Source organism: Macaca fascicularis, chromosome 10 (assembly GCF_037993035.2).
Source record: "Macaca fascicularis isolate 582-1 chromosome 10, T2T-MFA8v1.1".
NCBI lineage: Eukaryota > Metazoa > Chordata > Mammalia > Primates > Cercopithecidae > Macaca > Macaca fascicularis.
In genome coordinates this window covers 9,459,853-9,599,210 of record NC_088384.1, presented here as the reverse complement: position 1 = coordinate 9,599,210, position 139,358 = coordinate 9,459,853, and the positions used below count along the sequence as shown (strand labels likewise).

At 46.4% G+C, this 139,358-nt stretch overlaps 6 protein-coding genes, 2 long non-coding RNA genes and 1 other non-coding gene across 39 annotated transcripts in view; 4 read left to right on the top strand and 5 right to left on the bottom strand.

Annotated features, from left to right (window-relative positions):
• The window catches only part of WBP2NL (WBP2 N-terminal like), a 41,707-nt gene extending 4,522 nt beyond the window's left edge, over positions 1–37,185 (top strand). Inside the window, exons 2-9 of one of the 2 annotated variants that reach the window (XM_045364252.3) lie at positions 17,238–17,346; positions 17,591–17,732; positions 18,259–18,351; positions 30,029–30,483; positions 33,871–33,958; positions 34,652–34,758; positions 36,644–36,738; positions 36,882–37,185. In XM_045364252.3, coding sequence (XP_045220187.2) covers positions 17,238–17,346; positions 17,591–17,732; positions 18,259–18,351; positions 30,029–30,390 — 706 coding nt within the window. In that variant the 3' untranslated portion in view covers positions 30,391–30,483; positions 33,871–33,958; positions 34,652–34,758; positions 36,644–36,738; positions 36,882–37,185. Of the gene's footprint in view, positions 1–17,237; positions 17,347–17,590; positions 17,733–18,179; positions 18,352–25,778; positions 25,887–30,028; positions 30,484–33,870; positions 33,959–34,651; positions 34,759–36,643; positions 36,739–36,881 lie in introns of those variants that run through there. The other variant, XM_074003655.1, reaches the window with a different exon arrangement.
• Positions 37,186–53,163: 15,978 nt separating this feature from the next.
• On the bottom strand, positions 53,164–74,154 carry NAGA (alpha-N-acetylgalactosaminidase). Of its 4 annotated transcripts, none has more exons than XR_006690140.3 (10): positions 74,122–74,154; positions 73,642–73,733; positions 71,790–71,925; positions 71,121–71,292; positions 70,472–70,649; positions 70,069–70,163; positions 69,101–69,262; positions 66,674–66,871; positions 54,213–54,354; positions 53,164–53,197 (listed from the first exon to the last, which is right to left on the bottom strand). XR_006690140.3 is itself a non-coding variant. In XM_005567119.5 (10 exons), the coding sequence occupies exons 2-10, from the start codon at positions 73,655–73,657 to the stop codon at positions 63,521–63,523; spliced, it is 1,236 nt and encodes a 411-aa protein (XP_005567176.2). In that variant the 5' UTR covers positions 73,658–73,733; positions 74,122–74,154; the 3' UTR covers positions 61,574–63,520. The 4 variants fall into 4 exon arrangements, 3 of the variants coding, with proteins under 3 accessions (XP_045220176.2, XP_045220177.2, XP_005567176.2); XM_005567119.5 differs by lacking the exons at positions 53,164–53,197; positions 54,213–54,354 and adding exons at positions 61,574–63,655; positions 64,166–64,309; XM_045364241.3 differs by having other exon boundaries at positions 53,164–54,354.
• A 149-nt stretch (positions 74,155–74,303) lies between these two features.
• PHETA2 (PH domain containing endocytic trafficking adaptor 2) lies at positions 74,304–83,128 on the top strand. Of its 22 annotated transcripts, none has more exons than XM_065522065.2 (5): positions 74,996–75,133; positions 78,948–79,029; positions 79,711–79,796; positions 80,796–80,851; positions 80,967–83,128. In XM_065522065.2, the coding sequence occupies exons 3-5, from the start codon at positions 79,717–79,719 to the stop codon at positions 81,758–81,760; spliced, it is 930 nt and encodes a 309-aa protein (XP_065378137.1). In that variant the 5' UTR covers positions 74,996–75,133; positions 78,948–79,029; positions 79,711–79,716; the 3' UTR covers positions 81,761–83,128. The 22 variants fall into 22 exon arrangements, with proteins under 22 accessions (XP_073859734.1, XP_045220185.2, XP_065378137.1 ...); XM_065522061.2 differs by having other exon boundaries at positions 79,686–79,796; XM_065522062.2 differs by lacking the exon at positions 74,996–75,133 and adding an exon at positions 75,533–75,668 and having other exon boundaries at positions 79,686–79,796.
• Positions 79,425–79,528, bottom strand: LOC123567380 (small nucleolar RNA U13). The gene has a single exon (XR_006690294.2). It is a non-coding gene; the product is annotated as a small nucleolar RNA U13 (small nucleolar RNA).
• Positions 83,129–83,398: 270 nt separating the features above from the next.
• Positions 83,399–87,376, top strand: SMDT1 (single-pass membrane protein with aspartate rich tail 1). The gene is made up of 3 exons (XM_005567117.4): positions 83,399–83,653; positions 85,944–86,084; positions 87,142–87,376. Exons 1-2 carry the CDS (start codon positions 83,468–83,470, stop codon positions 86,079–86,081), a joined length of 324 nt encoding a protein of 107 aa, XP_005567174.1. The 5' UTR covers positions 83,399–83,467; the 3' UTR covers positions 86,082–86,084; positions 87,142–87,376.
• A 2,469-nt stretch (positions 87,377–89,845) lies between these two features.
• Positions 89,846–98,493, bottom strand: NDUFA6 (NADH:ubiquinone oxidoreductase subunit A6). Its single transcript, XM_005567110.4, has 3 exons — positions 98,327–98,493; positions 90,792–90,907; positions 89,846–90,046 (listed from the first exon to the last, which is right to left on the bottom strand). Exons 1-3 carry the CDS (start codon positions 98,463–98,465, stop codon positions 89,915–89,917), a joined length of 387 nt encoding a protein of 128 aa, XP_005567167.3. The 5' UTR covers positions 98,466–98,493; the 3' UTR covers positions 89,846–89,914.
• Positions 91,831–95,781, bottom strand: LOC135965415 (uncharacterized). Its single transcript, XR_010578325.2, has 2 exons — positions 95,661–95,781; positions 91,831–94,095 (listed from the first exon to the last, which is right to left on the bottom strand). It is a non-coding gene; the product is annotated as an uncharacterized lncRNA (long non-coding RNA).
• A 158-nt stretch (positions 98,494–98,651) lies between the features above and the next one.
• Positions 98,652–138,112, top strand: LOC102142698 (uncharacterized). 6 transcript variants are annotated; one of them, XR_012418678.1, is made up of 7 exons: positions 98,652–98,899; positions 99,015–99,298; positions 104,954–105,085; positions 128,333–128,491; positions 129,153–129,686; positions 132,897–133,133; positions 136,788–138,112. It is a non-coding gene; the product is annotated as an uncharacterized lncRNA (long non-coding RNA). The 6 variants fall into 6 exon arrangements; XR_012418679.1 differs by lacking the exon at positions 136,788–138,112 and adding an exon at positions 128,807–128,983 and having other exon boundaries at positions 132,897–135,199; XR_012418676.1 differs by lacking the exon at positions 104,954–105,085.
• CYP2D6 (cytochrome P450 family 2 subfamily D member 6) lies at positions 130,754–135,140 on the bottom strand. The gene is made up of 9 exons (XM_045364240.3): positions 134,873–135,140; positions 133,994–134,165; positions 133,286–133,438; positions 133,037–133,197; positions 132,433–132,609; positions 132,101–132,242; positions 131,713–131,900; positions 131,111–131,252; positions 130,754–131,007 (listed from the first exon to the last, which is right to left on the bottom strand). Exons 1-9 carry the CDS (start codon positions 135,050–135,052, stop codon positions 130,829–130,831), a joined length of 1,494 nt encoding a protein of 497 aa, XP_045220175.2. The 5' UTR covers positions 135,053–135,140; the 3' UTR covers positions 130,754–130,828.
• Positions 138,113–139,358: the final 1,246 nt, after the last annotated feature.

The following is a 139,358-nucleotide window of genomic DNA, read 5'->3' as shown; positions in this document are numbered from 1 at the left end:
ACATGCCTGTAATCCCAGCTACTTGGGAGGCTGAGGAAGGGGAATCGCTTGAACCCAAGGAGGCAGAGGTTGCAGTGAGATGAGATCACACCATTGCACTCCAGCCTGGGCAACAAGAGCGAAACTCCATCCAAAAAAAAAAAAAAAAAAAAGTACCAGCTTATGAGGTAATTAGATTGGTTCTCTCCAGAGGTAACCTGCCAAGAAGAGATGCTATAGATGTTACTCTTATACTGTAAAACCTTGTGAAATCAGATTACTTTAAAATGATGTATTACAAAGTTATGGAAAAAAGCAGTTGTGACTGTGGAAGCCCAAGGCTTATATCCCAGCTCTGTCTTACACTAAATGTGGGTACAGTGTTTCCACTCTTTGTAAAATGGGAGCTAATATCCTCCAACCTGTGTGCCTGACATGGTGGTTAAAAGGATTAAGCAAAACAATAGTTTGTAATTTATTCTGTCAGAGCAAACTGCTGGTAAATAAAAGGGAGTAAGTTGATTAAAAATACATTTTTTAAAAAAACAAGAAAAATCCTAATAAAACAAGTTTGTACTTTATAATTGTATACAAATAAAAGATGTTATTAAAAAAAGAAACCTAAAAAAAACGAGTGGGAGAAGATTGATTCTATGAGGAGTCTTCAAAACGATCATGGAAAATATGAGTTACGAAGAAACTAGGCATGGATTCCAGATTATTTTTCCACCAAAATTAACTCATACTAACTTGTTATAATATAACTGAACAGGATTTAGTTTGAGGCACTAAGAAAAATAAGACATCAATTTGAAAAAGGGCTATCAGAGCAACATGAATACTGCTAAAATTGAAGGAAGAACAAACATCAAATTTATGGTAAAACTTGGGTGGAAGAATGGTGAAACCATTGATGCTTTAGGAAAAGTTTATGGGGAAATGGCCCAAATAAATCAGCAGTTTACAAATGGATAATGTAGTAAGAAGGGACAAGAGGCCAGGTGCAATGGCTCGCGCCTATAATCCCAGCACTTTGGGAGGCTGAGGCAGGTGGATCACTTAAGGTCAGGAGTTTGAGACCAGCTGACCAACATGGTGAAACCCTGTCTCGACTAAGAATACGTAAAATTAGCCAGGCGTGGTGGCACATGCCTGTAATCCCAGCTACTTGGGAGACTGAGGCAGGAGAATTGTGGGAACCCGGGAGGTGGAGGTTGCAGTGAGCTGAGATCACATGACTGCACTCCAGCCTGGGCAACACAGCAAGACTCCATATCAAAATAAGTAAATAAATAAAATTAAAAAAGAAGGGACAAGGGGTGGGTGCAATGCCTGATGCCTGTAATTCCAGAACTTTGGGAGGCTGAGGTGGGTGGATCACTTGAACCCAGGAGTATTTAAGACCAGCTTGGGCAACATGGTAAAACCCTATCTCTACTAAAAACACAAAAAAATAGTTCAGTGTGGTGGCATGTGCCTATAGTCCTAGCTACTTGGGAGGCTGAGGTGGGAGAATCACTTGAACCTGGGAGGTGGAGGTTGCAGTGAGCTGAGATTGTGCGACTGCACTCCAGTCTTGGTTGACAGAGTGAGACCCTGTCTCAAAAAAGAGAAGGGACAAGATTATGTTAAATACAAAGCCTGGGTGGGGCACAGTGGCTCACAGTTGTAATCCCAGCACTTTGGGAAGCCAAAGTGGGTGTATTGCCTGAGGTCAGGAGTTCCAGACCAGCTTGGCCAACATGGGGTAACCCCATCTCTACTGAAAATATAAAAAATTAGCTGGGTGTGGTGGTGGCACCTGTAATCCCAGCTACTCGGGAGGCCGAAGCAGGAGAATCGCTTGAACCTGAGAGGCAGAGGTTGCAGTGAGCCGAGATCACGCATTCCAGCCTGGGCAACAAGAGCAAAACTCCATCTCAAAAAATAAATAAGCTGGGTGTGGTGGCTTATGCCTGTAATCTCAGCATTTTGGGAAGCCAAGGTGGGCAGATCACAAAGTCAGGAGTTCGAGACCAGCCTGACCAACATGATGAAACCTCGTCTCTATGAAAAATAAAAAAATTAGCCAGGCGTGGTGGTATGTGCCTATAATCCCAGCTACTCAGGAGGCTGAGGCAGGATAATCGCTTGAACCCAGGAGGCGGAGGTTGCGGTGAGCCAAGATCGCACCACTGCATTTCAGCCTGGGCAACAGAGTAAGACTCTATCTCAGATAAATAAATAGGCCGGGCATGGTGGCTCACACCTGTAATCCCAGCACTTTGGGAGGTCTAGGCAGGTGGATCACCTGAGGTCAGGAGTTCGAGACCAGACTGGCCAACATGATGAAACCCCGTCTCTACTAAAAATACAAAAATTAGTTGGGCATGGTGGTGGGTGCCTGTAATCCCAGCTACTCAGGAGGCTGAGGCAGGAGAATTGCTTGAACTCAGGAGGCAGAGGTTGCAGTGAGTGGAGATCTCGCCACTGCATTCCAGCCTGGGTGACACTCCTGAGTGAGACTCCGTCTCAAAAAAATAAAATAAATAAATAAATAGATGAAGCCTGTAGTGGCAGACCATCCACATTAATTTGTGAGAAAAAAATTCATCTTGTTCGTGCCCTAAATGAAGAGAATCATTATTAACAGCAGAAACAATAGCCAATACTGTACAGATATCATTTGGTTCAGTTTACAGAATTAAAGTTGAGCAAACTTTCCATTCAATGGGGGCCAAAACTATAGTGCCCAGATCAGCTGCAGGCAAGAGCAGAACTTTCAGTGGAAATTTTAAATATGTGGGATCAAGATCCTGAAGCATTTCTTCAAATAATTGTAACTGGAAATGAAACATGGCTTTACCAGTATGATCCTGAAGATAAAGCACTGTCAAAACAATGGCTACAAAGATGTGGAAGTGGTCCACTCAAAGCAAAAGTGGACAGACAGGTCAAGAGCAAAAGTCACGGCAACAGTTTTTTGAGATGCTCAAGGCATTTTCCTTATTGACATTCTGGAGGGCCAAAGAACGGTAACATCTACTTTGTTTTAAGAAAATTAGCCAAAGCTTTAGCAAAAAAACACCCAGGAAAGCTTTACTAGAGAGTCCTTCTCCACCATAACAATGCTCCTATTCACTGTTCTCATGAAACAAGGGCAATTTTGCAAGGGTTTTGATGGGAAATCATTAGGCATTCACGGATCATTAGGTTCCTTCTGACTTACTTTGTTTCCTAATCTTTTTTTTTTTTGAGACAGAGTCTTGCATTGTTGCTTGGGCTAGAGTGCCGTGGCATAATCTCAGCTCACTGCAACCTCTGCTTTCCAGGTTCAAGCGATTATCCTGCCTCAGTCTCCCTAGTAGCTGGGATTACAGGTATCTGGCACCGCACCCAGCTAATTCTTTGCATTTTTAGTAGAAACGGGGTTTCACCGTGTTGGCCAGGCTGGTCTCGAACTCCTGATCTTGTGATTCGCCTGCCTCGGCCTCCCAAAGTACTGGGATTACAGGCGTGAGCCACTGCGCCTGGCCGGCTTTGTTTCCTAATCTTAAAAATCTTTATTGGGCACCCATTTTTCTTCTGTTAAAAATGTAAAAAAGCCGGGCGCGGTGGCTCACGCCTGTAATCCTAGCACTTTGGGAGGCCGAGGCGGGCGGATCACAAGGTCAGGAGATCGAGACCACGGTGAAACCCCGTCTCTACTAAAAATACAAAAAATTAGCTGGGCGCGGTTGTGGGCGCCTGTAGTCCCAGCTACTCGGGAGGCTGAGGCAGGAGAATGGCGTGAACCCGGGAGGCGGAGCTTGCAGTGAGCCGAGATCACGCCACTGCACTCCAGCCTGGGCGACAGAGCGAGACTCCGTCTCAAAAAAAAAAAAAAAAAAAGTAAAAAAGACTGCCTTGGCATGATTACATTCCCAGGACACTCAGTTCTTTAGGGGTGGACTAAATGGCTTGTGTCATAGCTTACTAAAGTGTCTTGAACTTGTTGGAACTTATGTTGAGAAATAAGGTTTATGTTTTTTGTTTTTATCTTTTAATTCCATGAACTGTTCGAAGTTCTCATTATATTTTGACTCCTCTTGCCTATTCACAATACACAGTTAAGAAATTCATCCCAGCTCGCTGTGTTTTGTAGAGATTTTTTTCTGACCCCACCTGAGAAGTCATGAACATATGGGCCAGACTCTACTGTAAAATGGAAATCATTGAGTTGTTTTATTTTATGCATTGTTAAAAACGTGTGCTGATAACCTGTCATTATAGAAAAATCAGAAAAACATCTGTTATCCCAAATTTTTACCAGTAATGTTTACATTTTGGTATATGTCCTTCTGTACTTTTCCACATGGAAATAAAGTTTTTTTCTCCAACTGCTTTATAACTTATTTTCCTTATTTACCAGTGTATTGGGAATGTTTTCTAGTGTATCTACATCATTATTTTCAATGGCTGGTATTCCAATGTGCATAAATCTTTACTCAACCCCTAATCTGGAATAGTCTGGGTTTTTGTTTTGTTTTTTGTTTGTTTGTGGTTTTTTGGTCATTACTATAAACATTCCTGCCTTGAACATTTTTGAAAACATAATTTTGCCTACCTGTCAAAATGTTTCTTTGGAATTTATTCCTGAAAGGGGAATTGTGAGATCAGAGGATATAGACTTTTAAAAAGAGATTAAATATATATATTGAAAATATAAAAATCATTGTCCAAAATATTAAAATATACATGATGATACATTAAAATATACTTATTGCAGAGTGGCCTTACAGAATTATATCAATTTACATTCCTCTCAGTGCTCTTGAGTGCCCACTTCACCATACTTTTCCCAACAATTCTGTTCCCATTAAACAATTCCCTCTATCCTGTCCCCATGACCCCTAGTAACAACCATTCTACTTTGTGTTTCTATGCATTGGACTACTTCAGATACCTCATGTAAGTGTCATCACAGTATTTGTCTTTTTGTGGCTGGTTTATTTAACTTAGCATAACATCCTTAAGGTTCATCCATGTTATAGCATGTGACAGGATTTCCTTATTTTAAGGTTGAATAATGTTCCATTGTATGTATGTGCCATATTTTGTTTATCCATTCATGCACTGATGGACATTTAGGTAGCTTCCACCTCCTGGTTATTGTGCATAGTGCTGCTATCAACATAAGTATTCGAATATCTATTTAAGACACTGCTGTCAATTCTTTTGGATGTATACCCAGAAGCAGGATTGCTACCTTGTATGGTAGTTCTATTTTTAATTTTTTTGAGGAGCCTCCGGAGTGTTTTCCATAGCAGCTACTCATTTTACAGTTCTAGCAACAGTGCACAAGAGTTCCAGTTTCTCCACGTCCTTACCAACACTCGTTTCTCTTCTCTTCCTTTTTCTTCTCTTCTCTTCCTCCGTCCCTCCCTCTCTCCCTCCCTCCCTCCCTCTCTTCTTCCCCCTGCCCCTCCCCCTCCCCCTCTCATCCCCTCTCTTCTCTTTTTTGACAGTCTTACTCTGTCACTCAGGCTGGAGTGTATCAGCAGGATCCTGGCTCACTGCAGCCTCAGCTTCCGGGGTTCAAGTGATTCACATGCCCTCAGCCTCCTGAGTAGCCAGGATTACAGGCATATGCCACCACACCCAGCTTTTTGTATTTTTAGTAAAGATGGAGTTTTGCTGTGTTGGCCAGGCTGTTCTCAAACTCTTAGTGTCAAATGATCCACTCACCTTGGCCTCCCAAAGTTCTGGGATTACAGGCATGAGCCACCATGCCTGGACCTGTTGGTTTTTTAAATATTAACCATCCTAATGGGTACAAAGTGATGTCTTATTGTGGTTTTGATTTGTATTTCTCTGATGATTAGTGATGACAATCTTTTTATATGCTCATTGGCCATTTGTGTATTATTGCTGTTGTTGCCTGGGCTGGAGTGCAATGGTGCGATCTCGGCTCACTGCAACCTCTGCCTCCCAGGTTCAAGTGTTTCTCCTGCCTCAGCCTCCTGAGTAGCTGGGATTACAGGTGCCCACCACCACACCTGGCTAATTTTTTTTTTTTTTTGAGACGGAGTCTCGCTCCGTCGCCCAGGCTGGAGTGCAGTGGCATGATCTTGGCTCACTGCAAGCTCCACCTCCTGGGTTCACATCATTCTCCTGCCTCAGCCTCCCGAGTAGCTGGGACTACAGGTGCCTGGCACCATGCCCAGCTAATTTTTTTCTATTTTTTAGTAGAGAAGGGGTTTCACCGTGTTGGTCTCTATCTCCTGATCTTACGATCTGCCCGCCTCGGCCTCCCAAAGTGCTGAGATTACAGGCGTGAGCCATTGCACCTGGCCAATTTTTTGTATTTTTAGTAGAGACAGGGTTTCACCATGTTGGCCTGGCTGGTCTCGAACTACTGACCTCAGGTGATCCACCTACCTTGGCCTCCCAAAGTGCTGGGATTACAGGGAGCTCTTTACATACTCTAGATATTAAGGCCTTATCATAAATACAATTTCAAATATTTTCTCCCATTCCATAGGTTGCTTTTTCATTCTGGTGATTGTGTCCTTTGATACACAATTTTAAAGTTTGATATAGTCCCATTTGTTTATTTGTTCTTTTGTTGCCTATGCTTTTGTTTTCTTATCCAAGAAGTCATTGCCAAGTCCAATGTCATGAAGATTTTCACTATGTTTTTTTCTAGGAATTTTGTAATTTTGGGCCTTATGTTTAAGTCTTTAATCCATTTTGGGTTAATTTTTGCATATGACGTAAGTTAAAGGTATGACTTCATTCTTTTGCATGTGGATATCCAGTTTTCTTTTTTTTTTTTTTTTTTTGAGATGGAGTCTCGCTCTGTCGCCCAGGCTGGAGTGCAGTGGCCGGATCTCAGCTTACTGCAAGCTCCGCCTCCCAGGTTCACGCCATTCTCCTGCCTCAGCCTCCTGAGTAGCTGGGACTACAGACGCCCGCCACCTTGCCCGGCTAGTTTTTTGTATTTTTTAGTAGAGATGGGGTTTCACCGTGTTAGCCAGGATGGTCTCGATCTCCTGACCTCATGATCCACCCGTCTCGGCCTCCCAAAGTGCTGGGATTACAGGCTTGAGCCACCGCGCCCGGCCTGATATCCAGTTTTCTAAAAGCACATAATTTGTTAAATAGATTGTCCTTTTCCTGTTGAGTCATCTTAGTACCTTTGTTGAAGATTATTTGATCAATCCTCACATATATGTGAGGATTTATTTCTCTCTATTCTAGTCCATTGGTCTATTTATCTTTAATGCCAGTGCCATGCTGTTTTGATTACTGCAGCTTTGTAATATACTTTGAAATCAGGAAGTGTGAGTCCTCTTTGTTCTTCTTTTTAAAAATTGTTTGGCTTTTTGGGTCCCTTGCAATTCTATATGAATTTTATGATGTCACTTTCTGTTTGTGCAAAAATTGTTGTTGAGATTTGGTAGGGATTGTGTTGAATCTCTGAATCACATGGGTAGCCTGGACATCTTAACCATATTAAGTTTTCAAATCCATGAACATGGGATACCTTCCCATTTATTTATGTCTTCAATTTTTTCACCAATATTTTATAGTTTTCAGTGTACAAACCTTTCACCTCCTTGACGAGGTTTATTCCTAAGTATTTTATTCTTTTTCATGCTATTGTAAATGAAATTGTTTCCTTAATCTCCTTTTTGGATTGTTCATTGTTAGTGTATAGAAATGCGACTATATTTGTGTGTTGATTTTGTATGCTGCTACTTTACTGAATTCACTTATTTTGACAGCTTTTGGGTGGACTCTTTAGGTTTATTTACATATAAGATCATGCCATCTGTGAAAGGAGTTAATTTTACTTCTTCCTTTCCAATTTGAATACCATTTATTGATTTATTTTATTTTTTGCCTAATTGCTCTGGCTAGGACTTCCAATACTATGTTGAATAGAAGTGGTGAAAGCAGGCATCCTTGCCTTGTTTCTAACCTTAGAGGGGAAGCTTTCAGTCTTTTGCCATTCAGTATGCTGTTAGCTGCAGGCTTTTCATATATGAGTTTTATTATGTTGAGGTAACTTCCTCTACTTTTACTTTGTTGAGTGTTTTTATCATGAAAATATATTGAATCTTTTCATATGCTTTTTCTGCATCGATTGCGATGATCATATGGTTTTTTCCTATTTTGAACCATTCTTGCGTTCTAGGAATAAACCCCATTTGATCATAGTGTATAGTCCTTTTAATATGCTGCTGAATTTGTTTTGCCAGTATTTTGTTGAAGATTTTTTACATCAGTATTCATCAGAGATACTGACCTGTAATTTTATTTTATTGTAGTATCTTTGTCTGGCTTTGGTATCAGAGTAATGTTGGCCTCATAAAGTGAGCCTAGAAGTGTTTCTTCCTCTTTAATTTTGGGGAAGAGTTTCAGAAAGATTAATGTTAATTCTTTAAATGTTTTATATAATAGAATTTGTCGAGAGTTGTTTTTTTTTTTTTCTCTTTTTGAGACAGGTTCTCACTCTGTCACCCCAGCTGGAGTGCAGTGATGTGACATGATCACAGCTCACTGCAGCCTCAACCTCCAAGGCTCAAGTGATCCTCCCACCTCAGCCTCCAGAGTAGCTGGGACTACAGGTGTGTGTCACCACACCCAGCTATTTTTTTTATATATATTTTGTAGAGATGAGGTCTTCCTATGTTGCCCAGGCTGGTCTGAAACTCCTGGCTTCAAGCAATCCTCCTGTCTCAGTCTCCCAGAGTGCTGGGATTAAAGGCATAAGCCACCACACCTGGCTGAGAGGTTTTTGATTACTGATTCAATTTCCTTAATAGTTAATTGGTCTGTTTATATTTTCTGTTTGTTCATGGTTCAGTGTGGTAGGTTGTGTTTTTTCTAGGGATTTATCCATTTCTTCTAGGTTATCCAACTTGACATACAGTTGTCCTTGGTTTTCTCTTATAATCCTTTGTAACTCCTTGGCATCAGTTTTGTTGTTGTTTTGTTTTGTTTTTGTTTTTGTTTTTTGGAGACAGAGTCTTACTCTGTCACCCAGGCTGGAGTGCAGTGGTGAAATCTTGGCTTGCTGCAACCTCTGCCTCCTGGGTTAAAGTGATTCTCCTGCCTCAGCCTCCCTAGTAGCTGGAATTACAGGCACCCACCACCACGCCTGGCTGATTTTTTTTGTATGTTTATAGTAGAGATCGGGTTTCATCATGTTGGCCAGGGTGGTCTCAAACTCCCGGCCTCAAGTAATCCACCTGCCTTGGCCTCCCAAAGTGCTAGGATTACAGGCATGAGCCACCACGCCTGGCTGGCATCAGTTTTAATTTCCTCTTTTTCATTTCTGATTTTAGTTGAGACTTTTCTCTTTTTCTTAATCTAGCTAAGAGTATTTTTTTTTTCTATTCTCACTTTCATTTATTTCTGTTCTAATCTTTATTATTTCTTCCTTCTGCTAGCTTTGGGCTTCATTTGTTTTTTTTTTAGTTCCTTGTATAAAGTTAGGTTGTCAATTTGAGATCTTTCTTCTTTATTAAAGTACACATTTACAGCTATAAACATCTTAGCACTGCATTTATGGCATCCCATAAGCTTTGATATGTTGTGTTTTCATTTTCATTGTTCTCTAGGTACTTTCTAATTTCCCCAATTTCTTCTTTGACTCATTGTTTACTTAAGAGCGTATTGTTTAATTTCCACATATTTATGGCAGTTTTCCTTGTGCTGTTGATTTCTAGTTTCTTTCCATTGTAATCAGAAAACATATTATAAAATATAGCATTTCTTATACTTCAAATCTACTAGTGATGAGCTCTCATTTTTTGTTTATTTGGTAATGTCTTAATTTCTCTTTAATTTTTGAAGGATAGTTTTGCCACTTACAGAATTCTTGGTTAAGAGTTTTTTGTTTTTAGGGCTGGGCACAGTGGCTCACACCTGTAATCACAGTACTTTGGGAGGCTGAGGTGGGTGGATCATGAGGTCAGAAGATCAAGACCATCCTGGCTAACATGGTGAAACCCCATCTCTACTAAAAATTCAAAAAATTAGCTGGGCATGGTGGCACACACCTGTAGTCCCAGCTACTCAGGAGGCTGAGGCAGGAGAATCACTTGAACTCAGGAGGTGGAGGTTGCAGTGAGCCAAGAGAGCGCCACTGCACTCCAGTTTGGGTGACAGAGCGTGACTCTGTCTCAAAAAAAAAAAAAGGAATTTTTTGAATATGTCATCCCATTTCCTTTTGGCCTCCATGATTTCAATAAGAAATCAGCTGCTGGCCAGGTGCGGTGGCTCACACCTGTAATCCCAGCACTTTGGGAGCCCGAGGTGAGCAGATCACCTGAGGCCGGGAGTTCGAGACCAGCCTGACCAACATAGAGAAACCCCATCTCTACTAAAAATACAAAATTAGCTGGGCATGGTGGCACATGCCTGTAATCTCAGCTACTCGGGAAGCTGAGGCAGGAGAATCACTTGAACCTGGGAGGCGGAGGTTGTGGTGAGCTGAGATTGTGCCATTGCACTCTAGCCTGGGCAACAAGAGTAAAACTCCATCTCAAAAAAAAAAAAAAAAAACAAGAAATCAGCTGCTAGTCTGAGGATTCCTTGTGCATGATGAGTCACTTATCTTGCTAATTTCGATTCCTTGAATTTGGCTTTCAATAATTTGATTATAATGCATGTCAGTGTGGATCTGAGTTTATTCTACTTGATTCTGCTTGGAGTTTGTTGAGCTTGGATGTGTAGATTCATGTATTTCATTAAATTTGGGAAGATTTTGGCCATTATTTATTTATTTTGAGATAGGGTCTCTGTCACCTAGGCTGGAGTGCAGTGGCCCGATCACAGCTCACTACAGCCTCGACATCCCAGGCTCAAGTGATTCTCTTGCCTTGGCCTCCTGAGTAGCTGGGGCTACAGATGCATGCCACCACACCTGACTACATTTTAAATTTTTACTTTTTTATTTTTGGAGACAGAGTCTCACTCTGTTTCCCAGGCTGGAGTGCATTGGTGCGATCTCGGTTCACTGCAACCTCTGCCTCCTAGGTTCATGCGATTCTCCTGCCTCAGCCTCCCGAGTAGCTGGGATTATAGGCACGTGCCGCCCATGCCTGGCTATTTTTTGTATTTTTAGTAGAGATGGGCTTTCACCATGTTGTTCAGGCTGGTCTCGAATTCCTGGCTTCAGGAGATCCACCTGCCTCTGCCTTTCAAAGTACTGGGATTACAGGCATGAGCCACCGCAGCCCACCAGCAAATTTTAAAATTTTTAGTAGAGCTGAGGTTTCACTATGTTGCCCAAGCTGGTTTCAAACTCCTGAGCTCAAGCAATCCTCCCGCCTCAGCCTCCCAAACTGCTGGGATTATAGGCATGAGTCACTGTTTCCGGCCCAGATATTCTTTTTTCTTATTTTGAGACAGGGTCTCACTCTGTCGCCCAGACTGGAGTGCAATCCCAGACTGGAGTGGTGCAATCATGGCTCACTACAGCCTTGACCTTCCAGGCTGAAGCAATCCTCCCACCTTGGTGTCTTGGGTAGCTGGGACTATAGGTGCACTCCACCATGCTTGGCTAATTTTTTGTATTCTTTGTGGAGACAGGGTTTCACTATGTTGCCCTTGCTGGTGTTGAACACCTGTGCTCACGCATTCTGCCCACTGTGACCTCCCAAAGTGCTAGGATTACAGGCATGAGCCACCGTGCTTGGCCCCAGATATTCTTTATTCCCCTTTCTCTCTCTCCTCTCCTTCTTGAATTCCCATTGTAGGTATATTGGTGTGTTTGATGGTGTCCCACAGGTCTCTTAAACTCCGTTCATTTTTCTTCCTTTTTTCCCATTTGTGTTACTCAGGTAGTAACCGTTATTCCCATTGATCTACTTCAAGTTAAATAATTCTCTCTTCTGCCTGCCAAAATCGGCTATTGAGCCCCAGTGATTAAATTGTTCATTTCAGTTGTAGTCTTCAACTCTAGAATTTCTATTTGGTTCCTTTTAATAATTTCTGCCTCTTTATTGATGTTCTCTACTTCCTGAGACTTTGTTCGTATTCTTTCTTTTAGTTATTTGGACATGGTTTCCTTTAACTCTTTCAGTATATTTACAATAGTTTATTTAAAGTGTTGTCTGATAAATCCAATGTATGGGCTTCCTCAGGGACAGTTTTATTAATTTCTTTTGTTCCTGTGTATTGCTATACTTTCTTGTTCCTTTGCATGCCTAGTGATTTTGGTTGTTGAAAACTGGACATTTTGAATATTTTATTTTTTTATTTTATTTTATTTTATTTTATTTTTATTTTATTTTATTTTTTTTTTTTTTTTTGAGACGGAGTCTCGCGCTGTCACCCAGGCTGGAGTGCAGTGGCCGGATCTCAGCTCACTGCAAGCTCCGCCTCCCGGGTTCACGCCATTCTCCTGCCTCAGCCTCCCGAGTAGCTGGGACTACAGGCGCCCGCCACCTCGCCCGGCTAGTTTTTTGTATTTTTTAGTAGAGACGGGGTTTCACCGTGTTAACCAGGATGGTCTCGATCTCCCGACCTCGTGATCCGCCCGTCTCGGCCTCCCAAAGTGCTGGGATTACAGGCTTGAGCCACCGCGCCCGGCCCATTTTGAATATTTTAATGTAGTAACTCTGGAAAGTAGAATCCCCCTCTTCTTCAGGGTTTATTTTTGTTGCTTGTTGTAGTTGATATTTATTTGTACAGTGACTTTTCTGTATTATTTGTTATTTGTGGCCACTGGAGTCTCAGTTCTGTTACCTCAGTGGCCAGCTAGTGATTTGACAGAAATTTTCTTCTATGTCTGGAACAACAACAAAATCTCCCAGCCCTTACAGATGGACTGTGTGTGTGTTAGAGCATGAACGTGCCTTTCTCACTAAACCAGGCAGTTTACAACTCTGCCTTCACCTTCACTTTTTTTGCATCATTTCCTTTTTTTTTTTTTTTTTTTGAGACAGAGTCTTGCTCTGTTGCCCAGGCTGCAGTGTAGTAGCATGATCTTGGCTCACTGCAACCTCTGCCTCCTGGGTTCAAGCAGTTCTCTTGCCTCAGCCTCCTGAGTAGCTGGGATTATAGGTGCCCACCACTACGCCCAGCTAATTTTTATATGTTTAATAGAGATGAGATTTCGCCATGTTGGCCAGGCTGGTCTTGAACTCCTGACCTCAGGTGATCTGCCTGCCTCAGCCTCCCAAAGTGCTGGATTACAGGCGTGAGCCACCGCACCGAGGCCTTTTTGCATCACTTCTTTTTTTTTTTTTTTTTTTTTTTTTTTGAGACGGAGTCTCGCTCTGTCGCCCAGGCTGGAGTGCAGTGGCCGGATCTCAGCTCACTGCAAGCTCCGCCTCCCGGGTTCGGGCCATTCTCCTGTCTCAGCCTCCTGAGTAGCTGGGACTACAGGCGCCCGCCACCTCGCCCGGCTAGTTTTTTGTATTTTTTTTAGTAGAGACGGGGTTTCACCGTGTTAGCCAGGATGGTCTCGATCTCCTGACCTAGTGATCCGCCCGTCTCGGCCTCCCAAAGTGCTGGGATTACAGGCTTGAGCCACCGCGCCCGGCCTGCATCACTTCTAATTGTTAATCAGAGGTGAAAGCTTAGTGCCTCTTCTGTGTGTGTGTGTGTGTGTGTGTGTGTGTGTGTGTTTCATTTTTTGTTTTTAGTATGAATCTAGCCCTGGACATGTATGTGTATGGCTTTCTTGTTTCTCAGGAATATGTGTGAGCTTTTACCTTTATTCCTCAAAGCATTTCATTGCTCATCCTTTCCTCTAGCTTTTCAATTTGTCTATTTTTTTTTTTTTTTTTTGCCCCAGCTGTCATCCCTTTTGCTAGGTAGCAGCAACTAATACATTGACTTGGAATTTTTTTCTTTTTTTTTTCTTGAGATGGAGTTTTGCTCTTGTTGCCCAGGCTGGAGTGAAATGGCGAGATCTTGGCTCACCACAACCTCTGCCTCCCAGGTTCAAGCAATTCTCCTGCCTCAGTCTCCCAAGTAGCTGGGATTACAGACACATGCCACCAGGCCCAGTTAATTTTGCTTTTTTTTTTTTTTTTTTTTTTGAGACGGAGTCTCGCTCTGTCGCCCAGGCTGGAGTGCAGTGGCCGGATCTCAGCTCACTGCAAGCTCCGCCTCCCGGATTTATGCCATTCTCCTGCCTCAGCCTCCCGAGTAGCTGGGACTACAGGCGCCCACCACCTCGCCCAGCTAGTTTTTTGTATTTTTAGTAGAGACGGGGTTTCACCATATTAGCCAGGATGGTCTCGATCTCCTGACCTCGTGATCCGCCCGTCTCGGCCTCCCAAAGTGCTGGGATTGCAGGCTTGAGCCACCGCGCCCGGCCTAATTTTGCATTTTTAATAGAGATGTGGTTTCTCCATGTTGGTCAGGCTGGTCTCGAACTCCCAACCTCTGGTGATCCACCCGCCTCAGCCTCCCAAAGTGCTGGGATTACAGGCGTGACCCAGCCAGAAATGTTTTTGACAAATGCCCCCTGGCAGCCTCATCCATCCTGGGAAAATTACAAATTAACTACATGCCCTTTGAGCCAGTCCTTCAAGGAGCCACCAGACAAGTCAAACTACAATTTTTTAAAATAAGTGTGTTCTGCTCCCTCCAGTACTCGGTATCTATCATGGCAATACAGATTGTTGTCTTCAAAGCTGCTGCCAAGCTAGTAGTGGGGGATGATACCAGGGTAGGTTAAAATGTCATAAAGCTTACTTACTGAGATTCAGCTTTTTTTCTTAAATTGTTTAAGCATTCGCCTAGTTGCTATAAGCTTTTGATTAGATTCTAGAATTCTGAAAAAGTTGATTCTGACAGGTTTTCTTTTGCTTTATTTATTGCTTTTATGGCTACACTGACATTTAAAGGTTCCCATTCCGCTGTTTTTTGCTAATGTCCTATATTTTCATAGTCTTTTAAAAATCCTCCCCTTTTAATCTGCACATTACCACCCTAGTTCCAGTTTTTACCTTGCATCAGAACTATTTTAGGAATTCTTAAACTGATCCCTCTGATACAGTACCTTCTTGATTATGTGACTTTCCTGTTGAGAAATCTGAAGCTCACAGTTTCTCCTTGCCTATCAAACGATGTCTTTAAGCTGTAGTTCCGGCATAACTTTCCAACTTTATTTCACTGTTTCTCCTAACCTCACTTCCACACTATGTTTTGATGAAGCCATACCACTAGGCTTCTCCCAAGTATGCAGTTTGCTTTCCATATCTGCTCCTACACCTCCATGAATGTTGTTTGCTTCCCATCTGGATTGTTCTCTACCGTCACCTTTGCCTACTGAACACTATCCGTATCTCTCTCTCTCCCTTTTTTTGAAACAGGATCATATTTTGTTGCCCAGGGTGGAGTGCAGTGGATCACTGCAATCTCTGCCCTATGGCTCAAGCAATCTTCCCACTTCAGCCTCCCGAGTAGCTGAGATTACAGGCATGTACCACCATGACTGGATAATTTTTGTATTTTAGTAGAGATGGGGTTTCACTAAACCCCATCAAGCTGGTCTCAAACTCCCCAAATGATCCGCCAGCCTCGGTCTCCCAAAGCGTTGGGATTATAGGTGTGAGCCACTGTGCCCAGCCAGAATGCTACCCATCTCTTAATCAGCTCAAATTGCAGTCTTTCTATTAGGTCATTCCTAATTACTTCAACTAAAACTAATCTCTTCTTCCACTAAATTGCTATGACATTTTGTTACCAATAAATGTATGACATACATTTATATTATGTCATATATTGTTTGCATTATGATCTATATTCATGTTTTCATTCATTCTTTCAATAACTATTTAGAGCACCCACTGTTTGCTAGGGCTAGAGTAGCAAAGAAGGCAGACATTGTACTTAATGATCATTAAGGTATACATTGGAGAGAGAGAGATATATATATCTTCATATATATATATAGAGAGAAACCCTGTCTCTACCAAAAAATACAAAAATTAGCCTGGCGTGGTGGCAGGTGACTTAATCCCAGCTACTTGGGAGGCAGAGGCAGGAGAATCATTTCAACCTGGGAGGTGAAGGTTGCAGTGAGCTGAGATTGAGCCATTGCACTCAAACCTGGGGGACAAGAGCGAGACTTCTCTCAAAAAAAAAAAAAAAAAATTAGCCAGGCGTGGTGGTGCTTGCCTATGGTCCCAGCTACTCAGGAGGCTGAGTGGGAGGATCACCTGAGCCCAGGAGGCGGAGGGTGGTGAGTGGAGATTATGCCACTGCACTCCAGCCTGGGCAATGGAGTGAGACCCGGTCTCAAAAAAAAAAAAGACAGACAGAAAGAAGAAAGAGAGCTGGGTGCAGTGGCTCACACCTGTAATCCCAGCAATCCCAGCACTTTAGGAGGCCGAGGCAAAAAGAAAAGGAAAAGAAAGAAAGAAAAGAAAGAAGTGAGGGAGGGAGGGAGAAAGAGAGAAGAAATAAAAAGAGAGAAAGAAAGAAAGGAAAGAAAAAAAGGAAAGAAAGAAAGATAAGAAAGGAAAAAATAGAACCCAGCAGGATTTGATGAGTGACAATAAGATGAGTCCAAGTTTTCCAGGTTAACAGTAAGGAGAGAGCACGACAGGCTGAGGGGACATGTCAGAGGGGTCTGGGGCAGTCTGCTGCCTTACCTTTACCAGCGTCAAAGAACCATTTCTATTAGCACAGTGCTTTACGCTTACCACACAAGAAGTATAAAAATTAATGAGGCCGGGCGCGGTGGCTCAAGCCTGTAATCCCAGCACTTTGGGAGGCCGAGGCTGGTGGATCACGAGGTCAGGAGATCGAGACTATCCTGGCTAACACGGTGAAACCCCGTCTCTACTAAAAATACAAAAAAATTAGCCGGGCGTGGTAGCGGGCGCCTGTAGTCCCAGCTACTTGGGAGGCTGAGTCGGGAGAATGGCGTGAACCCAGGGGGCGGAGCTTGCAGTGAGCCGAGATCGCGCCACTGCACTCCAGCCTGGGAGACACAGCGAGACTCCGTCTCAAAAAAAAAAAAAAAAAAAAAAAAAAAAAAAAAAAAAAATTAATGAACACACATTGAGAATAGGAGTAGATTTGACAAGAAAAAGAATCCAGTGATGAAGAGGGAGAAGAATAAGAGTAAACTGTCGAGAATAAGATCATTTGAATTCCTTTTTATTTCAATAAAATAGTAGTAGTAGTAATAATAGCAGCAGCAGCAGCTAATGTTTATTGAGTGCTTACTCTGGGGAAAAAAACTGCGTTAAGAACTTTATGTGTGTCATTTTATATACATTCTTTATTGTATGCTGTCTGTTCCTCATTTTCTACAGTCTCTTGACGCAGTCTCCGAATGTGGAGCTCTCCTTCCCACGGCAATCAGAAGGCTCCAATGTCTTTAGTGGTACAAAGACAGGAACATTGTTTCTCACTTCATACCGGGTAATTTCTACTTCTGCTTTAATTTGCTGATTAACTCTACATTTGTTTTCCTTAAAATGAAGAAAAGTTAAACATTGACTTTTGAAGTGTTTTTAAACATGTGCACTTTGGGATTTTCCACATTGAAGGGTGATGGAAGAAAATATGATGTTTCTCAGTCAGACCAGAATGCACCTTGCTCTTGTAAGTCTCAATCCATGGACGAATTTTGCATTCCTTTTCCAAAGTTTCTGTCCTTGCATAGGTGATTTTCATAACTTCGCACTCCATCAATGATCCCATGCTGTCTTTTATGATGCCATTTGATCTGATAACGAACCTCACCGTTGAACAACCAGTATTTGCTGCAAACTTCATTAAGGGAACTATTCAGGCAGCTCCATATGGTAAGTGTTCCCTCAGAAGTGTGTATTTGTTTTCCCTTAAAATCTTCTAGAAAGTTTAAGATTCAAACTTGCCATGTTGAAATTCAAGGCCGGGCGCGGTGGCTCAAGCCTGTAATCGCAGCACTTTGGGAGGCCGAGGCGGGTGGATCACGAGGTCAGGAGATCGAGACTATTCTGGCTAACATGGTGAAACCCCGTCTCTACTAAAAATACAAAAAAAAAAAAAAAAACTAGCAGGCATGGTGGCGGGCGCCTGTAGTCCCAGCTACTTGGGAGGCTGAGGCGGGAGAATGGCGTGAACCCGGGAGGCGGAGCTTGCAGTGAGCCGAGATCCAGCCACTGCACTCCAGTCTGGGAGACACAGCGAGACTCCGTCTCAAAAAAAAAAAAAAAAAAAAAAGAAATTCAAACAAAAGACAAAAGCTGCTCTGCTTTGTCAGGTAGTGTTTCCCTTGGTGTTTGTGGCAGTCTTTCTGTTGTCAGCTATGCCAGTTTCTTAGTGAGTGTGTGCCATTTCTTCCCCCAGGTGGCTGGGAAGGACAAGCTACTTTTAAATTAGTCTTCAGAAATGGAGGTGCCATTGAATTTGCCCAGTTGATGGTGAAAGCTGCCTCTTCTGGTAAGTGATGCGGATAAAGATATTAAGCACTTTGGGTTTTTTGTTTGTTTGGGTTTTTTGTTTTTGTTGCTGTTTTGTTGTTTTTGAGACAGGGATTTTTGTATTTTTTGTAAGTCGGGGTTTCACCATGTTGCCCAGGCTGGTCTCAAACTCCTGAACTCAAATGATCCTTCTGCCTCAGCCTCCCAAGGTGCTGGGGTTACAGGTATGAGCCACCACGCCCAGCCCACTTTGGGGGTTTTAAGGCTTGTGGAATTAAAGCAGGACTTCTACTAAGCCAAGATTTGCTGGCCTCTGTGGCCAGGCAGTTGGTATTTGCATACATATTCAGCAGGCATTTCCTGGGCCTACCTACAATTGTCAAGTACCATGTTACAGGGTAGGAACACAAAGATTATTCGGTCCCTTCCTGTCCTGAAGGACCTTGCAATCTAGTGGGAGCTTACAGCCACACACCCAAGTGACTAATTATACCTGATAGTCTTTTGTCCATTTAAACACTGACCTCAGATATCCACTGAGCGTCTCTTCCTTGGGTCAGGGAGCCCTTAGTTATTCTTCCTTTGGTGTGGCTTTTAATTTTTTTCTTCTCTCCGGACTTGCCTTTGCTTTTCTCAGGTTTAGTCCCCATCTTACATGAGAGGGGGTAGAGGTACTGTCAAGACTTACAGCACTGATCTAATGGATGTACCACAGAACTCTTTCAAACTTTGACTAAATATAATTTTTAAAAATCACATATCTCTCTCTCTCTCTCTCTCTCTCTCTCTCTCTCTCTCTCTCTCTTTTTTTTTTGAAGACAGAATCTTGCTTTGTCACCCAGGCTGGAGTGCAATGGCGCGATCTTGGCTCACTGCAACCTCTGCCTCCTGGGTTCAAGCGATTCTCCTGCCTCAGCCTCCTGAGTAGCTGGGATTACAGGTGTCTGACACCACGCCCAGCTAATTTTTATATTTTTAGTAGAGGTGGGGTTTCACCATGTTGGCCAGGCTGGTCTTGAACTCCTGACCTCAGGTGATCCACCTGCCTTGGCCTCCCAAAAGTGTTGGGATTACAAGTGTGAGCCACCGTGCCCTGCTATTATATATTTTTATTTAGTCTAGTCTCACTTCATGCCCCTCACTCTCTTACCTTTTATATTCCAATCAAACTGGACTTCTTTGTGCTTTATTTTCTCTCATCTCTGAACTTTCATGCTATTTTTTGTGTCTGGAATGCTCTTCCTTTTCTCCCTGCCACCCACCCTCAACTTCAATCTAGTTGAGACAAACATGCTCTAGTAGAGACAGACATATGCAGATCCACTATTGTGTCTCATAGAATATGCTGTAATAAAGGCATGGACAAAGTGTTGGGGACACACAGAAGGATGGAGTAAACTTTCTAGCTTAGAAGACTTAGTGGATTGGGATGCTATAAACCGTGTTCAAGAATATAAGAGACAGGCTGGGTATGGTGGCTCATGCTTGTAATCCCAGCACTTTGGGAGGCCGAGGCTGGCGGATTACCTGAGTTCAGGAGTTTGAGCTCAGCCCAGGCAACATGGTGAAACCCCGTCTCTACTGAAAATACAAAAGTTAACCCGGCGTGGTCGTGCACACCTGTAGTCCCAGCTACTTGGAAGGCTGAGGCAGGAGGAGTGCTTGAACCCAGAGGGGTGGAGGTTGCAGTGAGCTGAGTTCGTGCCACTGCACTCCAGCCTGGGCAACAGAGTAAGACTCTGTCTCAAAAAAAAAAAAAGAATATAAGAGACAGTCTAAGTTGAAGAAGAAATGAGTTCAATTTTAGACATAACACTGAAACACTGACTAACATATATTGAAATGTTGGCCGGGCGCGGTGGCTCAAGCCTGTAATCCCAGCACTTTGGGAGGCCGAGATGGGCGGATCACGAGGTCAGGAGATCGAGACCATGCTGGCTAACACGGTGAAACCCCGTCCCTACTAAAAAATACAAAAAATTAGCCGGCGAGGTGGCGGGCGCCTGTGGTCCCAGCTACTCGGGAGGCTGAGGTGGGAGAATGGCGTGAACTCAGGAGGCGGAGCTTGCAGTGAGCTGAGATCCGGCCACTGCACTCCAGCCTGGGCGACAGAGCGAGACTCTGTCTCAAAAAAAAAAAAAAAAAAAAAAAAAAGAAATGTTTACTGTATACTGGGCAGTGTTCAAAGCCCTTTACGTTTGTCAATTTTTTTAATCCTTGCAAAAACCTTATGCCTTATGATGTAGGTACTATTATTATCCCCAGTTTATAGCTGGGGAAACTGAGTCAGTGGTGGTATATTATTTCCCAAGGCTATATAGTTAGCAAGTGATGTAGCTGGGATTTGAACTCTAAACCTACTTTCTCTTTTTAAGTCTTTTATTGGTAAAAAAAAATCAGATCTATGGAAAAGTTGCAAGAATATTACGATCAACTTCCCTCATCTAGATTTGCCCGTTATCAGCATTTTCCCTTTATTATTCTTTATTGCTCTTTATTATTCTTTTTTTGCTTTTGTTCTTGCTGAACTATTTGGGAGTAAGTCACAAAGATTATTTCCTTCATTCCTAAATATTTAAGTGTGTATCTCCTAAGAATGAGGGCATCATTTTATCTAACCTCAGTGTACTTATCAAATTCAGAAAATTTAACATTGACAGAATACTGTTATTTAATATGTAGTTTATATTCAGCCGGGTGCAGTGGCTCATGCCTGCAATCCCAGCACTTTGGGAGGCCAAGGTGGGTGGACCACTTGAGGTCAGGAGTTTGAGACCAGCCTGGCTAACATGGTGAAACCCGGTCTGTACAAAAATACAAAAATTAGCCAGGCATGGTGGTGTGTGCTTCTAGTTCCAGCTACTTGGGAGACTGTGGCACGAGAATCACTTGAACCCGGGAGGCGGAGGTTGCAGTGAGCCAAGATCATGCCACTGCACTCCAGCCTGGGTGACAAGAGCAAAACTCAGTCTCAAAATATATATATATATCTATATATATCTATATATATATAGTTTATATTCAAATTCAGATGATTGTCCTGTTACTGTTCCTCATTCTAATAGCACTTTTTTCCCCCAGTCCAGGATCTAATTCTGAATCACACATTGAATTTAGTTGTCCTATTTCTTTTATGTGCTTTAATCTGGAACTCAGCCTTTCTTTGTCTTTCATGACATTGACTTTTTCTTTTCTTTTTTTTTGAGACAGAGTCTCGCTCTATTGCCCAGGCTGGAGTACAGTGGCACGATCTCGGCTCACTGCAACCTCCCTCTCCCGGGTTTGAGGGATTCTTCTGTCTCAGCTTCCTGAGTAACTGGGACTACAGGCGCACGCCAGCACGCCTGGCTGATTTTTGTATTTTTAGTAGAGACGGGGTTTCATCATGTTGGCCAGGATGGTCTTGATCTTCTGACCTCGTAATCTGCCCGCCTTGGCCTCCCAAAGTGCTGGGATTACAGGCGTGAGCCACTGTGCCCGACCAACATTGACATTTTTAAAAGAATATAGACTTATTGTTTTGTGGAATATCCCTTAATTTGAGTTTGTCTGTTTCTTCATGATTATATTCAGGTCATACATTTTGGCAGAAATACTACATAGTGATGTTGTGTCCTTTTGAGCCTATACTCTTGACCCCTACACCATATTAAGTGTGAGTTACATTAGGAGGCCACTTGACATGCAGCTTGGAGCTCCAAAGATGAGCTGTGTCTAGAGACTGATTTGGAAATCTTCAGCACACAGGTTGTCTCTGGCGCCATGTGAGTGATGGGCTTCCTCAGTGATTTGAGGATAGAGTTCCAATGGTTCTTAACATTTAAGGGAAGGGAAGGGAATTAGCGATCTGCAAAGATTGAGAAGGGGCTGACTGTGATAAATGAGGAGAATCAAGTGAGTTTAATATACCAAAAGTCAATGGAGGAGAAAGTTATGAGACACGGGATGGTCATCCATATCAGCTGCTCTAGAGATGTTTGGTAAAATGAGAACTGAAAAGTGTGCATTGCATGTGGTAATTAGAGTTTGTTGATGGTAGCAAGAGAGATTTCAGTGAAATGCTGGAGAAGAGAGGTAGTGGAAGAGCCATATTCTGGGAAGTTAAGAAGTAAGAAAAATTTTTAGTTACCTTTGATGATACAGTGCAAAGATAAGGAGGCCAAGAAGTTCACAAGCTGTACCTAACCCACAGCTGTTTGGTAGTCCAGAGTGCAGACAGCATCTGGAAGCCTGAAACTGGATTGCAGGTTATCCTGGCAGACAGACGAGTACAGCTGTGGGAAATCCAGAGACAGTGGGAAATCCAGAGACAGGGGACACTTGGAAGTCTAGTACTTCTTTGCTACAGACATCTGGGCAACTCAGGACAATTGCATACTGAGTGTTGAATTCACTCTTACTTTTGGCCTCATAGTACTGAAGAGGGCTTCTTTTTTAGGATTATGGGCTAAGGGGGTCAGGCAACTTTTGAGGTTCTCTGTACTCTCATTAAGATCTACTTCTTGGCTCGCAAAGCTAGCCAAGAAGGTTCAGCATCTCAGCAGTTGCATAGCCACTTGAAAAGGGTTTAGGCAACTTACGTGAACTTGCCCAATGTCTGGAACTGCTCTGGGTCTTTTTTTTTTTTTTTTTTTTTTTTGAGATAAGAGTCTCGCTCTGTCACCCAGGCTGGAGTGCAGTGGGCGATCTTGGCTCACTGCAACCTCTGCCTCCTGGGTTGAAGCCATTCTCCTGCCTCAGCCTCCTGAGTAGCTGGGACTACAGGCGCACACCACCACGCCCAGCTAATTTTTGTAGTTTTAGTAGAGACGGGGTTTCGCTATATTGGTCAGGCTGGTCTTGAACTCCTGACTTCGTGATCCACCCACCTCGGCCTCCCAAAGTGCTGGGATTACAGGCATGAGCCAGCATGCCCGGCCTGAGTCTTCTGATTATATCATGGCTTAGATGTGGGGAACTTCCTCCCCACCCCCACCTGCCCCCACAAGAGCCAGGGCTTGTAAGATAAATGTCCTTGAGGCCCTTAGAGTTAACTATTAATCATCTTTATGATCTGATTCTTTGACTAGGAAAGATTCCCTTTCCCTCGCAGAGTTGATATGTCAGGGCTCTTGATTTATGTTTTTTTTTTTTTTTTTTTTTTTTTTGAGACGGAGTCTCGCTCTGTCGCCCAGGCTGGAGTGCAGTGGCGCGATCTCGGCTCACTGCAAGCTCCGCCTCCTGGGTTCACGCCATTCTCCTGCCTCAGCCTCCCGAGTAGCTGGGACTACAGGTGCCCACAACCGCGCCCGGCTAATTTTTTGTATTTTTAGTAGAGACGGGGTTTCACCGTGGTCTCGATCTCCTGACCTTGTGATCCGCCCGCCTCGGCCTCCCAAAGTGCTGGGATTACAGGCGTGAGCCACCGCGCCCGGCCTATGTTTTTAACACATGTATGTTGAGTACCTATTGTGAACCAAATTCCCAATTGTGAGACAGCTGGGAACACAGCAGTGAATAAGACACACGTAGTCTTTATAAACTTATAGTCTAGTTAGAGTCATATAAAAAGCAAACTTGTAAGTGAATAAAATACTTACTGTTGGAATTACTATAAAGGACACAGAGGGTCCTCAAGGAGGGTGATAAGGGAAGAAGGGCAACTTTAGATTTATAGTGAATTAGAATAATTCTAGCCGCTGAAACAGATAAACTCCAAATTATCAATGCTTAAGACAGTAGATATTACTGCTTATATAAAGACCAATCAGCAGGGGCAAAAGGAGGCTCTGTTCCACATAGTTATTCAGGGATGATCCAGGGTAATAGGGTCCTTGCTATCTTTTTTTTTTTTTTCTTTTGAGACAGAGTTTCACTCTTATTGCCTAGGCTGAAGTGCAATGGTGTGATCTCGGCTCACTGCAACCTCCACAGGTTCAAGCGATTCTACTGCCTCAGCCTCCCAAGTAGCTGGGATTACAGGCATCTGCCACCACACCCAGCTATTTTTTGTATTTTTAGCAGAGACAGGGTTTCACCATGTTGGTCAGGCTGGTCTCGAACTCCTGACCTCAGGCGATACACCCACCTCAGCCTCCTAGAGGCCTCCTGAATCACAGGCGTGAGCCAGCACGCCTGGCCGGTCCTTGCGATTTTTTTTTTTTTTTTTTTTTTTTGAGATGGAGTCTCGCTCTGTCGCCCAGGCTGGAGTGCAGTGGCCGGATCTCAGCTCGCTGCAAGTTCCAGCTCCCGAGTTTATGCCATTCTGCCTCAGCCTCCCGAGTAGCTGGGACTACAGGTGCCCGCCACCTCGCCCGGCTAGTTTTTTGTATTTTTTTTTTTTTTTTTTTTAGTAGAGACGGGGTTTCACTGTGTTAGCCAGGATGGTCTCGATCTCCTGACCTCGTGATCCGCCCTTCTTGGCCTCCCAAAGTGCTGGGATTACAGGCTTGAGCCACCGCGCCCGGCCGGTCCTTGCGATCTTTAACCCATGGCTCCCATGGCCTCTTTGTACGGCCAACAAAGAAGGGAATAAAGATCTCCCCTGGGAAATTTTTATGGGCCAGGTCTGGAAACTGTACGTTACGTCTGGTTACATGCCATAGGCAGAACTCAGTGTGGTAGGCTGCTAATGGATCCACAGATATATCCCCATCCCAATCCTCAGAACCTGTGAATGTTACCTTGTTTGTAAAAAGGGTGTTTGTAGATGTAATTAATTTAAGGATCTTGAGATGACAAGATTTCTGTAGATTATTTAGGTGGCCCCTAAATGCCATCACAAGTGTTCTTATGAGAGAGATGCAGAGGGGAGACAAAAGTGTTCTGTACCACACTGCCTTACATTGGTCTTGAATGGATATATCTTACCAACTTGGTAGAATCCTTAGAAGTTTTTTCTGAGTATCTATTATGATTAGGTGCTATGCTAGGCCTGGAATAAGCACAGGCAAATGAGACACAATCTCTGCTCTTAAGAAGCATGCCATTCAGGACAAGGGTCATAGTTCTTTTTTTTTTTTTTTTTGAGACAAGGTCTTACTCTGTCGCCCAGGCTGGAGGCTCCAGTGCAGTGGCACAAATAAGGCTCACTGCAGCCTCAAACTTCCAGGCTCAAGCAATCCTCCTGCCTCAGCTTCGTGAGTAGCTGGGATGACAGGTATGTACCACCATGCCTGGCTAATTTTTAAATAAATTTTTGTAGAGATAGGGTCTTGCCATGTTTCCCAGGCTGGTCTTGAACTCCTGGGGTCAAGCAATCCGCCCATCTTGGCCTCCTGAAGTGTTGGGATTACAGGTGTGAGTCCCTGCACTCAGCCCATGTTTCTTTTTTATCTTGTATCTCAAGAACATTGTTGGAAACACATGTAAGGTGGTGATTAAATACTCTGTTATTGTTCAGTTGATATCTGCTATACTTCTGACTTAATTAAAAGAGTTCCTATTTTGCCAAATTTGTCTTTCCAGCTGCCCGAGGATTTCCACTTAGAACCTTAAATGACTGGTTCAGCTCTATGAGAATTTATGTAATTACTGGGGAAGGGAATATATGCACTCCACAGATGCCTTGTTCAGGTAAGGTATGGCAGAGAGGTTCTTCCTGGAAGGTGGAAAATTATGCCGGAGGCTCAAAGATCTGTCTATTGCAGGCTTGCCTCCAGCTCTCCTGCAGGAGCAGCAGCAGAGGTTTAGGGGCTTGGAAAATGGTTACGTCTGTGACTTTGTTTTCAGATTGAAACCCAGTGGCAAAGTCAGCAAGTGACTGGGCTTTGGTTTCAGGCTTACTTTTAATGATATGTACAAACCTGGAGCATACTTGGGCAACGCCTGTTAGTGGGAAGGGTCACTTCCTGTTTATAGCCTGAGCAGAAAATATATGCTCTTGCCCACTTCCTTGTTTCCATTTCACATAGCACAGTCATCATACCTGTGCCACACCCTTCAACCTCACTGAGGACTCAAGCCCTGGGCCCTTTAACAATTGTGCTGTTAAAGTCCACTGCGACTGAATGGGGTTTCTGGGAAGTAACTCTCAAACATGGTCCACTGCCTACTGGTGGGCCACCAAGGGTCTCCTAATGCTGCCAACCCCCCAAAAATATGGGACTTTTCTTGAGTTCTCCTTGGAACTTGATATGCATGTCCATGGGCCTTTAGTTTTGTATGTAACTTAAAGGCTACTTATTTATAACCTTAATAGTTACCTTGATTTTTAAAGGTTATTACAATCTAATATTCAGAATCTAAAGTAAGTGTTGCTAGGGTTTAACATTTTTTCAATTGAGGTGAAATTCACATAACATATAATTAACATGTTAATGTGTACAATTCAGTGGTATTTAGTGTAAAATTTAGCAGTATTTGATGTATTCACAATATTATACATCCATCAGCTCTCTCTAGTTTCAAAAGGTGGTGTTTTTTTGTTTTTTTGGTTTTTTTTTTGAGAGGGTCTCACTTTGTCACCCAGGCTGTAGTGCAGTGGTACTATCATGTCCCCTTGCAGCCTCGACCTCCTGGGCTCAAGCGATCCTCTTACCTCAGTGCCCCCCAGCCAGAGTAGGCTAGGACCACAGGCACAATCCACCATGCTCAGCTAATTTTTTATGTGTTTTTGTAGAGATGGGAATCTCCCTATGTTGCCTAGGCTGGTCTGGAACTCCTGGGCTCAAGCCATCCACTCACTTTGGCCTCCTGAGGTGCTGGGATTACAGGCATGAGCCATCCCTGCCAGCCTTTTAAAAAAATTTTGTTTGTAGAGACAAGGTCTCACTGTGTTGCTCAGGCTGGTCTCACACTCCTGGGCTCAAGCAAGTCTACTGCCTTGGCTTCCCAAAGTGCTGGGATCACAGGTGTAGGCCACAGCACCTGGTCCAGTTTCAGAACGTTTTATCATCCCGTACCCACTAAGAAGTTACTCCCCCATTGTCTCCTCCCTGATCTCCTGGTATCCTCTAATCTGCTTTCTGTCTTTATTGATTCACCTATTCTGAATATATCACATAAAAGAAATCATACAATATATGATCTTTTGTGTTTGACTTATCTCACTCTGGATAACGTTTTTGAGGTTCCTCCAAGTTGTAGCATGTAGCAATACTTCATTTCTTTTCGTGGCTGAATAATACTCCATTGTACATATATGCCACAATTTGTGTATTCATTCGTCCATTAATGGACATTTGTCTTGTTTCTACCTTTTGGTTATTATGAATAATAGCTGCTATAAGCATTTGTATATAAGTTTCTACGTAAACATATGTTTTCATTTCTCCTGGATATACATCTTGGAGTGGAATTTCTGGGTCATATGTTAATTCTCTAACTTTTTGAGGAACCACCAACTATTTTCCAGTGCTGCACTATTTTACATTCCTATGTAAATGTAAGTGTTCCTATTTCTACACATCCTCAGCAACACTTACCTTCCTTTTTCAAAAAAAAAAAAAAAAATATATATATATATATATATATATATATATATAAAAGCCGTCCTAGTGGGTATGAAGTGGTATCTCATTGTGGTTTTAATTTGCACTTCCTTAATGACTAATTATGTTGAACATCTTTTTATGTGCTTTTTGGCTTTTTGTATACCTTCATTGGAGAACTGTCTGTTCAAGTCTTTTGCATGTATATATTTTTTAATTTAAATCAGATTGCTTGTCTTTTTGTTGTTGAGTTGTAAGCATTCTTTATATAGTCTGGATATGAAATCCTTGTCAGATATATTATTTGCAAATATTTTTAGGTTTTCTTTCACATTCTTGATAATGCCTTTTTTTTTTTTTTTTTTTTTTTTTGAGACAGAGTCTTCCTCTGTCACCCAGGTTGGAGTGCAGTGGCACCATCTTGGCTCACTGCAACCTCTGCCTCCCTGGTTTAAGTGATTCCTGTGCCTCAGCCTCCTGAATAGCTGGGACTGCAGGTGTGCGCCACCATGCACAGCTAATCTTTGTATTTTTAGTAGAGATGGAGTTTCACCATGTTGTTCAGGCTCATCTAGAACTCCTGAGCTCAAATGACCTGCCTGCCTCGGCCAGTGGGTTACAGGTGTGAACCACTGTGCCCAGGCAAAAATGGCTTTTAATGCACAAAGGTTTTTAATTTTTATCAAATTTCTCTTTTTTTCTCTTGTTGCTCATGCTTTTGATGTAAAATTTAAGAATTCATTGCCAAATCCAATGTCATGAAGATTTAATCCCTGTTTTCTTCTAAGGATTTTATAGTTTTAGCTCTTATATCAAGTTTGTCCAACCCATGGCCCAGGATGGCTTTGAATGCAGCCCAACACAAATTCATAAACTTTCTTAAAACGTTACGAGATTTTTTAAAATAGCTCATCAGCTATCGTTAGTACTAGTATATTTTATATGTGGCCCAAGACAATTCTTCCATCAATGTGGCCCAGAGAAGCCAAAAGATTGGCCACCTCTGTCTTATATTAAGGCCATTAATTCATTACAAGTTAGTTTTTGTCTGTAGAGTGAAGTTAGGGAGGAACCTCATTCTTTTACATGCAGATATCCAGTTGTCCCAGAATCATTTTTTGAAGAGACTTATTTTTTTCTCATTGAATGGTCTTGGCATTCTGCCAAAAATCAGCTGTTCATAGATGCTTGGGTTTATTTCTGGACTCTTAATTTATTCCATCGGTCTCTAAGTCTGTCCTCGTGCCAGTAACACACTGTCTTGATTACAATAGTTTTGTAATAAATTTTGGATTAAAGCAAAATAACTTTACAGCTGTCCATTCACTTTATCCAGTTAAATCACTTTGGGGAATGTAACCCAAGGTAGTAAGTAAAACTCGTGTTTATTGTAAGGTTAATTGGAAAGTCAGAAACAACAAAAAGTATCATCTATCCATATGATGAAATATTATCCAGCTTTGAATTTATGAAGTAAATTAACAGTATAAAGACATTTCTTATAATATTAAGTAAAAGAGCCAGATTTTAAAAATCATGTGACTGGCCTGTAATCCCAGCACTTTGGGAGGCCGAGGTGGGCGGATCACGAGATCAGGAGATCAAGACCATCCTGGCTAACATGGTGAAACCCCATCTCTACTAAAAATACAAAAAAAATCAGCTGGGCATGGTGGCGGGCGTCTGTAGTTCTAGCTACTTGGGAGGCTGAGACAGGAGAAATGGCGTGAACCTGGGAGGCGAAGCTTGCAGTGAGCCAAGATCGCGCCACTGCACTCCAGCCTGGGTGACAGAGCGAGACTCTGTCTCAAAAAAAAAAAAAATAAAATAAAAATAATATGGCTGATATGATCATGATTATATAAAGAATATTCACAGAGATTCTACAAAGAAATACACCAAAATATTAAGTGTTTGGTGGTAGAATTATAGATGACTTTTTTCCACTCCTCTTTTCTCTATTTTCCAAACGGATAGTCCTCATTAAGCATGTATTACTTTTTTTCATCATCAAACTTTATTAAGTAAAACACATGTCTGTGCACAAGTATAAGTAATGCACCAATCTATTCATAGGGTTGTTTTCATGTTGATTTGAATCCCTGCACAACAGGAAGTGATATGCCTTCAATTGGTGATAGCTGGATGAAATCGCTTTAGCATTATTCTGCCTGACTTCTCTTCTTGCGTCAGTTTGCTTCAGCATTATTTTTTAAGTTCTTCCTTCTCACATATTCCTTGACTTCAAGGTAACTGAATTTTTTTCCTTCTCATTATAATTCCCAGTTATTGCCTATGGAGCCCCACCTGCAGGATATGGAGCCCCACCTGCAGGATATGGAGCCCCACCTCCCGGATATGGAGCCCCACCTGCAGGGTATGGAGCCCCACCTCCCGGATACGGGGCCCCACCTGCAGGATATGGAGCCCAACCTGCAGGAAATGAAGGCCCGCCTGTGGGATACAGAGCCTCACCTGCGGGATATGGAGCTCCACCTCTTGGCTATGAAGCCCCACCTGCAGGAAATGAAGGCCTGCCTGCGGGATACAGAGCCTCACCTGCTGGATCTGGAGCCAGGCCTCATGAATCTGCAGCAGCCCAGGCTCCTGAAAACGAGGCTTCTCTTCCCTCTGCCTCCTCTTCTTAGGTCCATTCTTAACCTTCTAAGATGTAAACCTTGAAGACTCATCAAGCAAAGAGGTACCCTAAAATTGAAGTCAGGATAAGGAGGAGGACTCAGGTATGTGATCACAGGCTTCTCGCAGGTAGTTGTTCCACTCTTTGGAAGGGCAATCTTATGGGGGAAGATGAAGCTTTACTTCTGCGCCTAGATTTTAGAAGCAGAATCAACTCTTGAGTAGCTGGCTAAAGGAAGAGTACTGTTGTAGGGCTAATTCCCCAGTAATTTGGTTGACATTGGGTTGCATTTTCTTTTTTTTTTGTGACGGAGTCTCGCTCTGTCACCCAGGCTGGAGTGCAGTGGCCGGATCTCAGCTCACTGCAAGCTCTGCCTCCTGGGTTTACACCATTCTCCTGCCTCAGCCTCCTGAGTAGCTGGGACTACAGACGCCCGCCACCTCGCCCGGCTAGTTTTTTGTATTTTTTAGTAGAGACCGGTTTTCAACGGGTTAGCCAGGATGGTCTCGCTCTCCTGACCTCGTGATCCACCTGTCTCGGCCTCCCAAAGTGCTGGGATTACAGGCTTGAGCCACCATGCCTGGCCTGGGTTGCATTTTTAAGCATAACTTTTTCCACACTCGCATTCAAGGTTCCTGTCTTCCCATTCTCATTCAAGAAACATTTATTATGTTCTGTTTGCTAGGCACTAAGATGCGTGCTAAAAACAACGCGGTGAAACCCCGTGCAGTGAGCTGAGATCCGGCCACTGCACTCCAGCCTGGGCGACAGAGCCAGACTCTGTCTCAAAAAAAAAAAAAAAAAAAAACCAAACAAAAACATCATGTTGAACACTTAGTTGTTTGAAAAAGCTAAATTTTCAATAGTATTATAAATTGTGGTACATCCATAAAATGGAGTATTATACATCTGTTGAAAACTATGTCTAGAGGTAGAGAAAGCCTTTTGAGGAGGCCAAAAACAAATAAAATCATAAATTTGACTATATCAAAATTTAAAACTTCTCTATGATAAAAGTTAAAAGATAGGCAACAGAATAGGAGAAAGTGATTTCCAACATATATATTAACTTATAGTCAGAATATGTGAATAACTATAAATCAGTTCTCCCCAAAATGACAGAAATATGAATTGCCAAACAAACAAGACAATAGCATGGCCAAAAAATGTTTGAAAAGATGTTCAGCTTGACTAGTGTTAGGGAAATGCAACTTGAGAAAACATTTTTATCTCCAAAGATTTACAGATATTAAAACTCTTGATCTGGCACTTTCACATCTTAAAATCTACCTCTGAGAAATACTTGCACGTGTGCACAAAAGTGCATGTGGGAAGATTTCATTATATTCATTGTTTCTAATAGCACAAAATTAGAAATAACCTGTATGTCCATTAATAGGAAATATATGAATAGATTATGGTATGCCCATACTACGTATGCAGAAATTTCTAAGACTTGGGCCGGGCGCGGTGGCTCAAGCCTGTAATCCCAGCACTTTGGGAGGCCGAGACGGGCGGATCACGAGGTCAGGAGATCGAGACCATCCTGGCTAACACCGTGAAACCCCGTCTCTACTAAAAATACAAAAAACTAGCCGGGCGAGGTGGCGGGCGCCTGTAGTCCCAGCTACTCGGGAGGCTGAGGCAGGAGAATGGCGTAAACCCGGGAGGCGGAGCTTGCAGTGAGCTGAGATCCGGCCACTGCACTCCAGCCCGGGCTACAGAGCAAGACTCTGTCTCAAAAAAAAAAAAATAAAAAAAAAGAAATTTCTAAGACTTGATAAGGAGAAAAGCAAGTTGTAGGGAGCATATACTATAGTGATTTTCAGCCTCATCAGACTGAATGCCCCATTTTATAACAAATATTTACATTTTATAATAAACGTTTATATTTGTATGATTATAACAAATATTTTGTAATGTCTCCACTTCAATGAAGTTTGTAGATAATTGCATATGATTCCACACCATTTCAACCAAAATTAATATGCCATAAATGTGATAGAGGAAATAAAAGGAGTTTGTACTAAAATTTTAAGTGTTTTAATACATAAATGCTCAGATTCTACCACACTAGAAGACATACTGAAGTAATCAAGGGTTCACTCCCATATACATAGTCGCCATAGGTATAAAGTCTAGAAATGCTAACTGATATGAAAATGTTGCTTTGGTGACTTGAATACCATTGCTATTGGCAATATTGTTCTCCAAAATGGTGAACAACCTTTGAAAAATTTCCAAATAAAACAAAGTTTAGTCTTCCCTTGATTTACACAGTGGTGGAATTCCTGAAAATTTCTGTATATATTAAAGTAATATAAAACAGAGTTAGGCTCTAGGCTCAAATGATTATAAACGTGCTTCACCTACATCACTGGCTGGAGAGCCATTTGAAAGTCAGGAGACATAGGACAATTAAGGTACTGCCCTGTACCTTTCAGGATGTCTCTGATCTTCGACTCCTCACCCATTAAATGCCAATAATGGCCTCTGACTGTGATAACCAAAAATGCTCCCACTTATTTCCTAATTGCTCCCTGAGGGGCAGTACCATCCCTGCTGAGGACCACTATTCTAGACTGTTTCAAGGTTTTTAGCCCCTTCAGAACTCACCATTCTCCCACACTGGCAAGGTAGGCAAAGTTCCTAATTTCATTGGCCTTTCCTTATCTTATTGTAGGCTCATCAAGCCACTTAAAAGGGAGGCCTTAAAAATATATTAGCAGCCAGGTGTGGTGGCACATGCCTGTAATCCCAGCACTTTGGGAGGGTAAGATGGGAGAATCACTTGAGGCCAGTTCAAGACCAGCTTGGGCAGTATGGCAAGACCCTGTCTCTAGCAGGGAGGGGAAAAAAAAAAAAAAAAAAAAAAAGCCAGGTGTTGTGCGCAGTTGACCCAGAAGACGTTTAAATCAATATATTTTCTATGCTTTTTTTTTTTTTTTTTTTTGAGACAGTCTTGCTCTGTCACCCAGGCTGGAGTGCAGTGGCACAATCTTGGCTCGCTGCAACTTCCACCTCCCAGGTTCAGGCAATTCTCGTGCCTCAGCCTCCTGAGTAGCTGGGATTACAGGCAGGTAACACCATGCCCCGCTAATTTTTTTTATTTTTAGTAGAGATGGGGTCTGGCCATGTTGGCCAGGCTTGTGTTGAACTCCTGGCCTCAAATGATCTGCCCATCTCAGTCTCCTGAAGTGCTGGGATTACAGGCATGAGCCACTGCGCCTGTATGCATATTTCTTATATGTAGTTGAAATCATGCTATATAGTGTTTCACCAGATATTTTACATTTTCATAGGTTTTTAAGAAATGCTTGTAAATATTGTTAGTGACCACATAATATTCTGTGACACAATCACACCATAATGTATTTTCTCAATCCCTCTTTTAAGGTATTTGTTTCCAGGTTTTTGTTATTACAACTTCGTGATTAACTTCTTTGTATATGGAGCTTTGTAAAAGTTTTAAATGCTTTCCTTAACACAGCTTAGAGTCATTGATTGATCTGCGTTGTGAAAATTAGGAAACCAGATGCACCCATGTTTTCAAGGACAGCCTTTCTTAAGGAAGTCAGGTAGATATTAATGGGTTTTATGTGAAATGGAGTAACTGGGTTAAATATAATTGAAAAAGACAAGAAAACTGGTATCTTTACAATTTCTTAGAGCCTTGACTATACTAATGGACATAATCTCCAAGAAGGGGAGATTTTCAAAATTTACAGTTTTTTCAAAATTATTTGATTTTAGAATATTCAGTAAACATTTTGTTCAGTGGAACAAACTTTGAGAAACATTTTCTGGAATTATGGGATATTATAATTAGAACGGACTTCAGGTATCAGAAGTATGCTAGACCTTAAAGCTCTTTCCAAAAATGAAGACAAGTCAAAAGATGATTCTTCCTTCCATTCTAAAAAAAAAAAGAGCTTTATGTCCAATTTACAGAAAGCAGGGTGGGACATCTTGAAGATATAATATATAGAAAGTAGCTGCTGCTTCTCTCAGAAATTACTGGGATAGAGTTACGGGTCTAGGAAGCTGGAATGTCAAAACACAAGGACAGCCACTTTGCCCAGGCAACTGGCATGAAGGGAAGAAGTGAAAGTGTGATTGTAAACCTCTCTAAAGTTTCCAAACAGGGAATCCAGGCAATATTGGATCTCAGACATGGGTCATAGGATCTGGTGCTTTTATCCCTAAAATTTTTAGAGGAAAATAACGAGATATTTTTAAGAGTTTCTTCTTTTCTTACTTCCAAACTACAGTATGTGGGCAACAGTGACAAGGAGAGGAAGAGAGGAGAAACTCAACCAACTCGAGCAGGGATAAGGTTTCCCTTGTTCAGCTTTTCAGTGTCTGCTGGAATGTGACGGTAAGTTGGGAACAGGGTAAATGGGTGAGGCCTTTTTTATATCAGAGAGTTTTCTGAGTAACTGATATCTGGCAAATATTTGGGGATTAGAATTCTAAAAGAATACAAACTAGACTTCTCTTCTGCTCTTAATTTTAGTTATACTTGTACTAGGTAGATTTGAGGTGAGGTCCAGTTACCTGAAAAGCGTAGCAGGTGCGAGTTTCTTAAAGGTGTTCTCCTGTGCAAAGGGTACCTGTTTACCTGGTCCACCAAACTGCCCCAATACAACCAAAGGCTGTGACTGTAAGGATAGAAGCAAATGGAGCCACAGGTTGGAGCCACAGGTTGGAGCCACGTGGTGCTGTGTGGCACACCCACTGTTAGTTAGCTCCCACTGTCTGATGCAGTTGTTTCCCCAAAGACTCAGTCAAATTTGTTCTTTAAGAAGAGCTTTGTGTCCCGTATATTCAAAGGACCCTGGTTTTTGCTTTGCTTAGGACAAATCTAGTCAGAATTCAGCTGAGCCTTTTGCATGCTCAAAGCACTCATGTGGTGAGTTCCTCAGCTCCTCACTGACATTTTGAATACTTTCTTTCTGACTCACTCACTGTGCTGGTGGATTCCGCTCTTCCTGTCTCTTCCCCAGCTGCAATACAGAAACTAGACTCTGTTGTCTACTCTTTCATTTCCTATTAGAAATATAAAGGGATAAAAATAAGAAGACCTTTTAGTCCTGGACTATCTGGTATTGGCCCCTAAAATGAACCTCCAAATACTCCTTTTCATGGGTAAGTGGATGCTCCCCAGCCTGCTGGAGCAGAACCTTCCTGGCTCAGCTACCCTGAGATATCAGGAGGAAATCTAGCTGGTGTGATTTTTCTCTTTTTGGTTTTTTTTTTTTTTTTTTTTTGAGATAGTCTGGCTCTGTCCCCCAGGCTGGAGTGCAGTGGCATGATCTTGGCTCACTGCAACCTTTGGCCCGCAGGTTCAAGTGATTCTCCTACTTCAGCCTCCTGAATAGCTGGGATGACAGGTGCCTGCCACCATGCTAGGCTAATTTTTGTGTTTTTAGTGAAGACAGGGTTTCACTATGTTGGCCGGGCTGGTCTCGAACTCCTGACCTCAAGTGATCCACCCGCCTCGGCCTCCCAAAGTGCTGGGATTGCAGGCATCGGCCTGTGCCTGGCCGATTTTTCTTTTTCTTTTCTTTTTTTTTTTTTTTTTGAGACGGAGTCTCACTCTGTCACCCAGGCTGGAGTGCAGTGGTGCCATCTCGGCTCACTGCAAGCTCCGCCTCCCAGGTTCCCGCCATTCTTCTGGCTCAGCCTCCCGAGTAGCTGGGACTACAGGCGCCCGCAACCGTGCCCGGCTAATTTTTTGTATTTTTTTTAGTAGAGACGGGGTTTCACCGTGGTCTCGATCTCCTGACCTTGTGATCCGCCCGCCTCGGCCTCCCAAAGTGCTGGGATTATAGGCGTGAGCCACCGCGCCCAGCTGCCTGGCCAATTTTTCAATCCATAGATTAATATGTTCAAGAAATATTGCATGTCTTTGTTTTCTGTAAATTTATTTCTGTTACCAAGATCCCCACCACCATCTGCCTTGTTGGTGGGCTTCTCACAAATCCTAAGATTATGCAAAGGTATCCAGATTTCATTTGGCACCAAGATGCTGAGAAGGTTCTTTTGGTCATCAGGCTGCTTCTGAAACAGCCACTATCCAGTCCTGGCAGTTCCATCAAGTCTAAAAGCTTGTTTCCTTGGGACCCCAGAATGGTGGGGCTTAGAACCAGGGTGTCAGAGATCCAACTCTGTGTACCATATTGCTCCTTAGAGCTGGGGAGTAGGACCCCAAAGCCCTCCTTATCCTTGCGAATCTCACAATTCCTTCCTTAAACTTCCAGATTCTGCCCTCTCAGCTGTGCTGTTGGTCTGCATCACCTCCATCTCTTAAGCATCTACCCTAATCCAAATCTCAGGATTTGGGTTTACACAAAAGGTAATAGAAAGCCTTTGCCTTCATGTTAACTTGGCTTTCCTTGCCCAGCACTTGGTTGCTTGCTTGAAAATCATGTATGTATATGTATAAAATGTAGAAGCCCAATTCAAATTAATAATGTAAAAAATTTTTCTGTTATACAGATTACCTCACTGTCAGGTAGGAAATGAAACATATGGTATTCTTCCTGGCCTTTGCCTTGAGAGTCTTCTGGAGCCTGAAGAGGGTGGGGCAGACAACCATGGACTGCTAGAGAATAAACTTTTTTTGAAGCTTCCAAAATGGATTAGAAAGAAGGGGTTCTGTCAAAGGGAAAGGGTCTATACAGATGTGATCAGCAGTTTGATTAGTTTAGATGTGTGATTTAGTAGCCAACATAAGAAACTTGTGTACTTTTTAGTAATTGGAATTTATTATAAATAATAAAACAGGGTATTAATTGAGTTATTAATGTTATGGTATCTTTGGGGTGTCACTTTTCTGGCCAGAAACCTCTGTGGCCAAGTGGCACCTCTGCCCAAGTTTTGCTTGGGCCCACTGGGTTCATTCCACCCACCTGGCCTGGAAGGCTGCACTTGGCTTATGCAACTGGCCTGGATCCCATGCCTGCCAAGGGAGATTGCGTGGAGTGACAAGGGGCGTGTGGGGAAGTGTGGGGTCTGGCTGTTGTTCAGTCAGACGTGCCAGCTGCTGCAGGGGGTGGTCAGCTTCAGTTACCAGCATGGGTGCCAGTTCTCTGCCAGGCTGCAGCTGGACCAGTCACACTCCAAGCAGCTTCCACAGCTGGCACCAGCGAAAAGGTGGCGCCCAGAAACTTGGAGATGCCAGGAACCGTAGGGCCCCAAAGAGGGAGTCACAGCCCTGGCTCAGAGAGCTCCCAGATCTGGGCTTCCCAACGGGTCGCAGCTCTTCTTTTCTTCTCTTTGTCCACAACATGGTGAGCAAGGGGCATGTCTCAGCCCTGTTTGTGTTGCAGATCTTTTAGCCTCATTTGGTGGGTCCAGAGTTATTGAATGAGGTACACAGACAAGTAGAGAGTGAGCAATGAGAATGAGGTACACAGACAAGTGTGGTGAGCAAGACAAAGAGCAGCTATTGAGCGACAGTAGCTCAGAGGAGGCCTTGGAGTGGGTAGCTCCTATCTGCAGGCAGGTCTTCCTGTCATCTCTGCAGCTCTCAGCAGAGAGGAGGCCCTGGAGTGGGTAGGTCTTCACTGCAGCTAGTTGTCCTGATGTCTGCTGCTCTCAGCAGAGAGGAGGTCCTGGAGTGGGTAGCTCCTCCCTGCAGCTGGTTGTCCCAACATCTGCTTAGCTCTGGCTGAGCCCAGGGCTTTTATGGGCCTCAGAGGGGAAGAAATGCATATCGATTGGTCCATACGTGGCCATGGGCAGGCCCAGAAAAGGCACCACAAGTTCTCACTCCAGTCCGTGGGACTGGCATCCTGACCCTCAGCTTTCAAGCCCTCCCTGGCCTGCAGGTGGGACCTCACCAGGGACCCATCCCCTTCTACTCAGGAATCTGTCTGCCTCCTGCCATTCATGGTACCCAGGCTATAGGTGCCAAGCCAAGCTGCTCTCAGCTCCCCTTGGTTTCCTTCTATGCTCATTGGTGCCCAAAATCTGGAGGGGGCTGAGGAGGTAGGGGGCTGGTGAGTCAGCACTGCCCAACTTTGCTCTGTGATCAGAGAAGGCAGGGAGAAGCTAGGCAGTAGGAACAGGCATTTCCATGCCTGCAAAGGCAAGGGAGGCCTTCCTGGGCCCCCAACAATGCAGGGATGCCAGGGTCTGCAGCCATGGCTTGGGCGGCTGCAGCAGCATCCAGGGAGCTCCTGCCTCAACTTGGAAGGGGCGGGTCTCCCGCTTATCCCTGGCTTTTGCCTTCTCCATGGAACATGCAGCCCTGGCCATGCCTAGTTGTTGCAGCCAGCGTGATGGCAGCAGCTGCTCCAGATGGCCTGCTGCTGCCATCATTAATATGTAGCTATTAAGCACAGTTGGTGAATCACTTTTTTGTCTTTTAAATTGTTTTGTGATAATTTAATTTTTATGACATATAAAAATTATATATATTTAAGGTTTACAACTGAATTTTTGTGAAACATTGTGAAATGACCATCACATTCCAACTAATTAACATATCTATTACCTGTATATAGTTACCATTTTTATAGCCTTTGACCAATATCCTCCATTTCCCCCTCTTCCCAGCCCCTGGCATCCACAATCCTACTTTCTGTTTTTATAGTTTGACTATTTTAGATTTGACATAAAAGGGAGATCATGCAGTATTTCTCTTTCTGTGTCTTGCCTATTTTGTTTAACATAACTTCCTCCAGCTTCATCCATTTTGTTACAAATGGCAGGATTTTCTTTTTTAAAGGCTGAATAATATTCCATTTTGTATGTGTGTATACTCATATTTTCGTTATCTGTTCATCTATTGAAGGACATTTAGGTTGTTTCCATGTCTTGACTATTGTGCAAAATGCTACAGTGAACATGGGAATACAGATATCCCTTTACTATCCTGTAGGATTGTTTGATCATATGTTCTATTTTTTTTTTTTTTTTTTTTTGAGACCAAGTCTCGCGTTGTTGACCAGGCTGGAGTGTGGTGGCGTGATCTCAGTTCACTGCAAACTCCGCCTCCTGGGTTCACGCCATTCTCCTGCCTCAGCCTCCAGAGTAGCTGGGACCACAGGTGCCCACCACCACACCCAGGTAATTTTTTTTTTAGTAGAGATGGGGTTTCACCATGTTAGCCAGGATGGTCTAGATCTCTTGACCTCGTCATCCGCCCGCCTCGGCCTCCCAAAGTGCTGGGATTACAGGCATGAGCCACCATGTCCGGCCATATATTCTATTTTTAATTTTTGGGGAACTGTCCTACTTTTTCCATGATGGCTGTTTGAATTTATATTCCTAACAGCAGTGTACAAGGGTTCTCTTTTCTCCACATCCTTGACAACATTTGTTATATTTTATCTTTCTGATAATAGCCTGAAAGGTGTGAAGTGATATCTCATTATGGTTTTGATCTGCATTTACCTGATGACTACAAATGTTGAACACATTTTAATATGCCATCTGAATTTCCTTTTTTGAGAAATATCTGGCCGGGCGCGGTGGCTCAAGCCTGTAATCCCAGCACTTTGGGAGGCCGAGATGGGCGGATCACGAGGTCAGGAGATCGAGACCATCCTGGCTAACACGGTGAAACCCCGTCTCTACTAAGAAATACAAAAAATAGCCGGGCGAGGTGGCAGCGCCTGTAGTCCCAGCTACTCAGGAGGCTGAGGCAGGAGAATGGCGTGAACCCGGGAGGCGGAGCTTGCAGTGAGCTGAGATCTGGCCACTGCACTCCAGCCTGGGCTACAGAGCAAGACTCCGTCTCAAAAAAAAAAAAAAAAAAAGAGAAATATCTATTTTGGTTCTTTGCCCATTTTTAAATCCAGTTATTTGTATTTTTAGCATTGAGTTGTATGAGTTCCTTATATATTTTGGATATTAATCCCTTATCAGATATATAGTTTCCAAACATTATTTTCCCATTCTGTAGGTTACCTTTTCATTTTTTGGATTATTTCTTCTGCTCTGCAGAAGCTTTTTAGTTTGATGTAATCCCACTTGTCTATTTTTTCTTTCATTGTCTGTGCTTTTGGTGTCATGTTGAGAAAATTATTGTAAGACCAATGTCAAGAAGGTTTTCCCAATGTTTTCTTTCAGGAATTTTGCAGTTTCAAGTTTTACATTTAAGACTTTCATCTATTTTGAGTTGATTGTTGTGTGGTGTGAGATAGGGGTCAGATTTCTTTTGTGTGTGTGTGCGTGTAGATATCCAGGTTTTCCAGTACTGTTTATTGAACAGATTATCCTTTCCCGATTGTGTGTTCTTAGCACCTTTGTCAAAGTAAGTTGTTCATTAATATGTGAGTTTCTTTCTGGGTTCTCTGTTCTGTTCCATTTTGTCTGTGTCTGTTTTTATGCCAGCACCATACTATTTTGGTGATAGCTTTGTAAGATAGATAATTCGAAGTCAGGAAGTGTGATGTCTCCAGCTTTTTGTTCTTGTTCAAAATTTCTTTGGCTATTCAGGGTTTTTTGTAGTTCCATATGAATTTAGGACTTTTGTAAAAAGTGCAATTGGGGCCGGGCGCGGTGGCTCAAGCCTGTAATCCCAGCACTTTGGGAGGCCGAGACGGGCGGATCACGAGGTCAGGAGATCGAGACCATCCTGGCTAACACAGTGAAACCCCGTCTCTACTAAAAATACAAAAACTTAGCCGGGCGAGGTGGCAGGCGCCTGTAGTCCCAGCTACTCGGGAGGCTGAGGCCGGAGAATGGCGTGAACCCGGGAGGCGGAGCTTGCAGTGAGCTGAGATCCCGCCACTGCACTCCAGCCTGGGTGACAGAGCGAGACTCCGTCTCAAAAAAAAAAAAAAAAAAAAGGTGCAATTGGGATTTTGATAGCGATTGCATTGAATCTGTAGATTGCTTTAGGTAGTATGGACACTTTGACAATATTAATTCTTCCAGTCTGTGAACATCAGATATCTTTCCACTTACTTGTGTTTTTATTCTATTTATTTGTGTCATTTATTTTGCTGAGTCCCATAAATTCCTAAGTATTTTAAAATTTTTGTTGCTAAAGTAAATGAGATTGCATTCTTAATTTCCCTTTCAGATAGTTCATTTTTGGTGTATAGAGATGCTATGGAGTTTTATGTTGATTCTGTGTCCTGAAACTTTACTGAATTCATTTATTAGTTCTACCAGTTTTGGGGGGAGGTGGGTGAGGGGGGGAGAGAGACAGTGTGTGTGTGTGTGAGAGTGCGTGTGTAGTCTTTTGAGTTTTCTATGTATGTGATCATGGCAGGCAAAAATAATCTTACTTTTTTCTTTCTGACTTGGAAGCCTCTCTCTTTCTTGCCTGATTGCCCTGGCTATGACTTCCAGTACTATGTTGATTAACAGTGATTAGAGTGAGCATCCTTTCCTTGTTCTGGGTCTTAGAAGAAAAGCTTTCAGTCTTTGACCATTGAGCATGATGTTAGTTGTGGGCCTGTCATAATTTACCTTTATTGCATTGAGGTAAGTTTCTTCCATACTTGTTTTGTTGAGTCTTTATCATGAAAGGATGTTGACTTTTGTCAAATGCTTTTTCTAGGTCTGTTGATGTGATCATCTGTTTTTTGTGTTTCATTCCTCTTATTGTGATTTATCACATTGGCTGATTTTCATATGTTAACTGACCTTGTATCCTGTGGATAAATCCCACTGTATCATGTTGTATAATCATTTTAATGTGCTGTTGAATTTGGTTTGCTAGTGTTTTATTAAGGATTTTTGCATTTATGTTCATCAGGGATATTGCCTGGTAATTTTCTTATGTTATCTTTAGCTTTGGAATCAGGGTGATGCTGACTTTACAAAATGAGTTTGGGAGTGCATTCTCTTTTTTAATTTTTGGAAGAGTTTAAGAAGGGCTAGTGTTCTTTGAATGTTTGGTAGCATTATCCTATGAAGCCATCCAGTCCTGGGCATTTCTTTGTTGAATTTTTTTTTTTTTTCAAGATAGGGTCTCACTCTGTTGCCTAGGCTGCAGTGCAGTGGTGTGATCATTGCTCACTGCAGCCTCAATCTCCTGGGCTCAGGTGATCCTCCTGTCTCAGCCTCCCACGTAGCTGAGACTACAGGTGCATACCACCATTCCTGGCTAATTTTTTTTTTTTTTTTTTGAGACAGTGTCTCACCCTGTTGCCCAGGCTGGAGTGCAGTGGCACCGTGTCGGCTCACTGCAACCTCCATCTCCTGGGTTCAAGCAATTCTCCTGCCTCAACCTCCCAAGTAGCTGGGATTACAGGTGTCCACCACCATGCTTGAATAATTTTTGCATTTTTTTTAATAGAGACAGGGTTTCACCATGTTGGACAGGCTGGTCTCGAACTCCTCACCTCAGGTGATCCACCTGCCTTGGCCTCCCAAAGTGCTGGGATTACAGGCTTTTTTTTCTTTTTCCCCTCCCAGTATTGATGAGGTCTTCCTGTGTTGCCTACACTGGTCTCAAACTCCAGAGCCCAAGCAATCCTCCTGGCTCAGCCTTCCAAAGTACTGTGATTATAGGTGTGAACCACCACACTCAGCCTGGAATGTTTTTGATTACTGATTCAACTCCCTGTTTGTTATTGGTCTGCTCAGTCTTTCTGTTTCTTCTTGATTCAGTCTTGGTAGTTTGTGTGTTGCTAAGGATTTATCCATTTTTTCTAGGTTATTCCGTTTATTGGCATATAGGTTGTCATAATAGTCCTTTATGATCCTTTTTATTTCTGTGTCATTCATTGTAATGTCTCTTTTATTTATGATTTTATTTATTTGAATCTTCTTTTTTAATATAGCTAAAGGCTTGTTGATTTTGTTGATCTTTTTGAAAAGCCAACTCTTACGTTTTTTCTGTTCTCTATTTTGTTTATTTCCGCTCTAATTTTTCTTATTTCTGTCCTTCTGCTACGTTTGGGTTGAGTTTGTTCCTCTTTTCTAGTTTCTTGATTTGTACGGTTAGGTGTGTTTTTTGTTTTGTTTTCTTTTGTTTCTTTCTTTTTTTTTTTTTTTTTGAGACGAAGTCTTGTTTTGTTACCCATAGCTGGAGTGCAGTGGCTCAGCCTCAGCTCACTGCAACCTCCGCCTCCTGGGTTCAAGCGATTCTCCTGCCTCAGCCTCCAGAGTAGCTGGGACTACAGGCAGGCGCCACCATGCCTGGCTAATTTTTTGTGGTTTTAATAGAAATGGGGTTTTACTATGTTGAACAGGCTGGTTTCGAACTCTTGACTTCAAGTGATCCACCCACCTTGGCCTCCCACCATGCCTGGCCAAAGTTAGGTTCTTTAATTGAGATCTATCTTCTCTCTCTCTTTTTTTTTTTTTTTTTTTTGAGACGGAGCCTTGCTCTGTTGCCCAGGCTGGAGTGCAATGGTGGGATCTCAGCACCTCCGCCTCCTGGGTTCAAGCAATTCTTCTGCCTCAGCCTCCCAAGTAGCTGGGATTATAGGTGCCTGCCACCATGCCCGGCTAATTTTTTGTATTTTAGTAGAGACGAGGTTTTACCATGTTTGCCAGGCTAGTCTTGAACTCCTGACCTCAAGTGATCTGCCTGCCTAGGCCTCCCAAAGTGCTGGGATTACAGGCGTGTGAGCCACCTCGCCTGATCGATATCTTCCTTCTTTTTAAATATAGGTGTTTAATGCTATACATTTCCCTTATGGAACTGCTTTTGCTGATACCTGTACATTTTTAAAAGTTGGAATTTGATTTTTGTCTCAAGATATTTTAAAATTCTTTTGATTTCCTCTTGGCCGGGCGCGGTGGCTCAAGCCTGTAATCCCAGCACTTTGGGAGGCCGAGATGGGCGGATCACGAGGTCAGGAGATCGAGACCATCCTGGCTAACACGTTGAAACCCCGTCTCTACTCAAAAAAATACAAAAAACTAGCCGGGCGATGTGGCGGGCGCCTGTAGTACCAGCTACTCGGGAGGCTGAGGCAGGAGAATGGCGTAAACCCGGGAGACGGAGCTTGCAGTGAGCTGAGATCCGGCCACTGCACTCCAGCCTGGGCGACAGAGCCAGACTCGGTCTCAAAAAAAAATAAATAAATAAAAATAAAAAAATAAAATTCTTTTGATTTCCTCTTTTATCCAGTTGTTCAAGAGTGTATTGTTTTTATGAATTTGTGAATTTTTCTATTTTCTTTTTGTTACTGATTTCTAGTTCATTCCACTGTGGCCTAAGAAGATACCAGGTATTATTTCAGTCTTCTTAAATTTGTTAAGACTTGTTTTGTGACTTAACATGTGACCTATCCTGGAATATGTTCCATGTATACTTGAGATGAAATTGTATTCTGCTGCTGTTGGCTAGAAAGTTCTGTATGTTAGGTCCATTTGGTGTATAGTGTTATTCAAGTCAGTTGTTTTTTATTGGTTGTCTACCTGAATGTGCTATCCAATATTAAAAGTGGAGTATTGAATTCTCCTACTATTGTATTGTTGTTGTTGTTTTTTTGTTTTTTTTTTTTGTTTTGTTTTGTTTTTGAGACGGAGTCTCGCTCTGTCGCTCAGGCTGGAGTGCAGTGGCCGGATCTCAGCTCACTGCAAGCTCCGCCTCCCGGGTTTACGCCATTCTCCTGCCTCAGCCTCCCGAGTAGCTGGGACTACAGACGCCCGCCACCTCGCCCGGCTAGTTTTTTGTATTTTTTAGTAGAGACGGGGTTTCACGGTGTTCGCCAGGATGGTCTCGATCTCCTGACCTCGTGATCCGCCCGTCTCAGCCTCCCAAAGTGCTGGGATTACAGGCTTGAGCCACCGCGCCCGGCCTATTATATTGTTTTGAACCTCTTTCTTCATATCTGTCCACATTTGATTTATATATTTAAGTGCTCTGATGTTCAGTACATACATGTTTATAATTGTTACAGCTTCCTGTTGAATTGAAACTTTTATCATTATATGACTTTCTTTGTCCCTAGTAACAGTTTTGGACTTAAAAGTCTGTTTTGGCTGGGCACAGTGGCACACGCCTGTAATCCCAGCACTTTGGGAGGGGAGGCTGACGCAGGCAGATTATGAGGTCAAGAGATCGAGACAATCCTGGCCAACGTGGTGAAACCCCATCTCTACTAAAAATATATAAATTTGGCCGGGCGCGGTGGCTCAAGCCTGTAATCCCAGCACTTTGGGAGGCCGAGACGGGTGGATCACGAGGTCAGGAGATCAAGACCATCCTGGCTAACCCGGTGAAACCCCGTCTCTACTAGAAAATACAAAAAACTAGCCGGGCAAGGTGGCGAGCACCTGTAGTCCCAGCTACTCGGGAGGCTAAGGCAGGAGAATGGCGTAAACCTGAGAGGCCGAGCTTGCAGCGAGCTGAGATCCGGCCACTGCACTCCAGCCTGGGCGACAGAGCCAGACTCCGTCTCATAAATAAATAAATAAATAAATAAATAAATAAATAAATAAGCTGGGCGTGGTGGCACACGCCTGTAGTCCCAACTACTCGGGGGGCTGAGGCAGGAGAATCGCTTGAACCCGGAGGCGAGGTTACAGTGAGCCGAGGTCATGCTGCTACACGTCAGCCTGGCAACAGAGCGAGATTCTGTCTTTAAAAAAAAAAAAGAAAAAAGTCTGTTTTGTCTGATACAAGTATAGCCACCTTTGCGCTCTTTTGGTTACCATTTGCATGGAGTATCTTTTTCTATCCCTTCACCTTTAGTCTGAGTGTCCTTATAGCTAAAGTAAGCCTTTTGTAGACAGCATATTACTGGATCTTTTTTTTTTTTTTTTTTTTTTTTTTTGTGAGACGGAGTCTCTCTGTGTAGCCCACGCTGGAGTGCAGTGGCCGGATCTCAGCTCACCGCAAGCTCCGCCCCCCGGGTTTAGGCCATTCTCCTGCCTCAGCCTCCGGAGTAGCTGGGACTACAGGCGCCCGCCACCTCGCCCGGCTAGTTTTTTGTATTTTTTAGTAGAGACGGGGTTTCTCTGTGTTAGCCAGGATGGTCTCGATCTCCTGACCTCGTGATCCGCCCGTCTCGGCCTCCCAAAGTGCTGGGATTACAGGCTTGAGCCACCGCGCCCGGCCCCTTTTTTTTTTTTTAATCCATTAAGCTACTCTATGCCTTTTGATTGGGGGGAGTTTATCCATTTCCATTTAAAGTATTTATTGGTAGGTGAGGACTTAATATTGCCATTCTGTTAATTGTTTTCAGTCTGTTTTGTAGCTCTTTTGTTTTCTTCCTTCTTTTGTTATTTGATGATTTTTTTGGTTTGCTTTCATTCTTCTTTTGTCTATATCTTTTGTGTATACACTACAGGGTTTTTCTTTGTGGTTCCTGTGACTCTTGCATATATGTTTATTTTATTTTATTTCATTTTATTATTTTATTTTATTATTTTCACTCTGTCACCTAGGCTGGAGTGCAGTGGCATGATCTCCACTCACTGCAACCTCCGCCTCCTGGGTTCAAGTGATTCTCGTGCCTCAGCCTCCCGAGTAGCTGGGACTACAGGTGCGTGCTACCACACCTGGCTAATTTTTGTATTTTTAGTAGAGATGAGGTTTTGCCATGTTGGCCATGCTGGTCTCAAACTCCTGATCTCAAGTGATCCACCCGCCTTGGCCTTTCAAAGTGCTGGGATTAAAACCATGAGCCACTGTACCTGGCTACATTTTCTTTCAGTTACAACCATCTATTTTAATTTAACAATAACTTAAATTCAATTGCATACAAAAACTTCACACTCATACTCCCCTCCACTATGTATTCTTCAAGTCAGAGTTTACTTCTTTTTATATTGTGAATCTATTACCAAATTTTTCTGGTTATAGTTATTCTTGATATTTTTGTTTTTCAACTTTTGTATTAGTGTTATGGGTAAATTGGGTACCACCATTACAGTGTTGGATTATTTTGTATTTGACTGTATATTTACCTTTGCCTGTGAGATTTATGCTTTCACATTGCTGATTAGCATGTTTTAAATTCCATTTGAAGAACTCCCTTAAGCATTTCTTGTAAGACAGGTCTAATGGTGACAAACTCAGTATTTGTTTATGTGGGAAAAACTATGTCTTTTATTTTTAAAGGATAGCTTTGCAGGGTATAGTATTCTTGGTTGCCATTTTATGTCAATATTTTGAAAATATCCCATTCTTTTCTGGCCTGCAAAATTTTTGTGGAGAAATCTGATAGTCTCATAGGGATTCCCTTGAATGACAAGTTGCTTTTTTCTTGCATCTTTCAAATTTTGACTTTGACAGTTTCATTGTGATGTGCCTTGTTGTAGACTTGTGTTCAACCTATTTGGGGTCCTATGGGCTTTTTCAGTCTGGATGTCTATTTCTCTCCAAAGATTTGGAAATCTTTTTAGTTATTTCTTCAAATACACTTTCTCCTCCATTCTCTCTCTCTTCTTCATCTCATAACCCCATAATGTGTATATTAGTTCACTTGATAGTGTCTCATAAATCCTGTAAGCTTTCTTCATGCATTTTAGTTCTTTTTTCTCTTTTCTCCTCCAATTGGATAATTTCAAATAACCTGTTTTTGAGTCTGCAGATTCTTTCTTCTACTTGAGTTATCTTCTGAAGTTCTGTATTGCATTTGGTAGTTCAGTCATTGTATTTTTCAGCTCCAGAATGTTTCTTTTTAATTTTCCTCTATCTTTGCTGAACTTCTCATTTCGTTCTTATATTCTTTTCCTGATTTCATTAAATTGTTTATGTGTGTTCTCTTGTAGTTTGTGGAATTTCTCTAAAACAATTATTGTGAATTTTTTATCAGGCAGTTCATGGATATCCATCTCTTTGGATTATTTACTAGAAGCTTATTTTCTTCCTTTGGTGTTGTCATGTTTCCCTGATTCCTTGTGATCCTCCTAGCCTTGCATAGGTGTTTGCGCATTTAGAGAAATAATCATTGGCTGGGTATGGTTGCTCATGCCTGTAACCCCAGCACTTTGGGAGGCCCAGGTGGGCAGATCACTTGAGCCCAGGAGTTCAAAATGACCAGCTTGGGCAACACGGTGAAACCCTGTCTCTACCAAAAAAGATACAAAGATTAGCCAGGCATGGTGGGACTACACACCTGTAGTCCCAGCTACTCAGGAGGCTAAGGTGGGACAATCCCTTGAGCCCAGGAGTCAGAGGTAGCAGTGAGCCAAGAAAAAAACAAAAAAAGGAGAAGAAGTAATCCATCTCTTCTAGGTTTTATAGAGTAGCTTTGGTAAGGAAAGACTTTCAGTTCTCAGGAGTGGGTGGGCAGCATGCTGCAGTGTGCCATGGCATTAGTTCTAGTGGTCCTTCACAAAGTGTGGGGGCATGTGGCAGCTCCAGGTTCATGGAGCAGTACAGTGTTTTATTGGTTCATGGAGCTGGGTCAGTGATGTCAGCAACTGTGTGGTCCTTGGTGACAAGAGGTGTGGGGGCCTACAGTGGCTGCAAGGGCTGTTGAGGTTCTCTGCAATGCTTCCAGGTGCAGCAGTAAGGGACTGGAACAAGCCGTGGTGGGGACTAGGGCTGGTGGTGTGTATATGCTCAGTTGTGGGAGCCAGCTGCTGGCACATGTGTGATGGCAATGGCCAGATTTGGGCATATATTGTGGTGAAGGCCAGGACCAACAGCAGGGGCTGGAGTTGACTCTAGGCACACACACAGTGGCAGGTGTGTGTGTGTGTAGCTATGGGGTTGGTGCTGTGCATCCATGTGAATTTAACGGCCAGTTGTGAGCATGTGCATGGAGGGAAGGGCCAGCAACCATTCTGGATCAGCTGCATGCATGTGCACAACTGAGGACAAGCAAATTGCTTTTAAAGTCCAAATGTTCTTTCAACAATCTTTGACACCCTAGCCAAAACTACTGGAACTAGATTATTATTATTATTATTATTATTATTATTGAGATGGAGTCTTGCTCTGTCACCCAGGCTAGAGTGCAGTGGCACGATCTAAGCTCACTGCAACCTTCACCTCCTGGGTTCAAGTGATTCTCCTGCCTCAGTCTCCCAAATAGCTGGGATTATAGGGAACTGCCATCATGCCTGGCTAATTTTTTGTATTTTTGTATAGACAGGGTTTCACCATATTGGCCGCTGGTCTTGAACTACTGGCCTCAAGTGATCCACCCACCTTGGCCTCCCAAAGTTCTGGGATTACAGGCGTGAGCCACCTCTCCTGCCCTGAAGCTAGAGTTTGAAGTTGTTAACCAAAGAAAAGATTTCCTTCTCTGTTGCCTCAGAGAGGCAATAGTTATCTTTTCAGTTTGGAGAAGAGTTACCTGAACGTGCCTTGCTCTCCTGTTTCACCAAGTCTGTGCCTAGAATGCTTTCTATCCATCCCTGTCCCTATCCCACCAGGCGTGTGCCACCATGTCCAGCTAAATTTTTTTTAATCTTTTTTTATCTCTACAGACAAGGTCTCGTTATGTTGACTAGGCTGGTCTTGAACTCCTGGCCTCAAGCAATCCTCCCACTTCAGCCACCCAAAATGCTGAGATTATAAGCATGTGCCACCACAACCAGCTGGCCTTAGCTTTCAATACAGCCCCATTGGGGATTAAGTTTCAACATGAGTTTCAGAGGGGACAAACATTCAAGCCATAGCAGGAATTAATAGAGAAAATCAAGAAAACCAAATTTTGTTATTTGAAAAGATCAATAAAAATTTTGGTTTTGGCTAGGTATAGTGGCTCATGCCTGTAATCCCAGCATTTTGGGAAGCCAAGGCAGGAGGATTGCTTAAGCCCAGGAATTTGAGACTAGCCTGGGCAACAAGGGGAGACCCTGTCTCTACAAATAATAAAAAACTTTCACTGGGCATGGTGGTGTGTGCCTGTAGTCCCAGCTACTGGGGAGGCTAAGGCAGGAAGATTGCTGGAACCCAGGAAGTCAGGGCTGCAGTGAGCCATGTTCGTGCCACTGCATTCCAGCCTGGGTGACAGAGACTGTGTCTCAGAAAATAAATTTTTAAAAATTTATTTTGGCCGGGTGCAGTGGCTCACGCCTGTAATCCCAGCACTTTGGGAGGCCGAGATGGGTGGATCGTGAGGTCAGGAGATTGAGACCATCTTGGCTAACATGGTGAAACCCCATCTCTACTAAAAATACAAAAAAAATTAGCCGGGCATGGTGACAGGTGCCTGTAGTCCCAGCTACTCGGGAGGCTGAGGCAGGAGAATGGCGTGAACCCGGGAGATGGAGCTTGCAGTGAGCCGAGATCACGCCACTGCACTCCAGCCTGGGTGACAGAGCGAGACTCTGTCTCAAAAAAAAAAAAAAAACCACACAAAAATTATTTTGTAGAGATGGATGTCATTCTGTCACCCAGGCTGGAGTGCAGTGGCTTGATCATAGCTCACTGTAACTAGGAACTCCTGGGTTCAAGTTGATCCTCCTGCCTCAGCCTCCTGAATAGCTGGGACTACAGGCACATGCCACACCTGGCTAATTTTTTTTTCTTTATTTCTTTTTAATTTTTTAAAGAGAGATAGGCATCTTACTATGTTGCCCAGTCTGGTCTTGAACTCCTGGCGTTTAATCAGTCCTCTTGTCTCAGCCTCCCAAAGCACTGGGATTAGAAGCATGAGCCACTATGCCCAGTCTAAAATCAATAAGAGATGAAAACCTCAGACGGGCACCATGGCTCACACCTGTAATCCCAGCACTTTGGGAGGCCGAGGCGGGCGGATCATGAGGTCAGGAGATCAAGACCATCCTGGCCAACATGGTGAAACCCCGTCTCTACTAAAAAAAGTACAAAAAATTAACCGGGCGTGGTAGTGGGCGCCTGTAGTCCCAGCTACTCGGGAGGCTGAGGTAGGAGAATGGCGTGAACCCGGTAGGCGGAGCTTGCCGTGAGCCCAGATCATGCCACTGCACTCCAGCCTGGGTGACAGAGCGAGACTCTGTCTCAAAAAAGAAAAAAGAAGAAAAAAAAGAAAAAAAAAAACCTCTTGCCAGGCTAAGGAAAAAAGACAAATTTCTGTGAAGTGAAATTTCATAGAAATGAAAGAGAAAATCGCTGTTGATCCCATGGGCATTACAAGGATTATAAGGAATATTGTGAACAACTCTCTGCCCACAAATTCAATAACCTAGATGAAATGGACTAATTCCTTGAAAGATACAAACAACCAAAACTCACACAAGAAGAAATAGACAATCTCAATAGCCCTATATGTATTTAAGAAATTGAGTCAATAATTAATAACCTTCCAAAAAATAAAGCACCAGTCTCAGGTGAGTTCACTGGTAAATTCAGTATGTTCCAGAAAATAGGAGTAGAGAGGAACACTTGCTAACTCATTCTCTGAGACCAAAAACTTGTAGGTACCAAAACCATGGCCGGACGTGGTGGCTCATGCCTTGAGACCAGCCTGGTCAACATGGTGAAACCACATCTCTACTAAAAGTGCAAAAATTAGCTTGGTGTTATGTTAGGCGTCTGTAATCCCAGCTACTCAGGAGGCTGAGGCAGGAGAATGGCGTAAACCCGGGAGGCGGGGCTTGCAGTGAGCTGAGATCCGGACACTGTACTCCAACCTGGGCGACAGCGAGACTCTGTCTCAAAAAAAAAAAAAAAAAAAAAAAACATTTTGGCTTTTCCAGTGAGTCTTTAGAAACAACATCAAAAGCATGAAAAAAGAGAAAAAGAAAACGATAGGTTGAATACAAATACAAAATACAAATAAAAAATAAGCCAGGTGTGGTGGCACGTGCCTATAATCTCAGCTACTGGGGAGGCTGAGGCAGGAGAATTGCTTGAACCTGAGAGGCAGAGGTTGCAGTGAGCCAATATTGCGCCATTGCACTCCAGCCTGGGTAAAAAAGTAAGACTCCGTCTCAAAAAAAAAAAAAAAAAAAAAAAAGTGGCACATTTTGGTGTGGCACATTCTGCCATCTTTTATATCTAAAATTTACAGGTGGCTCATGCCTGTAACCTATGGGAGGCTGAAGTGGGAAGATTGCCAGTTTAAGACCAGTCTGGGCAACATAGCGAGACCCTGTCTCTAGAAAAAACTATAAAAATTAGCTGGGCATTCCTACAGTCCTAGCTACTCGGGAGGCTTAGGTGGGAGGATTGCTTGAGGCTGCAGTGAACAATGATTGTGCCACTACCTTCTAGTCTGGGTGACAGAGTAAGACCCTGTCTCTAAAAACAAACAAACAACCCAACTCTTATAACTCAATAATTAAAAAAACAAACATAAAAACCAATCTGGGCCAGGCGTGGTGACTCATGCTTGTAATCCCAGTACTTTGGGAAGCCGAGGCAGGTGGATCACCTGAGGTTAGGAGTTTGAGACAAGCCTAGCCAACATGACAAAACCCCGTCTCTACTAAAAAAATACAAAAATTAGCTGGGTGTGGTGGCGCATGCCTGTAATCCCAGCTACTCAGGAGGTTGAGGCAGTAGGATCTCTTGAACCCAGGAGGTGGAGGTTGCAGTGAGCCAAGATCATGCCACTGCACTCCAGTCTGGACAACAGAGTGAGACTCCATTCCCCCGGCCCATCAAAAAACCTAATTTAAAAAAGGATAAAAGACCCAGACACCTCACCAAAGAACATAAACAGATGGCAAACACGCATATTAGAAGATGCTGAACATCATATGTCATTAAGGAACTGCAAATTAAAACAGATACTATTATACACCTATTAGAATGGCTAAAATCCAAAATGCTGACAACAAATTCTGGTGAGGATGTGGAGCAACAGGAACGCTTATTGCTGATGGGAGTACAAAATGGTACACTTTGGAAGACGGTTTGGCAGTTTCTTACTAAACTAAATATACTCTTACCATATGTCCCAGCAGTTGTGCTCCTTGGTATTTATCCAAATAAGTTGAAAATCTATGTCCACAAAAATCTGCACTCAAATATTTATAGCAGCTTTATTCATAATTACTGAAACCTGGAAGCAACAAAGATGTCCTTGAATAGTTGAATGGATAAACAGTGGTATTATCTATACAATAGAATATTATTCATTTAAGTACATTGCTTAAAAAGTAATGTACTATCAAACCATGAAAAGATATGGATGAACCCTAAATTCATACTGCTAAGTGAAAGAAGCCAATCTGAAAGGCTATTTATTGTATGATTCAAACTCTGACATTCTGGAAAAGGCAAAACTATGGAGACAGTGAAAAGATAAGTGATTGCCAGGAGTCGGGGAGAGGGAAGGGAGGGATGAACCAGGTGGAACAAATATTTATGGCAGTGAAACTATTATGTATGATACTGTAACAGTGGGTGTGCCTCATGATACATTAGTGAAAACCCGGTGAATGTATAGCATAGTGAACCCTAATGTAAATTATGAATGTTTGCTAATAATAATTTATCAGTATTATCAATTATAACAAATCTACCACATTAATGCAGGATGTTAACAATAGGGGAAATAATGAGTGAAGAGAGGGTATATGGGAACTCTGCATTTTCTGCTTAATTGTTCAGGAAACCTAAATCTGGTCTTTAAAAGGCTGGGGTCAAGGGAGGGATGGGAAGCCCATTTAGAGGGAGAGACTGTGATTTCCCACAGCTTTTTAAATGTCCTAGGGCTCCCAAGCTAGGCGGCAAAAACCCTAGAAAAGCCTGGGCCTGAATACTTATTCAGGTGCCATTCTCAGTGCTTTACACAAATTAGCTCACTTAAAACCTGAACGATAATCCCATGAGGTGTAGGAACTATTATCCCCATTATAAAGGAAATAGAATATTATAATACATTATCCCCATTGTAGAGGAAGTAGAAGCACAGAGAGATTAAGTAGAGTGCTCAAGATTGCACAGCTGTAAGTGAAGCGAGGATTTAAATCTAGATATTAGGATATACAACTAAATTACCATCTTATTCTCATTCTATAAACTGGTCAGTCTTTTTAGTAAGGAAAATCATCTCAGTTTATTATTTTACATACCCCAAGTCAGTGCAGATGGCTTTGTTCCAACCTGGAGAGGTAAAGGGTCTTTGTAGAGGTAAAGGTCTCTCTTTGTAGGACTTCACACACAGCCTCTCCAGGGATTGTCTTGAGGAATAGTTTCTGAGAACTTCTTGAAGCCCTGTAAACAGGAACCACCTTGTATTTTTTCCCTCTTTTTTTTTTTTTTTTTTTTTTTGAGACGGAGTCTCGCTCTGTCGCCCAGGCTGGAGTGCAGTGGCCGGATCTCGGCTCACTGCAACCTCTGCCTCCTGCGTTCAAGTGATTCTCCTGCCTCAGCCTCCTGAGTAGCTGGGACTACAGGCGCCCACCACCTTGCCCGGCTAGTTTTTTTGTATTTTTTAGTAGAGACGGGGTTTCACTGTATTAGCCAGGATGGTCTCGATCTCCTGACCTTGTGATCCGCCCGTCTCGGCCTCCCAAAGTGCTGGGATTACAGGCTTGAGCCACCGCGCCCGGCCCCCTCTTTTTTTTTTTTTTTTGAGATGGAGTGTGGCTCTGTCACCCAGGCAACCTCCACCTGGTTCCAGTGATTCTTGTGCCTCAGCCTCTTGAGTAGATGGGACTACAGGTGTGTACCACCATACCCAGCTAATTTTTTGTATTTTTAGTAGAGACAGGGTTTCATCATGTTGGCCAGGCTGGTCTTGAACTCCTGACCTCAGGTGATCTACCCACCTTAGCCTCCCAAAGTGCTGGTATTAGAGGCATGAGCCGCTGTGCCAGGCCTGGAACCTACTTGTATTTTTTCCTTGGAGTCCAGAAATTCTAGACTGTTGCTGGAAATAAGAGTGGCAAAATAGGTACTTTTCAACAGTTTCCCCTCTCTTTTGTCTTTATTTTACCAATGTGTCTTTGGTCTGTGCATATTGCCTTGGCAGCCCCTCCCAATGGTCACTGAGTCTTGGAGATCTGGCCAGTCCCTCTTCTTCATCTTCACTGCAGTCACCCCTGTCCCAGCCTCCCTGTCTCTCACCTGGATCCTTGAACAGCAACTAATTGTAGGCTCTCTGTATACCTGAAAGGCTCCAGTCAGGAAACAAAAGTCACGTGTTATTTGAACAGGGAGATGGGCAACCATAGGCACTATAATTCCAGAACATTTTCATTACCCAAAAAGAAACGCCATAACCATTAGTAATCACTTCTCATTTCCTCTTCCCTCCATCCCTTGGCAACCATTTATCTACTTTTTGTCTCTATAGGTTTGCCTATTCCAGACATTTCATATAAATGGACTAATACAATGCCTGTCCTTTTGTGTCTGGCTTTCACTTAGCATAAAGTTTTCAAGGTTCAACCATGTTGTAGCATGTGTCAGTATGGATATACTGTGTGGATTGCATCGATATAACACATTTTGTTCATTCATCAGTTGATAGACATTTGAGTTGTTTATACTTTTTGGTTATTATGAATAATGCTGTGAGCTTTCACATACAAGTCTTTGTGTAGGCATATTTTAAAATTTCTCTTAGGTATCTACCTAAGAGTGGAATTGCTGGATCATATGGTAACTTGTTTAACATTTTGAGGAACTGCCAGGCAGGTTTCTACAGTGACTGATGACTAATGATGATGGGCATCTGTCGCCCAGGCTGGAATGCAGTGGCGTGATCTCGGCTCACTGTAAGCTCCGCCTCCCGGGTTCATGCCATTCTCCTGCCTCAGCCTCCTGAGTAGCTGGGACTACAGGTGCCCACCACCACGCCTGGCTAATTTTTGTATTTTTAGTAGAGACAGGGTTTCACCATGTTAACCAGGATGGTCTCGATCTCCTGACCTCGTGATTTGCCCGCCTCAGCCTCCCAAAGTGCTGGGATTACAGGCGTGAGCCACTGCGCCCGGCCTTTTTTTTTTTTTTTTTAAGACGGAGTCACTCGCCCAGGCTGGAGTGCAGTGGCATGATCTCGGCTCACCACACCCTCCACCTCCTGGGTTCAAGTGATTCTCCTGCCTCAGCCTCCTGAGTAGCTGGGACTACAGGTGCATACCACCATGCCTGGCTAATTTTTGTATTTTTAGTAGAGACAGGATTTTACTATGTTGGCCAGGCTGGTCTCGGACTCCTGACCTCATGATCCACCTGCCTCAGCCTCCCAAAGTGCTGGGATTACAGGTGTGAGCCACTGCGCCCGGCCTTTTTTTTTTTTTGAGACGGAGTCTCGCTCTGTCGCCCAAGCTGGAGTGCAGTGGCCGGATTTCAGCTCACTGCAAGCTCCGCCTCCCGGGTTCACGCCATTCTCCGGCCTCAGCCTCCCGAGTAGCTGGGACTACAGGCGCCCGCCACCTCGCCCGGCTAGTTTTTTGTATTTCTTAATAGAGACGGGGTTTCACCGTGTTAGCCAGGATGGTCTCGATATCCTGACCTCGTGATCCGCCCGTCTCGGCCTCCCAAAGTGCTGGGATTACAGGCTTGAGCCACCGCGCCCGGCCTTTTTTTTTTTTTTTTTTTTAAGACGGAGTCACTCGCCCAGGCTGGAGTGCAGTGGCATGATCTCGGCTCACCACACCCTCCACCTCCTGGGTTCAAGTGATTCTCCTGCCTCAGCCTCCTGAGTAGCTGGGACTACAGGTGCATACCACCATGCCTGGCTAATTTTTGTATTTTTAGTAGAGACAGGATTTTACTATGTTGGCCAGGCTGGTCTCGGACTCCTGACCTCATGATCCACCTGCCTCAGCCTCCCAAAGTGCTGGGATTACAGGCGTGAACCACCACGCCTGGCCAATGTTGAGCATCTTTTCATGAGCTTATTAGTCATTTGTATAACTCTTTGGAGATGTGTCTCTTCACATTCTTTGCCTATTTTTAATTAAGTCATTTGTCTTTTTTATTAAGTTGTATATATTCTGGATACTAGACCCTAATTGGAGTATATGATTTACAAATGTTGCATCCCATCCCGTGAGTTGTCTTTTAACTTTATTTTTTATTAAAAAAAAACATAGAGACAAGGTCTTATGGTGTTGCTCAGGCTCTTCTTGAACTCCTGGCTTCAAGTAATCCTCCCATCCCAGCCTCCCGGTGTGCTGGGATTACTAGTGTGTGCGACTGTGCCTGGCCTCTTTTAATTTTCTTGACAGTATACTTTGGCACAGAAAAGTTTTGAATTTTAATCAAGTCCAACTTACCTTTTTTTTAATTATTTGATTGGTTCTGATTTAAAAAAATTTTTTTTTTTGAGATGGAGTCTCACACTGTCACCCAGGCTAGAGTGCAGTGGCACGATCACTGCAACCTCTACCTCCTAGGTTCAAGCAATTCTCCTCCTTCAGCCCAGGTAATTTTTTTTTTTTTTTTTTTTTTTGTATTTTTAATAGAGATGGGGTTTCACCTTGTTGGCCAGGCTGGTCTTGAACTCTTGACCTCAGGTGATCCACCTGCCTCGGCCTCCCAAAGTGCTGGGATTATAAGCATGACCCACCATACCCAGCCTGTTTCTGATTTTAGTGTCCTATCTAAGAAACTGTGGCATAATCCAAAGTCACTAAGATTTACACTTATGTTTTATTCTAAGAATTTTATAGTTTTCAGTCTTATATTTAGGTCTTTTAAGCATTTTGAGTTACATTCATATAAAAATGAATATCTCATAAAAGTGGATATCTAGTTGTCTCAGCACCATTTATTTAAAAGACTATTTTCTAATTGAAGGGTCTTAGAACCTTTGTGTAAAAAAAAAAAAAAAAAAAAAAATTCAGTTAACTGGCTTGATGCAGTGGTTCATGCCTATGATCCCAGTGCTTGGGGAGGCCAAGGTGGGAGGTTCGCCTGAACCCAGGGGTTTAAGCCTGCACTGAGCTATGTCACACTAGTACACTCCAGCCTGGACAACAGAGTGAGACCTGGTGTCTAAAAAAGAAAAAAAAATCAATTAACTATAGATGTATGGGTTTATTTCTGGACTCTGAACTGTACATCTATTGTTATGCCAGTACCACACTGTTTTTATTACTGTAGCTTTTTGGTAGATACTGAGATTGAAAGTGTGTGTCTTTTTTTTTTTTTTTTTTCCGAGACAGTTTCACTCTTGTCACCCAGGCTGGAGTGCAATGGTGTGATCTCGGCTCACTGCATCCTCTGCCTCCCAAATTCAAAAGATTCTCCTGCATCAATAGGCACCCACCACCATGCCCAGTTTTTTTTTTTTTTTTTTTTTGAGACCGAGTCTCACTCTGTCACCCAGGCTGGAGTGCAGTGGCGCGATCTCGGCTCACTGCAACCTCTGCCTCAGGGTTCAAGCAATTCTCCTGCCTCAGCCTCCAGAGTAGCTGGGATTACAGACACCTGCCACCAAGCCCGGCTAGTTTTTGTATTTTTAGTAGAGATGGGGTTTCACCCTGTTGGTCAGGCTGATCTGGAACTCCTGACCTCAGGTGATCTGTCCAACTCAGCCTCCCGAAGTGCTGGGATTACAGGTGTAAGCCACCGTGCCTGGAATTTCAGTCTTTTACAATTTAGTGATACTTACTTTATAGCCTAACATATGGTCTGTCCTGGAGAATGTTCCATTTGTACTGAGAAGAATGTATATTCTGCTACTATTGGGTGGAATGTTCTATAGATGTCTGTTAGGTCTAATTGGTTTATAATGTTGTTTTCTGTTTTCTTGCTGAACTTCTGTCTCATTCTATCAATTATTGAAAGTGATGTGTTGGTCTCTAACACTTATTGTTGAATTATCTATTTCTCTATTCAGTTGTGTCTGGTTTTGCTTTATATATTTGGACTCTTGCTAGGTATACTACTGTGTATAATTATATCTTTTTGGTGGATTGATCCTTTCAATGTTATAAAATCTTGGATCTAGTAACAATTTTTGTCTTAAAGTCTTTTTCTGATATTAACATAGACCCCCCCAACCCTAATACTTTTGCTACCAGTTACATGGTGTATCTTTTCCTGCCCTTTTACTTCCAACTTATTATGTCTTTGAGTCTAAAGTGTCTCTTAAATAAAGCACATTTTTGGATTGTGTGTGTACTTGTGTGTGTATGTTTTAAATGCATTCTGTCGATCTATGTTTAATCCATTTACATATAATTATTGATAAGGTTTACATTTGCCATTTTACTATTTGTGCGTTATGTCTTAAATCTCTTTTGTTCCACATTTCTTCCATTACTGCTTCTTTTTGGGTTAGACATTTTATTTTGTACCATTTTATCTGTCATATATTTACTATATTTTTAAAGTTTTTGTGGCTGCCATAGGGATTACCATTAACATCTTATTCTCAACTATCTCATTCTGATTAATACTAATTCATGCCACTTGTATATAAAAATTTTGCTTCTTATATGGCTGTTCCCCTCCTCCTTTATGCTGTTATTGTTACAAATTCCATCTTTATACATGGTCTACCCATCTTAGTTTATAATTACTGCATTTAAGTTGCCTTTTAATGGGGACAAAAAAATGAGTTACAAACCAAAATCATTTGTATTTACTTATGTAGTTCCATTTACTGGTGCTCTGTATTTATCCATGTGGAGTCAAGTTACTTCTAGTTTCCTTCCATTTCGGCCTGAAGGACATCCTTTAGTATTTTATGTAGGGCAGGTTGGCTAGAGATGAACTCTGTTTTTGTTTATTGGGGAATGTTTTCATGTTGCCTTCATTTTTGAAAGATAGTTTGACCAAATACAGATTTTTTCATAGATAGTCTTTTCCTTTCAACACTTTGAATATGTCAACCCACTGCCTTTTTTCATTTTTAATTTTTGTGGATGCATAGTAGGTGTATATATTTATGGAGTACATGAGATGTTTTGATGCAGACATTGCATTCCTGTAATAATCACATCATGGAAAAGGGGGTATCTAGCTCCTCAAGCATTTATCCTTTGTGACAAACAATCCAATTATACTCTTGGTTATTTTTAAATGTACCCATTGCCTTCTTGTTTTCCCATGGTTTCTGATGAGAAGTCAGTTGTTAATCCTATTGAGACTACTTTGTGTGATGAGTTGCTTTTGTCTTGCCGCTTTCAACATTCTGTCTTTTGAGGGTTTGATTATGATATGTCTAGGTATGGAGCTCTTTGAGTTTAACCTACTTGGAGTTTATTGAGCTTCTTGGATAGGTAGATATTTTCCATCAAATGTGAGACATTTTCAACCATTCTCTCTTCCAATATTCTGCCCCTTTCTTTTTTTTATGTGTATATTGGTACATTTGGTGGTATCCTAAAGGTTTTGGAAGTTTTGCTTATTGTTCTTCATTCTTGTTTCTTTCTTTTCCTCAGAGAGGTTAATTTCAACAGATCTATCTTCAAGTTTGCTGATTCTTTTTCTGTCAAATCTACTGCTAAACCTCTTCAGTGAATTCTGTATTTCAATTATTGTACTTTCCAACTTCAGAATTTGTGCTTTCTTCCCCACTATATTTTCTCTCTTTTTTGTTATTCTGTTTGGACATCATTCTTATTCTTTTTCCTTTATTTCTTTAGACCTGGCTTCCTTTGGCTCTTTGAACGTGTTTAAAATAGCTGATTTAAAATCTGGTAATAAGGTAAAATACCACGTAGCTTGCTGTTCCTACTGGAATTCAATTGTGTGTTTTTTTTTTTAGTTGAAGTTTTCTGGGTTGCAAGCTTTTGGCTAATTTCCAGAGTTCTGTGAAAGTTGATTTTGATAGTATGTGGCAGGTTTTTCAATGCTTTTATGAAGGGAGCAAACTTCCAGTGGTTCGTGCTGTACCATTTTACTGGATCTTGATTCAGACAAACTATAGAGAGAGATTTTTGAGACAACTGCCAAAAACTAAACATAGACTGGTTATTAGATTATTTTAAAATTATGTTTTGTTGGATAGGAAAATTGTATTAACGTTATATATGTGTGTGTGTGTATATATATATATATTTTTTTTTTTTTTTTTTTTTTGAGATGGAGTCTGGCTCTGTCACCCAGCCTGGAGTGCAGTGGCGCTATCTTGGCTCACTGCAAGCTCTGCCTCCCAGGATCACGTCATTCTTCTGCCTCAGCCTCCCAAGTAGCTGAGACTACAGGCGCCCGCCACCACACCTGGCTAATTTTTTGTATTTTTAGTAGAGATGGGGTGTCACCGTGTTAGCCAGGATGGTCTCGATCTCCTGACCTTGTGATCCACCCACCTTGGCCTCCCAAAGTGCTGGGATTACAGGCATGAGCCACCACCCCTAGCCCATGTATGTATTTTTAAAGCCCTTATCTGTTAGAGACATAGTGGTTTTTAGGGTTTTCTGAAATTTCCTTTCAGATACTCTAGCTCACACATCAGAAGAGCATGTGTAGGAAGAGAGATTAAATAATGGTACAAGTTGATGGTTATTGGAGCTGGATGCTGGATACATGGAGGTTCACTCTACCATTTTATTTTTGTATTTGAAAGTTTTCATGATAAAAAGTTTTTAAAAAGAGAAAGGGTACCTTGGGTCCAAACAAGTCTGTATTGAACTGAGAAAAAATAATTGCATTCCTAACTGGCCTTGAATAGAAGGGAATAAATGTCCTGGGAGATAGATGGCATGTTTGTTGAAAGAATGAAGGGTGAAGAGACAGGATCAATCAGGCGCCCCCAGGACAAAAGGATAACTTACACAGCAAGTAAAGACATGTAGCTATCTTGGGCTGAAAGGCAAGGGAATTAATTGGTTAAGTCCAGGCTCAACTCTGACCCAACTCCCAAGTCCCTGGTCTCAACTCATTTCCCACCACATCCCAGACTGGTGGGAAAGCCTTCCTGGAGCTGGCAAGAGGTGTCCCCACCAGAGACTATTCCATTATGCTTGAACAGCACTATGAACAAGACCCAAAGCCAGAGCTATGCACAGAGGGGCAGGCCTTCAAGGACAGAGGCCTGGGATGAGGTAGGCTTCTGTCCTAAGTTTCTCAACAGCCTCAAGATATCAACTGGGGAAAGGAACTTTCTCTGGTGACCCTATATTTAACCAGTGAAGCTCCAGTAATCTTAAGTGATGTAACAAAATGTGTACATGTAAGTTTTTACACCATACCCTAAATACAAGGACCTCAGAACCCTGAGGAGTATGGGAGATCCACCCAGGAAATACTCCTTGGGCAGGACAGTGCAAGGCCTGGGGCACTGGGTGCTCCCACATTCAAAGCCCAAGGAGGACCTAGCTAGCTTGCTCTGCCACCTGCTCTCTCTAAAGGGGAGAGAGCCACCAGGGAAGACAAATGCCCTGTAGCCTTGGCTAAAAGAGGAAGGCTTGGGAAATAAGGACCAAAGCAAGATAGGCAAGAACCCATCATTCCTTTGCTTTGACTGTCACCCCTGTCCTAAGGAAGAGGAACAGGAAATCAATTTTAAGACACAACTCCTGGACAGGTTTGTGGACACATCTGGGGAATATGAACCTCCTTTGCAGCCAGGTTGGGAGAGAAATAATAAAGGGAAAGAAGTAGGGGTGGGGGTGGAGCCACCAGAGAGAAGAGCAGGCTGAAGTGCTGGATCAGGGGCACTGCTGGGCAGAGCACAAGCTGCAGGACCTAGGAGCATTGCTATTTGGCCTCATTGTGTTGTGACAACCTGGCTGCAAAGGAGGTCACCATCACCACTGCCAGCATACCAGGCACAGCAGGGGCAGCTCCTGGGTGTGAGGCAAGTCTGGCATCTCTTGGAAGTACAATCTTCCGGTCACTTTGGAAAAGGAGGGGCCAGAAGATGCCAAACATCTTCCATAGAGGTGAGATTTGAATCCAGCACCCCGTGTAGTGCCACCAGAGTCCCTAACTAAAGGTACCCCAGGTCCATATTACAACTACTTGATTAAAGAACAGGTTTATTGGTGACCTGAAGGTGCCAAGGTCTCCTTTGTGACCCTCACTCCCAGGTGGTATCAGCCTGCAAGGCCCTCTATGGGTAGAAAAGCCAATCACACGATTCATGGGCATTCCTGACAAGAGGTCAGATCTCTCTACTCCTAATTTGAAAAATTCCAAATCCTGATTTCAGAGTCAGCAGCAAGGTCAGAGGCTAGAGTCCTGATGGGCATGGGGCTTGGGAGGCTGGCGAGTTGCTCAGCAACGTCTGTGGGGCTGCGCACACGAAGTAGAGGCCAGGAAGGCCACAGGAAAATTGCCCCAAAAGTTTCCAAGAAGGTTTACGCTTGGGCAGGGCATAGAACCTGGCCCTGAGATTGCACTTTGGGTATGATGGGGTCAGTCACCAAGCAGGCCTGGGGAGCAGAGAACCTGCCCACTTGCCCTGGGCATGCCAAGGATCCATGGTCTAGGCTCAGTGGTGCCATCACAGCCTGTCCTATGTCCCAGCTCCTCACTGCTGGGACATCTCCAGGTTCTTGATGGGATACAGGTACCACATCACTACCCCCGAAGGGTTGATGATCACTGTGAAGTTGGTTTCAACTCGGAGGCCACTGATGATGTCACCTGAGTAGACGTCCTGGGCCTGCAGTGGGGAGGGACATCACCAATGCCACCATGAGAATGGCTGCACAGAGACCCCCCTAGAGGATGTAGAAGCCTTCTTCCTGGACTTTGGCCTGTCTGTGCCGGGCTTCCAGTATGCCCTACAGAAGTGGGAGCCCCGAATCCCCATCACTTCTCCACCAGCAAATCCAACAGATGCCCAAGCACAGGCAGTGGAGAAAGCCCCAGCCCCTGGAAAACTGTGAGGAATGTGCCAGCAAGGGCTGACCCTTGGGAGGGAGGAGTACAGCCCTAGAGGCTAATGGGATTCATATTTATATGCAGTAGTTCTGTTTGCATAGGTTGAAAACACTGGTGCAGAGCACGGCTGTGGCTGCAGCTCTCAGTGCCTGCAACTCCCCATGGGCACCTGCCAGAGGCCCTAAGCCCACGGCTCAGGGGAGGCCATATGTGAACAACCACCCCCCACAATACCCTCCCACGGAAATCTGAAGCCCAGGCGGATGGCTGCAGGCAGCCGGGTGCTCACCTCGTATGTCACAGACCCGGTGAAGTTCAGCTGGCCAAGGGAGGAGTGGTAGTGATAAGGCATATCGGTCCTGCAGCTGAAGAAGACTAAGGCGCTGGCCTTGTTGGACAGAGGCCGCATGTACACTTCGATAAGAGATTTTTCCTGGGCACAGAAGATGGCTACTGGCTGGGGTCCCTTGCTTAGACAGGACCTACCATTGCCTTCCTGGCCCTCCCTGAGTTCTGGGTCCCCCAATTCACAGCTCCATATCACACAGGCTTAGGGAGGATGCCACAGGCCTCTAGCACCCCAGCTTATCTAACCCTACCTGCCTGCCTTCCCTGACTCAGCAGATACTCATCAACACCTACTCTGAGCCCGACCCCTATGCGAGCACACTGAGACAAATGCTGCATGAGGCCCTGCCCCAGAAGCTCATAGGACAATGGGAGGGATAAACGCAGAAACGGGGAAGCAACGACAGTACAGCACGTGAGTGCCGGCCCCAAACAGCTGCCAGTGCTGGCCTAGAGGGTTCTGTCCAGTGGGAATAGTGATCTCTGTTACAGGAGGGTGGAGAGTGGAGCTGGATGTGAACTGCCATCCTCCAGAAGGTTCTCCAGGCCCAGCTCCACCATCAGCCCCTCTGGCAGGGAATTGTTACTTCCTCTGGGCATCACCAGTTCTATGGGTGCCTTCTGTAGTTCTGTAGGTTTCTTTTTACCAGAGTCCAGGATTTGGTAAAGAGCAAAGGCAGCCGGGCACAGTGGCTCACGCTTCCTGTAATCCCATTACTTTGTGAGGCCAAGGCCAGTGGATCACCTGAGGTCGGGAGTTTGAGACTAGCCAGCCAACATGGTGAAACCCTGTCTCTACTGAAAAAAATACAAAAAAAAAAAAAAAAATTAGCCGGGCTTGGTGGTGCACACCTGTAATCCCAGCTACCTGGGAGGCTGAGGCAGGAGAATTGCTTGAACCTGGGAGCCAGAGGTTGCAGTGAGCTGAGATGGCGCCACTGTACTCCAGCCTGGGCTACAGAGTGAGACTCCATCTCAAAAAAAGAAAAAGGCCAGGCGCGGTGGCTCAAGCCTGTAATCCCAGGACCTTGGGAGGCCGAGACGGGCGGATCACAAGGTCAGGAGATTGAGACCATCCTGGCTAACCCCGTGAAACCCCATCTCTACTAAAAAATACAAAAAACTAGCCGGGCGAGGTGGCGGGCGCCTGCAGTCCCAGCTACTCGGGAGGCTGAGGCAGGAGAATGGCGTAAACCTGGGAGGCGGAGCTTGCAGTGAGCTGAGATCCGGCCACTGCACTCCAGCCTGGGTGACAGAGTGAGACTCTGTCTCAAAAAAAAAAAAAAAAAAAAAGCAAAGGCTTTGAGGTGACACTGAAGTCCAGTCTTGTTTGTACCAACTGTGTAGCCTTGCGATATAGTTACTCAGACTCTTGAAGTTTCAGTTTTCTCATTCGTAAAATGGCAAGATACCTACCTTGCTGAGAAAAGGTATCTAAAACTCCCAGCACATAGTAGGTACTCAATAAATAGCAGCCACTAGTAGTCGTTGTATTCCTTGACTGTAACAGCTTCTCCTGGCCGGGTGCAGTGGCTCATGCCTGTAATCCCAGCACTTTGGGAGGCTAACGCAGGTGGATCACCTGAGGCCAGGAGTTGGAGACAAGTCTGACATGGTGTCTCTACTAAAAATACAAAAATTAGCTGGGCGTGGTGGCAGGCGCCTGTAGTACCAGCTACTCAGGAGGCTGAGGCACAAGAATTGCTTGAGCCGGGCGCGGTGGCTCAAGCCTGTAATCCCAGCACTTTGGGAGGCCGAGGCGGGCGGATCACAAGGTCAGGAGATCGAGACCACAGTGAAACCCCGTCTCTACTAAAAATACAAAAAATTAGCCGGGCGCGGTGGCGGGCGCCTGTAGTCCCAGCTACTCAGGAGGCTGAGGCAGGAGAATGGCGGGAACCCGGGAGGCGGAGCTTGCAGTGAGCCGAGATCGCGCCACTGCACTCCAGCCTGGGCGACAGAGCGAGACTCCGTCTCAAAAAGAAAAAAAAAAAAAAAAGAATTGCTTGAACCCGGGAGGTGGAGATGGCAGTGAGCCGAAATTGTGCCACTGCACTCCAGCCTGGGTCACAGAGTGAGACCCTGTCTCAAAAACAAACCAGCTCCTCCTGCTCTGGAGGGAAGCCCAAGTTCTCCGCAGGCCATCACAGGTGTATAGAAGCCCTGTGCCTCACCCTTCCTGTGTGCACTTACATGGCTGATGCCTCTCATCCCCGACTCCCTTCAGCTGTCCTGCTCAGCCCTGCTCTCACCCAGCAAGAGGAGGACAGTTGGAGCAGCTCCTAGCACAGTCCTCAACAATCATAAGCAACCAGAAGGGTGAGCCCTGGTTGGGGACTGGGCAACTCCTGTACCTCCCCAGGTGTTGCCCCCAGGGAGGCTGGCAGCCTTTCTCTCAGGAGAGCCCAGTTCCTCAGCCCTCCCCTTCCTTCCCTCCACACCCCAGTACCTTGTGAATCCTGCGTCCCTGGATGCCTAAGGGATCCTGGTTGATTTTGATCATGAGTGGATTCTGCAGAATGTCCATGTTCTGGGCGGAGATGGTACGTAGGTCTGTGGACATCAAGAGGGGGGCTGCCAGCACCGTCCACAGGGCCATCTGGGCCCGGGATTGCTCTAAGCTGAGACCGAAGTTCCCAACGAGCAGCTGGGGACAGAGAAGAGGAGTAGTCAGCTCTGATCTCCTCAAGGAGGTAGACACAGGGACCATCCCCAAACTTGTAGCCGAGGAAGAGCAATTAGGGATTAGGGAAAGATGGCTGCATGTGGAGGAGGCCTGGTTCAGCAAACACCATTCCCCAGCCCTGTGGCCTTGGGGGAGTTAAGTTACTTTCCATCTGAGCATCAGCTTTTATTTTCCATCAAGAACATGGAGTCGGTGGTAGGGAGGTGGGCAGATGGCCAGGTGAGGTGTCACATGCTTGTAATCCTAGCACTTTGGGAGGCTGAGGCAAGTGAATCACTTGAGCCCAGAAGTTAGAGACCATCCTGGCCAGCATAGCAAAACCTCGTCTCTACTGAAAATATAAAAATTACCCAGTCGTGGTGGTGCACACCTGTAATCCCAGCTACTTGTTCAAGCACAAGATTCACTTGAACCAGAAGGCAGAGGTTGCAGTGAGCTGAGATTGCACCACTGCACTCCAGCCTGGGCAACAGAGTGAGACTCTGACTCAAAAAACAAAAGGCCAGGTGTGGTGGCTCACGCCCATAATCCCAGCACTTTGGAAGGCCAAGGAGGGCAGATCACCTGAGGTCAAGAGTTTGAGACCAGCTTGACCAACATGGAGAAACCCCGTCTCTACCAAAAATACAAAATTAGCCAGGCGTGGTGGTGCATGCCTGTAATCCCAGCTTCTTGGGAGGCTGAGGCAGGACAATCTCTTGAAGCTGGGAGGCGGAGGTTGCAGTGAGCAGAGATCACGCCATTGCACTCCAGCCTGGGCAACAGAGCAAGACTCCATCTCAAAAAATAAAAAACAAAAACCCCGCGGGGATGATGGGGGTGGTAATATGCCCTGGCTACATTGCGGTTTGTTCAGATGATCAAATGGGCTCCTGTTGTCAAAAAGCTTATAAACTAGGTAAAGTCAATAAATGTTCCAGGGTGACAGTGGTAGGAAACAGAACTGGACAAAGTCCCTGCACCTACCACTGGCCACACCCATGTGCCCTAGCCACAGCTGAATGGACCAAGGGGACTCCTGACCCCAGGGCAAGCAGTCCATAGTCAGGACACAAGTTACAGGCTTAGTGACAACAATTTAAGCACTGTGTATGTGCCCATCACTGTGCCAAGCATTTCAGTTATTTTAACGCTCAAAACAACCCTATAAGGTAGCTACTATTCTTATTTTCCAATTGACAAAACTGAGGCACAGAACAAATTAAGTTACTTGCCCAAGGTAAACTGGCAGAGCTAGAGCTGGGACTCCACAGCAGGCCAGTTCTTGCTCCTCCAGGTTGCTCCCTCCTCCTGGCTTAGCACTTGTAATTCTTATAATCATAGAATCAATCAGGTAGTAAATGCTTGTTGACTAACATAATTATAAAGCTATAAATTGCAGCAACAACAAAATGTCACAGGGCAATGACTGAGATAAAACGGAAGGGCTAGAAGCAGGACTGTGAGGGCCAGTCGTGCCTGTGGAGGACGAGGCAGGGCATTGACAAAAGGATCAGAGGCAGACGGGGGAGGGCAGTCCAGGCACTAGGAATAGCAAGGTCATGATCTTCAACCTGCACAGCAATAACATCTTATTCCAGGATCATTACAGACCCAAGTTCTTGAGCTTTCAGAAACAACAGAATTGCCTGGGGAGATGGTTAACAGTGGGCATTCCCAGGTTCTTCCCCTAAACATTCTGATGCAAAATGTGGGGGATGGGGCCGGGCGCGGTGGCTCACGCCTGTAATCCCAGCACTTTGGGAGGCCAAGGTGGGCGGATCATGAGGTCAGGAGATCGAGACCATCCTGGCTAATAGAGTGAAACCCCATCTCTACTAAAAAATACAAAAAATTAGCTGGACATGGTGGTGGGTGTCTAGTCCCAGCTACTCGAGAGGCTGAGGCAGGAGAATGGCGTGAACCTGGGAGGTGGAGCTTGCAGTGAGCCGAAATCCAGCCACTGCACTCCAGCCTGTGAGACAGCGAAACTCTGTCTCAAAACAAAACAACAACAAAAAAAATGTTGGGGATGGGGCCCTGGAAACCAGCTTCTAGGTCAAGTCTAAAGCAACTAGTTCAGGGACAAATTTCAGAAGTGCTGACCTAGAACCCGGCAGTGAGCCTCCAGGAAGGAAGAGAGCACAGGGCAGTGGGGAACAGGGTCGTCACAGATGGTGGGCCTAGGGACATCCCCCTCCATCCTGGTACCATGTCGGGGTCATTCCAGTGCCCAGGGCCGGCCACTGGCTGCAGTATGTCCTGATGCTTCACGAACCAATTCAGGATGGAGAGCACGCTCTGCCAGGAGTCCTGGATGTCAGCATAGTTACGCCAGAGGTTGCAGATGTCCGCCAGCAGACTGTAGTTCACCTGGATGTCGAGGGGAAGGCAGAGTCCAGCACCAGAATCACATGCTGCAGCCCAGAGACCCACACAGGAGTTGGGGAGGCTCAGTAGGAGACACAGAGTGGGAAAGGGGGAAGAGAACAGGACCCACCAGCTTGCTTAGGATGAGGAGGGCCTCAGAGGGTGGCCCTGCTCTGGGGCTACTGGGGTTTCCCCTCTGTGCATGCTGGTGCCAGGAGCCTACCCTGCCCTCTCATGCCAGCTTGGGTCAAGCCCAGGGTGTGGGCCCAGGCTGGTGCACCCACAAACAACCCTCCCTGACACCCACCCACCCCCATGTTCTCTCGTGAGAAACCGCTGTCTGCTGTCTTCTCAGCTCCACAGGCCTGAGCCCACCCTTTTTGGTGTCAGACATGCTGAGGGACCCCTCATGAGCCCACAGGCCACTCCGAGGCTCGGCCCCACCTGCCTGACCTCCCCAGCATTCTGGGTCTCCTTGTCTAATGGGCACCTCCTGGGATCCTGGGCGCTGTGTGCCAGCACAGATGGCTCTCCTGCCTCTGATCTCAACTCCTTCAGCCCACTTCACAAGGGCTTCTTCTCTAAGGCCTGCCCCTCCCTCCAACACACACACCTCTCTGGGCTGGCTGAGCCCATCCACTCTTTTGGGGTACTTACACAGGTCTCTAGACACCTACAAATCACTATATGGGCACCTGTGGTGAGAGCAGCCCTGGCTCTGGAAGGCCCCATCCCTGAAGCCTGGCACTCAGAAGGCAAGGAGGCCTGGGTGTGGGAAGCGCCATCAGGCAGGGCGCAGAATGGCTTACCCTTGGCGGGAGGCCACCTTCGTAGGCTGGCCAGCTGCAGAAGAAGGCGATGGGGCGGCCTGTGGCATTCAGGGCAGCAGCCATCTTGGGGTACCCTAGAGAAAGCCCAATCTGTTTCAGTCCTGAGGAGAGGCAGGAGGCAGTCTGGGGCCTTAGCCCAGACCTTTTCCCAACAGATGTGAAGACACAAGCTCCAAAGAGTAGGTGCCTTCCCACATACCCAGAGCCTCAGATGCTTCTGGGGTGGGCTATGCTGCCACCCATATTTAGGGAGCCTGGGAGCCACAATCCCCCTAACCGCTGGGTGGGGGGAATTGGGAAGCTCAGCCAGGAGGGCGCTGGGTGGGTCTCCATGGCCACCCTCCCCATCTGCCTGTGTGCTCCAGCCAACTGTGTAACTCACCTTGGGCCCGCTCCTCGGCGGTGGAGAAGCAGCCATCCAGCTTGAGCATATCTACCTTCCACTCGGCGAAGGTCTGAGCATCCTGGACCACCTTGTCCAGTGTGGTGCCTGGGTAACCCATGCAGGTGAAGTTGCCCATGTCGGCGTAGATGCCCAACTTCAGACCCAGGGAGTGAACCTGTGGGGATTTGAGGAAACAGTGGGCTCAAGCAGGACCCTCAGAGAGCCTCCTCAAGGCACATCTGACCCGGTTCCATTAAACCTCCAGTGACTCCCACTGACCAAAGGAGGTGATCCCAGCATGCTGGCCTGGCCTCTGCCCATGATGGCCCACCTCTTCCCCAACACACACTTCCCAGCGGCTGTTTCTTGCCCCTAGGCTTTTGCTCCTGCCATCCTCTCCGCCTCCAATGCCATCTCTCTGGGCTCAGCTCAAGAACTGCCTCCTCCAGGGAACCTTCCTGGAATCCCAGACTGCGTGAGATGCCCTTTCTGGCTCTCACCACAGTGGGCCCAAAGTTGGTGTTCATTTGTCTGTTTCCCCCTGCTAGACTGTGAGATCTCAATCATGTAAATGAGCCCTGAGCAAGGCAGGGTGAAAGAAGTGGTCTAGCCCTGAGGCCAAGGGCAGGGCAGGGGTCAGGCTCACATAATCAGCCAGGAAGGGAATGCCATGAGGGAAGCGCTTGGGATCTGGCATCAGGCGGCCACTGGCATCGCGCCCACCGATCCAGCAGTCATCAATGTTGAGGTATGTGTAGCCCATGTCCCGCCATCCATCCTGTGCCATCCGGTCAGCCATCTCCATGAAGAGCCTTTCACTAGTGAGGGGCGGAGGGATGGGGTAGCTCAGGGACCCAGCCCAGCCCTCACCCACACCCTGCCTCAGCTCTGATTGAATCTGGGCTATAAAAACCATGACCTTGCTGAGCCCTAAGCCAGGTATCAGTGTAAATGACCACCAGGGATTGTGCCATAAGCCATAAGCTGGCTTGAAAGGAGTGGCTGGCCCCAGGCCAAAAGGCAGGACTGGGTCAGGGGAAGTACCGGGGCCTGGCCTGACCTTCTAACAGTTATCTCAGGGGCTGGGTTCATGTAAGGTCTCTGCCTCGTGACCAGGCTGGGGCCTGACAGTCCCTACAGAGGCCCCAGGCAGGTCACGGGGCTAGGTGTCAGACAGTCCGAGTGACTTCTGGCTGCAGTCTCTGGGATGAAGAACTCTGACCTTGTCCTCTTTTCTACTGGACCCTCCACTTCCTGCCCCCAACTCTGCAGGGCCCTGGGCAAGGCTCATCAGGTGGGTGTGGACCTTACTCACCTGATGCAGTTCTTTGGGTCCTCATCACAGTTAATGTTGCAGCGGAAGCGTTCCCAGGCCAGCCAGCCCATGGGTGGTGTCTGCAGGAGCCCATTGTCCAGCATCAGCACCTGGGCCACATGCGCCAGCAAGAGCACTAGGGGGCAAGGGAGGAGGGGATGGTGACTGTCAGTTGCCCCCACAGCTCCAGCCCTCATCCCATCCCATCTGTATGTTGCTCAGCCCTACAGAGGCTGCCTGCCTATATATAAGGGAAACTAGACTTCTGGGTTTAGGGTAGAATTGGCTCTTCCTGCAATGGCTGGCTCTTGCAAAGCAGTAAGTGGGAGGATGGTGCCTGGGCCAGGCAGTGGCTTGAGGTCTGGCCGTCACCACAGCAGTGCTTGAATTAGCAAAACTAACACCTGAAGTTATGTCCTTCCCATAACCCCCATCAGCTCCTCCCATCCCATATACAGAACTTAACAGTACATATGCTCCTAGGCCTACCATGGAACTATGTTCTCGTAAACCCAGTGTAAGTTGAAAATATCACATCAGCCAGGTGCAGTGGCTCACACCTGCATTCCCAACACTCTGGAAGGCCGAGGCGAGTGGATCACTTGAGGTCAGGCCAACAAGGTGAAACCTTGTCTCTACTAAAAATTCAAAAACTTAGGCGTGGTGGCGTGTGCTGTACCCGGGAGGCTGAGGCAAGAGGATCACTTGAACCCCAGAGGCGGAGGCTGCAGTGAGCTGAGATCGTGCCACTGAATGCTAGCCTGGGCTGTGACAGAGCGAGACCCCATCTCAAAATAATAAAGAAAATATTATGTCAAAAATGTACTTAATACACCTAACCTGCCAAACATCATAGCTGAGCCTAGCCTACCTTAAAAATGCCGACAGGCCAGGCACGGTGGCTCACGCCTGTAATTCCAGCACTTTGGGAGGCCAAGGTGGGTGGATCACCGTTAAATCAGGAGTTCAAGACCAGCTTGGGCAACATGGTGAAACCCCATCTCTACTAAAACTACAAAAAAAATACCGGGTTGAGGTGGCGAGTGTCTGTAGTCCCAGCTACTCAGGAGGCTGAGCAGGAGACTTGCTTGAACCTGGGAGGTGGAGGTTGCAGTGAGCCGAGATTGCGCCACGCCACTCCACTCCAGCCTGAGTGACAGAGTGAGACTCCATCTCAAAAAAAAAAAAAAAAAAAGGTGCGACAACGCACATTAGCCTACAGCTGGGCAAAATCATCTAACACAAAGCCTATTTTATAATAAATTGTTGAATATTTCATGCAATTTACTGAATACTGAAACACAATGGTTGTATAGGTACTGTGGTTTCTACTGAATGTGTGTTGCTTTCACTCCACAGTAAAGTTGAAAAATCCTTAAGTCGGGGCCATTAGCCAGGCTCCAGGACTCCTGAGCCCCAGTCCAGGGCTCTTTGCTCTCTACCACAGACCCTCAAGAGGCTTCAGAGAGGCTTAAGAAGTAAGCCAGCCAGGACGGGCACCCAATCAGCTCACCTAAGTGAGCCCTTTCCTCCTCGGGCCTCAGTTTCCTTATCTGTAATATGGAGTTACTGTAGGGACTGTACAGGCGGTTCTCCGTACATGTTGATATCACATCAGATAGGGCCTCTGTACTTGAGGGGGAGGAAGTGAGAAAGGAAGGGCCCCTTTAAAGGAGAAATGATTCCTGTATGGGGAAGCATCTCCTCCCTTCCTGCCCAGCTCTAAGTAAAAGAGAGAGGGAACCTGTCTCCCCACATACCCACATTAGGGAAGAAGCACCAGTCAAAGCCCTCCTTGTAGCACTCTAGCACTCACCCCTACCTCCCAAGCCACCCCAGCCGGTGTAGGTACCTGTCTTCAACAGCATTGCTCTGGACTCAGCTTCCGAGAACCTGACCAGATCTGGTCTGCGTGTATCAGCTGTATGTATTGGGCTCTGGAAGCTAAGAAACGTCAGAAAAGCACTGGGGTCACGGCTGCCTGGCTAGTTCGGCCGCCCTCAACCTTGGACGTGGATCCTACACTCGGTCCCCAAGTCGCCCGCCCAGTCCCCAGCCTCACTTCCCGGAGCTTGAGTTCTTCCTTCAGAAATACTGAACAATGTGTGTTGGATGTCAGACCTTACACCCTCTGCAGTGCTGGGAGTCCTGAGCGCCTACGGGCCGCCTTCGGCCCGGTCAGGGCTCAGAAAAAGGCAGCGACCGCCTTAAGGTCGCCCAGAAAGAGCGGAGGGGCAGGGCTGCGGCCAGGCTCCGGACTCCCAGCCGGGTCCGGGTTCCCGCCCTGGGCCCCCCAAAACCGCAGAGCCCCCTCCCGCCGCACTTATCTTACCGAAGCGCTCAGACCCGCGGCCCCTTCGGACTCGATTCCGGTAACCTGATAAGCCTGAAGCGTTCCAGTGAGGGCGGGGCCTCACGAAGGCAACCCTCCGCGCAACCTATCAGAATCCCCCCTAGCAACGCTGTGCCCCGCCCATACGGGCCCAGCTTCCCAGCCTCCCCAAGCCCTTCCCCACTGGGGTCCCGCCCTGCGTGCTAGCGAGGCTAGCATTGGCAGAGCCGGCTTGGGGCTGTCCTTCGTGGCCCGGACACCGCGAGGCTTCCACCTCTGTGGGGACCACGAGGGCGAGGATCGTGCCAGCCTCACCGTGGGCGCTCAGTAAGCGGCCGTGCAGTGAATACCTGCTGAGGGCTTTGATTAGGGGAAATGAGAGACTGCTCTGAAGCAAGGTCCCCCCTAGTGAGCCGCTAGGAAAATGGAAGTCTGGGATTAATCGTCTCTACGAGGAGCATGCGTGGGAGGCAGCAAAGCAGGCGGTCGCAGCTCCAGCAAAGGCAGCCGGCTCCCCTTCCCCGCCTGACGCTCAGGGACTGCTCGCACAGGCTCGGCTACTTCCTTCTTCATTCATTCATCAAGTATTTATTGAGAAACTGCTAGCTGGCAAATGCTTTGTTCTGGGCATTGTAGGGGCAGAAAGATATTTTTCCTTACTCATCCCAAAGGTCACAGCGGACACTCCTATAAACAAAATATAGGTTAGCAAGAAAAAAGCATAACAGATTGATTTACACAATGTTTTATGTGACTTGGGAGCCTTCAGGAATGAAGACACAAATACTCAGGGAAAACTTTATTTTTATGTCTCTGATGAAGAATGGACACCCCTGGCCAGGTCTGCTGGCTCATGCCTGCAATCCCAGCAGTTTGGAAGGCTGAGGCAGGAGGATTGCTTGAGGCCAGACATTTAAGGACAGCCTGTGTCCAACATAGTGAGACCCCGTCTCTACAAAAAAATAAAAAAACCGGGCAGGTGCCTGTGGTTCCAGCTACTTGAGAGGCTGAGGTAGGAGGATTGCTTGAGTCCAGGAGGTTGAGGTTGTAGTGAGCTGTGATTATGTCACTGTATTCCAACCTGGGCAACAGAAAAAAGGAATAAGGAATGGACAATTGTATAAATGCAATTAGACAAAAGGGAATGATTTGATGTTAATAGCTGAGTGTGGAAACCCAGTAATGTCTGTCTGTTCAGATTCTTCTTGTTCTCTCTGTGTGGCATTCCCTCCTGCTGGGAAGAGGGCAGGACCCCTTCTGGAATGAGAGTCTTATGGCCTAGTATCAGACAAGGTAGGTCAGAGAATTCCTTTATGGCCAGGCCTGACACAGAAAGGTGGGGGATGTTTCCAGTAATATTCGTAGTTTCTTTTTTTTCTTTTTCTTTTTCTTTTTTTTTTTTTGAGACAGAGTCTCCCTCTGTCACCAGGCTGGAGGGCAGTGGCGTGATCTCTGCTCACTGCAACCTCCACCTCCCAGGCTGAAGTGATTCTCCTGCCTCAGCCTCCCGAGTGGTTGGGACTACAGGCGCACGCCACCATGCCCAGGTAATTTTTGTATTTTTAGTAGTGACGGGGTTTCACCATGTTGGCCAGGATGGTCTCGATCTCTTGACCTTGTGATCCGCCCGCCTAGGCCTCCCAAAGTGCTAGGATGACAGGCATAAGCCACTGCGCCCAGCCAATATTTGTAGTTTCTGTAACTCACCTTAAGGAGGAGGAATTTCAGTTTCTATGGCCTGCCTTGCAGGAGAAAAATGGGAGAAAGAAGGGGGGCAGGAGAAGGTCAGAGAGAGACTTGGCTTCTGAGGCTTTTCCAGTGTCCTTTGGTTCAAAGTACTCAGCACGCCCAAGTGTCATCTTTTTAGGCATCGCTTTCTGACCCCTAACAGCACCTTCACTCAGATGACCACTGGGCATCTCAAACATAACCCAGACCAAGCACTGGCCACTTTCCACATCTCAGATAATGACAACTCTCCTAGGTGCTCAAGCCAAAACTGTGCAGTCTTTCCTGCTCTTTCCCTCACTCCCTACATCCAACTCCTCAGCAAATCCTGTGTTCTCTACCTTCAAAAGCCATTCTAAATCTGGCTGCCTCTCCCTCCCTGCTCTCACCGCCCTTGTGACATCTCGCCTGGATAGTGGCAGCAGGCTCCTCACTGGTCTCCAGCTTCCACTGACATTGATTCTCGCCACAGCAGCGAGAGTACGCCTTGAAATCTCTCAGGTCCCTCCTCACAGCCCTGTCTAGACTAACAGCCCTCCCAGATTTACAGAGCCCCATCCCACCCCTTCCACCCCCACCTCCTACTGTTTGCCACCCCCTCCCCAGGCCTCCCAGCCTCACTGGCCTTCTTACACAGCAGGCCTGAGGCCACTGCGCTGACTGTTCCGTCTGCCTGGAATTGGCATGACTGGCTCCCTCATTTCCTTCAAGTATTTGTCCAATGTTACTTTCTCAGTAAGGCCTACCCTGACCACTCTATTTGCAATTGCAACCTCCCTACTCCCACAATTTCCCGTCTCCCTTATCCTCCTCTGTTTTTTCCGTGCCACTTATTACCTTCTAACACATTTATTATTATTATATAGTATTAACTGAACAAAATTTAGTAGGGGAGACAGGCAATAAACAAGAAAATAAAAGCATGAGCATAGGAGAGTTTACTCTAGCAGTGAGTGCTCTGATGGAAATAACACCCCAGGGATGGGACACAGACTGCAGGGCAGGTTGCTTTACAATGGTCCCAGAGGGGACCTCTGAGCAGAGACTCAAATCTGCGTCCAGAGGCATCCTGAGGAGTGGAGCTGCGGCTGGGGGTGGGAAGGAAGGCCATTCTAGGCTGCAGGAACTGTAAGGGCAAAGGCTTTGAGGTGGGAGCCAAGTTCATGGGCAGATGTTTGAGGACACCTCCGGCTTCCAGGGCCTTCCAGAAGCTCTAGTCTCTTGGGTTTGGTTGTGCATTCCCGAGACCTTCACCGCAGGCCGCCTCCTGGACCCACTAGGGCAGAGCCTGGGGGCTGCTGGTGGGCTTCAGGCCAGGGAAGCAGAAATGGGTAATTTCCAGAGGCAGAAATCAGCCGACCCCGGTGGGCCGGTGGGTGGCCAAAAAAGCTTGACCGGCCCAAAAAGCTTGACCAGCCCTCGCGGGCTGTGTAGGAGCCCGCCCTTAGGAGGTGCCCAGAGCGAGACGTCCCTGGTTTGGCTCTGCCGGGGAAGTAGGCCTAGCAGGGAGAGGGGGACCAGAGAGGAAGAGATGGACTGAGTTTTCCGGACGGTGGGCCGGGACCGAGGCCCGCGGACCATCTGAGGGGGACCTCTGGGTTCGAGGCCGCCCGCACCGACTAGTTCTGTGGCTCGGGCAGTTCAACGCCCTCTCGGGCCTCAGTTTCCCGCCCTCGCTGATCCCGAGGCCGCCTCGGAGATCCCGGGCCGGTTGAATACTGGGCGGGGAGGGGCGGTAACTCCAGCCTCCCGGGCGGGGTCTCCCAGCTCCCGCGGCCACGTTGCAGCCCAGGCGGAGGCGAGGGGTCTCGAGCCAAGATCGCCCTCTTGGGCATCGGTGCGATCGGCGGCGGGAGGTGAGAGTGGACCCGGCGGGCTCCGGGAGGAAGTGGCCCCAGGGAAGGCGTGGCCGCGGGGACGTGGTGGGTAACAGCCCCGACACGAGGACGGGGAAACCGAGGCGGTAGCCAGGGAGACCCTGACCGAGATGACCCCTGTTTAGGGCGACAGCCGGGTTGGTGCTCCCCGCAGTGGCCACTGGCACTGCGGTCCCGCACCCCAGCTCGCCTCTCCTCCAACAAAAGAATCCAGGAAGACGACGGGGCAGGCGGGAGGCCGGGTGTGCGGGCGGCCTGGCCCCCCTGCTGGTGGAGAGGAGGAAGCGCCCTTCCCCGGACGCGGGAGAGGGGAGGGGGCATGGCCTCATGGGCTGCCCACCCCCTCCGTGTGCCCCAGTGCTGGGCCCAGGACCCCCAGTGAGGCCACTCCTCTGGCAAATATCTGTGATCTCCTCCTCCCGCTTCCTGGGCCACCCCTACTGGAATGGCCTCTCTCCCCATCCAGGGGCCTGACTTGTTTTTCTCCATAACCCTTAGTATTACCGGTCCTTTTGGTATCTCTTATTTCACTAATTATTCTTTCATTAATTTATTAGCATTTATTTTGTTTGCCTATAGTGTGTTTCTCCCTGTGGGACTGTAGGCTCCAGGAGGGCAGGAGACTTTGATTTGTCCACTGATGTATTCCCATTAATTCAACAGATCCCTCCTGAGGGCCTCTCTGAGCCCTGCACAGTGCTGGATATTGGGGTTCTCCTGAGAACTTAGCCGAGCCCCACCCTAGACATTCTGGGGCTGGGAACAGTGCTGTAAACACAAATGACATGGTCGTGAGATGAAGGAAACCAGAAATGGGGGGTCTACTGGTCAGATGACCTCAGGTCAGGCCACCTTGGTGGTCAGGGCCACCTTAGATGATATGGTGATCATGCAGGGCCTCCCAGATTAGGTGACTTCAGTTAAAGCCACAAAGAAACTGAGTGGGAGGTGCTAGAAGGGAAAAGCTAGGAACCATGAGGGCACGTGTAGCTCTGACCTGGACTCAGGCAGAAAGCTGGGGTCTGAAGAGTAAAGGTCAAGAAAAGGGGACCCAGCCCCTTAAGCTGCTCAGGGGTTCCTGGCTGGGTAGATGGGTGGGGGGATTCTCAGGGGTCACGGAAGGCTTCCTGGTGGAGGCTGTGGTTTCATTAGGCCTCGAAGGTGGAGTAGGAGTTCTCATTCTTTGGGATAAGCTGACTGGGCTTGAGAATTGTTTTGCAGGCTCCCTGGGAACCAGGTGGTCCAAGGGCTGAGCTGTGTGGCCAGACAAGAGGTCCCTGCCCTCCCCCAGTGAGCCCTGCCGGTAAGTGGTACAGTGTGAGAGATTTGGGAGACGAAGCTCTGCGTTTCATCGGTCATGTAACCTTGGGCAAGTTCCCCTCCCTGCGCTGGGCCTTGGTTTTCCATGAGTAAGGACAGTTGGACTAAGTGTCGTTCATGATCCTGGGGGCACCCACATTCAATGGTTGCGGTTAGATCTTCTCAGCTGTACCTGGGTTTATGCTACACTCTTGTTTACAGAGCAGGTCCCCATCTGGCCCTGAAGGCTGCAGATTGAGAGAGAAAAATAATGTTTTATCTGAGGAACTGGAGCCCCTTTAAATAATCAGGCCCAGACATATTGAAATGCAACAGCTGTCAAGTCTTACTCCTCCCTTGAGCTGAAGAATTATCTCTTTTTCTTTTTTATTTTCTTCATGTCAGGTCAGTAATGTGCCCACATGGTAACAAGGTTCGAGGGTGGCATGGCTCACACATGCACGTGAACACCCAATCATCACACTCATGAACTACAAAAGGATCAAGAATTACCTCTTGAAGCCACTTGCTATGTGGCTCTAGAGCGACACCAAGTAGCCATAAAATGTTGTACACTGGACACCCTCCAGTTCTTACCCTATAGTTCAACAATGTATAGCCAATCACTAATCAATATTATTTCTTTTTTTTTTTTTTGAGATGGAGTTTCTCTCTTGTCACCCAGGCTGGAATGCAATGGCACAATCTCAGCTCACTGCAACCTCTGCCTCCTGTGATCAAGCAATTCTCCTGCCTCAGCCTCCCGAGCAGGTGGGATTACAGGCACCCGCCACCGTGCCCGGCTAATTTTTGTATTTAGAGATGGGGTTTCACCATGTTGGCCAGGCTGGTCTTGAACTCCTGAGCTCAGGTGATCCACCCCCACCTTGGCCTCCCAAAGTGCTGGGATTACAGATGTGAGCCACCGCACCCCGCCAATCAATGTTATTTCTATAAACCAAGGAGAATTCATGCCAAACAACTTTGTCATCCTTGCCCCCTTCTGCCTATAAAAACCTGCTTGTAGGAAAGGCCCAAGGCATCACACCCCATGACAACTTAGAAGTTTGTTTTGTCCTTATTCTCACTCAAGTAAATTCTTTTTTTTTTTTTTTTTTTTTTTGAGACGGAGTCTCGCTCTGTCACCCAGGGTGGAGTGCAGTGGCCAGATCTCAGCTCACTGCAAGCTCCGCCTCCCGGGTTCACGCCATTCTCCAGCCTCAGCCTCCCGAGTAGCTGGGACTACAGGCGCTCGCCGCCTCGCCCGGCTAGTTTTTTGTATTTCTTAATAGAGACGGGGTTTCACCGTGTTAGCCAGGATGGTCTCGATCTCCTGACCTCGTGATCCACCCGTCTCGGCCTCCCAAAGTGCTGGGATTACAGGCTTGAGCCACCGCGCCCGGCCAAATTCTTTAAAGTTATATTTTGTGCCTCAGCTTCTGCCTTTAGGTCACTAAGATTCAACTGCTATATGCAAATAAGAGGCCAGTAGAGGCCCAGGAGGGTCATGGAAACCCTGGAAGCTTGGCCTCAGAGTTGGAGTTGAGAGGACCCCAGATCAGGGAATAGTTTAAGCACAGTGGTTTCGATGGGTCTGGGGTCCATTTCAGCTCAGCTGACGCCTGTTTGTTTGGATTTTAGAAAGCCCTGCCCAGGTCCTGCCATGCCTCCTGTCTGATGCAGTCTTGTTATTCTTTTCTCCAAGTCCGCCAACGTCCAGTTTTTTTTTTTTTTTTGCATGATCCTCACAACATCCCTTTGAGAGAAAAGGAAGGAAAGACGAGCCCACTTCTCAGGAGACTTTAGGGGCCTTACGGACACAGCAAGCGAGTAGGAGCCCCAGGGCTGGGGTCCAGGTCACCTCCGGAGCCAGTGCTCTTCCCCAGTGGGGCACAGAACCACCTCCCTCTCTGATCCGCTGCCATCTCTCTCGCCTCACAGTTCCTGTGGGAGCCATGAAGCTGAACGAGAGGAGTGTAGCCCACTATGCACTCAGCGACTCCCCAGCAGACCACACGGGCTTCCTGCGCACCTGGGGGGGCCCAGGAACCCCATCAACCCCTAGTGGCACTGGCCGAAGATGCTGGTTTGTCCTCAAGGGCAACCTGCTGTTCTCCTTTGAGAGTCGCGAGGGCCGGGCCCCACTGAGCCTGGTGGTGCTGGAAGGCTGCACAGTGGAGCTGGCTGAGGCTCCCGTGCCTGAGGAGTTTGCCTTTGCCATCTGCTTTGATGCTCCTGGAGTGCGCCCACACCTGCTGGCCGCAGAAGGGCCGGCGGCCCAGGAGGCCTGGGTGAAGGCGCTGTCTCGGGCAAGCTTTGGCTACATGCGCCTGGTGGTACGTGAGTTGGAGAGCCAGTTGCAGGACGCACGCCAGAGCCTGGCTTTGCAACGCCGCTCATCCTGGAAGTCTGTTGCCAGCCGCTGTAAGCCCCAGGCTCCTAACCACCGATCTGTGGGACTGGAGAATGGCCACTCCCTCTCCAAGGACAGCAGCCCCGTGGGCTTGGTTGAAGAAGGGGGCAGCAGGTCTTCAGGGCGGGGGTTGGCTGAGTGGGAGCTGCAGGGCCCTGCCAGCCTCCTCCTAGGCAGGGGGCAGAGCCCTGTGTCCCCTGAGACCTCCTGCTTCTCTACCCTGCATGACTGGTATGGCCAGGAGATAATGGAGCTGCGGCAGTGTTGGCAGCAGAGGGCCCAGAGGAGCCAGCCAAAATATGAGGAACAGGATAAGCCCTAAGTCTGGACCCTTTGAGTCAGGAAACCAGGGCCAGTTCTTTTTTAGGAGTTAAATGTTTACCCATTTCCAACGTTGTGTTTTGGGAGGGGACATGGGTTCTCTCCTTCCTGCTATTTAGGCATTCTCCAGATTCCAGATCCACCCGTGTGTCTGGAAGGGACTGAGGGACCATTCCTTCCATCCTCTTTATTTCCTGAGGTCCACAGAGGAAAGAAGACTTAGACACCACAGAGCAAGACCCCTATCTCCTGACTGCACTGGCCTGACTGGCCCCTCCCAGGGGATGTTAATGAAATGAAGGAAGTGGGAAATGTCACCTGAGAGTGTCACAGACTTGCCCTACCTTTGACCTATACACCAGGCTCTGGAGCCATAATTTCCAACCTGGGGAGTCTCGTGTGCATTTAAATCCGAGGTAGGCTGCAGTATTGGCTTGAGGCTCTGACACTGTCAGAGAAAGTGGATTTATTGTGTCACAGGAGTTTCTGGGACCCAGCTCTTCCTGAGAGGGGTGGGAAGATTGGGGATCCTCACTCAGCAGTTTGGGTAGGGCCCTTTGAGGCAGAGGGTCTTCGGCCAGTGAAGATTTACTCTGCTCAGAGTGTTGGGGTCCCATCCTTTCTCCCCGGCTCCCCTGTTAACAGATGGTGCTGGACCTTGCCCCAGAAGGGGCTTGTAGCTTTTTTATGTCAATGAAATGCCCTCCTGTACTCTGTCTTCAGCAGCCAACTCCTGGAGCTGCCAAGTGAGGGGTTAAAGAAGAGGTGGGTAGGCAGCGTGGCTCCCTGGGTAATGTTTGTTGCTTTGGTTCTCAGTCCTGGGTATTCTAGAAGTTTGGACACGGGATTCCGTTTCCTGTGCTAAAATTCTCCCTCCTGGCTGGGCTCCGGTAAACTGAAGCTGCTCGAGAAACCACCTGGAAACTCTCATAGCCCTGTTTGTCACCCAGGGTGTACTTGCCAGGACCTTTCCTTGCTACTCTTCCCAACATCGAGCGTGATTTTTCTATTGTTCTGGGAGGCAAAGCGGCTGGGTCACCAGAGCCTAACCAGACTGACGCCCCAGGGGGAAGACGCAGAGGCCGGGAGGAGACACCCCCTCCCAAACACACAAAACTTGCCTCTTCCTGGCCTCGGCTCCCCTCACTGGGGCCTTGGGCAGGGCTGACCCGCACTCAACTAGGCCTAAGGGGGACGCTCGGAGCCTCTTACCCCCAGGAGGCGGAGATGCGCCCAGGGCGGGCGCCCGGCCTGTTCCCCAGCCCTGCCTGGAAGCTCCGCAGCCACTGCATTTTGTTGACGGGCCCTTCTCTTATTGCTACAGTGTTTTGTACGCGGTTAAAACACTAGTAAAGCTTTTTCATTATTACTCATTCGTCTCCCTGGGTTTATTTCTACAGCCGGCCACTAAGACCTGCTCCGGCCACCGTGCAGTCCTAGGTGCGGGACCCAGGACCGCGGCCCCGCCCCGGAGGACGCGGACGTAGGGAGCCGGGGCGGCGCCGCTGCTCTCGTGACGTCACTACGCCGGCCAGTGACAAACGCCTCCCACCGCCCCAGGAGCAGCCAGCACTGCGCGAATGCGAGGGCTGGGCTTCTCGTGTGCTCCTCAAAGTCTCGCGAGGCTTCGGGCGGCGTTCTTCCCGAGGGCGGCACCGGGACCGGGCGGTGGGGTCCGGGTGCCCTGGTGAGGGGCGGAGCTGGGGGCATGGCGTCCGGAGCGGCTCGCTGGCTAGCACTGGTACCAGTCAGGTCCGGGGCTCTCCGAAGCGGGCCTAGCTTGAGGAAAGATGGCGATGTCGCCGCAGCACGGAGTGGCTTAGGCCAGAGCCTGGTACCGTCGAGGTCAGTCATCGTTACCCGCAGCGGCGCCATTTTGCCCAAACCGGTGAAAGTGAGTGTCTGCCTGGAGACGGGGTGAAGGGGCTGAGGCCAATCATTGTGGGGAGTGCGTGAGGGCGGCGCTGATTGACGGGAGCGAAGGCCAATCATAACGACTACCTTAGACTGGAAGGCGGACCAAGAATAAATACGCTAATAAGTTGCTAATTTTGACAGGTGTGTAGAAAATGGTAGGTAGACAGAAGATGGGGGGAAAACGCTGAGGAAGATGGCCTTTCACATTAGCTTGTCATGAGAGGTGGGGTGCTCTGCACCTCTGGAGTCAGAAGACTAGGCCGTGTGCTTCTAGCTTAGACCAGTCCTGTAATCTCTGCCCTGCCTGTCTCCTAGTTTATGGGATGAAATATGAATTGTGAAAGGATTCTGTAAATAAAGGGTACGTGGGATGGGCCTCATCTTTTTATGAGTTGTCACCTAGTATTCATGTGATTTACAGTCCTGATAGATGTGCAGGGAATTATTAAAATCACGGTTTTTCAAATGAACAATCGGGCTAGAGCGGTGAAGTTAGTATCCAAGGCCATCGCTGAGGCCGCAGCATCCGGGTTTCTTCCTGGTACCGTCCCCATCAGGTTCTATCTTTTTCCAACACTGAACGCTGTCACATGCTTGAGTTTTTCTAGGGAAAACGGAAACAGTCCCTTATATCCAACAAAAGTTTGCTTTAGCACTGCAGGGCTGTGTGGTGTGGGAGTTAAAAAAAACATTCTCTTAAAGCTAGTCTGGCCTATGCTAACTCACACAGTTGACTGCAGGTCCATGTTGGGAAAGACCTGCCTTATCAAAATAGTTGCAAAAAACTTTTTTTTTAAATTCTAGGAATACGAGAGAAACGTTGCTGAGATTTTACTGACATTCTCCCAATCCATTTAAATAGTCTTTGAGTGTAAATACATGCCTACTTTCAAATACATCTGTTTCTAAAATTTTTAAATCAAATTTCTCAGGCATCAGGGAACGTGTTACTTAATGAACTGTATAGAATATCCCTTCAGTGTACATCTTTCTGTCATCGGTTTTCGTGTATTTCGTGTTCAGATAGAGCTCACCGTAGTCTGGCCCTCCTAGTACTGGTGCACCCGTCTGCCTGTAGGGATTTAAAGTAATTAGCAGGCTGTGTCCTAACTTTAGATGTCTAGGGTGCCTTAGACTTTTCTTTCCAGTGGACTTTTCATCCACTTTGATGGCCATAACAGTCACCTTATCCCTTTTTCTTTTTTGTTTTGAGATGGAGTCTCACTCTGTCACCCAGGCTGGAGTACAGTGGCACAGTCTCGGCTCACTGCAACCTCCGCCTCCTGGGTTCAAGTGATTCTTCTCCCTCAGTCTTCTGAGTAGCTAGGACTACAGGCGTGTACCACCACACCCGGCTAATTTTTTGTATTTTTAGTAGAGATGGGGTTTCACCATGTTGGCCAGGCTGGTTTCGAACTCCTGACCTCGTGATCTGCTTGCCTCGGCCTCCCAAAGTGCTGGGGTTACAGATATGAGCCACTGCGCCTGGCCTTTTTTCTTAAGACAGAGCCTCACTCTGTTGCCGAGGCTGGAGTGCAATGGTGCAATCTTGGCTCACTGCAACCCCTGTCTCCTGGGTTCAAGCAATTCTCCTGCCTCAGCCTCCCAAGTAGCTGGGATTACAGGCGTGCGCCACCATGCTGGGCCAATTTTTTTTTTTTTTTTTTGAGACGGAGTCTCGCTCTGTTGCCCAGGCTGGAGTGCAGTGGCTGGATCTCAGCTCACTGCAAGCTCTGCCTCCTGGGTTTACGCCATTCTCCTGCCTCAGCCTCCCGAGTAGCTGGGACTACAGGCGCCCGCCACCTCGCCCAGCTAGTTTTTTGTATTTTTTAGTAGAGACGGGGTTTCACCGTGTTAGCCAGGATGGTCTCGATCTCCTGATCTCGTGATCTGCCCGTCTCGGCCTCCCAAAGTGCTGGGATTACAGGCTTGAGCTACCGCGCCTGGCCGCTGGGCCAATTTTTTGTATTTTTAGTAGAGACGGGGTTTCACCATGTTGGCTAGGCTGGTCTCAAGCTCCTGACCTCAGGTGATCCACCCACCTTGGCTTCCCAAAGTGCTGGGATTACAGGTGTGAGCCACCCCGCCTGGCCCTCTCCTTTTCTAATTACTTTTCTTGCCCTGAATTTTTCCAAGGATTTTAAAATCAAGTTGCTTATGATGGGTCTGAGGTCCACAGGAGGGTATGTCCGTGAGAGGGCCAGGTCTTCTTTGGTCCTGCCAGAGTGGGCTCTGGAGCTCACAGCTGCCACTCTGACCCTCTGCAGATGTCCTTTGGCCTTCTCCGTGTGTTCTCCATTGTGATCCCCTTTCTCTATGTCGGGACACTCATTAGCAAGAACTTTGCTGCTCTACTTGAGGAACATGACATTTTTGTTCCAGAAGATGACGATGATGATGACTAACAGGTAAGACTTGCTTTACCCTAGATGGACCAGGAAGCAGGGTGGAGCATCTGTCTGTGATGCAGTCTGGCCTGGTAGCAGCATTTGGACAATGAGGGCAGAAGCTTTAATGAATTGACCCACTTGGTGGCTAATGTTTTTTGTTTTTTGAGACGGAGTTTCGCTCTTGTTACCCAGGCTGGAGTGCAATGGCATGATCTCAACTCACTGCAACCTCTGCCTTCCAGGTTCAAGCGATTCTCCTGCCTCAGCCTACTGAGTAGCTTGGATTACAGGCATGTGCCACCATGCCTGGCTAATTTTGTATTTTTAGTAGAGACAGGGTTTCTCCATGTTAGTCAGGTTGGTCTCAAACTCCCGACCTCAGGTGATCCACCCACCTTGGCCTCCCAGAGTGCTGCGATTACAGGCGTGAGTCACTGCACCCAGCCGACTTCATGTGCTCTAATATGTGCTTCATGGCATTACTGTCAGAGATGAGGACACTCCTGACTCCTTAGCCTGGCATTCAAGGCTTGCCATAATCTGGTCACACCTCTTATTCCAGTCTCATCTTCCATATTTCCAGCCACACACCGATTCCCAGTATTCACCATTTCTTGAGTTTTCACACTCATACCCACCCCCAAACATTGGCTCATTGTTCCTCCCACATGGAAGGCTGTTTCCGAGAGCTCTGGGTCTTAATTCCACCCCATTCTACAGTGTCTTTGAAGTCTTCCTTCCTCCCTTCATTTGAAAGTTGACTACTCCTTCCTCTGAGCAACCAGTACCTCCAGTACCTCTCTTCAAATACTCGATATCATGTGTCTAAACACACTCAAACCAAAATTTTACTAGACTCTGAGCTTCTTGCTGGCAGGGGACGTTTTTTATACATTTGAGCCCCCAGTGCCTGGCCCGTGGTGAATGCCCAGTTAACATATGCATAAACAATCAAACGTGCTCAAAGCTGCCTTTCTCCTGCCATGTTTGATAGAAGCACTTTGTGGAATTCTTTTGGTCTGCGGATGGAAGGCTACTCTGTTGCCCAGTTCACTGCTGCTTTCCTTTCTTCCAGGCATTACAGAAAGGAGAAAGCAGTAACTGAAGAAATGGTGATGCTCTCAGCTTCTCTGCCTTCCCTATCAGCAGAAGGGCTCAGGGAAGGCCCTCAGCCTCCCAGTCTGGTGAAGCTTCCTGTATGGTCCATGACCATATCCTACCCCAGGCTCTGGCAGGCTCCCTGAGATGTGCTGTCCACTAAGCACTGCACAAACAAGCAATCAAATTATGAATAAACATAATAAATATCAGCTGTGTGTGACTGAGTGATTGCTGCAGTTTCTCAGTATGCCTAGGCTCTAGTTGGTGCGGTTGTTTCTGCTGTCCTTTATTCATGAGAGAAACATAGGCCCAGGCTATCCAGGCTGCAGTGGAGCCCGGTGAACTATTCTGGGGGCCTGGGAACGATTTTCATTGTTTACAAAAGCCCAACAGAAACTGCGCATTTTCCCTTAAGAAAGCTACACGGCCTAACTAAAGCCTCATGCCATTCTGTGTTCAGTGCCAGTCATTTAAGTAGTACGCTCTGCTTGTTAGCATACTACTTAAATATAACTAGAATGATTCAAAACTTGGGTTCTGTGATATGAGGATATATATAGGTTTTCATCTATTTCCTGGCTTATAACTCCCAAAGCCCTTGTTTTAGGCTTTTGTTACAATGTTGGGCACTTCGGGCCTCAGAAAACAACAGTCTCTTTCTCAGACCTTCTCCTGACCTCCTTTCACCTGCTGCTTTTTCTCCCCAAGGCAGGCCATAGAAACTAAAAGTATAATCTTCCTTTGCCTGTCTTCGAGTTGGCCATAAAAAGAATTCTCTGACCTACCTTGTCTGATTTTAGGTCATGAGACCCCCATTTCAGAAGGGATTGTTTCCCTTACCTGGGAGGAAGAAATGTGGACAGGCCTTGTTGGACTTCCCCACTCCATCTGTATTAGATTATGCCTCTTTTGTCTACTCCCATTTCTCCACCGTTGTCCATGCTTCAATCATCCCTATCCAATGAGGTCTCCATAAAAGGCCCAAGAAGACACGTTCAGAGAGTTTTCGGAGAACAGAACACTTGGCTTTGGAAAGTGGCATGCCTGGAGAGAACTTGGAAGCTCCATGCCCCTTCTTCTATACCTCACCCTATGCATCTCCTCATCTGTATCTTTTGTGATATCCTTTACAATAAACCAGTAAATGGACCTAAGTGTTCCCAAGTTCTGCAAGCTGCTCCAGCAAATTAAAAAGAAGGGGTCATGGGAACTCCAACTTGAAGCTCACAAGTGCTGGAGGCTTGGACTTGTGAATGTTGTCTAATGGGGGTGGGAGCAGTCTTGTGGGACTGAGCCCCAAACCTGTGGAATCTGATGCTATCTCCAGGTAGATAGTGTTGGAAGAGAATTGGAGGACAGCCAGCTGGTGTCTGCTGCAGAACTGACTGCTTGCTTAGTGTGGGGAGAAACCCTCATACGTTTGATCACAGAAGTCTTACGTGTTTATTGTTACTGAGTGAGAGAACACAAAAACATTTTTGAGTTTTTTCCTCAGGTTCCTAAGGTGAAAATATAAAGGGATCCTTGGTGCCTTAAGTTTTGGGGCCATGCACAATGGCTGAGGCCTGTAGTCCCAACACTGGGAGGCTGAGGCAGGAGGATCATTTCAGCCCAAAGTTCAAGACCAGCCTGGGCACAGTGGCTCACTCCAGCACTTTGGGAGGCCAAGGCGGGTAGATTGCTTGAGGTCAAGAGTTTGGGAGCAGCCTGGCCAACATGGTGAAACTCCGTCTCTTCTAAAAATATAAAACTAGCCGGATATGGTGGTCCACGCCTGTAATCCCAGCTACGTGGGAGGCTGAGGCAGGGAGAATCACTTGAACCGGGAAGCGGAGGGTGCAGTGAGCCAAGATCACGCCACTGCACTCCAGCCTGGGCAACAACAGCGAGACTCCATCTCAAATAAAAAAGAAAGAAAGAAAAAGAAAAAAAGACCAGCCTGGGCAATGGAGACCCCATCTCTACAAAAAAAAAAAAAAAAAGTATGGGACTCCTCAGTGATGATACCTATCGATTCCAAACCCCGTTCTCTATCATTTGGATTGCCCTGGGAAGGACGAGAGACTACCATCCAAACAGAGATCAGTTCTTGAACTGGGGTTGATGTTTATTTTCCTGCCACTGAGAGGTAGACCAGAGTTTGCAAAGACAGTAGAAATATTTCTGTTCTCTGTGTGTATATTGAATAGCTGTGCACCTAGCAGGGTGCCTGAGTAGGAAGTTAATTTCATTTTAAGGGCTAGAGCTTGTTACAAGTAGTGGAGCCAAGCCTTTGCACATCCATTTTCTTCAGAACCCAAGGAAAACTAGCCCATTTTGACAGCTCTACTTTTGCGCCTGTTAGTGCTGCTCTGATCCCTCTCTGACAGCAAGAGCTGGCTAATTTTGGATAATCTGTGCCCTGACACAAAGGTGTCTAATCATGGGGACTGTAGAAACTACTACATTAACAAGTTATCCAGCCTCATGGCCAGTGTCACAGTTTTTGAACAGATGGCCTCCTTCCTTCCTGTTTACTGACATGCAAGGCTCTGAGAAAAAGAATTCAATCCAATTTACAGCAAACACCACATTTCAAGAAAAGGGAAAGAACAGGTGGTGTGTATACCAAAGCCCCACTTGCTCAGGCAAAAACAGGCTTCAGAAAATTGGTTTATCAATGGAATTCTATCACAAAGTGACCATCGTATAGCGAGTTTATTTGTGCTCTAAAATAATATCAACATGCACCTTTCCACTGAGTGACTTCATGGGTCATGGCCAACATAGAACTTGGATAGGAAATCCTTTGGCCTTGGCGCTTCTGTTTCATGGAAGAACCGCATAACATGTGTCCGCTGCTTCCATACTTTAATTGTTTCTTCCAGTTCCATCTTTCCCTGAACAGTGAGGAGAGAGGTCATCAGTCACAGTGGTCAAGTTGAAGGCATATGACACTGAAGGCCAGGATTCTATTCTCTGCTCAGCATGGACTTGTTGAATGACCTTGGGCAAGTTACTACTCTGTCTGGGCAAAGTTTCTATGTCTGGACAATGAGATGGTTGGGGTAAATGATTTCTGAGACCTTTCAAAGATTCTTTAACTCTGTGGTTAACTGGTACCAAGAGGAGAAACATATAGGTTAACAGGCTCTTATCCCATGACCACCTAACCTGACTGGCTTATGTTTCTGCTTATCATTTTTTCTGTTACTGAATGGTCTATGCTGAAGCTCCCATTGATGCTAATGTGACTGGCCAGGGGGACAGAATCAGCCCCAGGATTTGACCCCATTTATACAGGACTCATAACCAGCCTAACTGCCTCTTCCAGCTGTAAACTGGCATTCAGGTGAAGTGGTAACTTCTAGGGATGAGGTTCAAGAAGAATTCAAACTTTCCTCCCTACATCTTTTTTTTTTTTTGGTTATAAAATGCAAGTCCCAGTGGATGTTGCCTTGATGAATCTTATCTATTTATCCAGATGATAACCTCCAAGTTCAAGTATTTCTCTGAAATACAGCAATAATCACTGCTGAACCAGTAGCTGCTTTCTAAACTTGGAGACAAAATGTTCATTTGGAAAGACTGAGAAGTAGTGAACAAGTTGGTGATCTTTTAAATTGGTCAGGGAGGGTCAGTTACCTTAATGACCAGAAGATCAACCACCCTGGGGTCTGTGACGTGGGCATTCTTCATAAACATTTCTCGGACTTTATCCCGTCCCATTTTCACAGTGATGTCCAGCTGGAATTGGTGTACTAGAGAGAAAAACATGACTCAGGGTAGAAATTGTATGGTTAAAACATGTTTTTAAAACCTAGAGTCAAAGGATACTCATTGAACACATACAGGTCGCCCATTCATTCCTTCACCAAAAATTAGCCTGACCCTAGGCTAGGTGCCTGAGGATGAGACGTGTGATTCATGGCATTTGCTCTCAAGGAACTTATTATTTTGTTTGGGGAAAAAGACCACTGAATTTGAAGAGGCAGTAAAGCATTGTTCAAGAGTTTGAACAACCTGGGTTCAAATCCCAACTTTTGTTAGGTATATGATCCTGTGTAAGTTAACTTTCTTGTGCCTGAGTGTATTTTTTTTAAATTATTTTTTTAGCCGGGTGCGGTGGCTCACGCCTGTAATCCCCAGCACTTTGGGAGGCTGAGGAGGGTGGATCACCTGAGGTCAGGAGTTTAAGACCAGCCTGGCCAACATGGCGAAACCCCATTTCTACTAAAATCACAAACATTAGCCAGGCGTGGTGGCGGGCGCCCGTAATCCCAGCTACTCGGGAGGCTGAGGCAGGAGAATCACTTCAACCCGGGAGGCGGAGGTGGCAGTGAGCTGAGATGGTGCCACTGCACTCCAGCCTGGTGAAAGAGTGAGACTGTGTCTCAAAAAAAAAAAAAAATTATTTTTTTGGAGACAGGGTCTTGCTCTGTGTGATCATAGCTACTTGCACCCTTGAACTCCTGGGCCCCCGTGATCCTCCTGCCTCTCAGCCCGGCAAGTTGCTGGGATTACATGCGTGAGCCATTGTCCTGGCTGAGTGTATTTATTTATCAATAAAATGAAGACAATAACAGCACATATAACTCCAGGGCTCTTGTGGAGATTTCATGAGACAATGCAAAATGCTCACAATAGTGCCTCACATGGAATAAGCTCTCAATAGACATTAGCATTATTTTTATATGGAACAATCGGCAAAAGAAAACAGGATTGAAATTAATGTAAAAGGATGTGGCCTAGGCTGTTAAGTACTACACAAACTTTGAGTTGAGGGAGACTGCTAGGGGTTTATGCAGGTTAGGGAGGCTTCAATCCAACAAGCAATTAATACCATCTTAGGTTACTTAGAGGAAGCAAAGTTTAAGATGTAGCTCCACTTGTCTAGGTGTTAAATTCTGACTGGAGGGACAGCCAGCTATGAATATAAACATAAAATCATAATATTCAACAATCCCTGATTAAGCTCCTAAAATAGTGACAAAGATTCAGTAACCTGGAACTTCAGATGAGACGTACGGATATCCTTTGAAAATTAGGTTTTAGTTACATGCATTACCACCCCCTGGGACGCTCAGCCATCAGTGGATTTGTTGATGACAAGGTCATGAACAGGGTCTTATGTGGTAGGTGGGATACACATAGGGTGACAGAGGCACACTAGGCTGTGGGGACAGCAAAATCAAGGCTCCCAGGGTAGAATGAGCACTGTAGTGAAGGAAACCAGTGTATTCCTTTGGAATACCTTGTCTTGTGGCCATTCCTGTGACATGTTCACCCTGGCCTACAGAACTATCATAACCAGCTCTGAAAACGATGAAGGCCATTTTCTGATTGAATTAGCAATAAAGTTTGAACCTGAATTTTTTTTTTTTTTTTTTTTTTTTGAGACGGAGTCTCGCTATGTCGCCCAGGGTGGAGTGCAGTGGCCGGATCTCAGCTCACTGCAAGCTCCGCCTCCCGGGTTTACGCCATTCTCCTGCCTCAGCCTCCCGAGTAGCCGGGACTACAGGCGCCCACCACCTCGCCCGGCTAGTTTTTTGTATTTTTTAGTAGAGACGGGGTTTCACCGTGTTAGCCAGGATGGTCTCGAACTCCTGACCTCGTGATCCGCCCGTCTCGGCCTCCCAAAGTGCTGGGATTACAGGCTTGAGCCACCGCGCCTGGCCTTTTTTTTTTTTTTTTTGTAGAAACAGGGTCTCACTATGTTTCCCAGGCTGGTCTGGAACTCCTGGCTTCTAGCAATCCTTGACCTCCCAAAAGGTGTTGGGATTATGGGCATGAGCCACTGCACCTCACCTGAATCTTTTTACTCCTAACTTAGTGACAGTGATAGAAAAATAAAGCCTCTGCTGAGGGACATATCAGGCCATGCTGCAAAGAAAACAAAGTTTCTAATCCAACCAAGGAAAAAGCAACAGCAGAAATCTACTAGGAGAACTGGCATCCCAGCTTGATAGGTCAATGTTAACACCACAGAGGACAGAGGATCATTCACTAGAAGTAAGTGTCCAGGGTGTGCTGGAGCAGGCTCTCATGGAGAGCCAACTTTACATATCTCTTCCCAAATCCGTCCACACTGACTTCACTTAAAAATCAATCATAGTGGGAGTATTTATACCATGGAAAATGGCAAACACTATAAATTTGAGTTCTACCTCCCACAGAGCTGTTCACCAAGGTATATTAGGAATTCCAGTAAAGAGCAGACAAAGGGACAATAAGAAGACAGATGCAAAAATAAATGCAAACTAATATGGAACCTGGAATTTTATTATTATTTTTTTAAGACAGGGTCTTGCTCTGTCACCCAGGCTGGAGTGCAATGGCATGATCATGGCTCACTGCAGCCTTGACCTCCCGGCTCAAGCAATTCTCCCACCTCAGCCTCCCAAGTAGCTGAGACTACACGCATGCACCATCACGCCCATACTTTTTTAGTTTTTTGTGGAGACGGGCGTCTCACTACATTGCCTAAGCTGGTCTTGAACTCCTGGGCTTAAGCGATCCTTCTGCCTCTGCCTCCCAAAGTGCTGGGATTACAAGTGTAAGCTACCACACCTGACCAAACCTGTCCTTGGTACACGTGTGTCTAGAATCCAGGGTTTTTTTTTTTTTTTTACAATCCAGTGCTCTTTTAAGGAAGAGACTATGAGGAATCTTCCCCTACTATCAGTGCTTATCTTTCCTGCATTTTTTATTTTAGATTCCTGACCAACTTTGGGAACAAAAAAACAATATTTCTCTGGGCATACTTACGGGAGCTTGTGCCCATCAGCTCCCATTCCTCATGATCTCCTGAACTACTACACAGCAGGGCACTGGGTGATGAATCTTCTCATCAGCAAAATATTCACATGCATAAATGCAACATTTTACTTACAGTTTCAGGAGGTTACAGATCCTTGAGTGCCCATCCTCAGATTAAGAACCCTTGTCTCTAGAAAGACAAATTCCATATAGGTCTGTCCCAGGCTCCCTCCTCCCATCCCAACACTCTGAATGCACCCCCCAACCAGCGAGAAAGGCTGCAGAAAAGCAAATGGAAATAGCCTAGCCGTAGACTGAATCGTTCCTTGGTCTAAATCTGTGGCAAACCAGCAATGATTTTGCCCCCCAGAACATTTGGTAGTGTCTGGAAGCATTTTTGGTTGTCACACCCATGGGGTGGGTGCTACTGGCATCTTGTGGGTAGAGGCCAGGGATGCTGCTAAACATCCTATGATGCAGGGGACAGCCCTGCACAGCAATCGTCCAGCCCACATGCCACTGTTGAGAAACCCTGATGTAAATCAGTTCCAATTGTTCTTTCTCAACTCACAAATTCCTGGCTTATTCTTTGAATCCTGAATACTTCTATTTCAGTTTGAAAAAATCTGAGAGGCTCAAAAGGAAGTACCCCTTTTGGGTGAAGGTGACTTTTCCACAGTCTCTGTGTGCTTTTCTGAAGTTATTGTTAAGGCTTTCTTGAGTCCAGAAGGCTCTGACAGATTCGGAAGGACAATCCGATACTGCTCTCAGTTATTTGCTCCAATTCATTTTGGTTGCATTCATACAAGGCACAAGGCCTGTATTCTTAGATGGGAAGGCAGCATAGTATAATGGAAAATAATGTGGGATTAGGGGTCAAATAAGCTGGGTAAGGTCTCCAGATCATTATAAATTATGATCTTGCCTGGGGTACAGCCTCCTTAGCCTGTCATCTCATCTAAAAAAAAAATAGGAAAGAAAATAAACTCTAACCTAATTCTTTTACAGGAATATAGTGAAAAATCAAGTGACACCTTGTAAAGCATGATCCAAATGCTGGCTGTTAAAACTGTCACACTTTTTCCCCCATACCTCTATAATACCTTGGGTTTAATTATCTGGTTAAATGCCTATAATAGACTAGACCATAAGACTAGACCATCAGACCCTTGAAGGCAGGGTTGTGTTTTATTCATTTTTGTATCTCTCTAGGCATCTAGTACTGACTCTGAAGTACAACAGATACTTAATGAAATGGAAATTAAATGAATGAACTGTTTCTATAGAAAGTCTCCTGTTACCTTACGGCCAGCAAACAGCATGTCATATTTTTTCCAAGGAAGGATTCAAAGGCAGTTCTATCCCTGTGCTCCCATGCAAAACTGGGCCCTGGGAGATTCAGGGAAAACTGCAGTAGAAGCTAAGAGCCGGGTATTAGGGGTTTACAGGTAGGCTCTTCTACTTCCTAACGATGTCATCTGAGACAAATTTATGTGCCTCAGTTTTCTCATCTACAAGGCAAGGAAACTATTAGAGCCCACCCTAAAATAAGGCATAGTGCTGAGTCATATGTAAGCATTTTAATAAACGTTAGTTATCAGCCAGTCACAGTGGCTCATGCCTGTAATCCCAGCACTTTGGCAGGCTGAGGCCAGCGGATCACCTGAGGTCAGAAGTTCGAGACAGCCTGGCCAACATGGTGAAACCCCATCTCTACTAAAAATACAAAAGTTAGCCAGGTGTGGTGGCGCGCACCTATAATCCCAGCTACTTGGGACGCTGAGGCATGGGGAATCACTTGAACCCGGGAGGCAGAGGTTGCAGTGAGCCGAGATCGCGCCATTGCACTCCAGCCTGGGAGACAGAGCGAGACTGTCTCAAAAAAAAAAAAAAAAAAAAAAAAAAAAAAGTGAGTTATCAATACTATTTTTTTCATTAAATACTTAAAATTTTACTTTTGTTTATTAATGCTCAGGCTGTCTAAGTTATTGACACTATTTTCCCCTTCCTTGATTTGATTCCTCAGCTGGAGTCCTGATGATGGATACCATAAAACCCATGTGGCACAGGTCTGTGTAACTGGGCAGCTGCAGATCACTGATCTTCCCCATAGGGATGCACACTCCTTGACCCCTTCTTTTCTCTCCTCTTCCCTTGCTCTTTAGGCTCCTGTAACCCTCTGCCTTCTTTTCCTCCTCTCAAGACCCTTCTGACTTTAGGACTTTCTTCCCAAAACAGAATTTGAGGGAAGGTCTTGGGAGGGGATGGTTTAGAAAGAGCTGGATTCTCAGAGTCAGGATACCTGGGTTCTGTCTTCTACTTGGCCACTGATTTACCCTTCACAAGCCACCCTTTTTCAATGTGGTCCTCCTTCCCCCAGCTCCTTCCTCCTGCAACCAGAGAGGGTTCTGGGTACTCCTAGAAGTATTCTGCCAGGTAAACATTATGTTTTCAAACTTCTGAATTTGAATGCACCACCCCAAAACACACACACATACACATACACACTGCTACTGTCACTCCCCACACACATCTTTTATCTGCCTGCCCCTGAAGGCATCTGAATTTGCAGCCCCTGAACCAGCGGATCACTCAAGTTTCTCCTTCTCTAGTAACGCGTGGGTTTAAGTTCTAGTCAGTAGCAATTTTTCCAAAAGTCAGCTTGAGGACAGGGACTCTGTGGAGCAGAGACGGTTCTCATATGTCAAAGAACCGGGTTCTGCTTGGAAGCTGCTGCTAAGGTAAGCCCTATAAATAACAAAAATAACAACAAAAACAATGGCAGCAGCTAATATTTAATGAGTTAAATATGCACCAAGCCCTGTTCTAAGCACTCTAGATATTTTAACTTAATACAGTAACTTTCTGAAGAAGGAATTATCATTCCCATTTTATTTATTTATTTAATTTTTTTTTTTTTTTTGAGACGGAGTCTCGCTGTGTCTCCCAGGCTGGAGTGCAGTGGCGTGATCTCCGCTCACTGCAAACTCCGCCTCCCGGGTTCACGCCATTCTCCCGCCTCAGCCTCCCAAGTAGCTGGGACTACAGGCGCCCGCCACCACGCCCAGCTAGTTTTTTGTATTTTTAGTAGAGACGGGGTTTCACCATGTTAGCCAGGATAGTCTCGATCTCCTGACCTCGTGATCCACCCGCCTCGGCCTCCCAAAGGCTGGGATTACAGGCTTGAGCCACTGCGCCCGGCCACATTGCCATTTTAAAGATGAAGAAACAGGAACAGATGAAATACCTCGCCCAAAGTCACATAGCTAGTTGAGGGCAGCGCCTGGATAAAAGTCCATGCTCCTAACCACCACATTCTACCGCCTCTTCACACACACACAAGCAGGGACAAGACAGCCCTGAGGAGTGGCACCATGCTCCAGCTCACTCAAAAACACCTCTTTCTCAAGCTTCGGGAGGCCAAGACGGGCGGATCACGAGGTCAGGAGATCGAGACCATCCTGGCTAACACGGTGAAACCCAGTCTCTACTAAAAATACAAAAACATATGCCGGGCGTGGTGGGGGGCCCCTGTAATCCCAGCTACTCGGGAGACTGAGGTAGGAGAATGGCGAGAACCCAGGAGGCGGGGCTTGCAGTGAGCCGAGATCGCACCACTGCGCTCCAGCCTGAGACTTCGTCTCAAAACAAAAACAAAAACAAAAAACCAAACACCTCTTTCTCCGACTAGCATTACGCGCCATGTGAAAACACCGAGTCAGGTCGGGCGCAGTGGCTCACGCCTGTAATCCCAGTACTTTGGGAGGCCAAGGCCAGCGGATCACTTGAGGTCAGGAGTTGGAGACCAGCCTGGCCAACATGGTGAAATCCCGTCTCTACTAAAGATACAAAAATTAGCCAGGCGTGCTAGCGAACGCCTGTAGTCCCAGCTACTCGGGAGGCTGAGGTAGGAGAATCGCTTGAACGCAGGAGGCAGAGGTTGCAGTGAGCCGAGATCGTGCCACTTCACTCCAGGCTGGGCTACACAGCGAGACTCTGTCACAAACAAAACAAAAAATCCAACGGGCATCTAAATTACACTCTGCAACTCTAGACTTTGGGTTCCAGGTACACCAGTGGCTCGGCCTGGACCCTGGGCACATCACTTCGCCTCTCGGTGCCTCCGCTGCCTCACCCACAAAGTGAGTGTGTCACTGACAGCCCTCGTCCTCCTGCCAATTGCGGGGGACAAACCAAAGCTCCGAGGGCACCGTACGAATGCTGGGGACGGCCGGTCTGACCACGGCGCCGCCGCCGGATCCGGCCCGTGGTAGGCTCCGGTGACGCTCTTCCCCTGAAGCACCCGCAATCGCCTCTGCCCAAATTGGTGACCTCAGCTCGGCCCATGAGAAACCCCGGCTGGGCCGGCTACGACCTTGAGCGGCGGCCTCCGGGTCCCCACGTAAGCCGCTACCTCTCACCAGTGTTCGGCACCTCCCGATACCAGGCGCGGTAGAGCTCGCGCACCCTCCGCTTGGCCTCGTTCGTGTCCCGACTGAAAATGGGCTTCACAAAGGTGCTGGCGGTAGACGCAGTTTGGCGGACGCCGCTCGCCGCCATCTTGCCAAAGTATCCACTCCACAACCCCACCTCTTTGCAAGCCGCGCGTGCGACCCGCGGGCGAATGTCTTTTCTCATTGGCTGAGGGGGAATGCCCCGCCTGTACGCTGGGTGGGCGGGAGGATGACTGTAAGGCTCTCCGATTGGCTGCGAAGCCTCTCTCTGGCTGAGCGAAGGGTGGGGGTTGCGCATGCTCATCTACAGAAGCGCCGCTTGGCCTTTGGACTAACCTATCTGTCGCGCTAACGGGCCGGCGTCGCCGCCAGGGGACGCTTGGGCAGCAGGGTGGTCGCTGGGTCGTGAGCTGGCGCCGAGGACGCCGAGCGACTGCGGGGCTTCTGTCAGCGTCCTGCTATCCGGCTGCCCGCCGCGCTCTCTGGTAGTGTCCGTGGACGCGCAGGCCTTGAAGAACCTCCTCGCGGCGGGCCCCCGAGGTAACTGCTGAGGCAGATAATGGCGCCTGGACTGCGGTGGCGCTTGCCCTGCCGCCTGGCGGCTTTCTGCAGGGCCAGGGTATACTTGTTTTTCTGTAAACCGACTCTTCCTTAGCACAAGAGAGGTGTCAAAGCGCCGGCGCGTCTCCAGAGCCTCGGGAGGAAGGCTGTAACGGCAGCCCCATCGTAGACAGGGACATTCGCATCCCGAGCCCTGGATCTCTGAAAAGCAGACCAGAATTTGGAAGCTGGAAGGAACCTTAGATCGTCCATTCTGGGTGTCTCTCTTCGCTGGCGTTTTCCCACGAGAGGAACCTACAAGTGTCAAGGAAAAAAGGACGGCTAACCACAGGGCAGGCCACGGGCAAGATATCTCAGTGTTCTCCGCTCTCAGGTCAGGTAGGTACCGTCGGCATCCCCATTTTACAGATGAGGAAACTCAGGTGGGCCGGAGTCTAGGTCACGTGACAGATCGCCCCCCACCTGCCTGACTCCTGCCTAAGAGTCTCGGTCTTTTTCTGAAGGTGCAGTTGACAGGAGCCTGTGAGTACTGGGGAAGGGCCAGGGGCCAGGACTGAGCTTACCCCTGCATCTAGTCCAAACTTTCCCATTTCGAAGGTTTAAAAGACCAGATATACTTTTTTCTTCCTTATTATCTTCTAAAATGTATATGTATATTCAAGTGAGCTATAAAAAAGGAAGCACGTAACATACATAAAGTATAAAGCATAATAATAAAATGGAAGCTTTTGAACTTCAGTACTGACTTAAGAAGTTGTAACACACTTAAGGTTTATATGAAGTGTCCTTAGATGTCCTTAGTAGCCACTGTTCTCTAGTTTTCTAGGTACATTAACTTGGCTAGGCCCCACAACACACCAGTGAGATAATGTTGATATATCCTTTTTTTTTTTTTTTTTGAGACAGAGTGAGACTCACCTAGACTGGACTGCAATGGTGCAGTTAGAATCACACAGGTAGATATCATGGTATAGGTGCTGTGAGAGTCAGAAAACCGACTGTGGCACCAGCTGCCTGGGCTTCAACCCCAATGCTGTAAAGTAACTTAGTCTCTTTGTGCCTCAGTTTTCTCATCTATAAAATGAGTATATCAGCCGGGGGTGGTGGCTCACACCTGTAATCCCAGCACTTTGGGAGGCCAAGGCGGGTGTATCACCTGAGGTCAGGAGTTCGAGACCAGCCTGGCCAACATGGTGAAACCCTGTCTCTACTAAAAATACAAAAATTAGCTGGCGTGGTGGTGGGCACCTGTAATCTCAGCTAGTCGGGAGGCTGAGGCAGGAGAATTGCTTGAGCCTGGGAGGCGGAGGTTGTGGTGAGCCAAGATTGCGCCACGGGATTCTAGTCTGGGTGACAGAGTGAGACCCTTTCTCAAAAAAAAAAAAAAAAAAAAAAAGACCTCTAAAAACTCACAAACCGAGAGAAAAATTTTTTTTTTTTTTTTTTTTTTTTTTTTTTTGAGACGGAGTCTCGCTCTGTCACCCAGGCTGGAGTGCAGTGGCCGGATCTCAGCTCACTGCAAGCTCCGCCTCCCAGGTTCACGCCATTCTCCGGCCTCAGCCTCCCGACTAGCTGGGACTACAGGCGCCCGCCACCTCGCCCGGCTAGTTTTTTGTATTTCTTAATAGAGACGGGGTTTCACCGTGTTATCCAGGATGGTCTCGATCTCCTGACCTCGTGATCCACCCGTCTCGGCCTCCCAAAGTGCTGGGATTACAGGCTTGAGCCACCGTGCCCGGCCTGAGAAAAATTTTGCAAATCACATGTTCCATAAGGGACTTGTATCTAGCATACATAAAATTCTTACAACTCAATAATGAAAAGACAAATAGCCAAATTTAGAAATGGGCAAGGGTGGCAACACAAGTGCTGGTGAGGATGTGAAGCAACAGGAACTCTCCTTACTGGTAGGAATGCAAAATGATACAGCAACTTTGGAAGACAGTTTGGCTTTCTTACAAAACTAAACATACTCCTATCAGAAGATCCAGCCATTGCACTTCTTAGTGTTTACCCAAATGAGCTGAAAACTTATGTCCACACAGGAACCTGCACATGGATGTTTAGAGCAGCTTTATTTGTAATTGCCAAAACTTGAAAGCAACCTAGATGTCCTTTAGCAGGTGAATGGATAAATAAACTGTGGTATATCCAGACAATGAACTGTATTGAGCACTAGAAAGAAATGAGCTATTAAGCCGTGAAAAGGCATGGAGAAACCTTAAATGCATATTACTAAGTGAAAGAAGCCAATCTGAAAAAGCTACATACTGTATGATTCCAACTATATTACATCCTGGAAAATGTAAAACTATGGAAAGAGTAAAAAGATGGCAGGGGCTGGGAGTGGGGAGAAATGCACAGAGGTGGTGCACAGAGAATGTTTAGGGTAGTGAAATTACTCTGGACGATATAAGGGTGGATACATGTTATTACAAATTTGTCAAACCCTACAGGATGTACAACACCAAGAGTGAAACCGAATGTAAACTATGGGATATGGGTGATACTGGTGTGTCAGTATAGCGCCATTGCTTGTAACAAATGTTTCTTCTGGTGCCTGATGTTGATGGTGGGGGGGGGTAGGGGAACCCTGTATTTTCTGTTCAGTTTTGCTGTGAACTCAAAACTGCTCTTAAAGATGAAATTTTTATTTTAATGGGCAAATTATTTGAATAACCATTTCTCCAAAGGGGATATACAGATGACCAATACGTATATGAAAAGACATTTAACATCATGAACCATTAGGGAAATACAAATCAAAGCCCTCATGAGATAGCATTTCTCACTCAGTAGAATGGCTAGAATAAAAAAGACAGACACAGCCAGGCACGGTGGCTCACGCCTGTAATCCCAGCACTTTGAGAGGCCAAGGCTGGTAGATAACTTGAGTTCAGGAGTTCGAGACCAGCCTGGCCAACATGTTGAAACCCCTTCTCTACTAAAAATAGGAAAATTAGCTGGGCATGGTTGTGCGTGCCTATAATCCCAGCTACTAGGGAAGCTGAGGCAGGAGAATTGCTTGACTCGGGAGGTGGAGGTTGCAGTGAGCCAAGGTCACACCATTGCACTCCAGCCTGGGTGACACAGCAAGACTCCATCTCAAAAAAAAAAAAGAGGACAAAAGTTAGTGTTGGCAAGAATGTAGAGAAATTAGAACTTTCATACTTTGTTGGTGGGAATGTAAAATGGTGTAGCCATTTGAGAAAACAGTCTGGCAGTTTCTTAAACAGTTAAATATAGCCAGGAAGAAGCATTGCTTGAGCTTAGGAGTTTGAGACCAGACTAGGCAAAATAGACTCTATTTAAAAAAAAAAAAAAAAAGAGTTAAACGTAGACTTACTATATGATCCAACAATTCCAATCCTAGGTACTTACCCTGAAGAAATTTTTGTCCACACAAAAACTTGTATGCAAATGTTCATAGCAGCATTATTCACCATAGCCAAAAACTAAAAACACCCAAATGGCTATCAGTTGATAAGTGGATAAATAGAATGTGGTCTGTCAGCCAGGCATGGTGGCTCATTCCTGTAATCTCAGGATTGCTTGAGGCCAGGAGTTTGAGAACAGCTTGGGCAACGTAGTGAGACTGCATCTCTACAAAAATTAGTTTAAAATAGCTGAGCATGGTGGTACGTGTCTGTAGTCCCAGCTACTCAGGAGGCTGAGGTAGGAGGATTTCTTGAACCCAGGAGTTCGAGCTTACCATAAGCTATGATCCTACCACTGTGCTCCAGCCTGGGTGACAAAAAAACAAACCTAAACAAAACCCAAAATAATGGTAATATGGTTTGGATGTTTGTCCCCTCCAAATCTCATGTTGAAATGTCATCCCCAGTGTTGGAGTTGAAGCCTGGTGGGAGGTGAATGGATCATGGAGGCAGATCTCTCATGAACAGCTTCGCACCATCCCCTTGGTGATGAGTGAGTTCATCTGCAATCTGGTTGTTTAAAGGTGTATGGCATCTCCCGCTTTGCTCTCTTGCTCCTGCTGTCACCATGTGACATCCCTGCTTTCCCTTTTCCTTCTGCTGTGATTAGAAGCTTCCTGAGGCCCTCACCAGGAGCAGATGCTGGAGCCATGCTTGCACAGCCTGCAGAACTCTAAGTCAGTTAAACCTCTTTTTTTTCCTCTCTCTCTTTTTTTTCTTTTTTGAGGTGGAGTCTTGCTCTGTTGCCCAGGCTGGAGGGTGATGGCACGATCTCAGCTCACTGTAACCTCTGCCTCCTGAGTTCAAGTGATTCTCCTGCTTCAGCCTTCCGAGTAGGTGGGATTATAGGCGCACGCCACCACGCCTGGCTAATTTTTGTATTTTTAGTAGAGGCAAGGTTTCACCATGTTGCAGGCTGGTCTCAAACTCCTGACCTCAAGTGATCCACCCACATCAGCCTCCCAATGTGTGGGATTACAGTCATGAGCCACCACGCCCAGCCTAAACCTCTTTTCTCTACGAATCACCCAGCCTCAGGTATTTCTTTATAGCAATGCAAGAAGGGCCTAATACATGTGGTATATCCATGTAATGGATACTGTTCAGCAATGTTGAACCCTGAAAATACACTAAGCGAAAAAAGCTAAACACAAATAGCACATATCATATTATTCTTATATAAAGGATTCAGAAGAGACAAATCTATAGAGACAGAAGATGAGTGGTTATCAGATGCTGAGAGTGAAAATGGGGACTGAATGTGAAAGGCACAAGGTTTCCTTTTTTCTTGGGCAGGGGGCAGTGGACAGAGGAGTCTCATCTGTGTCACCCAGGCTGGAGTGCAGTGGTGCGATCTCGGCTCACTGCAGCCTCCGTCTCCTGGGTTCAAGCGGTTCTCTTGCCTCAGCCTCCCAAGTAGCTGGGATTACAGGCGTGCACCATCACACCTGGCTAATTTTTGTATTTTTAGTAGAGACAGGTTTTTGCCATGTTGGCCAGACTGTTTTCGAACTCCTAACCTGTGATCCGCCCATCTCGGCCTACCGAAGTGCTGGGATTACAAGGGTGAGCCACCCTGCCCGGCCTTAAGGTTTCTTTTAAGACTGATGGCAATACTCTAAAATTAGTTTGTGATGACAGTGTACAACTTTTAAAATATACTAAAATTCATTTAGTTTTACACTTAAAATGGGTGAAGGAGATATTTTATAGTATGTAAATTACATCACAGTAAAGCCACTGAGGGGCGGAAATGGCCCTTGATCATTTTTTAAATGTGTAGAGTTCAGTGTAATTTAGTGAATGGTGCCTTTTTGCTATCATACCTTAAAAAGGGGAAAAAACCTTATTTATTCTTATTAACAAGAGTAATTTTAGAAAATTGGGAAAGAACAGAACAGTTCTGAAAATAAATATCCTCCATAGTGATAGAGGCAATGTAGTATATAGTAAAAAGAATTTGAACTTTAGAGTCAGACCCTGACATCAGCTACAAGCTGTATGTCAAGTTACCTTTCCTCCACGAACTTTGGTTTCTGCATGTATAAAATGGGGATAAGGATGACTACCACACAGTAGGATTAAATGAGACAACGTATATAATAAGAAGTGCCTAGAAGAGTGTCAGGTGGACACAGATGTTTGATAAATGTTAGTTTTCTTTTCCTTTGTCTACTAATCAGATTATGAGAATTCTGTTAACTTTCTTTAATCTCAGCCTTCACACCTTTCAGAGTAGATCTTAGTGACTAAGAGCCACTGAAGGGCAGCAGCCTTGTTCAGGGGGATGGTTGGAGAACATCCAGCAGATTGTCTTCAAACTGCGTTTGCATCTTAAGCCTCTTATTTTTTACTTACATTGTAATTATGGATTAATACAAATGGAGATTTCTTTTTTTGTTTTGAGACAGAGTCTGACTCTGTCGCCCAGGCTGGAGTGCAGTGGCGCGATCTTGGCTCACTGCAAGCTCCGCCTCCTGGGTTTACGCCATTATCCTGGCTCAGCCTCCTGAGTAGCTGGTGCTATGAGTAGCTGGGACTACAGGCTCCTGCCACCACGCCTGGCTAATTTTTTTTTTATTTTTATTTTTACTAGAGACGGGGTTTCACCGTGTTAGCCAGGATGGTCTCGATCTCCTGACCTTGTGATCTGCCCACCTCGGCCTCCCAAAGTGCTGGGATTACAAGCGAGAGCCACCGCGCCTGGCCTAAATGGAGATTTCTAAAGGTAGGTTCATGTACTTTTTTTTTGAGATGGAGTCTTGCTCTGTGGCCCAGACTGGAGTGCAGTGGCACAATCTCAGCACACTGCAACCTCTGTCTCCCAGGTTCAAGCAATTCTGCCTCAGCCTCCTGAGTAGGTGGGATTACAGGCACCCACCACCATGCCCGGCTAATTTTTGAATTTTTAGTAGAGACGAGGTATTGCCATGTTAGCCAGGCTGATCTCAAACTCCTGACCTGAGGTGATCCACCTGCTTTGGCCTCCCAAAGTGCTGGGATTACAGGAGTGAGCCACCACGCCCGGCCCCTTTCATGCACTTTTATCCAAGATTGAGAAATGTCAGTGTCTGTAGCAAATAATATTGCTCTTTTTGGTGATAGGTGTTGACATAGATAGGGATAAGGGTTAACCACCTACCTGGCCTCTTTTCGCCACTGTCCTTAGTGCCCAGAGAATGTTAAATTGGGTTGAATTGAAGCCCTCAGCATTTAAAGGACTTGTGTAGTTGCTAGTAGAGTGAGAACCAGATCCCAGAATTTCTTACCCCAGTTCAGTGTTTTACTGCCTCTCTCCTCACCCCCACCCCTCTTTTGGCTTCAGTTTAAAGATCCCCTGCCTAAGATGGCCAAGCATCTGTTTGTGTCCTTCTTCTCTGAGATCACAATAAAGTCAGTGTTAAGAGCAGAGGGTCTTTTTTATTCCAGTGGCATATGGGCTCATAGGGCTCCAAGATGCAAGCCAAAGCAAGGGGGAGGTATCAGGAACTGGAAACAATTCCTCAGAGCCCACATAACAGCCACACATTGCCTCATACTTCTGCTTTTCTTTCTTGTCTCGATAAGGAAGAGAGTGACTTTTATCATTTTTCCTATATTATATGGTACATTTTAAATTAAATGTTTATGTTGAGATGATATAGATTCATTTGTATAATCAGTAATACAGAGCGGTCAGGTGTACCCATTACCCAGTTTCCCCCAATGGTAACATCTTGTAAAACGGTAGTAAAATGTCACGACTAGGATATTGACATTAATATAATCAAGATACAGACTATCTCCATCACTACAAGGATTCTTCATATTGCCTTTCCCTCTCCCCCTCCTTAGTCCCTGACAAAGGAACTTCATTTCTGTAATTTTTGTTTTTTGAGACAGCATCTTACTCTGTGGCCCAGGCTGGAGTGTAGTGATACAGTCTTCACTCACTGCAGCCTCCCCTTGAGATCCTTCCACCTCAGCCTCCCAAGTAGCTGGGACTACAGGCACATACCACCATGCACAGCTAAATTGTTTTGTATTTTTTTTGTAGGGACTGGGTCTTACCTTGTTGCCCAGGCTCGTCTCAAACTCCTGGGCTCAAGCAATCCTCCCACCTCAGCCTCCCAAAGTGCTGGGATTACAGGCGTGAGCCACCTTGCTGTACCCATTTCTATAATTTGATCATTTCAAGATTATGATATAAATGAAATCATGCACTATATGACCTTTTGGCTAGGCTTTTTTTTTTTTTTTTCCACTCAGTATCAATTTCTTGAGGTTCATCAAGCTTGTTACATGTATAAATACTTTATTCCTTTTTACATTTGAGTAGTATTCCATGGTATGGAGGCACCACAATTTGTTTAACCATTCACCCCTTGAAGGACATGTGGGTTGTTTTGGTTTTTGGCTATTACAAATCAAATTACTATAAACATTTGTGTATGGCTTTTCTGTCAATGTAAGTCTTTGTTTCTCTGTATAAATGCCCAGGTGCAATGGGTCACATGGTTATTGCATATTTAGTTGTTTAAGAAACTGCCAAATTAGGTTGGGTGCAGTGGCTCACACCTGTAATTCTAGCACTTTGGGAGTCTGAGACAGGTGGATCACAAGGTCTGGAGTTCAAGAGCAGCCTGGCCAACATGGTGAAACCTCATCTCTACTAAAAATACAAAAATTGGCCGGGCATGGTGGTGTCTGCCTGTAATCCCAGCTACTTGGGAGGCTGAGGCAGGAGTATTGCTTGAACCCGGGAGGCAGAGGTTGCAGTAAACTGAGATCACACCACTGCATGCCAGCCTGGGTGACAGAGCAAGACTGTCTCAGGAAAAAAAAAAAGAAACTGCCAAATTGTTTTCCAGAATAAGTGTATCATTTTACATTCTCATTGGCAATTTATGAGTGATACAGTTTCTCCACATCCTCTCCTATATTTGGTGTAGCAACTTTTTACATTTAGCCATTTGGATAAGTGTACAGGATATCCCATTGTAGTTTTAGTTTGCATTCCCTTAATGGCTAGTGATATTGAACATCCTTTCCCAAGTTTATTTCCAATCTGTATATTCTCTTTAGTGAAGTGCTTTTTCATGTCTTTTGTACATTTTTTATTTAGATTATTTACTTTCGAGTTTTGGGAGTTCTTTATATATTCTAGATACTAGTCCTTTGTCAGATACATAGTTTGCAAATATGTTATCCCCTCTATGCCTTTTCATCCTCTGAACAGGGTCTTTCACAGAGCAAAAGTGCTTAGTTTTGATGAAATCCAGTTTATTATTTTTCCTGTTATGGATTGTGCTTTTGGTGTCCAGACTAAAAATGCTTTGCGTAGCTCTAGATTTTCTCCTAGATGTTTGATGATTTACATTTGAGTCCATGGTCTATGTGGTCTTTTTTTTTTTTTTTTTTTTGAGACAGAGTCTTACTCCCTCACCTAGGCTGGAGTGCAGTTGCATGATCTTGGCTTACTGCAACCTCTGCCTCCCAGGTTCAAATGATTCTAGTGCCTCATCCTCTGAAGTAGCTGGAATTACAGGTGCACACCATCACACCCAGCTAATTTTTGTATTTTTAGTAGAGATGGGGTTTCACCATGTTGGCCAGGCTGGTCTTGAACTCCTGACTTCAAGTGATCTACCCTCCATAGCTTCTCAAAATGCTGGAATTATAGGCATGAACCACTACACCTTGTCATAATTTTTGTATATAATGTAAGACTTAGTTCAAGGTTCATTTTCTTGCCTATGAATATCTGATTACTCCAGAGCCATTTGTTGAAAAGCCATTTTTCCTCTGTTGAATTGCATCAGCACTTTATAAAAAAACCAATTGGGCATATTAGTTGGTGACAAATTCTCTTAGTTTTCCTTCCTTTCAGAATTTTCTGATTTCCCCCAGCATTCTTGAAGGATATTTTCATTGGATATGAGATTCTGAGTTGATAGTTTTTTTAAACAGTTGAAAAATGCTGTGTCACTTCTTTCTGCTTTCTGTTGTCTCTGATGAGAAATCAGCTGTCATTCAAATTATTTTTTCTATATGAGTAACAAATTGTTTTCCTCTGGCTGCTTTCAAAAAATTTTTTTGTTTTGTTTTCAGAAGTTTGACTATAATGTGTCTTGGTGTGAACTTCTTTTTTTATTACTATTATTATTATTATACTTTAAGTTCTAGGGTACATGTGCACAATGTGCAGGTTTGTTACGTATGTATACATGTGCCATGTTGGTGTGCTGCACCCATCAACTCGTCATTTACATCAGGTATAACTCCCAGTGCCATCCCTCCCCCCCCAACTCCCCACAATAGGCCCCAGTGTGTGATGTTCCCCTTCCCGTGTCCAAGTGATCTCATTGTTCAGTTCCCACCTGTGAGTGAGAACATGCGGTGTTTGGTTTTCTGTTCTTGGCGATAGTTTGCTGAGAATGATGGTTTCCAGCTGCATCCATGTCCCTACAAAGGACACAAACTCATCCTTTTTTTATGGCTGCATAGTATTCCATGGTATGTATGTGCCACATTTTCTTAATCCAGTCTGTCACTGATGAACATTTGGGTTGATTCCAAGTCTTTGCTATTGTGAATAGTGCCGCAATAAACATATGTGTGCATGTGTCTTTATAGCAGCATGATTTATAATCCTTTGGGTATATACCCAGTAATGGGATGGCTGGGTCATATGGTATTTCTAGTTCTAGATCCTTGAGGAATCGCCATACTGTTTCCACAATGGTTGAACTAGTTTACAATCCCACCAGCAGTGTAAAAGTGGTCCTATTTCTCCACATCCTCTCCAGCACCTGTTGTTTCCTGACTTTTTAATGATTGCCATTCTAACTGGTGTGAGATGGTATCTCATTGTGGTTTTGATTTGCATTTCTCTGATGGCCAGTGATGATGAGCATTTTTTCATGTGTCTGTTGACTGTATGAATGTCTTCTTTTGAGAAGTGTCTGTTCATATCCTTTGCCCACTTTTTGATGGGGTTGTTTTTTTCTTGTAAATTTGTTTGAGTTCTTTGTAGGTTCTGGATATTAGCCCTTTGTCAGATGAGTAGATTGCAAAAATTTTCTCCCATTCTGTAGGTTGCCTGTTCACTCTGATGGTAGTTTCTTTTGCTGTGCAGAAGCTCTTTAGTTTAATTAGATCCCATTTATCAATTTTGGCTTTTGTTGTCATTGTTTTTGGTGTTTTAGACATGAAGTCCTTGCCCATGCCTATGTCCTGAATGGTATTACCTAGGTTTTCTTCTAGGGTTTTTATGGTATTAGGTCTAACATTTAAGTCTCTAATCCATCTTGAATTCATTTTCGTATAAGGAGTAAGGAAAGGATCCAATTTCAGCTTTCTACTTATGGCTAGCCAATTTTCCCAGGACCATTTATTAAATAGGGAATCCTTTCCCCGTTTCTTGTTTTTGTCAGGTTTGTCAAAGATCAGATGGCTATAGATGTGTGGTATTATTTCTGAGGGCTCTGTTCTGTTCCATTGGTCTATATCTCTGTTTTGGTACCAGTACCATGCTGTTTTGGTTACTGTAGGCTTGTAGGATAGTTTGAAGTCAGGTAGCGTGATGCCTCCAGCTTTGTTCTTTTGACTTAGGATTGTCTTGGCAATGCGGGCTCCTTTTTGGTTCCATGTGAACTTTAAAGCAGTTTTTTCCAATTCTGTGAAGAAAGTCATTGGTAGCTTGATGGGGATGGCATTCAATTTACAAGTTACCTTGGGCAGTATGGCCATTTTCACAATACTGATTTTTCCTATCCATGAGCATGGAATGTTCTTCCATTTGTTTGTGTCCTCTTTTATTTCACTGAGCAGTGGTTTGTAGTTCTCCTTGAAGAGGTCCTTTACATCCCTTGTAAGTTGGATTCCTAGGTATTTTATTCTCTTTGAAGCTATTGTGAATGGGAGTTCATTCATGATTTGGCTCTCTGTTTGTCTGTTACTGGTGTATAAGAATGCTTATGATTTTTGCACATTGATTTTGTATCCCGAGACTTTGCTGAAGTTGCTTCTCAGCTTAAGGAGATTTTGGGCTGAGATGATGGGGTTTTCTAAATATACAATCATGTAATCTGCAAACAGGGACAATTTGACTTCTTCTTTTCCTAATTGAATACCCTTGATTTCTTTCTCTTGCCTGATTGCCGTGGCCAGAACTTCCAACACTGTGTTGAATAGGAGTGGTGAGAGAGGGCATCCCTGTCTTGTGCCAGTTTTCAAAGGGAATGCTTCCAGTTTTTGCCCATTCAGTATGATATTGGCTGTGGGTTTGTCATAAATAGCTCTTATTATTTTGAGATATGTTCCATCAATACCGAATTTATTGAGAATTTTTAGCATGAAGGGCTGTTGAATTTTGTCTGAGGCCTTTTCTGCATCTATTGAGATAATCATGTGATTTTTGTCTTTGGTTCTGTTTATATGCTGGATTACGTTTGTTGATTTGCATATGTTGAACCAGCCTTGCATCCCAGGGATGAAGCCCACTTGATCATGGTGGATAAGCTTTTTGATGTGCTGCTGGATTCGGTTTGCCAGTATTTTATTGAAGATTTTTGCGTCGATGTTCATCAGGGGTATTGGTCTAAAATTCTCTTTTTTTGTTGTGTCTCTGCCAGGCTTTGGTATCAGGATGATGTTGGCCTCATACAATGAGTTAGGGAGGATTCCCTCTTTTTCTGTTGATTGGAATAGTTTCAGAAGGAATGGTACCAGCTCCTCCTTATACCTCTGGTAGAATTCGGCTGTGAATCCATCTGGTCCTGGACTTTTTTTGGTTGGTAGGCTATTAATTATTGCCTCAATTTCAGAGCCTGTTATTGGTCTATTCAGGAATTCAACTTCTTCCTGGTTTAGTCTTGGGAGAATGTAAGTGTCCAGGAAATTATCCATTTCTTCTAGGTTTTCTAGTTTATTTGCATAGAGGTGTTTATAGTATTCTCTGATGGTAGTTTGTATTTCTGTGAGGTCGGTGGTGATATCCCCTTTATAATTTTTTATTGTGTCTATTTGAGTCTTCTCTCTTTTCTTCTTTATTAGTCTTGCTAGTGGTCTATCAATTTTGTTGATCTTTTCAAAAAACCAGCCCCTGGATTCATTGATTTTTTGGAGGGTTTTTTGGGTCTCTATCTCCTTCAGTTCTGCTCTGATCTTAGTTATTTCTTGCCTTCTGCTAGCTTTTGAATGTGTTTGCTCTTGCTTCTCTAGTTCTTTTAATTGTGATGTTAGGGTGTCAATTTTAGATCTTTCCAGCTTTCTCTTGTGGGCATTTAGTGCTATAAATTTCCCTCTACACACTGCTTTAAATGTATCCCAGATATTCTGGTATGTTGTATCTTTGTTCTCATTGGTTTCAAAGAACATCTTTATTTCTGCCTTCATTTCGTGTTGTACCCAGTCGTCATTCAGGAGCAGGTTGTTCAGTTTCCATGTAGTTGAGCAGTTTTGATTGAGTTTCTTAGTCCTGAGTTCTAGTTTGATTGCACTGTGGTCTGAAAGACAGTTTGTTATAATTTCTGTTCTTTTACATTTGCTGAGGAGTGCTTTACTTCCAACTATGTGGTCAATTTTGGAATAAGTGTGATGTGGTGCTGAGAATGTATATTCTGTTGATTTGGGGTGGAGAGTTCTGTAGATGTCTATTAGGTCCGCTTGGTGCAGAGTTGAGTTCAATTCCTGGATATCCTTGTTAACTTTCTGTCTCGTCGATATGTCTAATGTTGACAGTGGGGTGTTGAAGTCTCCCATTATTTTTGTATGGGAGTCTAAGTCTCTTTGTAAGTCTCTGAGGACTTGCTTTATGAATCTGGGTGCTCCTGTATTGGGTGCATATATATTTAGGATAGTTAGCTCTTCCTGATGAATTGATCCCTTTACCATTATGTAAGGGCCTTCTTTGTCTCTTTTGATCTTTGATGGTTTAAAGTCTGTTTTATCAGAGACTAGGATTGCAACCCCTGCTTTTTTTTTGTTTTCCATTTGCTTGGTAGATCTTCCTCCATCCCTTTATTTTGAGCCTATGTGTGTCTCTGCATGTGAGATGGGTCTCCAGAATACAGCAAACTGATGGGTCTTGACTCTTTATCCAGTTTGCCAGTCTGTGTCTTTTAATTGGACCATTTAGTCCATTTACATTTAAGGTTAATATTGTTATGTGTGAACTTGATCCTGTCATTGTGATATTAGCTGGTTATTTTGCTCATTAGTTGATGCAGTTTCTACCTAGCATTGATGGTCTTTACATTTTGGCATGTTTTTGCAATGGCTAGTACTGGTTGTTCCTTTCCATATTTAGTGCTTCCTTCAGGGTCTCTTGTAGGACAGGCCTGGTGGTGACAAAATCTCTAACCATTTGCTTGTCTGTAAAGGATTTTATTTCTCCTTCACTTGTGAAACTTAGTTTGACTGGATATGAAAATCTGGGTTGAAAATTCTTTTCTTGGCCGGGTGCGGTGGCTCAAGCCTGTAATCCCAGCACTTTGGGAGGCCGAGACGGGCGGATTACGAGGTCAGGAGATCGAGACCATCCTGGCTAACACGGTGAAACCCCGTCTCTACTAAAAATACAAAAAAAAAAAAACTAGCCGGGCGAGGTGGCGGGCGCCTGTAATCCCAGCTACTCGGGAGGCTGAGGCAGGAGAATGGCATAAACCTGGGAGACAGAGCTTGCAGTGAGCTGAGATCCGGCCACTGTACTCCAGCCTGGGTGACAGAGCAAGACTCCGTCTCAACAAAAAAAAAAAAAAAAAAAAAGAAAAAAAAAAAGAAAATTCTTTTCTTTAAGAATGTTGAATATTGGCCCCCACTCTCTTCTGGCTCGTAGAATTTCTGCCGAGAGATCTGCTGTTAGTCTGATGGGCTTCCCTTTGTGGGTAACCTGACCTTTCTCTCTGGCTGCCCTTAACATTTTTTCCTTCATTTCAACTTTGGTGAATATGACAGTTATGTGTCTTGGAGTTGCTCTTCTTGAGGAGTATCTTTGTGGCATTCTCTGTATTTCCTGAATTTGAATGTTGGCCTGCCCTACTAGGTTGGGGAAGTTCCCCTGGATGATATCCTGAAGAGTATTTTCCAGCTTGGTTCCATTTTCCCCCTCACTTTCAGGCACACCAATCAGACGTAGATTTGGTCTTTTCACATAGTTCTATATTTCTTGGAGGCTTTGTTCATTTCTTTTTCCTCTTTTTTCTCTAGACTTCTCTTCTCACTTCATTTCATTCATTTGATCTTCAATCATTGATACTCTTTCTTCTAGTTGATCGAGTTGGTTACTGAAGCTTGTGCATTTGTCACGTAATTCTCGTGTCATGGTTTTAATCTCTATCAGTTCGTTTATGGCCTTCTCTGTGTTGATTATTCTAGTTATCCATTCTTCCATTCTTTTTTCAAGATTTTTAGTTTCTTTGCACTGGGTACGTAGTTCTTCCTTTAGCTCTGAGAAGTTTGATTGACCGAAGCCTTCTTCTCTCAACTCGTCAAAGTCATTCCCTGTCCAGCTTTGATCCGTTGCTGGCGATGAGCTGCGTTCCTTTGGAGGGGGAGATGTGCTCTGATTTTTTGAATTTCCAGCTTTTCTGCCCTGCTTTTTCCCCATCTTTGTGGTTTTATCTGCCTTTGGTCTTTGATGATGGTGACGTACTGATGGTTGGTGTGGGTGTCCTTTCTGTTTGTTAGTTTTCCTTCTAACAGTCAGGACCCTCAGCTGCAGGTCTGTTGGAGTTTGCTTGAGGTCCACTCCAGACCCTGTTTGCCTGGGTATTGGCAGCGGAGGCTGCAGAAGATAGAATATTGCTGAACAGTGAGTGTTGCTGTCTGATTCTTGCTCTGGAAACGTCGTCTCAGAGGTGTGCCCAGCCATGTGAGGTGTGAGGTGTTGGTCTGCACCTAGTGGTGGATGTCTCCCAGTTGGGTTACTCAAGCATGTAGTATGCAGTCTTGAGCATGCAGTCTGTCCATTCTCAGATCTCAATCTCCGTGCTGGGAGACCCACTGCTCTCTTCAAAGCTGTCAGACAGGGTCTTTTACATCTGCAGAGGTTTTTGCTGCTTTTTGTTTAGCTATGCCCTGTCCCCAGAGGTGGAGTCTACAGAGGCAGGCAGGCCTCCTTGAGCTGCGGTGAGCTCCACTCAGTTTGAGCTTCCTGGAGGCTTTGTTTACCTGCTTTAGCCTCAGCAATGGCGGGCGCCCTTCCCCCAGCCTCTCTGCCGCCTTGCAGTTAGATCTCAGACTGCTGTGCTAGCAATGAGGGAGGCTCCGTGGGCGTGGGACCCTCTGGGCCAGGTGTGGGATATAATCTGGTGTGCCGTTTGCTGAGACCCTTGGTAAAGCACAGTATTAGGGTGGGAGTTACCCGATTTTCCAGGTGTTGGGTGTCTCAATTTCCCTTGGCTAGGAAAAGGGATTCCCTTCCCTCTTGCGCTTCCCAGGTGAGGCGATGCTTCGCCCTGCTTCAGCTCTGGCTGGTTGGGCTGCACCAGCTGACCAGCACCGATTGTCCAGCACTCACCAGTGAGATGAACCTGGTACCTCAGTTGAAAATGCAGAAATCACCCGCCTTCTGTGTCGTTCGTGCTGGAAGCTGGAGGCTGGAGCTGTTCCTATTTGGCCATCTTGCTCCAGAAAACCCAGTGTGAACTTCTTTGGGTTTATCCTGATTGGAATTCTCTCAGCTTCTTGAATCTATTGTTTTATGCATTTTACCAAGTAGGAAAGTTTTCTTTGAATATTTGTTCATTTGATTATTTATTAATGTATTTTTTTGAAACAGTGTCTTACTCTGTTACCCAGGCTAGAGTACAGTGGCAGAATCATGACTCACTGCAACCTAGACCTTCCAGGCTCAAGTGTTCCTCCCACTTCTGCCCCCAGAGTAGCTGGGACCACAGGTGTGCACCACCACACTCAATTTTTTTTTTTTTTTTTTGAGTGGGAGTCTTGCTCTTTCGTGAGGCTGGAGTGCAGTGGCATGATCTCGGTTCACTGCAGCCACTGCCTCCCGGATTCCAGTGATTCTCCTGCCTCAGCCTCCTGTGTAGCTGGGATTACAGGCACCTGCCACCACGCCCAGCTAATTTTTGTATTTTTGGTAGAGATGGGGTTTCACCAAGTTGGCCAGGATGGTCTTGATCTCTTGACCTTGTGATCCGCCCATCTCGGCCTCCCAAAGTCCTGGAATTACAGGTGTGAGCCACTGTGCCCGGCCCCCACACTCAGTTAATTTTTGTATTTTTTGTAGAGATGGCATCTTACTGTGTTGTCCAGGATGGTCTCAAACTCCTGGACTCGAGCAATCCTTCTGCCTCTGCCTCCCAAAATGCTGGGATTACTGGGGTGAGTTACCATGCCCCACTCTGATCCTTTATTAATAGCCTCACAGATCCCCGAGGTTGTTTTTATTGTTTGTTTCTTTTCTTCTTCTTCTTCTTTTTTATTTTTTCTTCTTGAGATGGAATCTCACTCTGTTGCCCAGGCTGGAGTGCAGTGGTGTGATATTGGCTTACTGCAAACTCCGCCTCCCGGGTTCACGCCATTCCCTTGCCTCAGCCTCCGAGTGGCTGGGACTACAGGTGCCCACCACCATGCTCGGCTAATTTTGTTTTTGTATTCTTAGTAGAGATGGGGTTTCACCGTGTTAGCCAGGATGGTCTCGATCTCCTGACCTCGTGATCCACCCGCCTTGGCCTCCCAAAGTGCTGGAATTACAGGTGTGAGCCACTGCGCCTGGCCTCTTTTCTTTTCTTTCTTGTTTACTTTTTCCAGTCCATTTTCTCTCTGTTGTTCAGATTGGGTAATTTCTGTTGTCCTGTCTTCCAGTTCACTGCTTGTGTTGTCCTCTTTTACACTTTTGAGCCCATTCACTGAGCTTTTTATTTCAGTTGTTATATTTTCTAGTTCTAAAATTTCTATCTGATTCTTCCTTATATCTCCTATTTCTATGCTGAGACTCTATTTTTATTTTTTGAAGCATGTTCATACCTGTATTTTTTTTTTTTTTTTGAGATGGAGTCTCACTCTGTCACTCAGGCTGAAGTGCAGTGGCACAATCTTGGTGCACTGCAACCTCTGCCTCTCAGGTTCAAGAGATTCTCCTGCCTCAGCCTCCCGGGTAGCTGGAATTACAGGCATGCACCACCACACCCAGCTAATTTTTGTCCTTTTGTAGAGACGGGGTTTCACCATGTTGCCCAGGCTGGTCTCGAACTCCTGGACTCAAGCAATCCACCTGACTCGGCCTCTTAACGTGCTGGGATTACAGGCATGAGCCACTGTGCCTGGCCTGCATTGCATTCCTCTGTGAATTTTAGAAACAGCAATCAATTTCAACAAGAAAATTGCTGGAATTTTTATTGTGATTACAGTGAATCTATAGATTAATTTGGGAGGAACTGACATATTTAAAATGTTGAGTCTTCTGATTCATGACCATGGTATGGCTCTTCATTTATTTAGATCATCTTTAATTTCTCTCAGGAATGTTTTTTCATTATTAGTATATGATTTTGCATGTAGCTTTTGTTAGATTATTTTCTCTATGTATTTTATATTTTGGATGCTAATTATAACTGGGTTTTAAGAAATTTTAATTCTCAATTGTTTATTGCTATTATATAGCAATATAATTGATTTTAATACAGTGATCTTGCATCCTTCAACCTTGTTAAGCTGTAGTGGTTTTTGGATGATCCCACAGGATTTTACACACAATCCTGATATTTGAAAATACAGTTTTATTTCTTTCTTTCCAACCTTGCATTCCTGGGAGTAAGTGCTATGGATAATGTTGTATATATTTACATATTATTTTCAATGTGATAAGATTTTGTTAATAATATTTGCATCTGTGTTTATGAGGGTGTTAATCTGTGTCATCTTTACCTGTTTTTGTTTGTTTGTTTTTGAGATGGAGTCTTGCTCTGTTGCCCAGGCTAGAGTGCAGTGGCATGATCTTGGCTCACTGCAACCTCTGCCTCCTAGGTTCAAGTGATTTCCCTGCCTCAGCCTCCTGAGTAGCTGGAATTACAGGTGCTTGCCACCACACCCAGATAAGTTTTGTATTTTTAGTAGAGATGGGGTTTAACCATGTTGGCCAGGCTGGACTCGAACTCCCGACCTCAACATTAGGTCGGGATAACACGATGATGGGATAACATCGTGCCCAGCCCATCTATCTCATTTCTTAGATCTAGTAATAATTATTTTATACACTGGGAGCTTAAGCATTAAGGTGCATATGTATTTAGAATTGCGATATTTTCCTGTTGGACTGATCTTTCATCCTTATGTAATGTTCCTTTTTGTCTTTTGTAACTGTTGTTGCTTTAAAGTCTGTTTGTGTGATATAGGAATAGCTACTCAGCAAGGCGTGGTGGCTCACGCCTGTAATCCCACCACTTTGGGAGGCCGAGGCAGGCAGATCATGAGGTCAGGAGATCAAGACCATCCTGGCCAACATTATGAAACCCCGTCTCTACTAAAAATACAAAAATTAGCTGGGTGTGGTGGCGCACCTGTATACCAAACCACCTGTCTAGCCATCCTGAAAAAGGGTTATTGACTGCAGAATTTTTAGCCAATTCATTAGATAAAATGGTAAGTCCTTGTAAGGCTTTTGTTATACTCCCATCTGGGCCAGTATTGTTCGGGATTAAGGCACAACACTGAGTTTTAATCATAACACAAACTCCACCTTTTTCAGCTAATATCATGCCTAGGCTAAAAAATTAGCCATTCTGTTGGCCATCTGGCTGGTCAGCCCTAACTGCTCAGCTATTCCTTTGACAGCATCCTAGTGTAATTAATAAACTGCTGTTGGTTATAATAGATGTAATTTATCCAGTCTACATTGTTATTAATAGTTACCCATGGAAATATTGATTCAAATCCTGCAGCTATTTGGTCCTGGGCTTTGAATTTATCAGGTACTCCCCATGGGACTCCAATTGCATCTAAATAAACTTGAGAGTCAAAAAAACCATAAGGGCCTTCTCTTATTTTACAGTGTTGTGGTTTTTTTTGGTTGATGAAATGCCAGGGTGAAAGGGATAACCAATTGGACAAGAGCACAAGTACCACTCCAGTTACTTGGCAGAGTGTCCAGTAAGGGTCCACCACAGTACCACCGTACATCTGCTTGAGGATGAGTAAGGGCAGACTGATGGGTAAGCTCTTGGAAAGGCTTAAGCTCACTGCATCCTGTTAAGCTTCCAAGGAACGCCAAGTTTTCCCCTTGTCAGGAGAGACATGAGGTGACATTGATGTTGGGAGACAGAAGCAGGATGGCCCTCTGACTCTTCATTTTGAGGTGCTGGATTGGGTTTTTCCCTAGTTGTCTTTAAGGGAAAGAGGAGGACAGGTCCCTGCCTCCAACGAAGAGCATAGACCTGTTCTTCTTGAGAGACTGGACTTTTATCATTTACATATTGAATTAGAAGTTGGCGGCCGGGCGCGGTGGCTCATGCCTGTAATCCCAGCATTTTGGGAGGCTGAGGCAGGCAGATCACGAGGTCAGGAGATCGAGACCATCCTGGCTAACAAGGTGAAACCCTGTCTCTACTAAAAAATACAAAAAATTAGCCAGGTGTGGTGGCGGGTGCCTGTAGTCCCAGCTACTTGGGAGACTGAGGCGGGAGAATGGCGTGAACCTGGAGGCAGAGCTTGCAGTGAGATGAGATTGTGCCACTGCGCTCCAGCCTGGACAACACAGCAAGACTCCGTCTAAAAAAAAAAAATTGACACATCACAGTTTGAGGATAGGGTCCCTGAGTCCAAATAAAACAGCAGTGTTTTTTAATTTGTTGCTCTTTCTTTTTTCTTTTCTTTTCTTTCTTTTTTTTTTTTTGAGACCGAGTCTTGCTCTGTCACCCAGGCTGGAGTGCAGTGGCGCAATCTTGGCTCACTGCAAGCTCCGCCTCCTGGGTTCATGCCATTCTCCCACCTCAGCCTCCCATGTAGCTGGGACTACAGGCACCTGCCACCACGTCTGGCTAATTTTTTGTGTTTTTAGTAGAGACAGGGTTTCACCGTGTTAACCAGGATGGTCTCGATCTCCTGACCTCATGATCTGCCTGCCTTGGCCTCCCAAAGTGCTGGGATTGCAGGCCTGAGCCACTGCGCCCGGCCTGCTTTTTCTTATGTTTAGTTCTCTCATTATCTTTCCAATATTTTAACATGAGACCTAGGGGACTAACAGCAGGAATATCTTTATTGCTATCTTTATCCTTTTTACTCCCTGTCTTGCTTGGGATATTTCCCATGTTGAGTCCTAGTTAGGCTCAATCCCTTGTACAGAGATTTATTGCCTATCCTTTTCTGGAGGCTTGCTGAGGCTTAATCCCTTGTATTAGAGATTTCTTGCGTCGTCTTTTCTGGAGGCTTTTTGAGACTCAATCCCTCATACTAGAGATTTATATCCTTTAGCCCCACCTGCTGGAGGTTCCTTGCATCCTTCTTTTGCTTCGTCCACTCTGGTCGCTTCCCGGAGGGGAATTTAGATCCCTCTTAGCATTGGCATGTCAGTATAAACCCCACAGCAGGATCCGTCCTAAGCTGTATGAGATGACCATGGAACCGCAGATAGGACCCACTCACTCCACACAGCAGTAGTACTTAGTACCATTCACACAAGCAGCACTGCAAGCAGTAATGCTTGCGATCATTCACACACACTTTCAACCTCCAGAATATCCTGACCACCAAGGAAATGCTTTGTCACCCCAGTGATGTTTCTTACCTTGGTCTGTGCACAAAGTTACCTGGTCACTGTGGTGTTGCAAGCCTTTTTTCCCCCACATTGCTGAGAGTCCAGGTTTATTTGTCACACCGGCTGGGTCCTGATCCCTCACCCTGAGGCCACTGCAACGAGGCAGTGGGACACGTCTCTTTATGAGAGGTGACCAGAGACCCCTTCCCCGGAGGAGAATGGGAATCCCAGATAAGCCCCAGATTTGTTGGAGATAAATGCTCGGTACTGCAAAGTGAAACCAGCACTCAGATGAAAGTTTTCTCAGCAAGGCAATTTACTTTTGCAGAAGGGTGCTGCTTGTGTCAATCACGATTGCAAGAGTACACCAAACAAAGGAAAGCAGGGATTTTATTCCTAACACAATCCCTACCTCTGTGTCACTCCTCCATGGGCTGGGGTTGGACCGCACCATCTAATATGACCCGATTGGCTATTTGTGAATACTTTCCCAAATAAGGAAGGGAAGGGAAATGTGAGTTACAGTGGTGGGACGTGCGGTTTCCAAGGGAGGAATGGGTGAAGAGCGGGTAGCCAGGGGAACAGATGTGAGTTATTGATTAGGACTGACAGGGATGTTGTTTACAGTTACAGTACGTAGGGGCAATGAGGCATAGAGAACAAGAAAGTTGAGTTTGAGAACAAAGAACAAAGAAGTTAACAGGCTAAACCTTTGAAGAGGAATTTTACTGTATCCTACATACTTGTTCTAGTCTGTTGTTGACACTTTCCAGTGCATTTTGTATCTCTCTGTGTCTCCCGTTTCCAGAAATTGTGATTTTTTTTCTTATAATATCTATTTCTCTGGAGAATTTTTCATCCATAGCCTATATTTTCTGTTTTTCGTTTCTTTTCTCTTTTTTTTTTTTTTTGAGACAGGGTCTTACTCTGTCTCTGAGGTGCAATCTCAGCTCATTGCAACCTCTGGCTTCTGGGTTCAAGCAATCCTCCTGCCTCAGCCTCCCAAGTAACTGGTATTATAGGCACGCACCACCATGCCTGGCTAATTTTTGTATTTTTAGTAGAGATGGGGCTTCACTATGTTGGCTAGTTGGTCTCAAACTCCTGACCTCAAGTGATCAGCCCACCTCAGCCTTCCAAAGTGCTGGGTTTACAGGTATGAGCCACTGTGCCTGGCCAATCCATAGCCTGTATTGTTTTTTAAATTTCTTTAAGTTTGTTTTCACTTTTCTCTGGTATCTCCTTGAGCAGTTTAATAATCAACCATCTGAATTGTTTATCTGGCAATTCAGAGATGTCTTCTTGATTTCATTCATTTCTGGGGAGCTAGTGTGGTCTTTTGGGGGTATTAGAGAACCTTGTTTTGTCATATTACAAGTTTTCTGATTTCTTCTCACTTGGGTAGACTATTTCAGGGGAGAAATCTGGAACTCAGGGGCTACTGTTCAGGTTCTTTTGCCCCACAGAGTGACCCCTTGGTGTGATGGGTTCCCACTTCCTCTAGGGATGGAGCTTCCTGGGAGCCAGACTGCAGTGATTGCTATTGCTCTTCTGGGTCCAGCCACCCAGTGGGGCTACCAGGTTCCAGGCTAGTGCTAAGGAATGTCCGCAAAGAGTCCTGTGATGTGATCCGTCTTTAGGTCTCCCAGCGATGGATACCAGCACCTGCTCTGGTGGAGGTGGGAGGGGAGTAAAGTAGACTGTGAGTGTGAGAGTCCTTGCTTGTAGTTTTGTTTACTGTGCTGGCTTTCTCAAATGCTGGTTATGCTAGCAGTGAAGTTGTCACGTGGACAGACTCAGGAGCTCTGGTTAGCCAGGATGTTGCAGACAGTGGAATTAGCTGTTGTTTTCGCCTTCCTTGGGGCAGGGTTATTCTGTTGTGAGTTGATGTAATGTCCTGACTTGGTTGACTTCCAGCCAGGAGGTGGCGCTTTCAAGAGAACACCAGCTGCAATACTAGGAGGGGGATATAAGCTTGCCCTAAGTTGGTCAGGATAAGTATTAGGATTTCTCAGGTGGTGGACAGGGCCATAAAGCTCTCAAGAGTTTATGGCTTTTGTGATCAGCTACCAGGGTGGGTAGAGAAATACCGTCAGGTTGGGGCAGGGTTAGGTGAGTCTGAGCTCATACTTTTTCCAGGAATCTTTCTGTTACTGATTTCTAATTTTTAATTCCACAGTGGTTGAAGGACATACTTGAAATAAATTTAAAATCTATTGAGATTTGTTCTGTGGTCCAGAATATGGCCTATCTTGGTGAATGTTTCATGTGTATGTGAAACTGAGGCATCTATCCCTCAGTTTCAACCACCTGTAGATTTGTAATTATTGTTCCATTTACAGAAATTTGGAGGAAGGTAGAAGTTATTGTCTTGAACCATAAGATGTCTGTTTGAAGTCTTCAAGTTCCTCAGTGGTAGGCTCTATATCCTGTTTACCTTTGACTCTCTCAGCATAGTGCTTGGACCAAAATGGAAGCTCAGCGGACACTGGTTGAATGAATGAATAGATGACATTCAATTGTTAGGCGGTGTTCTTGTTTTTGATTTAGAAAATATGCTTATTGTATTATGCAGTGAGACTGAGTCTTGGCTGGGTGCAGTGGCGGCTTATGCCTGTAATCTCAATACTTTGGGAGGCCGAGGCAGGTAGATCACTTGAGGCCAGGAGTTTGAGACCAGCCTGGCCAATGTGACAAGACCCTGTCTCCACTAAAAATACAAAAAAATTAGCTGGGCATGGTGATGCACACCTGTAATCCCAGCTACTTGGTAACCTGAGGCATGAGAATCTCTTGAACCCGAGAGGCAGAGGTTGCAGTGAGCCACAATCATGCCGCTGTACTCCAGCCTGGGCTACAGATCAAGACTCAGTCTTAAAGGAAGAAAAAAGACTGAGTCTTACACACCTTTGTGTCTTTGTGTCTCTATGGGACTTCACACAGAGCTTGGCATATTGTAGCTGCTCAACCAGTACTGTTTGTGCTGAATTGAACCGAGATACGTACAAAGGGGCTGTCTTTCACTGCTGGGGATTTAAAGCCACCCTGAGGCATTTGACGGCTGTTCTGGCCAAGGTTGAAGAGGTTGTCCTGTCATAAAGTCCCCCTAAGACATGATGTCACACATAGACACCACTCTCCATGCAAAAGGGGGGGCCGGTGCACTGAACTCCCAGAGTTAGCTGGGCCCCAATGCTCCTCTCGGGTTTGGTCGTAGAGCCCAAGAGGGGGTAGATAAGCTGCCTGACACTGATATGGTAAAAGGCTTATCTGCAGATTTCTAGCGTAGACAACAGCACATGCAAAGGCCTAGAAGTGAGTGTCTGAGGTGGAAGTTCAGAGTCTTTGTCGTCAGCAGCAAGACATGGAGAAAAATGACATTGAGATTTAGGCAGAGAGAGACAGAGAGAGAGACAGGGACAGAGATAGAGACAGAGAGAGAGAGACAGAAACTGAGATATAGAGACAGAGATAGAGACAGAGAGATAGATAGAGACAGAGAAACAGAGAGGGAGAGAGGCAGAGACAGAAATAGAGACAGAGATAGACAGACACTGAGAGACAGAGAGAGAGAGAGAGAGAGAGAAAGGAGTGGGAGGCAGGAGGTAAACCAGAGCATGAGAGGTCAACCAGCCAAGAGAAAAGGCGAGGTTGTTAAAGAAAGGGTCAGCTGGGGCCGGGCGCGGTGGCTCACACCTGTAATCCCAGCACTTTGGGAGGTCGAGGGGGGCGGATCACGAGGTCAGGAGATCGAGACCATCCTGGCTAACATATTGAAACCCCATCTCTACTAGTAAGTAAATTAAAAAAAAAATTAGCCAGGCCTCGTGGCAGGCCACCTGTAGTCCCAGCTACTCGGGAGGCTGAGGCAGGAGAATGGCATGAACCCGGGAGGCGGAGCTTGCAGTGAGCTGAGATAATGCCACTACACTCCAGCCTGGGTGACAGAGCAAGACTCTGTCTCAAAAAAAAAAAGAAAGGGTCAGCTGGGTTTGGTGACTAGGAGTGTATTGGTGACCTCAGTGAGGGGGTTTCAGAGGCTTATAGGGACAGATACAGGTTGAAGTGGATTGTGGAGTGCGGGAGAGGTAGAAAGCAGTAAATACACCCCCTGCCAACACCACTTTCAGGAGACTGGTGTGAAGGGTAGGGGGTCAGTTAGGACAGTAGCTGGAGAAGGAATATGGATTCAAGGGAGAAGGGCTTTTTTCTTTTTAATGGAAGAGATCAGCAATGTGTTTAGATGCTGATGGAAGGAGCCAGAAAAAAGGAAAAGGAGAATATTGAGGTGAGACGAGATCCCCAAATGCCCAGGTGAGAAGACCAGATGAAATGGGGCACAGGAGCAAGGCTAGCTTCGGAGACAGGAGGGCAGCCTCCTCTTCTCCCCCCCTGGAAGAGGAAATGGCCCATGAGAAGCCGGTGAGTGAATGGGTTTGGTGGCCGAAAGTTGAGGAAATGCCCATCTGATGGTGCCTGTGTTCTCTGCTGAATGTGAGGAAGACAGGGTGGAGTTAGAGGTTAAAGAGAGAATCTAAGGGACGGGCACTGTGACTCACTTACACTTTAGGAGGGCAAGGCAGGAGGATTGGTGGAGCCCAGGAGTTCAAGACCAGCCTGGGCAACATAGTGAGACCCTGTCTCTACAAAAAAAAATTAAAAAGTAGCTGGGCGTGGTGGCGTGTGCCTGTGGTCCCAGCTACTCAGGAAGCTGAAGTGAGAGGATCACTTGAGTGTGGGATGTTGAGGCTGCAGTGAGCAGTGATCACTCCACTGCACTCCAGCCTGAGTGACACAGCAAGACTCTGTCTTAAAAAAAAAAAAAAAAAAAAAAAGTGGCTGGCCTCGGTGGCTCACGCCTGTAATCCCAGCACTTTGGGAAGCCAAAGCAGGTGGATCACCTAAGGTCAGGAGTTTGAGAACAGCCTGGCCAACATAGTAAAACCCCGTCTCTACTAAAAATACCTTAAACCCAGGAGGTGGATGTTGCAGTGAGCCGAGATTGCGCTAGTACACTCCAGCCTGGGCGACAGAGACTCCGCCTCAAAAAAAAAAAAAGAAAAAATCCTCAATAGTCACCTGTAGTCAACCCTTCCTCCTACTCCCACACCCTGGCAATCAGTGAACAGTTTCCTGTTCCTGTAGTTTTGCCTTTGCAAGATTGTCATATAAATGGAAGATTGTCATATAAATGGAAATGTATGGTAGCCTTTTCAGTCTGGTTTATTTTACTTAGCACAAAGCATTTGAGATTCATCTAGTCATGTATATCAGTAGTTCCTTTTATTGTTGAGTGGTGGTCCATTGTTTGGATGTGCCAGAACATTTGGGCTGTTTCTAGTTTGGGGCATAAAATCACTATTAATATTCATGTACAAGTTTTGTGTGAACATAGATTTTCCTTACACTTGAGTAAAGAGCTAGCAGTGGAATTTTTGGGTCATATAGTAAGTGTAAGTTTAATTTTGTAAGAAACTCAAACTTTTTCAAAGTGGCTGTCTCATCAGCAATAACCAAGAGGTTCCAGTTGTTCTATATCCTCTCCAGCATTTGTTCTTTTTGAAAGCCATTCTAAAAGGCATATTTCGATTTTTATTAGATCAGTATCGAAGATTTATGTTATTAAACTATGTAAACAGGCCAGGCGTGAGAGTTCACGCCTATAATCTCTGCACTTTGAGAGGCCAAGGCAGGAGGATCACTTGAGCTCAGAAGTTCCAGACCAGCCTGGTCAGCATAGTGTGACTCTGTACAAAAAAAAAAAAAAATCGGAAAAATACAGTGGCTCATGCCTGTAGTCCTGGCTACTTGAGAGGTCAACGTGGGAGGATCGCTTTAGTCCAGGAGTTTGAGACCAGCCTGGACAACATTGGGAGACACTGTCTATTAAAAAAAATTAGCTGGGTGTGGTGGTGCCCTGTGATCCCAGCTACTAAGGAAGCTGAGGTGGGAGAGTCACTTACTTGAGCACAGGATGTGGAGGCTGCAGTGAAACATGATCATGCCACTACACTCCAGCCTGGGTGACAGAGCAAGACTCCATCTCAAAAAAACTCCAATCTGTGCAACAGAGCAAGACTTTCTCAAAACAAAAAATGTAGACAGTAGTCCCAGTTAAGTCATGATTTTGGTTTTTCTTCTCTTTCTTTAGTTTTCTGTGCATCTATTATATAATTCATTCATTCAGATTTTCTGCCGAAAATAGAAATCTCTTTTGCAATACATTTAGACAGATCAGGTCATTTGTCCATATGATCATTTTCATGGAGACGTATCTCAGGAGCCCTCCATCTCCCTGATTCCATCTGGATGGGGCACCCTGGAGGTCTGCTGCCTAGCTGTCCTCCTGAGCTCCCCATTCACCCTTATGCTCAGGGGCTCTCCCTGCCTGTTGTGCTGGGTCCCATGTTATCTTCTTTTCCGTTTCTCCTTTTAGTAAAGTACAACCTCCAGTTGCTTCCTGAGGGGTAGTCTTGAGACATGTATCTGAAAAGATCTCAATTCATACTTGCATAGCATTTGGCTAGGTCTAGAATTCTAGATTGGAAATATTTTCTCTCAGATTTTGAAGGTCTTCCTTATCTTATAGCTTCAAAGGTTGGTGTGGAGAAGTCTGATGAATGTTGAATTCCTAAAGCTCAGACTTTTTTGTTTGTATCTCTGCAAGTGTTTAGGTTCCGCTCTGTCCTCGGTGCTGTGAAATTTCTTGACAACAAAATCAGGGGCGAGTCCCCTTCATTCATTGTCCTGAACAGTTGATGTTTCCTTCTCTACTGGAAACTCATGTTCTTCATCTCTGAGAACTTGTCTTGACAAAAAAGAAATGTATTTATTTGACATCTCTCCCTGCCTCCTAGTCTGTTGTCTCTGCTGCCTCTTTCAGAAACATCTAAACAATTTAGCTGTTGGAGCTCCTGACCTCTTCTCTGTTCTTTCTGGAAAATATTTTTTTCAAGTTTAGCTTGTATACTTTGATTAGATTTTGCATTCCTATTATTATGTTATTTTTATTTTAAGGCAAGGTCTCTTTCTGTTGCCCAGGCTGGAGTGCAGTGGCAGGATCATAGTTCACTGCAGCCTTGTTCCCAGACTCAAGTGATCCTCCTGCCTCAACCTCCCAAGCAGCTGAAACTACAGGTGTGTGCCACCACACCCAGCTAGTATTTCAATTTTTTGTACTGACAGGGTCTTAGGTGGCCCAGACTGATGTTGAACTCCTAGGCTCAAACAGTCCTCCTGCCTTAGCCTACCAAAATGCTGGGATTACAGGCATGAGCTGCGGCATCTAGACTATATTTTTGTCAAGAATTAGTGGTGGTGGGTGTTTGAACATTTTTATTTTAGAGCCTCCTATTCTTATTTCATGAATGGAAAGTTTTATCTTTCTAAAGATATCAATTATAGATTTTTTTAAAAAGACAGTTTCACTCTTGTTGACCAGGCTGGAGTGCAATGGCGTGATCTCACCTCACTGCAACCTCCAATTCCCAGGTTCAAGCAATTCTCCTGCCTTAGCCTCCCAAGTAGCTGGGATTACAGATGCCCGCCACCACGACCAGCTAATTTTTTGTACTTTTAGTAGAGACGGGGTTTTCACCATGTTGGCCGGGCTGGTCTTGAACGCCTGACCTCAGGGGATCCACACGCCTCCGCCTCGCAAAGTGCTGGGATTACAGGCATGAGCCACTGTGGCCGGTTCAATTATAGATTTTTTAGGTTGAGGTGTTGACAGATCTCACCTCAGCCTTTTCTCTCTCCTTGTCATGCAGCCCATAGGGGAGACTGTCAGGCCAGTGTGAGGACTAATGAATAAATGCTACACTGTGCCCACTCAGGTGGGTAAGGGCTGGCACTCTTCTACCCCTGGAGTGCGGTGGCTATGTTGGCCCCCTTGGCTGACACAGTAAGGGGGACTGCACCTGGAGAGGATGGGCCAGTCAGGGAAGGACTGCTCGCCACTCATAGCTGTGTGTCACCCCTCCCACCTCCCTCTGTGGAGACGCAAAGTCAAGAGTAGGAAGAAGCCAGCCTCTGAGGTAAGGCTTCCCCTGGAAGGCTCAGGGCTGGGGCTCTCTCCTATCAGAGCTCAGTTAGACCCAGACACATGGCAGGGAGTCCTGGGGGTAGTGGCGGGCCCCCTCCAGGAAACTCACAAGGTTACCACAGCTCAACTGAAAAGGAAGAACTTCACAGGACTGCGACACCCCAGTGTGAGAACGGGAGGATGAGGTGCTCTGAAGGCCTTTCTGCCCACAGTCTGCCCTCTTATTCCTCCTGCAGGTCATGATCCCCAGGGGACCTGGAGGACTGAATGATGCTGCCCCCGAGGAGGCTGCTGTCTTGTCTTAGGAGGGAGAGCAGGTGAAGTCCCCATGGGAGGAAGCACCTAGCCCCATTCCTGCTGAGCAAGAAGAGGTGGCAGGGACCCCAGACTGGGAGGTAAGGACAGCCCGGGGCTTCAACTGGAATGTCTCCAGCATGGGTCCGACTGAGCAGCCACGGAGCACTGCAGAGTGGGAGGCAGCGGGGCAGGGAGGCAGTACTGGAGGCTGGCTCAACCTCAAGACCAGCAGGCCAAGCTGCTGTCCCAGGGGAGTGAGGACATCTGTGCAGAGCTGAGAGGCAGCAGCCATGTGTGAACAGACTGGGCCTCATCCTGGCCCCACCGACTTCTTGCAGACAGAGCCTGTTTCCCTGTCTGTGTAACACAGAACCTGCCTGATCTCACTGCTGGGTTCCTCTTCCTCCTGCCAGGAAAATAAAAAGGTTCAAAAGGAAATTGCTGGGTATCCATCTGGTAAGACCACCGGCCCAGCGTGCTGCAGGGCACTGCTTCCATCCTACTTCTCAGCGACTGCTAGGGTCACACACACCCCAGCCCTTTCCCGCCTTCCTGAGCTGTGGAGGGGAGGGAAACAGCCCAGGAGTCAGGTACCTGGACCTTCCTAGGAGCCTCCTTGGGTGGGCAGGAACTCCGGGCCACTCCCCTGAGCTGGCTGCATCCCTACCTTTCACCACAGCTGACCTGGCCCCCGGGCATCTCAGAGGGAGGTTTGCTCCCAGCAGGGGACTCAAAAGGCCGCCAGTTTCTACTTTGCAGAGGCCTCTGAGGACAGCAAAGAGCATAAGGCCCTGGGACTGGTTCCCCGTGCTCATGACAGAGCTCTGCCTGGACTGGCTCTCAGCCTCCAACACCCTCAAGACTCAGAACTGTGAAGAAAAAGTTTCCAGTAATTCCAAGAGTTGCTGCTGCTATAGGCCCTGCTGCTGCCTTTTGGGGCTTCCATCTTCAGAGAGACCCAGTGTGGCTTCATCCACACTCCCTGTCCCCACAGCTGCAGGAACAGCACTTCCTGCCACCGAGCCACGTCACCACAATGGATTGTCTCTGGAAGGGACAAGGGGGCCCTGGCCGGCCTTCCGACTGACTCGGTGCCAGGGGATGGACCAACGTTCCTCTCGTGCTGACAGCCGGGCCGCACCCTGGCAAGAGGGCATTTACAGAAATGCTGGCGGGAACCGCTGCCAGGGATGCTGTAGGGTCCTCTGGCAAAAGAGGTCTCAAGTGGCTTCTCAGAGTGTCTGTGGTTCTCTATCCCAGGCTGTTCCCTAAGAGGGTCTGCCCAGGACTCAGGTAAGCAGATGCTCATTAGAAACTCTTGGGCACTGCCTGTGTGCCCAGCCCAGCCCATTATGTCGGTGAGGACAGCGGTCCCTGCCTTTGGTGGGCTCCAGGCCAGCAAGGGCTACAGCCCCAGAAGGCAGAGCAGGAAGACAGGACTCAGGGCAGCTGAAGCAGCCTTCTCATTGGCAGAAGGGAAACAGAAGCCCAGGGTCACATGGGGTAATGGCAGAGCCAGGACTAGGGTCAGGGTCTCTGGCTCTCAGCTTGCCCATGCCACCACCTGCTCCTCTGCCCGCCCCAGTGCCTCATAGGCCCAAGGTTGACTCCTGTCCCTAGGGCAGGCCTGTGGCCCACAGGGCTTATGCATGGCCTCTGGCCAAGCCTGTGGGCCCTGCCTGACCCCGTACCGGGAGGATGGCACCTAGGGTTGGAGCCCAGCAAGTATTCTCCAGCTCCAGCCTGGCCCCGAGGGCAAACTTGCCACTGGTCAGGGGTCTGGACAGCGGCATGTCTGAGGACCCAGAGAGGTGGCCAGTCGTGTGGTGAGGTGACAGAGGCTGAGGACGGTGGCTTAGTCCCGGGCTTCCATGGGGCCTTGGGGCCTTCCCAGGGAACGTTCTGGCACCTGCTGACTGAGGTCTGGGAGGTAGCCCTGGCATATAGTCCCTGATGCCATGATTTGTCTTCCTTTTTGGAGTGTCACATATGAAAGGAGGTAACTGTTGTGATGGTGCTGGCGGGACCGCTGCCCCTGATGGGGGGTGGGCTGAGTTAGGCCTGAAATGTGGGCCTCCAGGCTGAGTCCTGCCCTCTCCACCACACTCAGGGCTGACACCTCTAGTCAGCCCATTCTGGCTCCTTCCCCCAGATGCCAGAACAATGTAGTTCTTGTCACCAATCTGGGCAGAGTTGGGTCAGTGGGGACATGGGATTATGGGCAAGGCTAGCTGACATCTGCTCAACCTCAACATACCTGTCTCAAACGCGGCCAGGTGGTGGGGTAAGCAGGAATGAGGCAGGGGTGGGACTGCCCTGGGGAGGACGTTCCCAACCAGGGCCTGGGCAGGGGACCCAAGTTGGAACTACCACATTGCTTTATTGTACATCAGGGCCCCTGGCTAGGGAGCAGGCTGGGGACTAGGTACCCCATTCTAGCGGGGCACAGCACAAAGCTCGTAGGGGGAAGGGGTCACCAGGAAAGCAAAGACACCATGGTGGCTGGGCCGGGGCTGTCCGGCGGGCACCGAGAAGCTGAAGCGCTGCAGCAGGCAGGTGAAGAAGAGGAAGAGCTCCATGCGGGCCAGGGGCTCCCCGAGGCATGCACGGCGGCCTGTGGGGAGGGGAGGGGAGGGGTGTCAGTGAGCCTGCCTCCCGGGCAGGACCCCTGCAAGATTCCACAGAAGGGGACAGGGAGCCGGGCTCCCCACAGGCACCTGCTGAGAAAGGCAGGAAGGCCTCTGGCTTCACAAAGCGGCCCTGAGTATCCAGGAAGTGTTCGGGGTGGAAGCGGAAGGGCTTCTCCCAGACGGCCTCATCCTTCAGCACCGATGACAGGTTGGTGAAGAGCGTCGTCCCCTGGGCAGGAGATGCAGGGTGAGAGTGGGGACTGGGCTCTAAGATGTTGGTACCCCTGCCACCAAACGCACGGGGGACACACACTGCCTGGCACACAGCTGGACTCTCAACTAGTCCTGCACCTGAGAAGCTCCTGGGCACCCTCTCTGACCCCATGGCAGGGCGCAGTCACACCTCTCAGGGGCACCCACGCTGCCCCCTCTCCCTACAGGCATTGGGTCGTCCGACATTCTGGCAGGTCCTGATCAACAGATCAGAACCCCACTAGACTGGGGTTCTGTATGGACAGGCCAGCCCTGCCTCTACTCTGGACCCCACAACCAAGCTGGGACAGTTGATGTGATGGCATTAAGGGACTGGGTGGCCAGGGTTCCTATACTGGGCCCACCTGGTAGTGGCCATGCTGGGGCTACCACCAGGGCCTGGTGTTGAGCTGGGGTGAGGAGGGCTCCAGGCCTACCTTAGGGATGAGGAAGCCCTGTAGTTCGATGTCACGGGATGTCATATGGGTCACACCCAGGGGGACGATGTCCCCAAAGCGCTGCACCTCGTGAATCACGGCAGTGGTGTAGGGCATGCGAGCCTGGTCACCCATCTCAGGTCGCCGCACCTGCCCTATCACGTTGTCGATCTCCTGTTGGACACGGCCTGGACAGACATGCGTCCCCACAATGGGTCAGCACCTAGGGGGTAGCCCTGACACTCTGCCTCCTGTGTTGGAGGAGGTCAGGCTTACAGGAGCCTTTTCAAGACTGTGCTGGGAGCCCCGGGTGTCCCAGCTAAGTTCACGGGCCCCCACCTGTACCCTTCCTCCCTCGCCCCCTGCACTCGGCCCCAGCTGGACTCACGCTGCACATCCGGGTGCAGGATCATGAGCAGGAGGCCCCAGGCCAGCGTGGTCGAGGTGGTCACCATCCCAGCAGAGAACAAGTCAGCCACCACTATGCGCAGGTTCTCTTCATTGAAGCTACTCTCAGGGTTCCCCTTGGCCTGAGCAGGGCCAAGAGGGTGCTCAGGGGACATATTGGGGTAGCCCCCTAATGACCTCCCATTCTGTACCTATCAGCCCAGATGCTGCTTGCCGGGATGCCCTGGCCCCACCTTTTGCCCAGCCTCCCCTCATTCCTCCTGGGATGCTCAATCCACCACCCTTGCTCCCTACCGTGGCAGCCGCTCTCACCTTCTCCATCTCTGCCAGGAAGGCCTCAATCAGGTCTCGGGGTGGCTGGGCTGGGTCCCAGGTCATCCTGTGCTCGGTCAGCAGCTCATCTAGCTGGGTCAGGAAAGCCTTTTGGGAGCGTAGGACCTTGCCAGCCAGCCCAGGGATGCGCAGGAGGAGGGGGACGGCGTTCAGCACCTACACCAGACACAGAACGGGGTCTCAATCTCTCCTGTGCTCTGTGTTCACCTGGACCAGTCTCGGGCCCCAGCTGTCTCCAGGGAAGACCCAGGGCCTGCCTGTCTCCACCACTGACCTCTCCAAGTGCCAGCCTCCACCCTCTCTCCTTGCCCTGGGCTGCCAGAAGAGAAACCCAAAATCGAAATCACCATGGACGGGGGCACAGTCCTTGGCCTTTCTTGGTGCCCCCTGACCCGGGCACACCTCTCCCATGACCTTGTCTGAGACTTCCCATTCTCCTCCAGGCCCTTCCTCTAGCAGTGGACTCTCTAGGAATGTCCTTTCCCAAACCCTCTGCAAATCCTGTTCCTCGGAGCCCCTACTGCAGCCCTGGCACTTCTCAGGAGCTCGCCCTGCAGAGACCCCGGCGTCCATCGCTCTGCACCTCGCGCAGGAAGCCTGACTCCTCCTTCAGTGCCTCATGTGTTAGGTCAAACAGCCTGAGGAAGCGAGGGTCGTCGTACTCGAAGCGGCGCCCGTAGGTGAGGGAGGCGATCACGTTGCTCACTGCTTTATCCAGGAGGCTGTTTGGGCGAAAGGGTCGTCCTGGGGGCGGGAGATGCGGGTCAGGGGTCACCTTCCCCGTCCCCCGCCTTCCCAGTTCCTGCCTTGTGCCCCTCTGCCCATCACCCACCGGCTTGGTCGGTGAAGGCAGCACAGAGGCAGGCGGCCTCCTCGGTGACCCATTGCTCCAGCGACTTCTTGCCCAGGCCCAAGTTGCGCAAGGTAGAAACGGAGAAGCGCCTCTGCTCGCGCCACGCGGGCCCGTAGCGAGCCAGGAACACCCCTAGGGGCAGGACAGGCAGGTGCGAGTGGCCATGAAGTCCTTGGCCCCACCCTCTGCCACCCACTCCAACCCAGCGCTACCCAAGGTCTCCCGCAGTCCCTCGCCTGGTCCAGCTGGGCACAGGGCCCACTCTGCTTACCTGCCTTGCTTCCCTGCCTGGGGCAGGTTTTTGCCCCACCTCTTCTCTGCCCACCCTGACCGCCTTTCCACTCAGGGAAGATCCCGCATGCCCCGCCCCACCTACACTGAGCCCACGCACAGGCGCTGACGCCGTCCCCCTCTTCGACACCTGATTCCAGCTGGGAAAGGCGCCATCCTCACCCACCTGGCTCCTGGCGGGTCTGGGCAGTGGCCCCGCCCACTCGTCACAAGCCCCGCCCTCATCCCCAGGCTCACACCTCCCCAGTGCAGGTGGTTTCCTGGCCCGCTGTCCCCACTGGCTGGCCTTTTATGTTTCACATCCACGACCCCGCGCCCTCTCCGCCCAGCTCGGACTTCGGTCACCGCCCACCCAGGGCCCACGGAAATGAGGTCTCTGTGCCCACCGCCACTTGCCTTGGGAGCGCGGCCCAAAACCCAGGACCTGGTTGATGGGCACAGGCGGGCGGTCGGCTGTGTCCTCGCCGCAGGTCACCAGCGCCTCACGCACGGCCGCCAGCCCATTGAGCACGACCACCGGCGTCCAGGCCAGCTGCAGGCTGAACACGTCCCCGAAGCGGCGCCGCAACTGCAGAGGGAGGGTCAGGGCCTCCGTCAAGCCAGGGTCCCCCCAGACTGCAGGTCCTAGTCCTATTTGAGCCTTGGGCGACCCCCGGGGATACCAGGAGTGAGCAGGTGGAAAGAGGAGACCTGGCCTCATGATCCTGAGGTGGGGGTGGGGTTCACACCTTCTATGATGGAGGAACTCAGTTTGGATGCATCACCCAGCTATGACCTTATAAGGGTCACCAAAATTGCCGATAGACCCCAGTTAGCATCCCATTTTACAGATGATGGTCCATGCCAGTGAGCAGTGAGGCCTGAGGACCCACAGTGCAAAAGGTTTGAACCAGGTCACTGCACACCCTTCATCCTTGATTTCCTGATTTAAAGACCTGACTTTAAAAGACCCTGACTTGTCTTCCATTCGTAAGTCCTTTCCTTCTGGTGTCAGCAGAAGGGACTTTGTGCTCCATAACATATTGTGCCCAATGGGCTTGCACGCCCACTGCCAAGTCCAGCTCCACCTCCAGGCCCTTGCCCTACTCTTCCTTGGTTTTTGGAAAATCCAGTCCTTCGTACCATGCACAAATGCCCTCCCCCTGGAAGTCCCCCAAACCCGCTCCCTTCTCAGCCTGGCTTCTGGTCCAGCCTGTGGTTTCACCCACCACCCATGTTTGCTGCTGGTGGGGGATCCTCAGGACCTCTGCCACCCTCCAGGACCTCCTCCCTCACCTGGTCGAAGCAATATGGTGTGTTCTTGAAGTCCACATGCAACAGGTTGCCCAGCCCTGGCAGTGGCAGGGGACCTGGCGGGTAGCGTGCAGCCCAACGTTGGCGCCGGTGCATCAGGTCCACCAGGAGCAGGAAGATGGCCACTGTCACAGCCAGGGGCACCAGTGCATCTAGCTCCATAGCTGCCTTACTGCCCCCTGGGCTCCTCTGGACACACCTGGCTCCCCCACCGCACCAGGCACAGAGGACCAGGCAGGACACTCTCAGCACACCAAGTGCGTGATCATTCCCTTATAAAGGAAGCTGATCATGGCCTTTGCCCTCTGCTGTGAGCCAACCTGCTGTTTTGATTGTACTGCCAGTGGGTACAGGGTCAGGCCTGGGCGGGTAGGGGCTGCTCCAGAGGCCCTTGCCCCTGCTGCCCGCTCCAGGCCCTTACCCAGGGTAGGGTGGTGGAGGGGCCTGGTTGGAGAAGTCACTCCCTCTCCCCACTCCCAGCTTCTCAAGCCCGCACAGGCTTCTGGGATAACCAAGGTCTCATTGCACCCTGCCATCCACCTCTCTGCTAGGCTCATACACCCTAATGTGGTCACAACCCCTCCTCCAGAACATGGCCTTCCCCTTTCCTTACCCCACCTACCCGTTCCAGAGTGGCCTTTACCACCCTTATCTGTCACTGGCACTTACCTGGGGCCTTAGGGAGCTCATGATGATCAGAGGCGCCATGGGCCTGGTCCCTTCGCTTCACACTGCACTCTTGACATGCACAGACGCTATGCACACCCCTGATGGTGCACAGACCTCTTGTCCACTCCCAGACACTTGTCCACACTTGGAGGGACACGATCACACACCCACAAAATCACCCACACGAAGACAGTACTCACGTGCACACAGACTCACACTGACACTCGGCACACGCATTGTCACACACACACATACAGACCCAGCACCAAGTACTGCGCTTCTCAGCCATGCCTGAGGTTTCCTGCGTGGGATTTCTCCTGTCCAGAGGCCGCTCCCAGTGAGCCTCAAAGCTGTCGCCTGGATCCCAGCCCAGCCCGCATTCCTGGGCTCCGGCCTGGCCATGGCTTCTTGTTTGCAACAGGGCTGTTCCCAGAGCTTCCAGTTAGTAACCTGAAGGCCCTTGCCCCAGCATGTGACAACATCCTTCAGGGCTGCCTGAGGGCTGTCGTCCTCCACTGCTTTCTGGCCTCCATGTTTCTGATTAGAAATCTGGTGGGAATGTTAAGGAGGATCCTTTGTTCAGGATATGTTGACTTAAAAAAAAAAAAAAAAAAAAAGACAGGGTCTTACTCTGTTGCCCAGGCTGGAGTGCAGTGGCAGGATCATGGCTCACTGCAGTCGCGACCTCAAGTAGACCTCCTGCCCCCCAAGTAGCTGGGACTACAGGCACCACTGAGCCCAAATAATTTTGTTTTTGAGACGGAGTTTTGCTCTTGTCGCCCAGGCGGGAGTGTAATGACGCAATCTCGGCTCACTGCAACCTCCGCCTCCAGGGTTCAAGTGATTCTCCTGCCTCAGCCTCCAGAGTAGCTGGGATTACAGGCACCCACCAACCATGCCTGGCTGATTTTTTTGTATTTTTAGTAGAGACAGGGTTTCACCATGTTGGCCAGGCTGGTCTCGAACCCCTGACCTCAGGTGATCCACCTGCCTTGGCCTCCCAAAGTACTGGGATTACATGCATGCACCATCATGTCTGGCTTGGGAATGAGGTTTTGAAGCTCCAGCTGCTGGGGCTTCCTCAGGTTTCTGTGGGGCCATGCAGACTGTCTTGTTTCAAGTCTCTCTCCTAACTGGGGAGAGGGGGGATATGAACAGAACAAGTTAAAATACCACATAGCTTGCCATTCTCAGCTTCAGCCACTTTTCTTCTTTCATTTTTTGGTAGAAACGGGGTCTTGCTATGTTGCCCAGGCTGGTCTCCAACTCCTGGTCTCAAGAGAACCTTCCACCTCAGTCTCTGAAAGGGCTGGGATTCCAGGTCTGAGCTGCTGTGCCTGGCCCTCCATTTTTCTTGAATAAATGCTCATGGGTATTTATGAGCTTTTAGTTAATTTCCAGACTTCTGAAAAAGTTGAGACTGATGTTTTTGTCAGGTTTTTCATGTCGCACAGCAAATGGTGAATTTCAATGTGTTATTTCTGCAGATGTCACAGCTCATCTGAGGGTATTTATGAGACGTAAGATGTCTTAAATGTCTGTCTTTATATGTGGCTAACAGTTTGGTTGGGTCTAGAATTCTTTTTTATTTTTTGAGATGGAGTCTTGCTCTGTTGCCCAGGCTGGAGTGCTGTGGCACAGTCCTGGTTCATGGCAACCTCCACCTCCCGGGTTCGATTCTCCTGCCCTCAGCCTCCCAAGTAGCTGGGACTACAGGCGCCCACCACACCTGGCTAATTTTTGTGTTTTTAGTAGAGACGGGGTTTCACCATGTTGGCCAGGCTGGTCTTGAACCTCTGACCTCCAGTGATCTGCCTGCCTCAGCCTCCCAAAGTGCTGGGATTACAGATGTAAGCCACCATGCTTGGCCTAGAATTCTACATTGAACATTATTTTCCTGCTGAATTTTGTCTACTGTTATGAAAAGAGGTCACTGTTGTGATGGTGCTGGTGGCACTGCCGCCTCTGGTGCGTTGGCTTGAGTTGGGCCTGAAATGTGGGCCTCCAGGCTGAGGGAGCCTCTGTGCAGTAAAGGGTCGACTCATCAGCTTGGGGAAGGCAGCATCTCTGTATCTTGAAGAAAAAAGAACAAGACCTCGACCAGTTTTTGGAAGATGAGCTGTGTGCTTTGGTAGTATTCTGCCTGGTAACAGTGTCTTTGAATTCCTGAAGCCTTAGGCCATGCCAGTTTGCTGACAAGGTGATGTATGGTAGAGACCTTGGATCTGCCTGTATCAGTTTGACCTCTAGAGGGGGCAGGAGACTTCGTACCTAATGTCAGCCACTCAAGTACTCCATACGTACAAGACCAACCCCCCAGAACTCCTCTGAACATGAGGGCTTGGTGGAGGTCCCTTACAGGCAGTGTCCTGTACATGTGTCACACACTGTGGCTGGGAGAATACAGCACTGTCTGTATGACTGCACTGGAAGACAACAGTGGGAATTCTGTGCTGTGTGTCTGCTGGACTCTGTCCTGGGCACCACTGACCTCTGCTGACTTTTATCTGTATCTTTTCAGTGTAATAAACCATGACAATGAGTATAACAGCATTTCTGAATTCCGTTGAGTTCTTATAGCAAATCACTGAACTGAGAGGGGCAGATCTTGGGGACTCCCGACACAGCTGGCTTCAGAAGTGTGATTCACTAGAATTACCCTCTCTGAAACTTGGTGCAAGCTTAACTTGGAAAAAGGAAGGTAAAGGAGGTGGCTGATGGAGCTTTATTCCTGCATAGTTACTGTGTCACTTATGGCATGACACAGTAGCTGCACTGTGATCAGTTATGAGAGGTAAAGTTAGTTACAGAATTTAGAAATGATGGAACCAACTCCCAAGGAGCTGGCACAGTGGATGTGTAAGGAAATGTAAAATAACAAGAAACAAGCTAAATATACAATCCCTTGGTTATTATTGTGTGCCATTGGCTACATTGAAGTAAAGGATAGGCTGGATGTGGTGGCTCACACCTGTAATCCCAGCACTTTAGGCCAAGGCAAGAGGATCACTTGAGTCCAAGAGTTTGAGACTAGCCTGGGCAACATGGCGAGACCCTGTCACTACAAATAATTTAAAAATTAGCCGTGTGCGGTGATGCAGGTCCAAGCTACTTAGGAGCCTGAGGTGGGGGAATTCTTGAACCCAGGCAGTTGAGGCTGCAGTGAGCTGTGATCGCACACTGCACTCCAGTCTGGGCCACAGAAGGAGACCCTGTAACAGGGGGGAAAAAAAAAAGAAAAAAGAAAGGGGGCAAAGCATTCATTCCACTCCTCACCCCCATGGGAACACCAAATTTTAACAACTATCTGCACACAGAAAAGCACCGTCACAAGATCCAAAACTCAGCTGAGCCACCACAGTACCTGGTTTTAACTTCATATCACAGGAAGACGCACTGATGAGGGTGGGAAAGACAGTCTTAAATCGCTGACACCACCCTGCTCCCTCACCTGCTGGCAGAGGCCATGCAGCACTGAGTCTGTGCACTTGTGGGAGGGAGAGAGCAGTGACTGGGGTGCATGACACTGGACTCAGGGCTGCCCTGTCACAGCAGAGAGCAAAGCCACGCTGGGTTCAGTCAGCACCCACACCAGAAGGGAGCATTTGGGCCAGCCCTAGCCAGAGGGGAATCGCCCATTCCAGTGGCCAGAACTTGAGTTTCTGGGCAAGCCTCGCCACCACGGGTCAAAGTACTCAGGGATCCTAGGTAAACTTGCAAGACAGTCTAGGACACAAGGACTGTGGTTCCTCAGCAATTCCTAGTACTGGGCTCGGCTCAGAGCCAGAGGACTGGGGTG

Coding starts and splice junctions, on each gene's coding strand:
- CYP2D6 (XM_045364240.3), bottom strand. CDS start 135,052: ATGGAGCTAGATGCACTGGTGCCCCTGGCTGTGACAGTGGCCATCTTC. Junction 133,198..133,285: donor TGCCTTCACCGACCAAGCCG/GTGGGTGATGGG, acceptor TCCCGCCCCCAG/GACGACCCTTTCGCCCAAAC. Junction 131,253..131,712: donor AGGGCTTCCTCATCCCTAAG/GTAGGCCTGGAG, acceptor TCTCCTGCCCAG/GGGACGACGCTCTTCACCAA.
- NDUFA6 (XM_005567110.4), bottom strand. CDS start 98,465: ATGGCGGCGAGCGGCGTCCGCCAAACTGCGTCTACCGCCAGCACCTTT. Junction 90,908..98,326: donor TCGGGAGGTGCCGAACACTG/GTGAGAGGTAGC, acceptor TTTTCTCTCTAG/TACACCAATTCCAGCTGGAC. Junction 90,047..90,791: donor TTGATCTTCTGGTCATTAAG/GTAACTGACCCT, acceptor CTCACTGTTCAG/GGAAAGATGGAACTGGAAGA.
- NAGA (XM_005567119.5), bottom strand. Junction 70,164..70,471: donor CGCCGAGGAGCGGGCCCAAG/GTGAGTTACACA, acceptor GGCTTTCTCTAG/GGTACCCCAAGATGGCTGCT. Junction 63,656..64,165: donor CCGGGTCTGTGACATACGAG/GTGAGCACCCGG, acceptor TCCCCACTGCAG/GCCCAGGACGTCTACTCAGG.
- SMDT1 (XM_005567117.4), top strand. CDS start 83,468: ATGGCGTCCGGAGCGGCTCGCTGGCTAGCACTGGTACCAGTCAGGTCC. Junction 83,654..85,943: donor TTTTGCCCAAACCGGTGAAA/GTGAGTGTCTGC, acceptor GACCCTCTGCAG/ATGTCCTTTGGCCTTCTCCG.
- PHETA2 (XM_065522065.2), top strand. CDS start 79,717: ATGCAATGGCACAATCTCAGCTCACTGCAACCTCTGCCTCCTGTGATC. Junction 79,797..80,795: donor TGCCTCAGCCTCCCGAGCAG/GTGGGATTACAG, acceptor TTGAGAGAAAAG/GAAGGAAAGACGAGCCCACT. Junction 80,852..80,966: donor GGGCCTTACGGACACAGCAA/GCGAGTAGGAGC, acceptor CTCGCCTCACAG/TTCCTGTGGGAGCCATGAAG.